This window comes from Lissotriton vulgaris, chromosome 2_1, assembly GCF_964263255.1.
Source record: "Lissotriton vulgaris chromosome 2_1, aLisVul1.2, whole genome shotgun sequence".
Classification (NCBI taxonomy): Eukaryota; Metazoa; Chordata; class Amphibia; order Caudata; family Salamandridae; genus Lissotriton; species Lissotriton vulgaris.
This window is the reverse complement of record NC_141687.1, coordinates 1,124,799,964-1,124,944,142: the sequence shown is the minus strand read 5'-3', so window position 1 is coordinate 1,124,944,142 and position 144,179 is coordinate 1,124,799,964.

Genomic DNA, 144,179 nt, shown 5'->3' with positions numbered 1-144,179 from the left:
TGTTTCATATTTTAATAAATATGGCCGGGGGGGTCGTGAGGCCCCCCCGCCTTCCTAAAGTTCAAACCTGTGTCTGTCTCCTCCCATGGGGAATTGGTGTTGGGAGGGGTGGCGGGCATCCCGGCCCATATGGAAAGGGGAGACCACTCGGTCCCCCCGAACGTATGGATGGGTGCCTCAATCCCCCGGGAAACCATTGTGGGCGGGGGGCGTGTCCCGGCTGGTATGCCCGAAGCGGCGTAGCCGGAGCACGCCCCTCCCGCCCAGAAGAGGTTGGCCTAGACACCCGCCCGGAAGTCCGTGTACGGATGGGCGTACCTGAGGCGGGCCCCCACCCTCCCGCAGATGGATAAATAGCGCGGGAATCCCACGAGGCTTCCTCTTGTTTTTCTGCTCTGAAGGCTGCACCACTCGTCGCTCGTGAGCCCTCTAGGGAACAAGCTGCACTTTTTTGGAACTTGTAATCTGCGTTTTTCTCTTTCAGTATCACGCGTGGGGAAGATCGAGTCACCCTTGTGAGTCAAGTCGGATGGAGTGATCGAAGTCATGCCTGGCAAGAAATCTGGAAAGAGCTCCAAGATGGAAAGGATGCTGCGCACATTGGTGAACCAAGTGGCGGTGATGGACCGAAAGTTGGGTAAAGTTGATCAGCTCGGTCGTGGCTTAGCGGCTGTCAGGAAACAGGTGGCGGCCCAGAATGCCCCCTCGGGCGGCCTAAAAGAGTCATAGGACCGACCTTACCGAATGTCACCCCGGGGGATAAGGGTAAGAAAAAGAAGGGGAGGGCAGGTTCTAGTGAGGTCCCAGTCCCAGGAGTAACTCCATCGAGTCCCGGCGCGGACATTCCCGTCGCGCCGGCGGCCAGCCCGGTACCAGGACCGGATGGGGGTTCGCCAATTCCCGTGGTGATCACGCCAATGGGGGATGACCAAATGCCCCCAGAATTAGCACTTCAGTTAGCAGCGGTATTACCATGGCTAAAAAAGGGGGCAGGCGGATCAGCGGCTGCGGGAGACCCGGCTGAAGAAGCCAGATTAATTATTGAGCAGTTGCGGCAGTCAAGGGATGCCGGGATAGCGAATGTACCTTCTATTTCCCCGCAGATGGCGACGGGAGTCACGGCTGACGGTCGGGTGAAGACAACGGACACAGCCGGGAAGTCGGCTGAAGCCGGTAAGAGAGCGCTGCCTTTGGTGGGGGAGGGTCCAGTACCCTCAAGGCGGGAAAGTTTATCGCAACATATTCCCATGGTGACAAAAGAAATGGTGTGGGGAGACAAGTATATTAACATGATTTCGCTTTTGACTGACCATCGTGAGTTAGAATATGCAAAGACCCAGAAAGATCTATTGCACCCCAGCGTATGGCGGGCCAAGATGGCGGAATTCAGGGTCGATGAGACCATGGTGAACTGGCTCAGGGCATTTTCTATTTTCACGGCAATTATTTGGGAGCGTAAACCAGAAGTGTTAACTGACTTAGCATGTTATCAGAACAGGATCATGAATTTCCATGCAATGTATGGGGGAAATGAATGGAAGGGTTACGATGCAGCCTTTAGAAAAGCAAAGGAGTTTAACTAGGCCTTGACATGGGATTGTTTGGATACAGTGTCATGGCATGCTCAGCTCTTGCCGGTACCGGCGGGTACTTCGGTACCAAGCACGAGTGGCTCTGGGGCATTCCATCAGAAGCCGTCGCAGCCCTTTCGGGCGAGCGCCGGGGGGGATTCCCAGCCCAGGTCTGGCGGAAATGGAGGCAAGCGGGGGGTTTGTTCGGGATTCAACAAAGGAACCTGTACCACGCCTCAAGGAACGTGTCGGTTCCGGCACGCATGTTCGGGCTGTGGGAATTCCTCACACCCGGAAACCAGTTGCCGATCTAAAACCAATGGCGCGGGAGGAAAGGGGGGATCCAAGCAATATTGATGCGGTGCCTCGGAGGCAAACATCTTTGCCCGTTGATATCTTGGCTTTGACCTCTTGGCTGAACCGATACCCTGATCATGCGTCCGCCGGGACTTTGAGGGATGGCTTTTTATATGGCTTCAGGATCCTGGCGGGCAATTTTCGGGGGAGCCCCTCCTGTAAGAACCAACTGTCTATTCAGCACAACCTGGCGGTGGGCGCCAGAAAGATAGCAAAAGAAGTTAGCTTGGGGCGAGTGGCAGGTCCATTTGGCGGCCCGCCAGTTGCGGAATTTGTGTGCTCTCCTTTAGGAGTGGTTCCAAAGAAAGACCCAGGGGAGTATAGGCTCATCCACAATCTATCGGCCCCTAGGGGGACCTCGGTAAATGAGGCTATTGACCCCGAGGTATGTTCAGTGAGGTATGCATCGTTCGATAACGCAGTCGTTCTGTTGAATCGCCTGGGCCCCGGTGCATTGTTAGCAAAATCAGACATTGAATCTGCATTCAGGTTACTCCCGGTACACCCTCAAGACCAGCGCCTGCTGGGATTCACGTTTCAAGGGAAATTCTACATGGATAAATGCATGCCCATGAGTTGTTTGATTTCATGTGCCTATTTTGAAATGTTTAGCTCCTTTTTGGAATGGGTGTTCACCGAGGCCACAGGGTATAGACAGGTGATGCACTATTTGGACGACTTCCTTTTCCTGGGCCCAGCGGGCACTCAGGACTGCACGCAGGCGCTACAGGACTTCTGCACACTCATGCAGGGTTTTGGGGTCCCATTGGCGCCAGGTAAGACGGTGGGGCCATCTACCTCACTAGAGTTTCTGGGTATTGAACTAGACTCGGAGGAGGGATGTTTCGTCTGCCGGTTGAGAAGGTGGCCAAGTTCAGGGCTTCCTTGGTACAATGTCTCCGGAAAGAAAAGGTGACCCTACACCAGTTACAACAGACAGTGGGTCAGCTTAAATTTGCCTTAGGAGTGATGCAGATGGTTCGCCCTTTCTCGCGCTCCATAGCACAGGCTATGGTGGGCCTTAAAAAAAGGACACCACCGCACTAGACTGTCGGCAGAGGTTCGCCAGGACATGCTCATTTGGTTGGCATTTCTGGCAGATTTCAACGGTCGAGTGGTGTGGAACAAACCCCCAGCCTCGTCGGATGAACTGGGATTGTGGACCGACTCGGCGGGGAGCGCGGGATTTGGCGCAATCTTTGGAAACCGGTGGTCGGCACAAACATGGCCGGCGTGGTGGCACTCAAGCGGCCTAACAAGTAAAATTGGATTCTTGGAGCTATTCCCCATTTGGGTGGCTCTGATGGCATGGCCAGAAGACTTTAAGGACCGCTCAGTGGTGTTTTGGTCAGATAACATGACAGTGGTCGAGTGCATTAATCACCAGGCTGCACGCTGCAAATGGATCTTGAGGCTATTGAAAGAAATTGTATTGCGATGCATGAGATTGAATGTACAATTCAGGGCAAGGCATGTGCCGGGTGTACTGAACAATGCAGCTGATGCACTCTCTCGTTCCCACATGCAGGCTTTCAGGGGTTATCTACCCACAGCGGAACTAGTGGCGGCACCTTTCCCCGAAGCACTATGGCAGATCGGTGCCCCGGACTACAGGACCTCCTGGCAGCCAGTTTAGCGACCAGGATGAGGAAATCTTATGAAGGAGCGTTCCATTCATACTGTGCCTTTTTAGGGCTGGTAGGGGGGCATGGCAGGGGCGGGAAGAGTCCTTGCTCCGACTTCTGGTCGCACTTCATAAGGAAGGCCGGTCGGCGGCAACCGCCAACAGGTATAGGGCTGCCATATCATTCATGGCACAGCTTCGCGGGATACAGGACCCGACGAACTCCTTCTTAGTCAGGAAGGCCCTCCGCGGCTGGCAGCGCCTGGAGGGCCGCAGACAGGATAAAAGACACCCGATTGGGTTGGACAGATTGTCCTTACTACTAGCGAAACTGGATGAGACATGCTCCTCGCCCAGTGAAGTAATACTGTTCCGAGCGGCTTTCGCATTGGCATTCTATGGGGCCATGCGGGTAAGTGAATTAGTGGCAAAGAATAAGAAGGATGTGGGGGGAGGTCTATGCATGGATCAAGTCCAAGTAAGGGGCGATTCTCTGCTGATCTCAATAGCCAGGTCAAAAACAGACCAGGAGGCTTTGGGGAGTAGTGTGGTGCTGCAGCGCGCTCGGGGGAACCCCGGTTGTCCGGTACGGTATTTGGAGGCCTACATGGAACAGAGGTTGACAACATGGGAGGGGACCCTGCTTAGACACGAGGATGGCACCCCGTTGACAAGATTTCAATTTCGGAGGGTGCTGGCAATTACGATTGCAGCAGCGGGCTTGAACCCGTGTGATTTTGGGACCCACTCATTCAGAATAGGGGCCGCTACGGAGGCTACGGCTCGGGGTCTGCATACAGAGGAGGTGAAACAGTTAGGCTGTTAGTCCTCAAATTGTTTCAAGAGGTATGTGCGACTGCCTGTAACGCGGGGCGGAAATTGGGATCGGCCCAGCACCAGCTGACCAGCTGGAAAGGATCACCGACTGGAGATCAAGTGGTATGGGTCGTGGGCCACTCATACGTGAGGCGTGCCGGGGACATATTCAAGGCAGGTGACGCGATTCACGCATCTGAGGAATATGGGTTCAGAGTGACCTTCCACGAGAAGGGAGGCCTCTGTTTTGACCAATTGCAAAACTTTGTGGAGGAACTCTTAGGGCGGCACAGGTCACCGCCATCTGTAATCATAGTGCATGTGGGAGGCAATGACTTGGTGAGACTGGGAAGACGGGTGTTAGTTGAGCACATATTGTTAGCAGTCAGTTGGTTGGCCAAGAGGCTTCCTGAGTGTACGATAGCCTGGTCCCACATGATTCCCAGAAGAATTTGGCAGGGGGGTTTGTCTGTGTCAGCATTGAACCACTCGGTAAAGAGGGTCAACAACAAGATTCAGATTTTAAATTTTGTTTCATATTTTAATAAATACGGCCGTGAGGCCCCCCCGCCTTCCAAAAGTTCAAACCTGTGTCTGTCTCCTCCCATGGGGAATGGGTGTTGGGAGGGGTGGCGGGCATCCCGGCCCATATGGAAAGGGGATACCACTCGGTCCCCCCGAACGTATGGATGGGTGCCTCGATCCCCCGGGAAACCATTGTGGGCGGGGGGCGTGTCCCGGCTGGTATGCCTGAAGCGGCGTAGCCGGAGCACGCCCCTCCCGCCCAGAAGAGGTTGGCATAGACACCCGCCCGGAAGTCCGTGCACTGATGGGCGTACCTGAGGTGGGCCCCCGCCCTCTCGCAGATGGATAAATAGCGCGGGAATACCACAAAGCTTCCTCTTGTTCCTCTGCTCTGAAGGCTGCACCACTCGTCGCTCGTGAGCCCTCTAGGGAACAAGCTGCACTTTTTTGACCCACCCACCAGCCCCTGGTTGCAAATTTTTGTGGAATAAAGTAATTTTCTCGTTGATTATTTCAATATAATAAAAAGATACAGTCAATTTTGCATCGTGAATGTATGCCTTTGATTGAATATCTGCTTGTAGGCCTTTTTTCCTTTGTAGAAACGTAAGGATGAATTCAATAAAATTGTGTTTCATGCTTTAGGACTTTTTCCCCTTTGTAGCAATGTCAAAGTTGGTGAATTGTCAAGCTGTTACAGATTTAAGAACAGTTTACTACATAATAACAAAATAAATCAACCAAGAAACAAATCTGTCCACATTGTTTTAATCACAATGTGAAATGTATATAACAAATATATAATTTTATCTCAGAACATGAACACGATTTCACAGTGCCCCAGGAATAGTAAAGAAACAAAGGAGGGGGGAGTGATCCTGTGAGGAGGAAGTGGAGGGAAAGAGGAAGAAATTCTCAAGTGACAGTTTAATCAAAATATGTACATCATTTGTCCTCACTACACAGTGTGTGTAGAGATGGGGACCACAAGGTTCAAATAATTATTTTCACAGAACAACATACTCCACAAAATTCAGAAAATGAAAACAATGGGGCGTGGAGTTGATAATGCGAATAGTTGTCGACGTTTCGACCCCCTAGTATGCAGGTAGAGTTGCTATCCTTGCTGTGGGGTCTTCATCGGGACAGGGGTGGGGACACCTATTTAATATAAATGTATAAATTAGTGTAGGAAAACGAATCCCTATATTATTCCATTGGAAAAGCACATCAGTACTAAAATCGAGTGGTAGGGGGAGGAAATCATGGCTGTGCCATAGAATTAGCGTGAATAAGAATGGTACGCCACATGATTAAAGTGTGTAAGGGTCATTGGCAATTTAATCAAGAGCGCATGAAGGACAATGGATTGGCGCTCGGTGAACAAATTAAATCTGAAGGTTTTCACGAAAGAAGGAAAACCTTCAGATTTAATTTGTTCACCGAGCGCCAATCCATTGTCCTTCATGCGCTCTTGATTAAATTGCCAATGACCCTTACACACTTTAATCATGTGGCGTACCATTCTTATTCACGCTAACTCTATGGCACAGCCATGATTTCCTCCCCCTACCACTCGATTTTAGTACTGATGTGCTTTTCCAATGAAATAACATAGGGATTCGTTTTCCTACACTAATTTATACATTTATATTAAATAGGTGTCCCCACCCCTGTCCTGATGAAGACCCCACAGCAAGGATAGCAACTCTACCTGCATACTAGGGGGTCGAAACGTCGACAACTATTCGCATTATCAACCCCACGCCCCATTGTTTTCATTTTCTGAATTTTGTGGAGTATGTTGTTCTGTGGAAATAATTATTTGAACCTTGTGGTCCCCATCTCTACACACACTGTGTAGTGAGGACAAATGATGTACATATTTTGATTAAACTGTCACTTGAGAATTTCTTCCTCTTTCCCTCCACTTCCTCCTCACAGGATCACTCCCCCCTCCTTTGTTTCTTTACTATTCCTGGGGCACTGTGAAATCATGTTCACGTTCTGAGATAAAATTATATATTTGTTATATACATTTCACATTGTGATTAAAACAATGTGGACAGATTTGTTTCTTGGTTGATTTATTTTGTTATTATGTAGTAAACTGTTCTTTGATTACTGGGACCCCTTCCTCTTATCACGTTGATAGCCCAGGTCCTAGTGACACTTTCTGGGTACAACCCCTTGTGAATACCCTGTTACAGATTTAGGCATAATTTTCTTTCCTTAGTAGGTAAAAACAACTGTCGTATTTATTTTTTGGTCGGGCGGTAAGGTCATGATAGGTGAGCAGTGATTTCAAGGTCCCTAGTGGGGGCGCCACCCATTATGGATGGGAGCGCGGGGGGCGGCACCCACTACGGATGGGTCGCCCAGGGGGAGACGGCCATAGGCCCCTCCCAGGGTGAGACGGCTATATGCCCCTCCAACGAATTTCCAGGGGGCCGGATATCCGCTCCGGCGGAAGAGAGTGTGGGGAAGGGGGGGAGTCCACGCTGTCCTTCTTACGGATACCTCGCACGGGAATTCGGACGACCTTAAGATGGCGTCGAGTGAAAGGGGGCCCCCACGACAAGGGAAGTTACAGTTGGCTGCGAGGGTAAAATCCTCTGCGCATGCGCCACTCACACCGTGAGGGCGGGAATTTGGTATTAGGGATCTGACACCGGTTAAGACCTTGCCGTTGGCCCTTAATGCTAGGTTGTACAAATTCAGATTGTTATGCATTGTCAGGATGCTAGACTCGGCTAGGAAACCTTTGTATTAGAGATTTGTTAAGGTTAGCCTAAAAACTTGTCTTCATCAAAATGTAATTGAAGTTGAATTTGTACATGATTCATGAAACGTTTAATTTAAAGTTTTAAATTTTGTTTCATATTTTAATAAATATGGCCGGGGGGGTCGTGAGGCCCCTCCGCCTTCCAAAAGTTCAAACCTGTGTCTGTCTCCTCCCATGGGGAATGGGTGTTGGGAGGGGTGGCGGGCATCCCGGCCATAGTGGGAATAGTAATTCTAACCCCACCAAAATCCAACATATTCCCTATGTTACTTAGATTGGAGTGTGAATAGTAAATATAACCCCTCCAAAGAAGTCTGACACTTTCCTGATTTTGTTCACTTTAGAGTGGGAACAGTACATCTAACCCCTCCAAAGTCCAGCACATTTCCTGATTTTGCTTACATTGTAGTGAGCATAGTAAATCTAAATCCTCCCAATTCCATTACTTTCCCTGATTTTGCTTATATTGGCATGGGAATAGATAGATAGTTAGATATTCACTGAAAAAAACATAGGTTTTCGGGGACGTTATAATTAGAAATTAGCATTAAAAATACTTTTGACATTCACTGAGAAAAACATAGGTTTCAGGCACCTTATAGTTAGAAATTAGCATTTGAAAAACCTTAGAAATTCACTGAAAAAAAACAGTGAAATTCGTCTCTTATAGTTAGGTCAGCTAACTATAACTCATGCCCCCGCAATGCACAGCTGATGACATCACATATTATATCATGCATGACATGGTCAGTGACATCACTGATGACGTCTCAAATGACATCACTAATGATATCATCCAGTGACTGTGTGTTTCTCTAAAGTTTAAATATGTTTTATATATATGCCAATTTGTATTGAAGAATGAGTGGGCATATAAGTGTCTGGATGGAGGATTTAGTAGGTGCATGACTGACTGTATAAGTGAGTGATTAAATGTGTCTTACAGAATGCATGGCTTAGTGTCTAAACTGTGCGAATGTCTTTATCAGTCTGTCTCTTGTTGTGTAAGCTGCTGCATGGGTTGGTGAGTAGCTACATGAGTGTCTGCATGGGTTATTGTATGGATGCCTGAGTGTCTGTGTGGGTGGGGGCGTTTTGTGACTTCGTGCATAGATGTGTGAGTGGGTGATTTACTGGGTGTATGGGTTCAAGTGTGTCTGTAAAGGGCTGTATGGGTGAGTGATTGTGCCTATGGCTGTGTTGGTGAGTGAATGGATGCCTCAGTGGTATATGTGTAAGTAACTACATATGTGAAAGGCAGTATATGTGAGTGTTGGAGTATATAAATGACTATATGTGAGAGTGAGTGATTGTGAGAGTGGCTGTCTGAATGAGTGTGTGCTTGTGTCAGTGATTGTATAAGAGAGTAAATGTGTTTAGTATCTGTATGAATAGGTGAGGTGTTGTGTGTGTATAACTGTATAGGTGAGTAAATGGGAGTGTGATTGATTCTTTACATGACTGACTAGGTGTGTGAGTAACTCTATGGGTGAGTGATGGTGTGTGAATGTCTGTATAGGTGTGTGAGTGCATATGATAGTGCTGTATTGATGAGTTACTGCTTGTATGTGTGACTGTATGGGTGAATGAGTGGATGTGTGTGTAGACCTAGGAATCAGTGAGTGAGTATGTAGTAACTGGTGTTGGTGTGTCTATGGTTTCGAAAATGGTAGCCCATATTTTAGATTGGGTGTATCAGAGGGTATATTAGGGTGTGAGGTGGTGCATCAGATTATCACGTGGATGATGTAATTTGAGATGTCATCAGTGATGTCATCAGTAATGTCACTGACCATGTCATGAATGATGTAATATGTGACGTCATCAGCAGTGCATTGCGGGGGCGCGAGTTATAGTTAGCTGAAATAAGTATAACGGACGAATTTTACTGGTTTTGTACAAGTGAAATGTCCAACTAACTATAACGTCCCTGAAACTTATGATTCATCAGTAAATTTCAAAGGTTTTTTAAATGCTAATTTCCAACTATGTCTAAAGAGGTCGGACATGTGAAGAAAGTGGAACAAAGGAACAGAAAGAAGCAAGAGAAATGCAGAATGAGGCAACAGGAGTCCAGAAAAACGAAGAAAAGTGCAGGAAGAAGCAAGAGATGTGCAGAAAGAACCAACAGAGGAGCAGAATGATGCCTTTTTGCAAAGACATCCTGTGCCCCAACTTTTTGCTGACGGGCTACTGATGGTAACTGACTCTGACTAACCTGGTCTAGAGCCAGTACTTTGCTAAAAGACACTTAGAATGCAGTGAAAACACCTACATACACTAGGGAACACTATGCGTTGGGGTACCCATGTGATTGGCATGACCTGCACTGTAAGGCCCTAGTCTATAATAGGGCAAGGGGATTAAAACTACCTCTAAGTCAGAGGAGCAGAAAGATGCGTCTTTAAGCAGTAGTCACGTTTGCAGAGAGGTGGAGAAAGAGTGCTGGGACTCCGACCAGCGCTCGGGAATTCTGCTGTGTAGGACCTACAGGAGGTACAAGGAGGGCTTCTTGGACCCCAAGCTCCCTGAGGAGTAAATTGGAATTCATCCCCCATCCCATCTTCTGCGTTTGCAGAGTGGTGGAGAAAGGGGGGGTATGGCCTCCGAAGACGTATTAGCAAACCCACTGTGTGGGACTTGCTGGAGGTAACAAGAAGAGTAGTTGGCCCCCAAGGATATCCTTGGGGGCCAACTACCCCTCCTATTACCTTCATTAAGCCCCAAACAGCAGCATTGGTAAGTACTCGTAGCAGGTCACGCCCCCTTTGCCCACCACTCTCCAAACACGGTCCCTGGCGTGCTCTTGGATGGGGATTCAAGTCCCCTTCGCTGCTGGGGATCTTTTAGGGACCAACCATCCTACCTCTTACCTCCAGTAAGCCCCACACAGTTGGATTGCTGAGCAGGTAGAGAAAGGCCACACCTGTTTCTTCACCACTCTGCAAACATGCCCCCTGGTGCAATGTTAGTTGGGGTATTAAATACTGAGGGTCCCTGGGGGCAAACAAGCCCACCAGGTAGCTCAAATAAGTGCCACACAGATGTATTGTAGAGAGGTGCGCCGAGGCCATGCCCATTTTTACACCACACTGTAAAAAAAACAGCTTCTGGCACACTGCTGCTCGGAGGATGAAGTCCACTTGTGTCCTGAGGTCCTCGGGACACAGGCGGACCTCATCGCCCCTCCAGCAGTGCACCAGAAGCCATGTGATTTGTCAAGCAGGGGCCGAAAGAAAAGGGGGCCTCAAAGCGCGTTTTCTGCATGGTATTTTCCATAGGAAACTTGAATACAGGCTACAGTCCGACCTGCTGAATGGAATTACACCAAATTTGGCAAAGAGATAGGTCTTGGTTTAGAGTGTGCCCTTTTTTTTAAATGCTGTAAATCTGTGCAGTGGTTCCTGAGAAATAAAAAATATATATATATCGATATCTGAGCACCAAAGAGAGTCGCAAACCCTCCTGAGCATGAGCTCAATTCTGATTGGCTGCCAACACTCCAAACCAGGAAGTGTTGGCAGCCATCTTGTGACTCGGTTACTGAGTCAAAAGAAAAAGGAAAGGGTAAAACAAAGATAAAAAACATGAAAAGGGGGAAGGGTAGAAACACCTGACCCCCTAAGCCTGCTCAGGGGGTCCCACAGGGACCCCCCAGGGCCCAAAAAGGCATTTTATTTTTAAAATTGGCAGAATTCGCACTGGGGTCGCAAATTCGTCCAAGAAAAAGAGCGGGAGCCCCCGGGTGGACCAGGTCCCGAAGGCAATGCCTATTTATTTAGCCGGGGCCCCGCAGTGCCGGGGACCGCCACCTTCCCGTGGCTTAGTCTATTGAATGCGGGGGACTCACGGTCCCCCGGCAGCCCCGGGGACTACCACCTCCCGGGCTTTGTTTTAAAAAAAGAATGGGGCCTCCTTCCCCCCCCAAGCTGCCCCGGAGAACCCCACCTCACCGGGGTTTGCTTAATTAAGTGCAGGGGCTTCGCCTCCCCAGGTCTTTCTTTATTAATGGGGAGCCTTGCGGTACACCCCACAAGCCCCGTGGACCACCCCCCCCCCGGGGCTCTGCAAATTGGGGGGTCCACGCATCCCCCCTCCTAGGGACCGCCACCCCCAAGGCCGGCTCCTACAATGTCCCGCAGAGCCCACCCCAGGGACATTGCCGTTTGCTATGACAGGGAAGGAGCACGGCTACCGCCCTGTCATAGCAAACTCTGCTTTGGGTTTTTGGAAGCGAGAGCAGGAAACCTGCTCTCGCTTCCAAAAACCAAAGCAGAATTGATTTTGCACAAGGGGAGCTGCATGTCAGCAGGCAAAGCCGGCACCTGCAGGAGGCGGGGAGCCGGTGTGATGTGGGGGCATTGGAGCTACCCCCACAGTCCCCAAGGGTGAGGCCAGGCCCTGGGGGATGATGTCCCCGGGGTCAGAATTGGCCTGGAGGGGGGGGGGCAAGCAGGCCCCCTCCCATGATTTAAAAAAATACAAAAAAAAGGGGGCAAGTCCCCGGGGCAGACTAAAGCCTCAGGAGGCGAGCCATGAGGCCCCCCACCATTAAAAAAAAAATGAATGTTTTTCTGGCCATGCCCCAGGGGATGGAGTCCCCGGGGGCAGACGTGGCATGGGAGGGTTCACACAGCCCCCTCCCACAAAATGTCAAATAAATAAATAAACCAGGCCAGGCCCCAGGGGATGGTGTCTCCGGGGCCAGAAATGGACCAGGGCAGGGGTCCAGGCTGTCCCCCTCCCCGCAAATATAAAATGAATAACCCAGGCCAGGCCATGGTTGATGGGGTCCCCGGGCCAATAGTTGCCAAGTGAAGGGGAGCCATGCGGTCCCCTGCCCGTTTGTTTAATAAAAAAAAAAAATAATAATGTTCAGGCCCTGGGGGTTGGGCTTCTCGGGGCCTAAAGTGGCCCAGCGAAGGGGGGCCATGCAGCCCTCCGCCCATAAAATAAGAATTAAAAAAAAAAGAAACTGGCAACTCGCCCGAGGCCCCGCCCCTCCCTGCAGCACTCTGCAAAGGCACCCCCTGGCGCGTTCTAAGTTGGGGGATTAAGTCCCCTTGAATACTGTGGGACCCTGTGAACCAACTTGCCCAACAGGAACCTTCAGTAAGTGCCACAGAGCTGCGATGCAGAGAGGTGGTCTGAGGCCATGCCCCTTTTTACACCTCTCTTCAACGCAGCTCTGTGGCGCTTACTGGAGGTACCTGGTGGGCTAGATGGCCTCCAGGGACCTCCAGGCTTTAAGGGGACTCAATCCCCCAACTTACAATTGGGGGGCTTGGTAACATGCTGAGCCTGTGAGCAGCACAGTGGAATCATGAATGGAAAACCAAATTTGTAGACTGAGGCCCACTGATGGGCTAGAAATAATTTTAAACAAATTACTGAAAGGACACAGAACCTACTGGAGGGTAAGAATGGTGCACAACCACACACTACATCTCTCAACATGCAAAGAACAGCTGAACTCACCTAGGAGGCCCACTGGAGGGCAATCATTGTTCAGCATGCGGAGGAGAAAAAAAGTGTGTGAGTGCCTCTGTGGACTGACAGTTATGCCTATGATATGATTAAGGAGCAGGAGCTCCGAAACGTGTGAGGCTGTGAAAATCTTTTTGGAATGCAAAGGATATTTTTTTAAATAAAGCTCTGGATTGAACATTCACTGAGTGCGTTTTTGTCTATGGAAATCTCAGTTTGATACACCCTTAGGGCTTTGGGGCATTGCTCCAATGAAGTTTTGGCCCTCCCAGCCCCCCAATGAAATGCGACTAAAGTCCTAAACATGTTAGGACATTTTAGGCATTTCTGCTGTGGGCTGGTTTCATTATCAGGCATGAGGAGGCAGGTTCCTTGAGAATCCTCCAGTGCAGGCCTGAGGGGTGGGGCGGGCGGGCATATTATTGACAGACCAGACACAGGAGACACCGTCAGAGTCCCCAAGTGCCCATGTCAGGTTGGTTGGATGCCTCTCTCTGGCCAGCCCAACAAGCGCACTAGAGGCCGTCTCAGAGTCTTCCCCATCCTTTAATGGAGCCTGAGTGACTCATATCTGCAGCCCTCTGCCTCTGTAATGAGGATTGCGGTTTTCTGCCTCAGCCAATCCAGGCGCTGCTGTAACAGCAGATGCAGCCTCTGGATTGGCTACAGCCTGGTATGCCTGATGCTGGTGGGTGCCAGCGGCTGCATGCACTGGGGAAAGGGCTTCTCCTCCTTGCCCCGCTCATGCCTGCTGGGTTTGAGCTGGAGCGGGGAAGGAACCAGAGCCCTCTGTGGCTGATTTGGCACGGGGCAGAGGTGCAGCAGAGCAGCAGTATGCCGCCGCTTTCTTCCATAGGGACATTGTCAGTTTCATCATCTTCCCAGAGCAGAATCCCGGCAGCACCATGTCAGGGCTGGGCTGACCGGGGTGCTCCTTGTGGCCGCCGCAAACCTTCTCCATAAGCTGTTGGCCATCAGGTAAGAGGTGGCTGCATGGACACTGGGTAGGAGGGTGGGAGAAAAGCCGGGCTGCGTGTGAGAACTTGAAGACCAGACTTTCCTTTCAGCAACCCCACTGTTCTGACAGGCCCGGGCTTTGTTTTCACTATCGTGTATGGGGTCTTGAATGTCAATGATTTGTGTTTGTCTTCTTGATGTAATAGTAACTTACTGCCGACTACAGCACATAGTGATGTTAGGAATAACTAAGCGATCTTTCAGCAGAACATCAATGTTTCACCATTGACTCCTGAGTTTGACAATATTCTTTGAGTTGATGTGGGTTTCTTGTCCAGAGACGTCTTGTGTGCTGACTTAGTTTATTTGCTTTAACATTTAGTCGTTTTTAAGAGAGTTTGTTAGTGATACAATGTTCGGCCTACACTTGCCAACCAGCTACTTGAAAATAATTGTCATAGTTACAGCGGTATTTAATTCATGTTTGTGCAGCGTGGTACAGATGGAACAACTTAATAATAAAGAAACAGACTACCAAAGCCCTTTGAGTTAAACACAAACAAGAACGCTCCACTGCCCTTAGATCGTCATGCTGAGCATGACCAGTAATCACTATCAGCACACCTTGATTTCCTTTCACACGACAAACAGGAAACACCACTCATGATGCACCCACCTACATTCACAAGGGCAACTGAGACTGGAAACAATGCCCAGGTACCTTTTTATTGACATGTACACAACAAATAGGAAACAAAACCAATCCACTTATTTTCACATACAAGCCACAAACTAGAAATACTACACGTGCTTCCTGTGTCAATCACCTCTATCTTTCTGGACCTAGAACAGTGAACCCCTCAGTGGTCGATAAATGAGTATGTGGCTCTTCACAACCAACTCATTGTTCACCACTCATTGAGGAGGAACACTGTGCGAGTGAATCATGCTAGGCAAAGAGGTAGGAAATCACATCAGCATTATCTACATAGCCTCCTTGCATGTTGTGCTTGTCTAAGGAAGTATGGACCATCTGAAGCACTAGCCCACACAACCTGGATCACGCTTGTGCTCTTGCTCAGTCCACTTCCCATGAGGCAGGAGTCGCATTGAACATAAGTTCACACTGCTGCTGGTCCACTGCTTAGATATCAGACACAAGGGTCTACTGGGAAAGTGGTTGCTGGAAATTGTGTTTTATGCAATGGAAGACTAGCCTAAGTAGTTACTGTATCAACTGCAACGTATGATTGTTTATAAATCTCAAAACTCTTTTTTATTTTTAAACTCACTTTTTCAGAAAATGACTGTTCATGCAGAATGGAGCATATGTGCATAGTTCTGAGGGTTCTTCTTTTTTGTTAATTGTCAGGAGGATATTTCAGACCTCTCAAAATGTATTTGTTGTGCAATGGTGGCTAACATCGGCATTCTCCCCGTTGATAGTAAGATTTTAATACAGACTGACTAGATTCATAGAAAAAGACTCTCACACAGGCAAACTGTCAATCTCCCACTGTTAGAAATGGGATCTCAGGTTGGCTAAGGTTTGCGCCAATGCCAGGCAGAGACCACCATTCTAGTCAGGATAAGGGAGTTACACGCCAAAGATAACCCCTGCTCACCCCCTTGGTAGCTTGGTACGAGCAGCCAGGCTTATGCTGGAGGCCATGTGTAAAGCATTTGCGCACAAACCCAGCAACATCTCAGGCACACTACAAAAGGAACACAACACAAGGTTGTATAAAAAATAGCCTTTGCATTCTCATAACGAATTAGAATAGTAAACACATATTATACATGGTGCCACCTGGCACTAGGTCATATCTACAAGGGATTATATACACCTGACAGGGCCCACTGGACCACTGTCGGAAGCATCACAGGACGAACTTAGTAAAAGTAAAACAGATCATAAACGTACAACCAGTAACCACTGGTAATCACTCTACTTAGCATCAGCCTGTAACATAAAATACATTACGCACAGTATCACATCAGGCACAAATTACATTTGGCGCCAACCTCACTAGCATAAACACATTTTGCAATCCTCTCATAAGTCTAAACACCTTAGATACTAACCTCCTAAGCATTACTCACATTAGATGCATAAATCACACAGTGAAACATAATCTCACTAGTATAAACCATAAAATGCAAAACAACCTCCTAATCATAAAAACAACATTTAGAGGTATAGAACAGGGTGCGTAAATCATACTACATACATTACATTTCCTAGCACCCTATAAATCACATTTAGCACCTAGTCTCCTAAGAAAGACCATAGCAGAGGCATAAATTATATTAGGGCCTGGCCCCCTATTTACCTCCCAGTCCCCCTGGCAAATGGCCATCTCAAAGGGGGCTCAAACGCCCTGTGTCCAGAATGTCAGGGCTACTGCCTATGCAGCGAAATTCAAGGGTGCGCCCTTTGCGCATGCCTAAACGTTGCAGCTGCCCACTACTTGCTGGGACAATTATGCACAACGTTGCAGCTGCCCGCGCTGGTGCGGTGCAGCTGAGCATCATGGAAAGGGGCCCTGGCAAAAATGGCCAAAACGGGGAAGCACGGGCCCACTGGCCCTTCGGTCCCCCGCTGGGGCCCTTAAGCAAATTACGGCCCACGTTGGTGCAGCCCTCTGCCATGTGGGGCTGCTCAGACACTGCGTACTACACAGGTGGTTGCAGAGGAATGCCCCCAACCCCCCACAGGGAATCTGCACCATGACTGCAGCTTTTCCATAGAGATCAGCCCTTACTCACTGGGCTCTCTCACAGGACTTCACTCCTTTCCTCAGGACCTGCACCACTTTGGACTTCACCTGGGCCCCCTCCTGGGACCGGGAACTTCGGACTCTTCCCGCCTTGCTGCTCCAGTCTCCATTTAGCTTTACTAGGACCGGCAGCACTTTTCCTGACACCGTGGGGCTCCCTCAGCTCATGGGAGCACTGCCGACCAACCGCAACACCCCTCACGTCTCCTCTCTTCACCCGGGCCCCCTCCAGGGACCCGGGCTTGGATGTGGAGCATGCAAGGCTCCAGAAGGCTTCCGCTGGCTTCTCTTCGCGTCTCGCCTCCTTCCTGGGCTGTTCGGGAGAAGAAGAAATGACACCACAAAGCCCCGCCCGCAACCAGGCTTTGACTGCCTGACTTTCGGGTCGCCGCGGGCAACGCGGCGGCCCTCAGTGTTCTTTGGTGGCGGCGGCCTCACGCAGGGGGTCACAGACTAGCGGGGTGGGCTCCAGCTCTGGTCTTAATTATAAAAATAAGCTGGGTGGGCACCCACCAATGAACAATGCGGCAATGCGAGGTAGGCTTCCTCTCAAGGTAACAGAAAGCGGGATAGGCACCCACTAGTGAACAATTAAATGCCGCGCTGTGGGGGAATCCCTACGCCGGGGATTCCCTCCAGGATGATCGCAGCTCCAGGCTACCAGCTCAAGAGGAATGATCGCAGCTCGGTGCTGCCAGTCTAAAAATAGAAGCGGTCTGGTAAAGGAGAAAAAGCGCTCACCAGGCAGCAGAGGTAGGCAAAAAGCCCTGCAGTAAAGTTCCTGGAGGTCTCCCTAGGAAAAGTCCATGAGAGGTCTCGGGGGGCAGAGCTGGGCCCAGGGGCCAGCACACAGGGCCCTCCAGCAGGGAGGCAGACCCCATGGCGGTCCCTCCTGGGCCCAATCATCAGCCAGCCCCGCCATCAGGAACAGAACAGGAACGCTGAACATTTTCATGGGGTTAAAGCCCCTATATTTATATAAGCAAATCCCTTTGTGTAAAGGTGCAGGGCATGGGGGAAACAGATGCAACTGGTTCAGAGGAGCTTTGGAGCACTGTTTTTCTCAGCTTCTCTCTCTCCTTTGTCAGGTGGGGGCTCAGGGATTAGATGCACCACAGGGGGCAGAGCCGGCTGTCAAAGCCCAGCTCACCTGAGTTTCTGTTCAGTTCTGATGGAGGTTTAAGACAGTCCGACCCCACCCTGAATCTGCTTGTTCCAGCACACTAGTTTGAAAACAGTGCACTAAGAACCAGAAGCTCAAGGGAAGGGGGGGAAGTGGATAAAATAAAAAAAGGCAGACAACACCGTTCTTGCGTTTTCACTGTAGAAGAGCTGCTAAAATCTGCGGCCCTCTCTGACTTCTGTAGAAACTGGTGCCTAATGAAACATAAACAATGAACAGATAAGTGCAACCTATCCCTAAATGTGTTCATGACTAAACCTTAATCTTATTAGAAATTCTCTTCTAAAAGTACCTCTTGGATCCTGGTCTCAAGCTTCCAGGTTTGGAATGAGTTGCTGTTCTGGGATGTGCTTTCCATTACTGTAAAACTTCTGTAAAATCAAACGAATATCATTATCAGAATTACCAACGTCTAACATTCACCTTAATATAACTAAAGCCTAAATTCTTAATAGCAAACACACTTTTCACACATTTCCAGACTTTTTATAAAACAAATACTGTACTTTTACATCAAAATACGGCAGGTAATTTGTGCAAGTCCTTGATTTACTGTTTGCCTTGCTGTCAATGGTTTCCTCTGTTCGATTCTTAAAAAAGTTCCATGTAAAACAATGTTTATTTCACAAAGTTCCACAAAGTATTCTTGTAACAAAGGGTTTGAACCACAAAGTTCGTGGGAGATATCTTGTTCCAAATTGTCTTCACATGAATCCAGAAATTGCCGATAAAGTTCTTTCAGGTAATAAAAGGTTTTGCACTTACTTGTTGCTGAAAATGGATACTGATGAGTCTAACCTTGACCTCTTTCTCTTTTGCAGGTCGATTGCAGTGGACAGAAGAGGGGCTGAGGCAAGAAGTAGCCGGAAACCAGAAGTAGGAAGAGCCAGAAGCTGCGCCCGTTTAAGTCAATGAAGATCTGGAGAGAGCAGGAGTGCCAGAGCCGAAGGATCTGTTCTCAGGTAAATGGGAGGTAGACGAGCAGAAGCACTGGGTGAGGCTCAGGGGCTGCCTTTTATAGACAGGGCACGGTGTGGTTCGAAGAGCAGGGTGTGGTTCGAAGAACTGGGTGTGGTTCGAGGAACTGGATGTGGTTCTCACAAGCAGGTGTGCATAGCTTCAGTTAGTATGCTAATGAGGTGAAGTAACACGTGGCCTAGGGAGGAGTGTTCTAAATAAGCCTTGGTAAAAGCAAGGTCCAATGTTTTATAAATAAGCCTTCGTAAAAGCAAGGTCCAATGTGCAAACAAGACAGCAATGTCTAAACTTGTGAATACATTGAGCAACAAAAACAGAAGTCTTAGGGAGGGGCTGAGATAACAAGAAAGGCTTTCAGTAGTATGTTTAAAGAGAGCTATTACAGAGACCACCAGTGCAATGAGAGGGGACATGCTCTTTGCTGTGCACAAACCCTAACACCGGCATTGTGGAGGGAAGGCAAAGTCCTATTCAGGTCCCAGGTGCAACTCCTCCCTCCCATCTACATGCAGATCTCCCTATTCACCACTAGGCAGACTCCCCATGTCTTCTGGAGCCACCCACTCCTCTCAGCTCCTGTCAATCACAAGCCAGACATGCAACTCCCATCAGGCAGGTAGACACACAGTACACAGAAATGCCAACTTCTAAAAGTGGCATTTCTCAACCAGTCACCATAGATCTGCACATACCATTGCGCAGCATTATTTCTCATGAGTTTGTGCATACTAAAATCACCCCTGCATTCCTCTCATACCAGGAATTACCATGGACACACATATCCCTCCATGCATTCCTATGAGAGGGCAGGTCAATCTCACCACACACACTCAGAGAGCGCACGCACTTTACACTGGGCCACAGTACTAAAGTGCGCAGAGGCCTAAAATAACTACCACTATGTCAGAGCTCAAGGCAAAAAGTTCAGGGGTGAACCTGCCAAAAGGGCCAAGTCCAACCCCCCCCCATAAGATGTTTTTCTTGATCTCGGTCTCGCAGGGGTACTGTGTTGTGGTGGATCTGATGTTCTGGCCAGGCTTGAATTGAAGGCCAACCTTTGAGTTTATTCATAACCAGAGGCACATGCTCCATGTAACTAGTGCATGGGATTGTGATCGTAACCCTCCGGTTTGCTGGGAGCCAGTGAAGTGACTGAAGTGCACCACTTATGCAACCACTGCCAATACTCCTTCACATACAAGTCACACATACCAAGGTCCCTTTGGCAGTTTTACTTTCATGTGAGAGGTGCTGCATCGCTGTGCATAGGATGTGACAAGATGGAGATGGATGTGCAGCCACGAGGACATGGGCTGTAAAGTCAATGATTGGGAGGATCAGTAACTCAAATTGCTATAAGATTTCCTTGTGATGTATACACTGCCAAAAGTCATGTCAATTGCATTGTATAGTATTGTATTGTTTGGTATGTACCATTTGTATAGTGGCTCACACCCATGATGAAACTAAAGTGAGAAAATCTCTGAATTTCACCTTGCTGTCCTTAAAGCTAACATGCAAGACTTAGCACATCTGTAATACCAATTGGGAGGTAAAGAGGAAATACATTATTAGCTATGATGGTTAAGACACGTGCTGTAGAGATCTTTGTGTGACAAGAAAGTTTGAGAGAATTGAATGGTAAAACAACTCTGGTCAATAATTCAGTTCTGAGAGAGGTATGTGTTCTGTCCGGCAACAGTTTTGGCTCATACGGTAGCACAGAGGGCTAATGTGTCTGGTGCAAGGCACATTGTGCATCATGCAGATCACAGATTTGTATTTTATGTAGGAAGGTAAGTGGACTACTGCTTTTGACACTAAAATCATTTTGTTCCAGTTCATAAGTTGAAATCCTTCTAATATAGCACAGTGATCTATTTACTGGCATCAAGGAGCTATATGCAGATGTCAAGTTATGTGTACGTGTACTATTTGCAAAAGGACATTTTTAGCTTTTTTACCTGGTGTGCTCCATAAGTCATGCTGTCAAAGGAAAGTCATTGTCAACAACCATTTGGTAAAGGCAATAGACCGTGGCTTACTGACTATGAAGAACCAAGCTGTGGGCAGGGAGTGACTCATAGAGAAATCTTGCTTTTAAAGCCCATAAGCAGTGGTTTATTGACTGAGAAACCCCATTGTCAAAGTTAATAAACCAAGGTCTGTTTACTGTGTAAAGTGTGTATTACATTGCTTGTTTTTTCTCCACATTCATTTATATTTTACTGTGTAGTATTTGGACGTGTGGAATGAAGTATTTTTGGGGTAAAATCTTAGCAGGAGTCCTACTATTACTGAGTGTTAATAACGGCTCCCTAAACCTTATAAGCACTGACTGCACTGGGACATCCCACATGATCACCACAGATGTGCGTCATTTATTTTTGCGTGATTGAGAATGGAAACTGTAATGTTCAAACAATATACAGATCATTACTTGAACCTCAGAAAGCTATTAAAGACACTGTTGAATGTTTCAGAGAGAAAAGCAGAACAGTTTTTATTTTATGCATGACAGCGTTAAATATATCTTACATAATACCTGGCGCATGATAGGCTAGCGGAATAGCTATTGAGAATGCTGAATGTGTTTGTTGTCAAAGGACAAAGTGATTTTTACTGATAATTAATTATTATCTCCTATAAAATCCACATCTTAACCTGAACTGCCTCTTGGAGATGAATAGGCATTATTTTTTGCAATGTTTATGAAGTTATATGGAAGACTTTTCACCTTTCCAAATGTGTGGCATCCTGTCTACTGTTAGTGGTGATTGGTCGGTGACTGTAGAATCCTGGCTTCCATGGGCATCCGTGGGGGGCAAGAGGGGGCGCTTGCCCCCCCTAGATTGCTGGTGCGGACCCAGTCAGGGGGCCCTCTCCTGGCCCGGGCTGCCATGGGCTGAAACGGAAACATGACACTGCATCCCTTTGAGGTGCTGCAAATTGGGCAGGGCAGGGTTTGTGGCCATGATTAGCTTTCCCTGCATCTCTTTCTCTTAGCTTAATCGCTGCATCTGCATGATAACAGCCTTAGGCAGACACGTGAAGTGAGCCCTGCCACTGATGAATGAAACGCAGAGCATCCTGCAGGGCTCCCAACAACAACAACAAAAAACAGAGTGACCTCACATGACAATGGGCTCTGCTCACTCCCAAAGAAGGGAAAGGGAGAAGAGCAGAAAACGGAGAGAGAGGTGTGTTTTTTTTTTTTTTTACAATTCTGTTTTGTTTACTCTAGCATCTTTTGTCGTCTGGGGGTGCATTCTGGAACCCTGCCCGGGTTGGGCCCCTTTACCCAAAAGTGAAAGATGCAAATTTGTTTCTTAACCTCTCATGGGCCTCATTATAGTAAGAAGGCGTCTAATCAAACCAAAGGCAGGCAGGAAGAACTTCAAGCAGAGAGACAAGCTTGCATTTCCTCTTATGTTATTTTAACAGGGGAGAGATTTTACTTTGGTTTCTTTGTTCGGTGCAGCAGGGCCTGTGTCTGATTTTTCCCTAAAAACAGCAATACTTATGGTACATGAATGTGCCAGACAACATTGGATGGACGGGTCATTACCCGTCCTTACGCCACAGGTCTTAGCAATTCTAAAGGCATCATTCACACACACCAAAGCCTGATGGCACGTCTCTGGCCACACAATAGAAGATTACCGATTTAGTTGTTTGATTGTGTTCGAAGCTCACAGACATTGAGCAGCTGTGGGGAGCAGGCAAAAAGAAATAAATCTAGGTGTTCCCTTCTGACTCAGAAAACAGATTAACTCCTATGATTGACAACATTAAATATTTGAAGAGAGAAACAACTCCATGATCGTCAGCCACAACCAAAGAGAAGCTACAGTTAAAATATCTGAAGGTGCTTATAAACCGATTCAGAAAAGCGGGTGGTGATGAACAGAGTGTCTGAATTAAGCAGACCACTCTTACCCAGTCCAAAGATCAGGGCTTGATCCATCACCGTTATTTATCTCACTGACCATCCCAGTTCAAAACCTGGCTATATGCAAATCAGTCTGTCCCTGGCCCAGTGCATCATGGGAACAGGGCAGAGTAAACTACCAAGCCAATTCTTCACCAGAAAGGAGACAAGCTACTGGGTACCGGTTTCTGGCATTTCAGCCGTCGTCGGCCCGGCTTGCTTGAATCCTGATGGTGCAGTGAGAAAGGGACTCATGTCTGAGTATACCCTGCCACACCTATAGTGGCCAAAAACGATTCAGAAAAGGGGGTGGTGATGAACAGAGTGTCTGAATTAAGCAGACCACTCTTACCCAGTCCAAAGATCAGGGCTTGATCCATCACCGTTATTTATCTCACTGCATCATCCCAGTTCAGAACCTGGCTATATGCAAATCAGTCTGTCCCTGGCCCAGTGCATCATGGGAACAGGGCAGACTAAACTACCAAGCCAATTCTTCACCAGAAAGGAGACAAGCTACCGGGGACCGGTTTCTGGCATTTCAGCCGTCGTCGGCCCGGCTTGCTTGAATCCTGATGGTGCAGTGAGAAAGGGACTCATGTCTGAGTATACCCTGCCACACCTATAGTGGCCAAAAACGATTCAGAAAAAGGGGGTGGTGATGAACAGAGTGTCTGAATTAAGCAGACCACTCTTATCCAGTCCAAAGATCAGGGCCAAAGGCAGGCAGGAAGAACTTCAAGCAGAGAGACAAGTTTGCATTTCCTCTTATGTTATTTTAACAGGGGAGAGATTTTACTTTGGTTTCTTTGTTCGGTGCAACAGGGCCTGTGTCTGATTTTTCCCTAGAAACAGCAATACTTATGGTACATGATTGTGCCAGACAACATTGGATGGACGGGTCATTACCCGTCCTTACGCCACAGGTCATAGCAATTCTAAAGGCATCATTCACACACACCAAAGCCTGATGGCACGTCTCTGGCCACACAATAGAACATTACCGATTTAGTTGTTTGGTTGTGTTCGAAGCTCACAGACATTGAGCAGCTGTGGGGAGCAGGCAAAAAGAAATAAATCTAGGTGTTCCCTTCTGACTCAGAAAACAGATTAACTCCTATGATTGACAACATTAAATATTTGAAGAGAGAAACAACTCCATGATCGTCAGCCACAACCAAAGAGGAGCTACAGTTAAAATATCTGAAGGTGCTTATAAACCAGCAGCCCACGCAAGTGGTTGTGGTGGCCGATTGGCCACTAACAAACGTTTGGGGACAGGGACTTTTTTCTTTTTTGAAAAATTAATCTCTGAACTGGATATAATGTTCCCCTTTCATACACCTCTACGAGGGTAGATTCGGTTCAAATTAGAACATTCCCTCACTTGGCAGTCACAGAAAGAAAACTAAAACAAGAGGTCATCATGTTAAAATAATGAGAGCAGTTTGCCAGAAACGGGAGCCTCATATTTAACAGTCTGTGTCGGAAAACATACTAAATGATGACAAACGAAAAACATATGAAGGTGTTCTACTGTTAATTTTCCTACTAAAATCTTTCACGTGTTATGGGATTGGTTCATCAATTCCTGCATCCACATTTCCAGCACCACTGACTGTTCCCAAATTTGTTTCTCATTATGTAATAACCTACACTCCTCTAGGACCGGTGCTTAATTTGTAAGTAGAAGCCCGGGGCTCACAGTTTTTCTCAGAAGGACCTGCTGTATTTCAGCACGCTGAAAGCCATGGCTGTATAGTCTTGATTTTGCCACCTGTTTCCTTGTTCCACAACCTCCTGTCCCATTCGCTCACTCTTGCATGTTCTTGCTTTGAACCTTCGTCACTTTTTTCAGCCTTTTTCTTACTCCTTTGCTCCTTGTGTGTTTTCTACTCACTTGCTTTGGATAAAATTCTGACAAAGAAATATAAGTACTGGTCCCCAAAAATTAGTGCCGGTGCGCTCCCCCACTGGCTCAAATGAAGCAAGGTCTAGAACCTATCACTCGCCCATGTATACATTAATTCAATTCTTCGACCTTGGTTCTGAGGTTTCTACAAGGTCTCCCTCTTCATCTCGCATCTATTCTTTCACACTTGCTCTTAAGACGCATTTTAAGTCTGCTTTTCGGTCAAATCTTTGGATAATTTATCTGATAGCTTCATAAAACAAGGGTCTCATTACTGCCAGCAGGCCTCCAGATAATAGTGCGATCTATAAAGGTTTTAATAACATAATGTAATATAACAAAACATTTTGACAAGGGAAGCAGGCTCTGACGACTTCCCCCGCTCTGACAACTTCCCCACTGCAGAACGAAATAAGTAAAGGATGGAAGCCACCAATTAACCTCACCCTTGTCTACCGGGGGAAGTAAGTAGTGATCCATGGCAGCAGGCCGGTGAAGACTCAGGCCGCAAGGGTATGCAGTGACACAGCCATACATAGAAGAGTCCTTCAGACTAACAGGCCATGGTGACCCATGGTGACCCATGAAGAAGGAAAGAAGCCTCCCAGACTATCTCAACTTATGGGTGGAAAGTTACTTTTAATTGCCCTCCATCGATTTCCCAGGACCCCTCAGATACATTTCATGGCAGTGAACAGGTTCTTTTCAAATGACATACAGGCCACTCAATTGATCTGGGTATATAAAAATCTTGAATAGGAGAGCATATCAGTTCTGTGTCTAAATGCCTAGTGCAAGATGTTCCAAACTGCTGTATGTTGTGCAAAAGTGTCCCCTCTGGAAACCATGTAGACTCAGTTAAAGTAATTCACTAGAATATCCATTGCAGAAATGTGCAGTCAAGGAAGAGCTATCAACCAATCTCAAGCCTGTATACCTCTCAGGAGGCGCCCATAATAGGAAACTTTCATCTCGTACACCAAAATCGCATTCCGGACCATACCCCTGACTGTGTGAACTGGTCGATCATGTGGGCATGACAAGCTGTCTACTTCCAAGAACAACAAGCATTGGCATAGCCAATAGGTCTCGCCTTTGGGACCTTATACGTGTTTAGCCATGCAACAGTTTATGTTGTTGCACCAAGGATATTGTGCTGCATAACGAAATTCTTATAAGGGCCAAAAAGCGAGACCTATTGGCTATGCTAATGCTTGTTATTAAGTGACCTCAAAACACAGTTTCTTCCCGAAAATGGGCAAGGCCCCTGAATAACGTAAAATAAGGCTAAGCTCGTCCTACATTTTCTTGCCTCCCTACTCCTAGCTGAATGTAACTCTCAAGTCTCTCAGAACTCTATCTTACCAAACCCATGAACTCCATTCTTTTCATCCTTATTGTTTGTCTTGTGGTCTCTGCCTCGGTTCTAAAGAGATGTGCATCGGAGGACATGTAGCCCTGCCCCTTCATGTTCAATGACTTACAGAGTACACCTAAAACCTACCCATTTATCAGTCTCCTGCTTTCCTTGTTTAAGTTTTCCTGCACCTGACCTTTATTTCTGCACTGAGATTTCCCTCTCTTGCTTTTCCACTGACTCTAAATATGTTGACACCTGGCTTTCCCACTGGCTTGTGCTGCGTGAGAATATTACAAGGAATATCTACTGCCTGTGTCTAGGAAATTGCCAATCTTATCAATGCATTGTTCACAGCTGGACTTCGCCCCAAATTTCGGAAATCAAGTGTTGTTAGCCCTCTGCCTTCAAAAGATGGTTTGGATGTTCTAAATGTTTATAACTCTGCTTATATGTTTCTTTCTTCACTGGGCATAATGTCGCTGAATTATTCTCTTACATGGTGGCTTATTTAATCAACATTTCTAAAAAAAAATTGATTGATTACTGCAAATGCTCCCATCACAAATGAACTATTAGATAATAAAAAATACAAAAATAAAAAGTTTCTAAGATTCGGATGAGAAACTATTTTTCACATTTGGTTCCAGCGTAAAAATAGAGAAAGGTTACGTTTCTTTAATGTAAATCTAAATATTTTTGAAAATAAGACTAAAGAAACCAAATAGAATAAAGAAACCCAATGCCCAGAAGTACAATAAATAATTAAAGTGAAATGTAATTTCCAACATTGTCGGGAATTACCCGAAAATCTTCCTCTATTTGCGACATATCTGCACATGTTGATACCCAAGAGAGAGAAGGTACACGTCACCGTTATAAAATAGGTTTCTCGGCCACTAAAGAACTGTACTACGTTTCAGGAAATCATATTTTGGAGAAAAAAAGCCCTATTCTAGGGAGAATATCTCTAGAAACTGCCGATCAAAACCTGTGAGAGTAGGCCAAATAAAGAGCAACAACTAAATAATAAGCACAAGTTACAGGCGATGTAGAAAAGGGGAAATGGAATCTTGGAGTCAGGGCGAGATCAGTTTTGCATCAGCCTGAAGGGTTTTGATGTGTTTGCTTCGAAATGATGTATACATATGAAAAAGAATTCTCACACGTATTTTGAAATAGCTTATTCTTAATTTCCAGTTAAAATACATATGCTCGTTCATAAACAATTTTTTTTGTTACATGGGCTAAGAGAGAGCAGGTGGTCAATTTTGAAATTAGAAATGGAAGACAGATCTGGACGAGACCTTTTGAGAAAATCGAGAATAGAGAACTAGTTTGAAGCCCATTTCCTGTTTGCAAACGGAAAAAAGCCTTTTGAGATGTATCATCCCAACAGGTCCATGCAAAATAGTAAATCGCAAAATTTGCGATTACTTATTTTGCGAAAGCATTTAAGGAATCGCAAATTGTGATTCCTTAAATGCGATGTAAAAAGCACCCAAGTTGTGCGATTTCCCTTAAGTGCACATGTGGCACATTTCTGAGGTGCAACAGGGTGTCCTTTTGACACCCTGGCACCCTTAAAATTTCATTCTCAATATGCGATTCTCTAATTGAGAATCGCAAATTGAGAATGTCTTCCCATTCATTACTATGGGCCTGTAGGCCCATAGGAATGAATTAGGAGGTATTCTTTAATTGCGAATCGCAATATGCGATGCACAATTATGGAATAGGTAGGATTCGCCAAATTATTATCAAATTATACATACATAGCATTTTGCGATTCTCAAATAGAGATTCTCTAAAAAACGCTATTTGAGAATCACAAATGTATGTTTTGATACATATGCCCCTAGATTGTTAGAGAATTGACCGCTGCAATTATTTTGGTATTTGGGTGAGGAAACAAGAAAGTTTCGAAGATGGAAGGACATATACAAAGAGAGAAGTTTGCAGTGATTAATTAGTTGTATAGGTCACCATCAGAGCATGGCCCATTTACTGCTGTTGAGAAAGCTACATGCATTGCACACAGACTGTATGGCAATTGGAAGATATAAAATGACTACAGACAGAAGCTTAGTAGAAAACGATTCTAATCTGAAAAGCCCTTACTTGACAGTAATCGGCTTGTCTGGTTCCACACCAAGGGAAGATGCCGGAATCCCCTTTAATTTGTAATAACTCCACAAGGTGAATGGCATCCATGGATTAGATGCTTGGCTACAACCTGGTCAGAATCCGGCCTCATTTGGGATTCAGTGGAACTCTAAGACAAAGGCTGAGGATAACATGTTCGCTTGTTTCTTTTCCTTTGCTTTCCCTCCACCGAGGACACCCCATTATTTGCAAACAAAAAAATCCCAGTCCCCAAAAAATGTACAGATATTTAGTCGTCAGCATTTTTCATACAGTTTCAGCTAGCCACTCAAATGCCATATGTCACTCCCTTCTGCAGTTGTTAAACTTTTCTCCCACTTAACCCAAATTATCTGAAACTACTTATTATCATTATTGGCCTGCATCCAGTGCTTTATTTGTAAAACAATGAGTGCCTGTGCCCAAAGCTCTGCTCACTCATCTCAGAATCCCGAGGCCTTTGTAATTTAGGGCCTAATTATGATGTGAGTCGGACTATAACCGATGGCTTGTCAGTTGCTGTTCGACCGACATCTACGGCTACGGTCTGACCAACGCATTAAGATGCGTTCGGTTGGAGACAGCAGTCAGAGGGACCATCCATCGCTCTCCGACGGGCTCGGTCGAAATCTCACCATTCCGCAGTCAGTATTATGAAGTCGGTTTCTGACAGTCATTCCATGTAGGTCTTTTGACATGGAAAAGATGTCAGAAAGCAACATCTCTTCCCTCTACGGCCTCCGTATTTGGCCCAGAACGTCCCAGCACCGCGTCAAAGGCACCGCGCCACGAGGTGCCTGCCACGTGGTGCAGGGATGTTCACAAAATTCCATTTCTAAATGGGAGCCTGTGCTGCGAGTGGTTTCCACTTGCCGCACAAGCTCCCCTAGAGAAAGGAAAGTTTCAGACTGCACTATATGGGGTTGCATCGCAATTAGGTGTTCAGGACCGCCAATCTATGGTCTGGTGGTTCCCTCACCGAAACGGTGTTGGTTGGAAGCAACTCTGACCGAAATCGTAATGAGGTCCTTAATGAGCGCACTGAGCACCAAGGCTGCATAGTCCAAACTCAATTTCATGCTGCTTTAATTCACTATCAAACAAACTCTCTGACCCTTTATTTCTCTCTTGTAGGTCTCTGCTTTCTCCCTTAGTGATGTTTTTCCTGTCTTTTACTTCTTCTGCTTTTTTTATGCTTTTCCATCTCTTTCACTTGGAAAATGACTGAAAAATAGGTGCAGTCCCCAAAAATGAGTGCCAGTAGCCCCACCGGCAACCTTCCGCTTATATTAAATACTGCCTTTATCCACATACGTCCAACCTCTGATCCGAACAAGCAGTGTCTGCTACCTTAAAGACACTATGCAGCTGTCTCTCGAGGCCTCTTGCTATAACACTCTTCTGTTGCAGTTCGTCTGCTATCAAAACTTTCTTATGTGTGGACAGTGCTGAGCCCTCTTGATGTCTGGAGCACTTTTCACTTAATCTGTTTTTATCACTTTTTCAACTAAATGTACCTTAGCGATATTTGCTACCCTATTTTCATGCATATTGGGAAGTCAAGAGGTATCCAGGGTTGTGGATTACCAATGGAGAGAAACCTGAAAATACCCAAAATATAGAAATCCTTTTGAGGTTTTTTGAAAAATGGAAAAAAAATGCCACGCAAGAAAGTCCATTTTGTTCTGAAAATGGCATGAATGAAAGGTTTGCTGTGCTAACATCAGCTTTTTTCCAGCTTTCAGAAACTAGCAGAGCAATTAAAAACATATATTTTACAAGTGTTTTCCATTTTTGTAAGTGGTAGTTAATTTTTCCTATTTTTGTGGTTGTAGGTGTGAAATTCATGGATGAACCTGGAAGGCTACAGATTTCTGAAAATTAGAAAACATTCCAAATTCAGCAAGGGGTCTTTGTGTAGAAGGCTCGTGGTTTTCCAAAAGACAGAAATAATTAAAGCAGTAAAAATAAGAAAAATAAGTTGGAAAAATAGCAATTGATGACAACATTTTAATCTGATATTTTTACCCTTATGGACAATTTACAAAAAGAATATACTAATATTATCCCCACTTGTTGTAGGTGTTATTATTGTGTGTGGGATGTAGAAAAACACACCCTACTGAGAGCCAACAACTGAGCTTCAACTTATAATGTTTTTTCATTGTGTGCCGACCATGCTGCAATTCATATGGTAAAATCTAATGAACGAAAAATGGGTAGAGAGGCAACCTGTGTTTCTTTAAATGTGCCGAAGTTACTTAGTTTAGTAATCGTGATTTTTTTGTACACTTCTGCATTTTGGGTTATCCTTACTATTATGTCATTCAGAGTGCAATTTGAAAAATGTGTTCTTTCTTGCACATTGCCTCATATATCAATGCCATACATGCATAGATATAATTGACGGGTCACAAGGTTCACAGTTGCAATCTCTGGCATACACTTTGTGAACACTGGCACTTGCTTTGTGGCCACTGGCCTCAGAGGTGGCAAAAGATGTACCAAGAACATAAGGGCAGCTCACCCTTTTAGGCTTTGTTTCTCCATCCTCATTGGTTACTGCTCATTGGTTATTACACTAGTAATACATAGCAGTACATTAGTTACGAACAGTGTCATGAAACATGGAGTATCAGGAGTGGGAACAGGACCTTTGCTTTCAGCTGAGGTAAATAAAAAGAACATGCTTTTACATATATATGTTGCTTGCATGTGTGTGGAAAGAGTGTTTGAGAGACTGTGTAGGCATGAGCTTGAATGCATGTGTGAAAGTGAGTGACAGTTGGTGAGTGAGAGTGAGTTAAAAGGAGTGGCAGTGAGTGAGCATGAGTGAGGGAGTGTTAGTGACATCAGATGAGAGAGAGAATGAATGAGTATGAGTGAGTATGAAGGAGTGTTCGAGAGTGTGATGGAGAATGAGTGTGAATGACTAAAAGTGAGACTGAGTGTGACTGAATGAAAATGAGTGAGTGACACTTAGGGCTTGATTTTGGTGTTGGTCAGAGGCAACAGCACCACAGATGCGGAACCGGCTGACTGTAAGTGGGTGGTCCCGGCTCCACAATTATGATGCGACCGCACATGGTGTGGTCTAAAGCTCCCAGTTTTTTATGGAAGCCTGTGCTGCAATCAGTAACTGGCCAAAACAGAAGCTCCCATAGAGAAATATGAGTTTTTGTTAATCCCTGCACTGCATGGAGGCCCCACACGGTGCCTGGCACGCAGTTCACGGAATAACAGGAGGCACCATAGGTGCCCCTCAGACCCCTAATTGGAGGCCACTGTTGCATGGGGGCCCTGCTAGGGATCCCCAGAGTCGCTTTCCGACTGGCTTTTCATGTCAGAAAGACTGACAGGAAAAGCCTGTGGGAAACCAACATTGTAACCCCAATGATGGAAACGCCATCCTTAAGTGATTACATGCCGGTTCTGACTGGTCAGTGGGCCCCTCGAGCCCATAGGAAGCCAACCGGAATTGCCAGCCGATTTAAATTCTGACCGCCGTATTCGTAATACGGAGTTCAGATTCGAAACCGAAGATGTGAGTCTGTGGTTGGAGGGTTTCTGACAGACATCAAAATCAAGACCTTAGTGATTTACAATAAGAGAAAAATTAAATGATACTGAATGAGAATGAGTGACTGAAAGTAAGAGTGACTGCAAATACATGTGAATATATTAAAGGTCAGATTGAGAGTTAGTATACATGGGTGAGAATGGTAGACAGATTAAGAGTGCATGACAGCATATAGGTTTGAACGTTTGCAAGTGAGCTTCAGTGAAGGAGAGTGAGTGTGAGTTAGTGTAAGTGAGCATGTGTGACAATATGGTGTTATGCTTGTAAGTCTGTTGTTGATCCTAGAATACTGAAGGCAAATCTCGGCTTACAGAGGTACAGATGGCAAAATAGTGTCTTACTGGAGGCAATTCTTAAAATGTCAGGTACATATGACAAAATACTGTTACTGACATACTGTGGCCTACTAGAGGAAATATTTGGCACTTGCATAATAGGGGTAAATACATGGTACTGGCATACTGTAGGCCTTCTTCGGCATTTGGGATACACATTGCAAAATGCTGGCAAATTGAATGTCATTCTTAGCGTTGAAGAACTAGTGGAAAACTACAGGCACTGGCATATTGGAAGATATTTTTGACATAGGGGCGCCAGTGACAAAATGCTGGCACTGATACACTGGAGTTAGTTCTTGGGAAGGAACAGCCATAACCTAATGCTGACCCTAACATACTTGGGGCCTCATTTATGAGACCTTGCGTCAGTTTTGCGCTTCCGATGCGTCACTTTTTGTGACGCATCGGCGGCGTATAACATTCCTCCTGTTGCGCACTATTTACAAAGTGACGCATCTAAGCAGATGCGTCACTTTGTAAACCCCTGCGCTACATTATACCTGCGTCAGGTATAATGTATGCAGGGGAGCGTTCCCCCACAAAAAGCCCTGTAGAAGTGACGCAGTGAAATCTATGAGATTTCACTGCGTCACTTCTAGGACGCTGTTGCGTCAAAATCTTGCGCCTGCCTCACAGCAGGCGTAAGACTGACGCAGGCCCTTTCACATGGGGCTTGCCCCATGTGAAAGGACGCATTGCTGGAGTTGCGTCACTTTTGTGACACACTCCAGCAATGCGTCACTTTTGCGCCATACAGATACGTCAGAAATACTGACTTATCTGTAACACCTTGCGACATGATGCGTCATACAGTAAATATGACGCATCAGGTATGTCTCAAGGAGTGCGCACTGAGAAGTGACGCATCGCTGCTTTCACGGAGCGATGCGTCATTTCTCATAAATGAGGCCCTAGAAGTAATGTTTGACATATGTGTTATCAGTGGTATATGGATGACAATTGTAGCAGAATTTTGGCACTAGCAGATTGTATGTAATTTCTGGCTCCAAGGGGCTGACCCTGGGACAATGGAGGTATATTTGACGTATGATGGCACCCAATATACATTTTTCAGCAAATTTATGTGATAATTGTGTTTTAAAGTGCAATATTTGCCAATATTTTTTTAACATTTACTCAGGGTGACAACCAACTCCCTCCATACCCGGGCCTTCCCATGAAGATGTTGGGATACTTTGACTCACTTGTTCACTGCAAGTATTATGCCTCACCACTTTCAAAAGTCACCAGCCTCCACTGAAAGAACAGAAGGTACACAGTGTATTGATAAGCATGCGTTACATTCCGCAGCTTCGAATCTGTCCGGAACAAAAAGCTTCAGTTTTTGCAAAATAGATATATTCAGGAGTGCATTTCACACTCTTCTGAATATTCTAAAAATTAACTAAAAAAAGAAAATATTTCTAAATAAGGTGTTCTCATTTTTCATTTTTGAGAATACATCAAACATTATATACTTGAATATGAATCTATACTTTGTGTTGTGCACGAGTGATAATGCCTTGCAAATCATCCTAAATCAAAATGAATAAGGAATCATTTAAGCAGCTAACATAGTTTATATTCAATACATAGTTTATATCAATTAATATATGTGGGCATAACTGTTATTTTTTTATTTAGTTTTGTTCTCTCCCTATGATTTTTTGATACATTTTTCCTGAACACTTTGTGGTTCAAATAATTTAAGTTCTTATTGCTATTCTGAGGCACTATATCCTCTTCAGACGAACACATTGTATTTCATGTAATACAAAGAGAATCGATTAATGCTCCCATGGCATTTCATGTCAGCATCCTAATATAGGTGAAATTAAAAATAGCCAATTGTAAGTAAGGCAAAAAACCTAGGGATTGTATTGGAAAACAAACGTATTTTTCCAGACCAGGAAAACTCAGTTATCTCGTCCTCCTTTTACACGCTGAGGATAATAAAAACAACCTCCCTTTTATTTCCCCCAGATGCACAGAAAACTGTTGTAACAGCCATGATGTTCTAAAAAATAGATTATTGCGATGGCCATTATTTAAACATGCAGCAACAACATTTGAATAAACATCAAACCTTACTAAATGCCGCCGCGCCTCTGTTGTCAGGGATCCCCAAATTTCAATCTGCTTCTCGAGCCATTCGTAAATTACACTGACTTCCAATCAGACAATGAATCCGGTTGAAGGCCTTGTGTACTGTCTACAAGACACTGCCCGATGCTGGCTCTGATTATTTGAGGCATAACTTCGAATGGTATGAGCCTTACAGGATTCTGTGCTCCTCCGGGGCTTAGAAATTCATAGTCTCTAGGTTCAAACGTGGCAACTGTGTCAGACAGAGCTTTGTGACATTTACAGCAAAGCATGGAACCTTCTACCTGTTTCACATTAAATCCATGCCCTGCCTGTTATATTTCAGGAAAGAATTGAAAACTTGACTTTTTCTGTAATTAGTATTTGTCTGATTCTGTTTAGCACAGCCAGCCAAGACACCTCTGGGTATCCGTGCGCTTTAAAAGTAGCTTTATCATAATATAGCATACCATGTTCTATAAATAATTCATTTAATTTGGAACACAGGCAGTGTCAATTGTTGTGATGTCCTCCGGGTTAGGATCATGTTGCATGACTTCCTGGGAAGGTGCAGGGTCAAAGGTAAATTGAGGTCACTTCTTGTGATGTCATTAATGTCAAATGGTGCGTGATGTCATTTCTGCTACCCCTAGTAGTTGGGTGAATCCATGAAACAATGGGAAGAAATTCAGTTGATAAATACTAATGTTCTACTATTCTGTGTTTCCATACTTCTTATAAAAATGGTTCCCCATGGGGTTGAGATTCTCACTGTGACACAAAAGGCCCCAAAACACAATGAGCCTGATATGTAACACAATTTTAGATCATTACACTTTAAAATACTCAAATTACGTGTAGTAAAGTCATGAGTGTGGGCCCTTCACACTCGGGGTGGAATCTCTGCACGGCGCATGTTCTGTAGTGCACACTGTGGAGTTTCTGCCCCAAGTGTGGAGATTCCGCACTCGTAACGTTGCTACACGTAAATAGTTTTGTGAATTAGACCCAATTTTGAGACCTCAAGTGTTTGCCATTTGAAATTACTCATTTTGATGATGAGGGTAGTGATTAATTTGGGCCTGGACACAGCCACCACCCAGGGAAGCACATTGAGGATACTAGAGTGATGTGACTTGTGATCCCACTATCTTTTCATACCCAGAATGCCTTACACACCTCACATTTTGGTAATATCACGCATTTCTGTGACAGAAAGGTGCAGAATTTGTGTGGATCCACACAATTCCTACAACTCTGCGTAACAGTCAATACGACTCTCAAAAGAATGCAGATTTGCTCTCGCTTGCCATGGGCTTGTCCTAGGTTGGAGCCTGGCCAGCACCTGGACAGGCTGTGCCATATCTTTTCTGTTTTTCGGTCAATTTTTCCCTTGTGTCTAATCGGATTTCTGCCCCTCTGGGGGAACAGAGGGTGGTAAGCTGAGAAATCCAGGGGTGGGGGGGATAAATACCAATGGGCCTCTTCTGGGTTGGGGAAGGAACCTGTTGTGTTTTTCTTGCGTCCAATTGACTTTCTTCCCACCAATGGGGCTGTTTGGAGTTCAAAATCGCCTATTTTTCTCCCCTGTGGGGGCAGGCAGAAAGGATATTGGGCCTGTTCTAGGGTGTGGCCATGACCCCCTGCATGTGTAGGCAGCCATCATCCCCTTGTTTTTTATCAAATGTTCTGGTGTTAGTGGCCCTTCTGCACATTTAGTGGTCCGATTGCAGGTAAACACCCTTTCTCTGCCCCCTGTGGGGGCCGAAAATACATGCTGATGGGAGCATCTCTCTTTTCATTAAAAAAATTACCCTGGCATCTAGAGGGCTATCTGTCCCAGCCAGTGGGGCAGATTAGGGTAAACCTCTCCAATCTGCCCCCTGAGAGGTTGGAGGGAAGACCAACTGCTGTGCCGATTCTGAGATATTTTCTTGACCTGATTCCTAGGCAGGCCAGCCCGCTCTTTCTCTTTTTATAAATACTGATTTCCTGGTGTCTAGTATGCTTTATGGCCCCGGGAGGACAGATTGGCAGTAACTCTCGCCATCTGCCTCTAGGAGGGACAGAAGGGGTGTTGCTCCCCGGGTGGAGGGGGAGCACTTACCAATGTCCTGGGAGCCAGGTCCCTTCAAAGGTATCCCTGGTGTCTATAAAGTGTATCCCTACTTGGCTATTGCAGTCCCATTGCAATCCCCAAACACCAAAACAGACAGCTTCTTTGGCGAGATACCACCGGAAAGGTTTTGTCCCCTTTCCAGAATAGAAACCTCTCTCACACACATCCGTGCTCGAGGGCAGAGTTATGCCTCATGGCACCATCTGCTTTCACCTTGCTTATTGTCTCGTCAGTGTGGTGTGCACTCTACACCTCACAGCAAACAAAAACAAGACACTTAGGAAGTGAGGGAAGCTCTTCTCTAATGTACTTCTGGTACATGCACTGGAAGCATCCCCTTCTTTAACATGGTAGATGTCCGGTTGACCTCCACTTCAACACTGAGGTAATGTGGTGGACATCAGCGGGTCATCCACAACAGTGAAGAGGTTAAGACATTTATATTCTTTAAATAAAAAATGTAGACAAGAGCCTACACTAGAAGTTGGAGAGATAGAATTCCACATTCTACCTCTCCAACTTCTAGAATGGGGTGTGGGCTGGAGCAGGACACATTCTGAAGGTGCATGTGGGGGTGGCTTAGTATCATCCATAGGCATTCTGTTTGCCTACACAAGGCAGTAAGTGATTGGATCAACTGGTAGTGATGAAAATGAATATAGTAAAGAGCATGAAATATAATCAGACAGACTAGGAAACATTAGGTCTGAGTGGGCAATGTTAAAGCGGAGTTTGGTATTTTCTCTACGAAGTAGTAAGTTAGTATGCTTTAATATCTTTTTATGCTGTTTGTACAGCACAGATCACATTTCATTTCTTTTTGTGAATATATAGGATTGTTTGAAATGCATTTTGAAGAGTGGATTGAAATGCATATCATAAATTAGAAAACAGTAGGCAGTAATATGCATCTGCTGCTCCAGCTGAGAAGCAGTGAATGTATTTGCTATCCCCGAAGCTGGCACAATATCGGTTTTCAGCAAAGAATGTGACACTTAATTTGTTACAGCATTCAAATCATCTAAACCTGGGTGAGTTGCCAGTCTTCCAGCCTGAATTAAATAAGAATCTGTACAGTTCATGTAATGATAAGAAAAAACAATTCATAAATCTGTGTTGATAAATACGAGAACATTAAAATGATGTGACCTGAATTTAAATGGAGGCCTTTGTCCTAGTGCCCACACCGTCATCCACTCCCCCCTGTGCATTTTACATTTGCCCATATAATAATTACACCGGACACATTGTTATGGGTAAAGAACTGCTGCAGGTTTATTTTCATACAACAAAAGTATGACGTTTTAGTGGGTTATCTTGCCACTACGAAAACATACCAACCCTATGAATTTCTGAACCGTAGACACCTGGAGGAGTTCTGGGTGGTGTGACTTGTGTGAATACCCCCACATTTTCCTGCCAAGAGTTACATGTGCAGGACAAACAGATTCCTGTGACAGAAACAGTACCTCATCTATGTTGATGGATTCTTGTAACTGATGCGAAATGGGCAAAACTGCGGCTGTGCAAAGTCAACAGCACTGTACCCGTCTCCTGCAACTTATAGGGCAGGGTGGAAGATGATAGAGTCTCACCCCCACAGCCTTCCGTTTCATATTCCGCGAGGTAATAATCTGTAGCCAGCTGAATGGAAGGTGGTCACATATCCCAAAGTAACCAGGTCTAACACACGCTCACTGACCCTGCCAAGTGGATACATACAAGAAACAGCCAAATGAAACCGGAGAGGGTGAAGGCCACCTAGCGCTGAGGCAAGACCTCATGCTGAATATACCTAGCCTCCTGCCCACCGTCGCATCTTCGAGTAAAAGAACTACACTGCAAGACGCAACCTAATTGTTTAAAGCGGGAGGGGCGAAGTAACACCTGCTATGGAAAGGTACATAACAACCTTCAATGCACCGTCTGACACGCCTAAGAAATTGAGCAAGTTTTATCTTAGGGCCGGGCCGAATAGGGTATCAGAGCGTTACTGAAGTATTATCCTTCTACCTGTGTTTGGTACTCTATTTTCTTGTACCACTCTTTTTGCTGCCCCTTACATTGTATTTGGTTCCGGTACTTGCACAAGTGCCACCATTACCTATGAAACATTTGTTCTTGCGTTTTAGAAAGAAATGCAACTCTCAGACAAATTATAGGGCATGGTAGAAGATGGAAGAATCTCTCCCCCGCTGACCTCCGTTTCATATTGCCGCAAGGGAAAAATCTGTAGCCACATGAAAGGAAAGTCATCAAGTATCACAATGTACCCAGGTCTAACACACGCTCTCTGACCTTGCCTTGTGGCTACTTCAAGAAACAGTCAATTGAAACCTGAACGGGTGACGGGCACCTATCGCTGTGGAGGCAAAGCCGCATACTGGGTATAACCAGCCTCCTGCCCATCGTAGCGTGTCCGAATAAAAGAACTACACACTACAAGACGCAATGTTTTGTTGAATGCAGGAGGGGCGCAGAACCGCCTGCTAAGGATAGTTATATCACAGCCTACCATGCACCGACTGTCAAGTAGATGAGGGTTATCTTAGGCCTGAGCTGAATAGGGACACAGAGCGCTACAAAATAGCACTAGTTAAGTACGGGAGGACACAAACACTATAATGCATGGGGCGAAAAATTGCTTTGCGCAGAATCACAGGACGTTCGGCATCGATCCGGAGACTCAAAACCAACTCCCCCGGTTGAGCGCCCTAGCCGTTAAGCCCACTGGCAGGTCAGTGTGAGTGCTGTTTTATGACTGACCGTGGGCCTGATAATTGTCCTTCGAGCTACCCTTACTTGATAAAAATTTTAATATAAAAACAACATAATAAACAGACATGGCAGCGAGTACAAACCAAGCTTACTCCTACACCTTTTACAACCCGTAAGCGGTGGCTTCACAAATTGAAAACTGCCCAAATTGTAATCATCCCTCTCCTTACACCCTGTCCTGGTGCACGGGACGTAGAGCGTAAAATTCGCGCCTACTGCATCCTGTCCCACCGTGCCACAGTCTCTACAAGTATAGCACTTTCAGCCCCCATAAGCCAACTGAGAGGATGGGCAACTGGTCTTGCCAGCAGCAGCACGCCATCAGCACCAATACACGCCGCACTCTGAATGCAGCACGCTCGCATGCATTGCCACCTTGCTTGACCAAACTGGGCCCCGCTGGGCTCCCTGGACGCTGCAAAACAATCCGCAACAATGCCCGCCAGAACAGCCAGGTCAACTTTAACCCGAGTTGCTCAGCGCCCCGCACACCATACAACAAGAGAGAGGACCTCCACAGTAGCCAGCAAAGGAAATGGGTGTCTCTTGAAAACAACATCTCCCACAAACTCTCAAACCACAGTGTTGACACGCGAACCAGAAACCACGCCGAGAAAACCAAAAGTTTGTTTCTCCAACACAATGACATTACCAACTTAACCACCGGCAGCCCCGAATCCCAACACTGTCCTGCACCAGAATGCCATCAACGCCAACCCGAGTCCCAGCACTTCATACCTGTCCAGCAAGCATCTTGTACGCCCCTCTTCAAAGAGAAGGGGCAACCCATTAAAATTCGTGCACCAGAAGACAACGACCGCGGGGGCCCGTAGCCATAACCCTGGGGACCTAGCGACACTGAGCACCTTGTCGAGTGCGCCCCGGGCAGTGCCATCAGCTGACGAAAGCTGATTAGCTAGACAACAGTAGAACAAAGAATACATAGCGCTCCCCAGGACCCGAGGCCCACCACTGCAATCTAGGCCAAACCAACTAAATGTGCTACCACATGGTGCCCTGAAGACGCCCGGGTACTAGTGCAGGCATTCTTAAAAATTGGGCACCATTTTTAAAATTCCTTAGCTCCGTGGAGGAGGCGGGGGCCTCATTCATATGGGCACTAGTTTGACAAAGCACGTGGCCCCTTAAAAGAGTTTGGTGGCCTCGTTCCTGTGGTGCCATTTTCAAAATTGCTCGTTGCCCCCTGGGTTGTGGGGCCAGGCACGTGGGAGCCATAATCGCGGAATGTAAGTCATATGCCGGTACCCGGGATCGAACCAGTGACCAGGGACTCCCCCGCTGGAAAGCCAGCAAGTCCCATCCAACACCCCTGAAACACCCGGAATATAGAATTGTCTTCCACTTCAACGTGAACAATAAGGATATTTTGCGCTACACTGGAGATTATCGGGTAATTCCTTCTAAGGCCAGTACTGTAAGCGTTTAATCTGCCATAACCCAAAAACACCACAGCCTGTCTCTCCCTCTCTCGTCGCGTAGCAGAATCAAAGGCCACAATCCCGTGACCGCCCCCTCCCGGAGCATGCCAGAAGCCAACAAATGGGACCTATCACACGCAAATTGAATGGCTGCGCATTCTCGCTAACACACGGAGCGGCATCCGACCACTGCAGGCCTCTCCGGGGAACAAGCACACAAAAGGCCCTTAGTGCAACAAACGCTGCCCACTCACGCTACCCCAAATGCCCCCGAACATTGCCAAGACCGTACACCGCGTGACCTCTGCATCCTCCCAGTCACCCGCCTGAAACTGCAATGGAATCACCCCATCCCCGAGAGTGAACTCACCACCACTGAAACCACACGGCGACTGGAAAAACAGCACACCGACGCCAGACAACCTTCTGGACGGAGCAATCAGAGAGCATGCAGCGCGGCAGGCAGCAGAACGACCGGCAAAAGAGGTCGATCTGGGGGCGGCAGGGCCTAAATACCAAGGCCGCCCCCAAGCGTTCCCCTTCCCTGGACGCATGACACTGTGCACTCGCCCAGGGGAGGGGCTAGTGAGCCCACCAGAGCCTCCCCCTCCTTGGGACCAAGGGCGGGGGGGATCCTACTAGTGGGCACAAGGAGGCTGCCCTGCTAATGTCCCCCTGCGGGGGACGCGGGCAGCGGCAATCCATTCGCTATGATGTGTTTTTGAAACAATATGGCTACCAGCAGACACAACAAGCAACCTTGGACATGGGACAGCGATAAATGGCACCCTGTCTGGAAATGTTGCCCTCCTTACGACAGATTGCAGCTGTCTGGATTTCTTATTGCTGTGGGGCTGGCTATTCTCCGTGTTCAGTATCTCCTTTCGGGCAAATAAGACCGAAAAATAGGGGTTAAGAGGTTGAACTGCATTTCTTCTTCCCTTTGGAGGTGTTTATTTAGCAGTGTCTTGCTCTGTATCTTCCATTCTACCCAAACTCCTCCTCCACTTCTATCCTGTAGGTATGTTCCCTTACCTGAGGTCATTTGTAATGTACTGTTAGAAAGTTGTGTGAGAATATTTGAAGAAGGATCTGAGAAAAGAGCTTAGAGGGGACATTGAAATGAAGGGGCAGATTCACTAAAACATTGCATCTCGGATGGGCCACTCTTTTGGTGCATCCATGACGCAAAATGGTATTTATGATTTGCAAATCCACACAAATTCGATTTGTATGGCTTTGCGTGAGATTTTTCCCAAAAACTAACTCAAGCATTGCGTAGGGTGTTTTGCATTACTTTGTTTTAGAGAGGCGTTTCTTGGTTGGAGGTTGGGCATTCTCATGTATCCATCCATGGATTATGCAGTAGCTGCTTGCACAGGTAAGAGTGGTCGGCGGGGCGCGGTGGGCGGTGGTGGATGTTGACAGATAATGGATTAAGTAATATTACACAAAAAAAATTTAAAAAGAAAACCACTTACCTTGTATTTGCTGCATCGCCGACTCGGCAAAGCAGCGAGCACAAGGTAAGTGAATTTATTTATTTAATATTACTTAACCCATCGTCTGTCGACTTCCACCACCACCCACCTCACCCCGCCCTACATCTCTTACCTGTGCGAGCCACTACAGGGATTTCGTCACATTTCCAGAGTTACTAAAGGTAGTAAACCTGAGAATCATCAAAATGCTACGCCTCCCTGAACCAGATTTAACAAGCAGAGCTATCTTTATTTCTCTTTGTTGCCCCCAGCCATCCTTCCAGCATCGTGAACCGCAGAGCCATGCAGTACTGCTAGCGGAACAGAATAAGTGTACACCCCGCATTAGGTCCTGGTAGGCCTTTATCTGGTTGCATTTTCAATATGACTACGGCCTACGTGCATTTGGTTGGAGGAACCTATGCTGGAGAGAGGACGAACACTCCAAACCCCAGAAGGCTCTGCATGGGGGGTGGAGTCATATATGTGTGGCACTCATAGCACACTCCAGGAGTGTTCAGTGTGGGCCATGCACTGTGCTTGTGGGACCCTGTGCTGGAGAGAGGAGGGATGGAGGGGCATGACAAACCCCAGAAGGATTTGCGGTGGGAGCCACATGTGCTTGATGCTTGTAGCATACTCCAGGAGCCTGAAGTGGACTCTTTCACACCCGTCGGCACTGAAATAGGCTGGGCTGGGCCACCACTCTTAGTTACACATTGAAAGGGGCCTTCTGCGTTTTATCCTTCTCCATGTCCACATTCTCCATTATCATGTACTGGGCCTAATTTGTTGTGTTGATCGATCCTAGTTCCAAAACGGGGAAGAAGAAAATCACTGGGGTACATATTATATCCACCCCCACAGTGAAAAATACTTCCATCGTCAGAATGTTGGAAAGAGTAATCAGGGTTATTAGTATGGAAATCACCCTGACTCAAAGAAGATTTTCCCTGAGTTTGGGTGCCCGATAGCTTCTACAAACAGTGACGTCTTCCAGCCCGTTGTTAGATCTGCCACCTATCTCTTCAGGTATATATGCCTTGAACCAGACCATTGTAAATATGAACGAAAGTTCCCAGCCTTCAACTAATACAAGGGCAAAGCAGGGGACCCGTAGCAGCCAAAGAGCGATATTAAGCCGGACAACGACCAATGGACCCACCTAACCCTTCCTCAACTTCGTTCAGAAGTTTGAGAGGCTCAACTTTGAGATCTCTTTGCATAGAGTGCCTTGTGGAGGACTGTTGTGCCAAATGTAAGGTGTTCCATCAGGCAGAAACTCTACCTTTTAATTGATCGATTAAAAGCCATTGAATTACAGCTCACGACTCGTCCAAGGCAGATGCCCCAACCCGCCACTCTTTCAAACCTTGGAGCCATCGATAACCTACAGACGCTTGTTACTCTACCAACCCCTAGCAGTCATGTTTCACCTGAGAAACCGGGGTCATTACCCAGAGGGAGCCGCGTCAGCCCCACTAATCTGATGCTGGGAGCCAACATAATTTCTGGACTGCAAACCCCAAGTTATGAGCTATGTCAGCTCTCTCCAGAAAATTTACCAGGTTAAAGTGTTTCCAGGTAAGTAAACAGGATCACTGAAATAATATCGAGGGACAAAATATCGACTTGCAAAAATATCGTGGACAAAATATCGACAGTCAAAATATCGAGTTTGTATCTACAAACAGGTAAGTACAAACATATCGAGTACAAAATATCGTTTACAATAATATAGTTATAAAAAATATCGACTTGGTTAAAAACAGTGTTTAATTAAATTAATATTAAAATTTATTTACTAAAATATACTTAAAAATACTTAAATTAAATTATAATAATTAAATAATAAATGAAATTAATAAAAATAATTTTTTACAATCATATTTGTAAAAACATATATATATATATAATAACATACTATAATTAAATAAGATACTATTATATTACCGTACAATACCAGAAGTGTAAAAAATGCTATTCCCACTCCAAAGAGTATCGACGGTCACATTATCGACTTGCAAAAATATCGTTTAAAAACTGAAAACTGACCCTGAACCCTAAAAATACCCCTTTACCCTAAAACCCAAAACTGACCCTGAACCCTAAAAATACCCCTTTACCCAAAAACTGAAAACTGACCCTGAACCCTAAAAATGCCCTTTACCCAAAAACTGAAAACTGACCCTGAACCCTAAAAATACCCCTTTACCCAAAAACTAAAAACTGACCCTGAACCCTAAAAATGCCCCTTTACCCAAAAACTGAAAACTGACCCTGAACCCTAAAAATACCCCTTTACCCTAAAACTGAAAACTGACCCAAAACCCTAAAAATGCCCCTTTACCCAAAAACTGAAAACTGACCCTGAACCCTAAAAATACTCCTTTACCCAAAATGTATCAATATTATTTAATTACCAATTATTTATTAATTAACAATAACAATAAAGTAAATATATTAGCACATTAGCTGTAATTATTTTAATAATTAATATTAGTTTTTCCCAATTAATTACTTAACAATAACACAAAATTATATATATTAAAAATGTACTCTAATTAATGTAATTAACTAATTACAATTAATTAATTACCAATTAATTACTAATACAAAATATGTACAAAATTATATTAATTAATTAACTAATTAATATTAATTAATTATCAATTAATTATTAATTAAAAATATTTACAAACATATATTAATTAATTAATTATTATTAAATTACTTCCCACCCTATTCCCCTATAAACCCACAACCCGCTACAGAATTACATTACGCAATTATTATAAAAACAAAATTCATTTAATAAAATATTTTATAACATTAATACACACTTTTCACACATATTATTACATACAAATACACTATAAAATATTATATATTATTAAAAATTCGATATTTTTGCTATCTATATTTTATACAGTCGATATTACTTCACTTACCTGAAAAACGATATTTTTGTAGTCGATATTATGTCCAGTCGATATTTTGTCCAGTCTATATTTAAAACTCGATATTATGTCCAGTCGATATTTTGGAGTCGATATTTTGTCTGTGCACCACTTAAACACACACAACGTCCCCCACGCACACTACTCTACCTTCTCGCATTATATCGCAGTCTCCGTTTAATCACACCTGTATTGCAAATGCATAATCGACTTCATAAATAAAAAGAATGGTTCGACCTGTGGGCGTACCGAAGGACTACCTCACCAATGAGATATGACTTATCCCTTTTTGCACAGTCTTGCCTGCCACTGTATTTCAAAAACTTAGCTTGTTTTTTTTCTTCAAAACTGCCGTTTTTACTTATTTCCCTTCGCCTTCTGTGAACAGGAAGTTTTACTGTAAGTGTAGTTTGTTTTTATGCACTTCTGACTAGTTCTCCGAAGAATGCCAGGAGCAGCAGAGTTTGCACCTCTTTAGATGGTGCAAGCTTCACCAAAATGTTCTTATCACTTTAGTTCTACATTTTAAAGCCAAAGGATTTTGTAACCAGCTTTGGAGGCGGTAGGTAAAGGTCAAAAACACAGGATGAGCCGTCAAGCCAATAAAATACTCCACAGAAAAGTGTGTGGCAAATGACGCCATAGAAATTGCCATAATCAGCTGCTGACACCCTAGGTATCTGTGGTATTCTACCATTGCATCTCCTGAGGAAGATGGAGCGTGAAGCCGAGGGGGTAGAGAGCAGGTTCATGGTAAGGTTGATAAGGGTGGGCTCTCCAATTCTTCCCTCCCATTCCACCTACAGACTTGTACTTATGCTCCAGGGACTGAGCAGTGCAGATGCTATGAGCGAAAGTTCTCACCTGCGGATCCTGGATTTACTGTGGGAAGTCTGTCCTCCTTGGGTCGTTGTGAAGCTTCCACATCATAAGATGCATTGGCTTGGGATGTGGGGCTTTTCTAGGAGAGAAGAACTGCTTTCCGCCGTTTCTAGCACTGTTAAGTAAAATATGGCACACTTTATGTTAAAGAAACGGTGCTAACTGAAGACAACACATCACTGAGGAGCAATTTCATCCATTGGGGCTGATGTCTCAAAGGATTATAGATGCCTACAAAGAGAGCAAGTGACTTGTGTAGGCCTTAGCATCCTACATCTTACCTTGTATTTGACGAGCCACCAGCCCAGAGTTGGTGAAAGACAAACAACCAGAGGACCCTGGACCTGGGCTCCAGTGTTGAACCCAAAAACAAGGGGTGCAGTTGCTGTCGCATGTCTCCAGGAAGATGTGGAAGGCCACCCCAACGACAACGTGGTACTAGCCTGTACCAGGGAAACAAAAAAAAGTGGAATAGATGGGATAGAAGGGAGGCAATGCCCAGCAATTGTTGCTCTGCACTGCAGGAACCCGAACTCCTGCACACTGGGATTGGAATCGGCAGTGCTTGCTGATTGTTGAGGAAGAGGCTGCATTATCCCAGGCTCAGTTTAAAGCATGCATAAAATGTTAAAAATGATCTGCAGTACGTATTTCCTGGTTTCCCATTAATAAAAATGCAGGGTCTCAATTACAAGGCTATTGAGCCTCTGGGGCATCACTTTTTTTCCCGCACCAGCAGTGCAGTGTGCCTGCCCATATTTACAATGCACGTAAAGTCACCCTGCATGACTTTTCATGGCCTTGTAAATATGGGCCCCTTTTGCACACTCTGCATTAAAGGGGTGTTCCATGTGTGATGATCTGGGTGTTCCCACACAACATCCATGGAATAGGACACATCCCCAGATTTATAAAGTCTTGTAAGCAGGAAATGCATCAAAATCCTATGGGTGTAGGAGTGGCCCAAATGGGAGAAATGCTTTTATTGATCTTTATTTTTGATGTCATGAATTATGCACAGACTGTGCAGGAAGATGTCCTTTCCTGCACAGACACAATCACCCCCGCTATGCGGGCACCCTTTCAACATAACGCAAAGGTGCCAGCGCTGGCTCATTGCAGCCAACAGTGCGCCAGAGTAGGGGAAAGCACACACATGCGTCTTATTGTTGTTAATACGACACATCCCTTTGCTTTTAAAATGATGCAGCTCAGCACAACAAAATGGCTTGCAGCACCACACTGCGTCATTTTTTTTTGTAAATGATGCCTTCAGTGTATAAACCTTGAAGCAACCACCCTTGTCACCACCTAGTTCCATTCGTAGTTTGGTCTGCCCTCGCATTACTGGGAGATCAGGCTGCTGAAACCAGAGACCTGTAGCTGCACTCAATGCATGAGGATCCTTCCCCTCGCAGCCCATGCCTGCAGCCTGGCCAGCCTCCCCCTGGAAGCCCCTGCCAGAATAGCTCCAGCATGGCATGCCTGACAGGCAATGAAATGATGTGAAAGGAAATTCAGAAAATGTGACAACTTCTCATCGCCACCTCAGCTTTGCAGCTGCTTTTTGAGAGCCAGCATCAACATGCAGGACAGCACAGCTCTCTCTGTGAACAGAGCCTGCCCCCTATCTTCTGACATGTTTTATGACAGCTTTGAGTAAACATCAGAAAGTTCATCTTTTATGTCAATAGTCTCATCATCTGCACGCGAGAGATACCTAGCGACCATAGCTTGACTGTCAGCAGAATTGTTATGTTCCCAAACTGTGTGCTTCATGCACATCTGTTTGTAATGCCCCTTTTTTAGATATGACGTGGTGCACAGATTGAGAACCGCTGTTCTAACTAGTTGTTCACATGTGGATTGACTTCCTGACACCACCAAAGTGCTTCCTCCCACTGACAATCCTGTGGGAATCAGGGTGTTGACAAAGGAATAGTTTTTAGGATGCAAGTACTCATTGTCTCTTTTCTCTCCTGAGTTGGAAAATTGCTGGCCTTAAGGACAAGATCACTAACACCTGGTTTATTTTCATTGCTATATATGATTTTATTGCTCTTCAAAAAACTTGACATACACTCCCCTCCTTCCTGCATAGGTGTTGAATGTTATTTCTGTTCTGCAATCCCTTATTTACTTGTCAGGGCAAAGGATGGCTTCTCCATATGGGTTCGATTAAACCTCAATGTTGAATGTCAGTATTAGCCATGTAAAGTTTAAAGCCCTGCTCATCAAAGGCAAAAAGAGTTATTTTTATTTGTATTTGATTCATTTCTATAATAATGATATTTCAAATGCTGTATCCATTTTAATAAGTTGTTTTCTTCTTTAACTCAGATGAAAGCGAGCAATTGCCCAGAGTCACATGGTGCTTAGCTGACCTGCCGCCGGGTGATCGAAAAGTGAGCCCTAATGTTCTGGAGTCAGACGCCCTGGCTGCTACACCACACCTCTTCCACCCACCTTGTAGACATTGTGCAAATTTTCAAAAGCTGATGGACCCATCTTGCCCTCCTTTAGAGGGTCAGCTGCACTTCAGTGATTGGCTATATATTTACAATAAGAACATTTTTCATCCTGCTTTTCACAGGGTGCCTTACTTGAGACGGCTTGGCGGGATCAACATGAATTAACTGTGATAAGGCACTTTTCAGTACTCATGGCAAGAATACCTGCTAAGTGAAACTCCTTCATGCAGGATTCTAATGATTGCCTAAGGGTTGTTTGCCATTTAGAAGATCCAGGGATTAGCCTTGGCTTACTCTTGAAGAACCATTGGGGCCCATTCTTGAACTGCCTGGCAGAAGTGAGTGGTGAAGTCATGTTAACCCATTACAAAGAACAGTTTGTTGAAGCCTAATCAGTGTGTTCAGAAGTGCCCTAGATGGTTCGACAGACATTGGTGTGCTGCTAATTGCTGATTAAGGAAGGCTGTCTCAACCCAACCAAAAGACCCTATTGAGGTCTTCGAGTCTGAAAGTTATATAAAAGTGTCTTGAAGTTAAGGACGGAGCTATTGAATAAAAAGGATTGGGAACTCCCAGATAATGCAGCGTTCTCCAAGAATAGCAAGGTGTTCTGGTGTATAGTCAAATGATAGGGCAAAGGGATGCCCTTGATAATTCCTTTTTCAGCTGCAATGTACCTGGCTCGGAAAGGGTTAGTGTTGTAACCTAGTTCTGGTTTCCCCCCGGGACCCAATGACAAGTGGTGTGTGCCAGCTCTCCTGCGCGAGAGCATCCATTGTCCCCTACCCTCCCCATTGGTTCCCCAACATTCCACCCCGTCCTGGTTCTGTTCCCTTGCCACTAACTGCCATTACGATTCTGACTAACTGACCTACGCACCGCCTTAAGGTGTGGGGCTTATTTAATAAACTTCAACTTCTACTTCACCTTGACCCTGACTATCATTTCAACAGTGGCGACGAGGACCTCAGCCCCTCACCACGAACCCACTGCCTTCCAATTTGAATGCGGAAGCAACCTCTTCTAAAGGCACGGTGCAACAGGTCAAGAGCTAAGGAGAGCTCCGTGATTCCGGCTAGTCGACTTTTGAGCGGGTCGAGTGTGAAATAGCCTTCGACTTGTGAGTAAGTCGAATGTGAAAGGTCAAGGATTAACAACAACTTCAAGATTAAGGCAAATCGGCTTTTGAGCAAGTCGAGCGTGAAAGGAGCAAGGAACAGCTCTGTGATTCGGCAAGCCGGCTTTTGAGCAAGTCGAGCGTGAAAGGAGCCATCGACCTGTGAGTGAGTCGAAGCCAGTAATAGGAACAACTGGTTTGAGATTAACAGGAACAGCTCTGTGATTTCGGCAGCCGGCTTTTGAGCAAGTCGAGCGTGAAAGGAGCCATCGACTTATGACTGGGTCGAATGCGAAACGAACGTGTGAAACTGACGAAATAAAACTTGAGTTAAGAATGACAAGATTCTTCGCAAATCAATATGATAAGCCGTGAAGTACAGTGAGGGACCTGAGCAATCTCCGTGAATCTCGGTGAGTGAAAGTGATAAGTGATCCTTGAATTAATTGGACTGGTGAATCTAATTAAACATTGAACATTTTTGTGAAGATGAGATATTAAAGGAAGAACGCAAGACCCGATGCAGGTGATCACCGGAATCTGAGCAAGTCTATGAGGTGAGCCTGGGTAGCCGGGTGGTGGTGAAGTGAGCGGTGCAGTGAACTATTCTCAAACAATCTCTGTAACCGCGTTCAATGATGTCTAAGCTGTGCGTTAGCGTGTGAAGTGAGACCTCCTCATCTACAGCGCAAACCCACGGACATAACGTCAACGCGCTGTGGAAAAACTATGTCGAAGATTGTACAGCGCATGAAAAATAAGCCGAGTCTTAGGTGAAAGTGTTGTGCATTTAGAGCGAAGTAAACCCTGGCATAGTGTGATCTAATGGAATGTTTAGCTTACCTTGAAGCGGCATATTCGGAAATCTGAGGGAGGAAACGGCTGGCAGGCGGCGCTCGGCGATCGTAGAGTTTTCCTCAGCTCTTTGGCGCGAAGGGAGAACGACGCACTTCACGCAGCAGCGCCACCTTGCTGTCAAAGGCCGCAACTGCATCTGCACACTAGTGAAAGTGGTGTGCATTTAGAGCGAAGTAAACTCTGGAATAGTGTGACCCAATAGAATGATTAGCTTACCTTGAAGCAGCATATTCGGAAATCTGAGGGAGGAAACGGCTGGCAGGCGGCGCTCGGCGATCGTTGAGTTTTCATCAGCACTTTGGCGCTAAGGGGAGAACGACGCGCTCCACGCAGCAGCGCCACCTTGCTGTCGAAGGCCACAACTGCATCCACACACTACAATTGCAAAGAATGATGAAATTGAGTGGTACAGCAAATAAGTAATTAAGAATAGTACCAGAGTCACTTCAAGATAAAAGTGTTTAAAAACAAAATTATATAGTTCTTCTACACCAAATGGGCAGACATATGGAAACGTTAAGGAAAAGGTATACCAGTTAAGTGAGAAAGTCTGAACGCCCACTTATAAGTAAAAATCGGAAGATTAACTAAATGAGCTATATGAGAAGAATCTGAACTGAACTTCAAGGTGTAAGCGCATCATCCACAGCAATATAGGAAGAGACAACGGGTTGGTTAACACATAAAGAGAAATTACATAAGTTGAATTTGTTTGCAGCAGTAACATGGATAAAAATGTATTGTGCATCTTACCCCCACCAGAAAAAGAAGTCAAGAAGGGAGCGAACAGAAATGCTTTTGTGGTGGTGATGAATGACTTAAATGAACATGACAAACAAAATCTGTTCGTCAACGCTCAAAGAGACAAAGTTCACAGGGAAAATGGTGATTGCAAAAATGAACTGAACATAAGCGAAACCATACCTGAGAGTACCATGGACATAAGTGGAGTTGAAATTGACGTTATCACTGATTCAGGTTCAAATTGTTCAGTGATAAGCAAAGGTATATGGAAGAGTAAATTGGGTGTGACATTAGGGAATGAATTAGAAGAAGCTGACACGTTCCCGAAGACATACACAGGAGAAAACATTAACTTAATGGGTTGTAGAGAAGCAAAGTTAAGCCATATGAAGAGAAGCACATGGAGTGTGGTCTATATTTCAGAAGAAGGACCCTCAGTACTGGGGTGGGATGTACAGATGAAATGCAAAATAATGAAAGATCCCAACCGTTCTGAACCTTTGAAAAGGCCGGCACTAAACAACATCAAACTCATTACAAACTCCAAGAGGTGGTGTGAGAGCAAAGAATGGAAAAATGAAACAGCCATTTGCAGATCCGAAGAAGAACAAAATGCACTCATGAGTTGTGATGATGAGGACAATATTAGCAAAGAACTCAAGAAAAAGATCAGTGAAGAAGTTCTGGTAGATAAAAGAGAACCGGCCTATAAAGAAACATGTATGGTATCTCAGTCCACAGTGCTTGGGGAGGACTGGTGCAATTCTACCTGCTACAAAGATGGGGAAGTGTGGCGCTCTACAGCACTGAATGTGTCAAAACCTATCACAAGAAAGAACGATGCCGATTACTGTGGCCAGGAAGAAGATGATGGACAGTGTCTGGTAGAGTCTAGGTGTAACATGCAAGGAGTGCACTACGACCCGTTATACAATGAAGAGTCAGGTAATGAAAGTAAAGAGGCACACAAACACGTACTATGTCCTCACCCCAGAGTCCAGTTAAGGAAAAACATGAGGCTTGTGGAAGGCTGGAAAGAATGTGACACAGGGGACCCAATCACATTCTCAAATGGAACTTACTTGATGAAATTGGAAGGAGGACAGGTCCTTGTGGAAACATGCATTGCAGGAGCGAAAGTTGTTGGAAAGGAAAGTGCAAGTGATGCTGGTACAGAGTACGACAAGAGAATCAATGCCAGACCCATCCCAGAGGGTGACAACGTGAGGGATACCTGTTGCACGAGTAAGCGTAGGCGTAAACGTAGTGCAATCTGGTCCTGGAAAAATCCCAAGAAAAAGGATCCTAAAGCCATGGTCACTCGCCTCGATGGAGCAGTCAGTACAAGTGATTGCAGACAGGAGCACAATACCACAATGGATTGCCAAGGCGGAGTGAATGATAAGGAATCAGTGAAAAGGAACAGGAAGGCACTCAAACCGGTACTGTACCCACACCATGTGGTAAACGTAGGAATTGACTTGATGCATACCGGATTTGCGGGACAGCATAAGATATGTGGACCAAAAGACCCAGCGAGCCACATCCCTGTTGGGGACTGAACTGAACTGTAGAGAGTGTTCCTCATGCCCTTGAAGCCCAGGGAACACATGGGACTACCGTCCACGATCCCAAATTTGTCACCAAGGCCTTGTTGTTACAAATGCTAACTAGTTCCTTATCACCAAACATTTCTCATTGCAGTGTGTTCCTATTGCCTTTGTTTCCAAGGGAACACCAGGGAGCACCACCCACCACCCCTAATGTTATTGAGACCATGTGTGTGGCTAATGTTACTGGTTCCTTCTTTTCCAAAGTTCTCTTTACCACACGTTGAGCTTACCTGTTATAACCCTCAAGAGAGGAAGATGTGTTGTAACCTAGTTCTGGTTTCCCCCCGGGACCCAATGACAAGTGGTGTGTGCCAGCTCTCCTGCGCGAGAGCATCCATTGTCCCCTACCCTCCCCATTGGTTCCCCAACATTCCACCCCGTCCTGGTTCTGTTCCCTTGCCACTAACTGCCATTACGATTCTGACTAACTGACCTACGCACCGCCTTAAGGTGTGGGGCTTATTTAATAAACTTCAACTTCTACTTCACCTTGACCCTGACTATCATTTCAACAGTTAGGCATTTTGAAGCCATTTATCGGATAGAAGAAGGAAAGAACCAAGGTGAGCTACTTCGTAAACAAATTCAATAACGCACCTACCCTGTCTGTTACTTTATTGGATGTGGTGGAGGCCATCAGGAAAAGTCCTAGTGGCAAAGCCCCAGTCCGGATGGGGTCCCCATGAACCTAATGAAATGTAATGTTTACATGTGGGCCCCCCCTCTTAGGAATAAATTCAACAATTTGCTGTGCAACAGGATCCCACATTCACGGGCTCTTTCAGCCATCATTCTCCTTTTTTGAAAAGGGGATCGTATGTCAACCAAATGTTATCACTTAATTTCCCTTATCAATAGCACTGTTAAGATCCTGGGAAGGGTGAGTCTAATCATTTGTGGCTTTGGGTAAAACAAAAAACTATTCTGAATCCCAATCAATATGGATTTCGATCAAGGCTGGGTACAGTGGAACAGTGCCTGAACTTAATTCTAATTGTTGGCACGTATACCATCGTCAGGCCCTGCCCACTGTACCACTCAACAACATTTGATTGTGTTAACCGCACTAAGCTTTGGTTGAGACTGCTAGATCTGGGTGTTTACGTTGCATCGGTGATATTTTTTTAATGTATTCCATGAGAATCTATCTTCTAAAGTTTGATTCGGTCCAGATGGCAGAATGCCAGGCATTTTTCGTTAGCTACAGGAGAACATCAGGGTTGCATTTTGGCCCCGCTGTTGTTCATTATCTGCATAAACCTGAGCCCTTTTTTGGTTAGTGCCACCAGGGATATCCTGAAAATAGGGAATACTCTGATTCCAGTTCGTCTCTATGCAGACAATGCTGTACTTATGCATGGAATCCAAGTGCACTTCGCACATTGGTGGAGTCCTTCGTGACCTTCTTGAGTATACTAGGCATGGGCCCGGATTTATCAAGCTAACATCCGCTCGCAAAGGGGCAGATTCTCAGAATCTGCCCCTTTGCGACCAGTATTTTTGCATTTGGGATGCATCATCCCAAATGCAAAAATTGCAATTTAAGAAATCGTAAAATTGTGATTACTTGCATTTAAGTAATCTCAAATTGCGATTCCTAAATGCAATGCATTAAAGTAAAAAAAATAGCGATTTCGCTAATAGGGGTCGCATATTACCATGAAGTTGAACTTCACTCTAATTTGCAAAAACTTTGAAAAATGCACTTTCCATTTTACACACAAACATGCCTTTAGGGCATGTGTGTGTGCAATATGTACCCATATGCAGATTTCAGGGGTGCAACAGGGTGCCCTTTTGACACCCTGGCACCCTTGAAATTGCAATCTCAATTTGCGATTCTGTAATTGAGAATCGCAAATTGAGATTGTCTTCCCATTCATTCCTATGGGCCTCTAGGCCCATAGGAATGAATGGAGAGGTATTCCTTAATTGTGACTCGCAATTTGCGAGTCGCAATTAAGGAATTTAAAAAAATCGCTATTGTTTAAGCGAGTTCTTCTTGCATAGGATTTTGCTATTCCTTATTAGCGAATCATTATTTTTCGCTAATAAGGAATCGCAAAATGGATGCTTGATGCATCTGGGGGTTAATCACTAATTTTGTGAAGTCTCATATGGCTCACAACCCAAGAAGGAGAAATGTTCCTAAACTATCGGTCAGTAGCCAGTCCCTAAGTAGTGTTAACAATTTCTGCTACCTGGGAGTTGTCTTCGACTCCTCAGGGTCTCCGCAGTTGCAGATTTGAAACTCACGCCAGAAGCTTAGTAGGTCGGCCTTTGCAATATTTAACCTTGCTCAGAAGGATAGTAGAGGGACCATCTCTCCCTGCTTGAATAAATATAATTCCCAGTGCGTTACAGCAGCTCTCAATGGAGCAGGGTCTGGGGTTATCATTATGTTACTTCTCTACAGACAGAGGAAAACCATATATGTAGACGGCTCCTTTATTTCCCACCAATGGCCCTCATTTTATTATTCATTGAGAGCTAAGCTTACAGTATATATCTGAACAACGTGAATCTGGCCCCACATCTTTTTTGATGGGTCAGTAGTTTAGCTAATAATGAGGCCAGTAAATAGGGACATTATACTGGACTGTCTCAAATTAGAGAAGAATGTGTTGATTACCTTGTTGGGTTATGTGCATAATACTCTTAATGAATAAGGTTTGTCCGATATGTTCAAATCAACTTTTCCCCTTACTAAAACTTACTAGCAGGTGGTTAAACTACCCGGGTGGTGGAGTGGGGGGAGGGGGTGGAGGTGGAGGTGGGGAGAAAGAAGAGACTGTGATAAAATAAAACAAAAAAACACATATTCCTGTAACGTTCGGCCGCCATCTATCCTCTGTCCTCCGTCATCGTCCTCCTTTTGTTGCAGTCCCGGCCAGCAGCAGGAAACACCCAGGCTGCGAAGCTCCTCAGAGCTAATCACAACACTGCAATGCAGCGTCGTTATTGATATGAGCACCATAGCTTGGTGCTCAGACGGGGAATGGGAGGCTTTGAATGTTTCTTACCAGGCTTTGTAATGCAGCCTGGTGGGGAAGATGCAACATGCGTGGGACTGAATGGCCAGCACAAGAGGGCCACCTAAGCAGTCCTGCGCACTTAGAGAGTGTAAACCACTCCTCCCTCTGCTCTGGCCAGATCCGCTCAGCGACTCACTGATGAAATTGGAAAACTAAAATGATATCAATAGTTATTATCATTTTATTTTTCCTTTTGTTTAGTGGGACGAAGCTCCTCCACGTTAGAGGAGAAGCCGCCACTAGCTGTACTTAACCCTAAAACGTACACGCTGGGAATGATCACTTCCTTTCAGCACTCGCCACTTTGCCGGCCCCTGGACCTGCAAGCCCTGCAAAGCACCAGCACTTTACCCCGACCCCCGCCTGGCGGAGGGGAGGGGCTGAGGACGCCTGAAAAGGCCAACGCCCATCCCGCAGCGCAGGAGACAGCACTCGCCACTTTGCTGGTCCCTGGCCCTGCTACCCCTGCAAAGCACCAGCACTTTACCCCGACCCCTGCCTGGAGGAAGAGCGGGGCTGAGGATGCCTGAAAAGGCTAAAGTGCGCGGATCGTGCCCAGGCTCGTGAGTTCAGCCATTACTCAGGAAGGGGGAATGACTGACACGCTTGCCCCTCCACCGTGCAAAAAACCTAAAGCCTGCGTAAAATCCAAAAAAAAGACATTGCTCATGGAGACACGCAATCCCTCCATGAAAGATAGCTTCAAAGGCCCACGCTCCGGCTGTGGCTGTGGACAGGGTGAACACTGAGCCTCTAGGAGAAAGTGTATCAACAACACACCTAATAAATTCAGTGGAAGCCATAATTAAGTCAGTTATTGACCCCATGGTAGAGGTCCTAAATAGTATTGATGTTTCTTTAAAAATATTAATTGGGTTTAGCATTTCAAAGGCAACCTCTGCCCCAGAGGGCTTAACTAATCCGGCTAACCCCTACTTAAACACAAATTCAGTCCCACCCGGGCTCCTACACACTTTTTAACCCCCTTTGATACCAATCCTATGGGCGGTGACACCAATAATCTCGTGACACCAATGCAACCCCCAAATTCACAGTCAATTCAAGTAGATAAAGCATGCCCATGTCCCCCCAAAGCCAATGCCGAAAATGGAGAGTTTAGTCAAAATGGCAGGAATATTAACTCCTTTTTAGTTAATTTGAGGAAAAGCCATATGAGAACACTCCATCTACCCCCAGAAGCAACTCCTTATGTTATTGTTTTTAAAAATGTTCCTCCCTTGCCTCATGGTAAAGAAGAAGATTGGAAACAACTTAAAAACAAAACCGTGCATTGGTTGGTAAAAACCTTGGATTGGCCCGGTTGTGATATATTGCATGATAACATCAATAATGTTGAACGTGTGTCCTGGTTAGGTTCACACACAAAAACGGAAGCAGGTGATTGCATAGTGGTGAACTTTAAGGATCGGAACTTGGTACATTGGCTTATGATTAGGCTTGTTTGGAGTGAAAGTGCGGGTGGCTCTATTGAAGCCGTACCATTAGGATACTTTTACAAGCCACTGTTTAATACCGGCACTGGCCAGGTGCCCTCACAGATTAATAGGCCTCCCTTGTTTTCTATCCCAATATTTAACTATTTTTCTCCCCTATACCATGTGGGATGACTGAATTATCAGCCCAGGTTGAAGACTGGAGCTGATTTTTCATCTCTGATGCACGCACCCGCATTAATAGATGGAGCTGGTTATCATGCGCCAATAGTAACCCCAAGGGCCTCATCCAATATTAATACCCATGAGAATACCATGGAGTTATTGTCGGCGCGTTCCGACATATCACTGGCTGAAGTGCAGGATCTCAGCACGTCACTAGAAAAATTGATGGAAGTGATTGATGTCCCAGGTAATCCCGCTATTTGTTGTATAGACAATGACCACCATCGCCAGCCAAGTGTTATCGTAAACAGTAGTTTATACTGGAATATAGTAAGACTGCAAAGTAAACTAGAAATTAAAGAATGGTTAGATTTTGTTTTTAAATTTAATATAGTTTGCTTACAGGAAACTAGTGTTATGATACAGCTTATATAAATGGTGTTTATTCCAGACACACACCAGCCAGAACTCCCATAGGTGGACATAACAAAGGAGGACTATTTACTTTAATTTCAACTACACAAAATGGCAGTATAAGGGAAATGAAGTGGGAGTCTCCACATTTTCAGATTGTCAACATTCTGTTTAAAAAACACCCGATGTTTGTGGTCGTCAATTTTTATCATAATAATTTTTAAAATACAAATATTACTATTGCACAGGAGCGGGAAACTGCATTAGCAAAGCATAAAGAGGAAATAAAAACAGATTTTGTAGTACTATGGGGGTGATCTTAATTGTAAGACGATTAGGGAACTTTTAACCAAGAGTCAACGTGACGGGAAACAAAAAAGTAAAAGGTGGTTCAATAGAGAATGCTCCCACATGCGTAATAAACTAATTAAAATTTTAAAAACCACACCACGTAATAAGGAGGCAGTTAGGCAGGCTCGCATAGATTATAGGAGTGTTCTGGAGTACCGTAGGATGGAGATCAGGAAAGATGCCTGGGGTAAACTACATCAGACGTCACAGAGCAAAGACTCCAGACTCTTCTGGCAGATAGTAAATGAGGAATATTTCCATGACACAAAAAAAAGTATTATTGATGTAACTATTATCCCAGAAACGTGGGTGAAACATTTTACTGACCTTTATAGTAACAGTACGGAATCATCTAGAGGCTTTGACACTGAATATGAGATATCTCCTCTGAAACCGCCGACCCTAGACAAGGTAGATAGGGCACTTTGCCAGACTGTAAAGAACAAGGCTCCCGGGCCTGATGGGGACCTGCGGATTTATTTTTAGCAGATACAACCTTGTGGCTACCAGTGTTAACAAATATATTAGGCTGCTATGCGGCTTTGGGTCCACCAGATTCCTGTAGATCGTTAATAATAGTGCTCATATATAAAAAGGGAGACAGATCAGACCGTAAATGCTATCGACCAAACTCACTAATTGATTGTTCTTGCAAAATAATGGGTCGAATAATATTGGAGAGATTGGAGGTCTGGATGGCAGAAAATGGGAAATTTTCTAATATTCAGTATGGATTTAGAAAGGGTCTGGGCACTGTTGAACAGTGCCTCAATCTGCACCTGTTCATCGGCAAATACACCATGGCGAAGCCAGGGACCATCTACCTTGGGTTTATGGACCTGACCTCTGCCTTTGATTGGGTGCAGAGGGGGCGACTCTGAGAGAAAATGCTGCTCATGGGCATTGATCCATCCATTTTTCATTACTTAGCAGCAATGCACCATGGATTCACAGGGAGAGAACATTATGGAGCCGCTGGTGAGTTGTCGCCTCCAATAAAGATGGATTGTGGGGTCCACCAGGGATGCGTACTGGCTCAGTTTTTATTCTGCTTATATAAAAATGATTTTTTATACCAACAGTAGGCAACAGGTCTTTACCGGCCCTATTATACGCAGATGAATGTGTTTTATTGTCGAGAACTGAGGTGGGATTACAAAGACTTTTAACTGGTTTTAATAATTTTATGAGTGACCTTGGACTAAAAACCAATGTTGCAAAAACACATGTAATGGTAATAGGTAAATCCCCAACAAAAACAAAAACATTTTATATAAATAATGAAATATTGTCTTGCGTACCAACTTTTTCTTATTTAGGTATACTTTTTAATGAAAAAAATTCATGGACACACCTAGTGGATGCAAGGATTGGAAGCTTTAATAAAAACGTAGAGGCCAACTTCAGATTTAAAAAAGAATTAGGCTCCCGTCCAATGAAAGCCATAATAGAGATCTACAAAGCACGGACATGTGCCGTCTCTTTGTATGGAGTAGGAGTCTGGGGCTTCACTAATACCCTGGGACTTCAGAGAGCGGAAAATATGATGTTAAAACGCTCACTCACATTACCTAAAAGCACTCCTGTCACTATGTGCCACAACGAATTAGGTGTAACACTGCTGACTTTTCATACACAACTAGCTCCCCTGAATCTCTGGCATAGCATATGGACCAAGGAGGAACCAGTCCTGAATCGTGATATCATTTTAGATTGTTTGAAATTAGATTTGGTAAAAAAGATCTCCTGGTTATCTTATAATCACGAACAATTGGGGAAACTGGGTCTGGAGGATTTTTTCAGCACTCCGGGTGACATTTCTGTAATCCCAAAAAATAATTGGAAAAGGGATTTTCTACTTTATTTGTAGCATGCAAGAGATGGTAAAGAGATGGCAAAAAAGGTTTGTAGAGTACTCATTATTAGTCAGCTCCCCAAAAATTCACTGTACCTCTCTTTCTATTTCAATCAGGCAAAAAAAAAATATTTGATCAGATTCAGGATGGGCATTGCTCATTTACTGGAGTCGTACCCATGTGAGGCATACTGCAACACTAAACTAGAAATGTGCCCATGTGATTTTTTTCTGCACAGAGCACTTTACATTTTATATTTTTTTGTAAATTATAATCTGGCCCGAGATGTACTTTTTAAAACCATTACGACGATTCTTAAATATTAGAAAATGCCAATCTGCGCTATGTCACTTACTTCTTTTAAACGATTTATTTACTTGCCTTATGATTTGTAGGTATATCTCCTCTGCAGTTCGGCTCTGTACAATTGTTAAAAAATTATTCCTGTGTTTTGATTTTGTCAAAGATTAATTTTATTATGTACACTTATGTAATTCAAATGTTTTTATTGCTCTTTTGAGGCTAACTTAGCCGCATTAAGATCTTTGACTGACTGACTGACACTTCTTTTCTGCTTTAGGGCCAGCACTGTGTGGTGGGTTTTGTGTTTTTAGGAGGATTTATGCACTTTTGGTAGTGTTTCATCAGCATGTCCATGTGATGGACTGTCCGAACAATCCCTGATGCAATTTATGCTATTTGAATTTTTTTTAGATCCTATTCTCTACCCTTTTTAAGGCCTATTTCAAACAATTTAAAATACTGTAGGAGCCAGGACGCGCTTTTCTACTTGCAGCTCTTACACAGACCAGATGTTTGATTCAAACTATGTTCCTTTTTCAAAGCGTTATAAGGTGTAGGAAATAAATGGAGGGGTGACCTTGAGGCCGCAGTAACTGCCCACACTATTTTAGGCTTTATGGAACACTGGGGCATATTATCAAGGGGGTTTATCTCCGCTTTTTTGGCTTTAAAAGCCAAGAAAGCGGAGATAAAATTATCTCCCTATTACCTAGCTGTCGCTAACACCAGTTAGCGACAGCTAGTAGGAGATAGCGACCATCTTTGCATGTCAGTGATATTTATCACTAATGACATGCAAAGTGGGCGTGCCAAGATGTTAGCGACTGGAAACAGTCGCTAACATCGCTATCTCCTATTACCAACTTTTGGAGATATTCGTGCGGAGCGCGAATATCTCCAAAAGCTAACACCTGCCCTAAGCAGTTCTTAGCCATGTAATCCAATGGGAGGTGGATAACATGGCTAAGAGAATTAGCTCGGTAATGCATGAATATCGCTGACTTTTCAGCGATATTCATGCATTGCGGCCGTTTTTTATCGCATTTGCGATAAACCTTGGTAATACCAAGGTTTATCTGCGATAAAAATCGCTGCAGCTCAGCGGTACATTTTTGTCTCTAAGCAAGCAATAGCGATAATTATCGCTATTGCTTGGTAATATGCCCCACTATTGTTTGCCAAGTTTTGCTTCTTACTTGTGTTGCACCCTTAACAAACATAAGGGTAGATCTGGTATCAAGTTATAGTTTCATAGTGGATCCTGGAAGGTTTTTTGATGAATACATAGATGTATCGCTGTAGGATGCCCTATGCAGGTATTTAATTGAAAACTAGATTTCACGCACCAGCTAGCTGTGTAGAATAGACCATGCTGGTTGGTATTATGGTTGGATTCATTGTATGCATCTTGTTCTTGACAACATGTTTTTATAGATCCTGGTTTTCTGTGCCATTGGCCCTTTTTGCACTTTTACCTGCCTGGACAGTACATGCTTTTTTTGTAAATGTTAGAATTGATCATGCTGCTTGTATTTTTGCTGGATCCAATGTATGCCTTTCATTCACGGTTATCTGTTTTTGTGGATCCTGGATTGTTGAGCTTAGGGCCTTGTTGCACTGTTATCTGCCTGGACAATATGCACTTTATTCCTTAAGTATCTTTTATGATTACATGGTTATTGTTTTAAGTAGTTTTATGCATGTGATGTACTGTATTGCTTTTCTGATTTTTCTCCAAGAATCGAATAAAGATGAAATGATGAAGATTAACTTGCAATTCAATAAAATGACATCGCTCACAGCCGCATATGAGCTGTGAGAAGGCATGTTTAGGAGGAGGACATGAGAGCCAGTGCTCAGGCTTTCAGCTGAACCCAGACCATTTTGGAGGGTAATGAAAGGAGAATCAGTATATTGAACCTTACTGGTAATGAATTTAGCTATTGTTTCCTCATCGCTTCCTCGTCCCATTCCAGTCTCATTAGGGATACCACCAATCAGCATAGCTTTGCATCAAGCCATATCAAAAGGTTAAAGATATACTTTTAAACTAAAAGGGAACCAGAGGAAATCAGCAATGCACCAAGGACAGTGCTAAAAATGTGCAGAACCGTGGAGGAAGATGTGTCGAGACCAACCACACTCAGTCAAGCTTTGGAAGTATTCTTAATGCAATCAGGGGCGTAGCTTTGGGATGGGGGGTGTTGGGGTATTGCATATCCCCGCCTAATAAATGTATTTTGTGATAAATAGTTGGGTGTTGTTGCATTTAGTCGGATATGGTGAGGAGTCTGTCGGATTTATCCATTAATTGTTACACAGAAGACAAAAGAGCACTAACACTTTCTAATCTCTCTATGTATCGAAAAACTTTCAAAATGTTAGTTATTTCACAAAATAATGTGCTTTCTCTCACTTAGGACCTCTACCAATCAGCTTTCCCCTGCCTTTCCGTGCCCTGCCTGTCGTATAATGTGTATTAACATGCCCCAGCGTGATTGTTGGGAAATCTGATTTGCTCACACCCCCCAAATCTTACCAACCAAGATACGCCCTTTAATACAATACAATGGGATCCAAGCTAGTTACCTCTGAAGAATGCCAAACTCTGCTGGAAGATGCACTCATTACGTACACAACCCAGCAGATAACTGCAGCAAGCTAGAAACACAGGAAGGAAGTTGATTGGAAAGTGTCAACACGTCAGTAGAGAGTCTAGAAATAAAAAGTAGGACCCCGTTGAATCCCAAAAAAAAATAATTGAGGAGATTCTGACAGAAATCAATCAATCAATCAATCAATCAATCAATCAATCAATCAATCAAGGGAAATAATCAGAAAAGAGGGACTAATTGCATAACCAGGAGCGCTACACAAAACAGAAATCAAGGAAGACTGCATTACTATAATTTTAAACCCCACCTGTAAAATAGAACGTCTCTGTGCCCTTACAGTCCATTTAAAAAAAGGAAGGTAAACCCTTTCAGAAGCATAAGGGTTAAGCCATTGCCAAAAACACGTGCAGTGCAGTCATCCAAAGAATTCAATCTAAAATATTCCTACAGAAAACTGAGCAGGATCACTCAAAGAGGGGCCTTCACAAGCTAGAATCAATATCGGAAAAGAGCCACCCATGCTGATGAGACAAACCAGAATTGATGGTTACACAAGACCTCTGGTAAGTGAAACCAGAAGAGAGACAGACCAAGTCCAAAATACAACTGCGGTCCTTGTGTTCCTCAAATCAAATCACTGACACAGGTTTTTTGGTGTCAAAAAAGGTCGCAGTGTATTCAACAATTTATCATGACATGTTGATACTTTGCAACATTCAAAACATCATGTTTAATCTATTCTCTTACTCTTTCTAGTGAAACCACTTTCGCTTTACTTGCAGCCTTTTTTTGCTGCGTGGACCCCTCCTCCTCACGTTCTAGGGACGGGAGGAGACCCCTGTTTGGGCCTCTGTTTCACAGGTCAAGGCGTCAACTTGCTACTGATCTGGGATCTGCCTGGGCTGCAAGTGCCGTCCTGTTCGCCCTGCCCTTTTCGTTGGACCTCCCAGGTCCCTGGGGGTCCCTGCCACATGGCATGCCAAGGACCTTGCTTGAGCATTTACTCTCTCTATTATGAGGCTGAGTCCTTCCATTTTGCTCCCTTTGTACTCCTGCTGTGAGGCATCCGAAGGGTCCTGACTGAGCATCACTTCTACTCTTTACCTTGGCCATAGGCCGCCCTTTGCTCCCTCAGCACCCCTGCCGTGAGGCATCCTAAAGACAATGTTTTAGATGTTCCTCTAATTGTTTGTAATTCTCTCTTTTATTTTCTACCTTTCTTGTGTTCCCTCTGCCTCACCTCTACCATTTCGGCTGTGACGCCTGTCCTTTCTGGTGTGGGTGGGATTCTTCTTTTGCCTGTGAGGAGGGAGGGGGTCTCTTTGTGTTGTCATGGGCCTAGAAGCCCCTATTTATCCCCCCCTTGCCTCCTCCATTCGGCCTTTGATTGGGGGGTTCGTACTTGCCTGGGGCGACCAATCCTGGTTGCCCCCTTTCAAGCGGGATATTTGTTTTTTGGGGAGGGGCTTCACACCCCGTACCGCGTTTGTCCCGGGCCCGTCATGGGTCCGGCTCTGCCTCACCCTGCCCGGGTTTCTATGCCTTCACAAATCTCATGATAGAGCTTAAAAATAAGGTCCACAAAGACTAATCACCATTGCTTTTGTTTTATTTATAAAATGCTTTAGGACGAAAGACTATCATGAAGGTTTCAGTGATGTGGGTATATACTGACGTCTTTTTGTGGCCTAGTTTAAGTTGTGTATCACAAAATCAAAGTATCTCACATTCTTGGCATACGGAATATTCTCTGTTCACCCAGTTTGGGAGGATGCTCATACAGTCATGTTACTTGAGCAAATATGATTGTTTCTTTTCGGTGCTGAGCACAGATTCCTGTGAACAACCTGAAAGCTAAGAGACTATCTGGCATATTTATAAAAAAATATTGGAGAGCGGTGCCTTGCCAAATTTGGGAATACTACGCTCAGATATTTTTTAAATGCAAGGCTGCGCCATATTCACAAGCATACGTCTCCCCCCGGTGTATCCCATAGTGCTGGCACAAAAAAGATGCCTACCACCAGCTCACGCACCCTGCCATAATGTGGCAAGGGTGCCTGTGCTGCAGTGCAATTGTATATGTGCAGGAAGGGACACCTTCCTGCACATAAACAATCAATAATTGTGAGTTGCTCTTTCGGTGTGTGCTGCACAATGCAGCCCACATAGAAAGACCAAAAAGCTAGAAGAATTGAATCATTTCTTCTCGTATCACCATCCTAAAACCAGGTATTCCATGGAGTTCGTTTTTGGCATACTCCAGCCTTGTGTAACTCTGGCACAGTGTCAAATTGCAATGGGTGTTGCAGTGCAATGTCCACTCTAACATCCATTGCTCGCCCTTTGCCGCAGAGGACTGTGGCGGAGAGGGGTATATTTACAAGGTGGTGTTAAACCACATAAAGTGGATTAGCGCCACAGTATAAATATGGGAATGGCCCATATGCCACCAGAGCATCACAAAAAGAGACGCTTTGTTGGCGATAAGGGCTTGTAAATATGCCCCTGGGCTGTTGTTATGTCCAAGAGAAGTTTATGTGAACCCACTTCACACATATAAGACATTACTTGAAACTTCAAATTTAATGGAAATGTTGCATTCCTCCATTACATAAAAGTTTTGCCATAAAGGCAGGAAGGGAGAAATAACGCTCCATTACTGACGGAAAGTTTCACCTTTAATGACCCTACGAGGATATATCTTGGGTTTAGATTCGACCTAGACGATATGTCAGTTATAGCGGCATATTCTTGTGCAATTATGGGAATTACGGGCCATATTATCAAAAACGGCAATAACATTATCGCCGCTTTAACGGCAGGAAACTGCCGCTAAAGCGGCGATAATGGGCTTGATAATATGCCCTTGTGAATTCCGATAGAAGTCCATGTTCTGGTATGAACCTGGGCTTCTATGGAAATTTACAAGGGCATACTATCAATCCCCTTATCGCCGCTTTTGCTGCAGTTTCTTCCGCTAAAGCGGCAATAATGTTATCGCCGTTCTTGATAATATGGCCCTTCGCATTCCACGGTTACGCAAAATTCCCCAAATCACTAAATTAAACCATGTTCAGGCAATATTTCAGCACGCAAGAATGAGAACAACACAGCAAACCTGAATTTGAGCGGCTTGTTTATAGTGTTTGAGTTTTTCACTTTATTTTGGGCGAAATATGTCATTGTGTCCAAAATGTATACAAGGGTGCATTTCATGCTGAAATATATCTCTAAGTGCCAGATTTGCATTTTGTGTAACTTTGTGCAATTTTTGTGATATAGGGTACAAGATTGGGCAATGACTTCTCTGTGACCGTCCATCATGTAAATGATGTAAGTATTCTTCTAATATGAGTACTGAACTTGTGCACCCACTGCTAGGTACAGTACCCACGCCGATCGATTTTCTTCTATGCGGATGCAGGACGAAGTAGTGGAGCAACAGTAACAAGTATATTTTAACAGGAATTTCTCACACTTTGGTTCAGATACACATATTAAGACATTTTAGCTATAGAGAGAGGCGTGCTAGCTTCGAAACGGTAGTTTCCATCAAAGAAAAAAAATATTTTTCCTTACTCCAAAAATGGCCGAAACTTGGACCTAGTCTGGCCAGTGACGTCACATGATTAATATACGACACATCCATTAACTCTCACAGCACATTCTTAAGATTTGGAAGTTGCAAATGGCTGCTTTCGCTGTCCATAAGACACGCCTTTTGAACCCTTTTCAATAAAAATTAGATATATTGGATTCGGAGGTTGGAAAATGAATTGCTCTCTCTTCCTTTGTTCGAAAGTCTGGCCTTTCCTGGAGAGTCGGGTAAGGCCTGCGCGTGCGAGTGCTGAACAGATGTAATAATGATGTGGACGCTCTGAGGTGGCATGATGTTCGTTATCGGTATGTAAAGGAAAGTCTGTCGGATCAGCACACTCAACAGGCAAGAGTCAGAGGTTACAGAATGCGGATGAGTTCTGTGAAAAGGGTGTAAATGAGGTCCAGGGGTCCCAATTCAAACCAAGGCAAAGCCATAAGAAATGGAAGGCAAATGTAGGCTTGCTGCAATTTATCTCAGTTAAAATGGTTCAATTACCTCAGGAGATTGCGTCAGAGGAAAGCGTAGGCCGCGGTTGCCTGTTCTCTGCATGGTCTGTGACAGGAGCTTCAGCTGGCACGGTATGTGGGGGACCTTTTCTGTGTACAAAGAATGCTGCTTATTTGAAAGGAAATGGGTGATCTAAATTGTGCTGCAAAGAATACGAATGGCGGATCTAACTAACGGAAGATCCTCCATTCTTATTCTTTCAGGCACAATTTGTCCCAAAATGTTCATTATGATCGTAATAAGCACATTACAATTGTATCTTCGTTTAGACCACCCATCTCCTTTCAAATAATGACCCCCTTTTTTGTCTCAGTTTCCTGACTGTGTTAAGAGTATCATGATGACACCATACCTATGCTTCCCAGAACTTTGTTGAACCCGACAACCGGAGCATTACTGTACACTGTTCATAGAGGAACGTTTTAATTATTATTTTCGTGTCTTTGCACATCTCCCCTACATTTGGCTCTCTCAATCGTCAGGTCTCCAAGCCTAGATAAATACTTTTCCCTAGTTTTTGAGCCGTCCAGATCTACTCACCATCACACCTTTTCACTCCTCCACCTTAGGTTGTAATTGATTATAACTTTGCACGCGTGCGGTAGGTGTTATTCACCCAATTTAAAATAATTTTTTCCCCCTTGGGGATGCTGCTAACGTACCATTATGACATATGTATATTCTGACTGTAATTGCCAACTGTCGGTTTAATGCCATGATGTAATTTCACAGCCCTGATGAGTAACAGGTATCACCCTGTTTGACGAAACACGTGTCAGCTGGCTTTGTAAAACCTGAAGAAAAGATCTACATAAAGCAAACGTGTTGTTTTTACCACACCACCGGTGTCAATCTACTTTGTCTTGAACTCTTGTGTTATCGTAACTGTTGATTACACATGTGCCCAGTACCTGTTTTATATTTGTATGGTGCCAAGGTTTCTCTCGCTTGGTTCCTTAAAGAGGTTTTAGGGTTCTCCTCGATACTGGTAGCACCGTCCCCTAAATATACGATTTTATCCATCACCCCTTGCTATAATACTGCACTGCTTGAGCGCCCCAGTCCCGTTTACCTCAAAGCCCACAGCTGACCATATCCATTGACGGCGGTAGTCCCTTCCTGCCATTATGTAAGTGAGGCCCTATGACCCCAAATATCTTCATAACTGTTAGAAGGAAGGATGCTCACCTGTCGTATTACCCATTTCTGTCAATTGCTTTTCATTACAGGTTCAGTGAATTTAACCCTTTCGATGCTCATGACGAGCTCAGCTCGTCATGATGCACAGTTGAGCTGTGCTGATGACGAGCTGAGCTCGTCATGAATAAAGCCAAAGTGCAGTTTCCAGCACAGGAGGGGAAAACACCTAGCAGCGGCCCAATGTCTTTATATGTCTACCTTTTATCTTTATTTTGCAGAAACCTTGAGCTAGGGGCGAACAAGACAGTGGGCTTGAGATCAGAATGCTGGGAAGCTGCCCAATTATCATAATATGCATCTACGATAATTTTTTTAGGATGTTAAATAACGGATCCATAAGTCAGTTTCAAAGTTGATTTAAGGAGTCCACCAAACTCCAGTGCTTAGTTGCACGACAAACCAAACACAGTTTAACTAAAGATCAAAACAGCTTCAACTAGTATCCAACATTGTAATCCACAACAGGGGGACTGCTAAGGCTGGGATGGACTACAGCTCAAAATAGGTCTAGTGTGTGTATGAAATTGTATTGAACTGTTTTTCCTGGACAGATGGTTTATGGAACAAATCTTTTTATTAATTTTGTGAGACCAACAATCGACAATACACAGCTAAATGTCTACAACCACCTTGGCCGGCAGCATGGGATAAATGCATATCAACCCATCAGCCTGGGACGACTCCTGGTGGCCAACTGGGGGCAGCCACGACCCCCACCGACTACGCACGCAACCTGGGAATCATCCTTGACTCAACGCTCTCAATGACCAAGCAAGTCAATGCCGTCTCCTCCTCCTGCTTCAATACCCTCCGCATGCTCCGCAAGATCTACAGATGAATCTCGACAGATACAAGAAAGACAGTCACCCAGGCCCTTGTCAGCAGCAGACTCGACAACGGAAACACCCTCTACGTGGGAGCCCCGACCAAGCTCATCAATCGACTACAACGCATCCAAAACACCTCAGGCCGACTGATCCTCGATGTACCATGACACGGCCATATCACCCTCCACCTGAGAAACCTGCACTGGCTCCCCGTCAACAAGTGGATATCCTTCAAGCTCCTCATCCACGCACACAAGGCACTCCACAAGACCGGCCCAGCCTACCTCAACAGACGGCTCTCCTTCTACACCCCCAACCGCCAACTATGCTCCGCCGACCTCTCACTCGCCAGCGTCCCGCGCATCCGAAGAACAACCACCAGCGGGAGATCCTTCTCCCACCTCGCCGCCAAGACATGGAACGCCCTCCCACTGAGCCTGCGATAGACCCAAGACCCCTGACCTTCAGGAAAATACTAAATACCTGGCTGTTTGATCAGTAAGGGCCCCACCTCCCCCCGTGCCTTGAGGCACTCTCGGGTATGTAGTGTGCTTAACAAATGAATGATTGATTGATATGCCACATTTACACAGCTTGAATACCTACAACTTGTAGGCTGGCAGCGATGTCTGGATTGTCGAAGTTTATCTGGTTACCTAAGAACAGAATAAACATCACTACAGGTACATGGAATATAGAATGACAAAAAAGAGAAAAACAACCCGCCCGCCCTCAGCTACCAAAAGAAAAGAGTAAGGGAAAGGGCACCTGCACCATGTCCTATTGGATCGTATGGAGCCACTCAACCCCAATAGCCTTCTTCCGCCCTAAGACCCACCACACTATGTATGGGGTAATACCTCGTCCTGTGCTGCCAAGATCAGATGTAGGATTTGTAGTAATTTCAGGCACGTAACTTCTCTAAGTTCTTTAGATAGTAAAGATATGAAAGGGGCCCAGATTTCTTAATAAGTTTCACCCTTGTGATCTTGCACTAGCAGGAGGCCTATCATGGCTAGGATCGACCAGAGTCTATGTAGCCAAGTCGCGTGGTCTGGTACCATAGAAGTGCCCCAAAAATCTGTTCATCACCACCCCCTTTTCTGAATCGTTTTTGGCCACTATAGGTGTGGCAGGGTATACTCAGACATGAGTCCCTTTCTCACTGCATCATCAGGATTCAAGCAAGCCGGGCCGAAGACGGCTGAAATGCCAGAAACCGGTCCCCGGTAGCTTGTCTCCTTTCTGGTGAAGAATTGGCTTGGTAGTTTAGTCTGCCCTGTTCCCATGATGCACTGGGCCTGGGACAGACTGATTTGCATATAGCCAGGTTCTGAGCTGGGATGGTGCAGTGAGATAAATAACGGTGATGGATCAAGCCCTGATCTTTGGACTGGGTAAGAGTGGTCTGCTTAATTCAGACACTCTGTTCATCACCACCCCCTTTTCTGAATCGTTTTTGGCCACTATAGGTGTGGCAGGGTATACTCAGACATGAGTCCCTTTCTCACTGCATCATCAGGATTCAAGCAAGCCGGGCCGAAGACGGTTGAAATGCCAGAAACCGGTCCCCGGTAGCTTGTCTCCTTTCTGGTGAAGAATTGGCTTGGTAGTTTAGTCTGCCCTGTTCCCATGATGCACTGGGCCAGGGACAGACTGATTTGCATATAGCCAGGTTCTGAGCTGGGATGGTGCAGTGAGATAAATAACGGTGATGGATCAAGCCCTGATCTTTGGACTGGGTAAGAGTGGTCTGCTTAATTCAGACACTCTGTTCATCACCACCCCCTTTTCTGAATCGTTTTTGGCCACTATAGGTGTGGCAGGGTATACTCAGACATGAGTCCCTTTCTCACTGCATCATCAGGATTCAAGTAAGCCGGGCCGAAGACGGCTGAAATGCCAGAAACCGGTCCCCGGTAGCTTGTCTCCTTTCTGGTGAAGAATTGGCTTGGTAGTTTAGTCTGCCCTGTTCCCATGATGCACTGGGCCAGGGACAGACTGATTTGCATATAGCCAGGTTCTGAGCTGGGATGGTGCAGTGAGATAAATAACGGTGATGGATCAAGCCCTGATCTTTGGACTGGGTAAGAGTGGTCTGCTTAATTCAGACACTCTGTTCATCACCACCCCCTTTTCTGAATCGTTTTTGGCCACTACAGGTGTGGCAGGGTATACTCAGACATGAGTCCCTTTCACACTGCATCATCAGGATTCAAGCAAGCCGGGCCGAAGACGGCTGAAATGCCAGAAACCGGTCCCCGGTAGCTTGTCTCCTTTCTGGTGAAGAATTAGCTTGGTAGTTTAGTCTGCCCTGTTCCCATGATGCACTGGGCCAGGGACAGACTGATTTGCATATAGCCAGGTTCTGAGCTGGGATGGTGCAGTGAGATAAATAACGGTGATGGATCAAGCCCTGATCTTTGGACTGGGTAAGAGTGGTCTGCTTAATTCAGACACTCTGTTCATCACCACCCCCTTTTCTGAATCGTTTTTGGCCACTACAGGTGTGGCAGGGTATATTCAGACATGAGTCCCTTTCTCACTGCATCATCAGGATTCAAGCAAGCCGGGCAGAAGACGGCTGAAATGCCAGAAACCGGTCCCCGGTAGCTTGTCTCCTTTCTGGTGAAGAATTGGCTTGGTAGTTTAGTCTGCCCTGTTCCCATGATCCACTGGGCCAGGGACAGACTGATTTGCATATAGCCAGGTTCTGAGCTGGGATGGTGCAGTGAGATAAATAACGGTGATGGATCAAGCCCTGATCTTTGGACTGGGTAAGAGTGGTCTGCTTAATTCAGACACTCTGTTCATCACCACCCCCTTTTCTGAATCGTTTTTGGCCACTATAGGTGTGGCAGGGTATACTCAGACATGAGTCCCTTTCTCACTGCATCATCAGGATTCAAGCAAGCCGGGCCGAAGACGGCTGAAATGCCAGAAACCGGTCCCCGGTAGCTTGTCTCCTTTCTGGTGAAGAATTGGCTTGGTAGTTTAGTCTGCCCTGTTCCCATGATGCACTGGGCCAGGGACAGACTGATTTGCATATAGCCAGGTTCTGAGCTGGGATGGTGCAGCGAGATAAATAACGGTGGTGGATCAAGCCCTGATCTTTGGACTGGGTAAGAGTGGTCTGCTTAATTCAGACACTCTGTTCATCACCACACCCTTTTCTGAATCGTTTTTGGCCACTATGGGTGTGGCAGGGTATACTCAGACATGAGTCCCTTTCTCACTGCATCATCAGGATTCAAGCAAGCCGGGCCGAAGACGGCTGAAATGCCAGAAACCGGTCCCCGGTAGCTTGTCTCCTTTCTGGTGAAGAATTGGCTTGGTAGTTTAGTCTGCCCTGTTCCTATGATGCACTGGGCCAGGGACAGACTGATTTGCATATAGCCAGGTTCTGAGCTGGGATGGTGCAGTGAGATAAATAACGGTGATGGATCAAGCCCTGATCTTTGGACTGGGTAAGAGTGGTCTGCTTAATTCAGACACTCTGTTCATCACCACACCCTTTTCTGAATCGTTTATTGGTAATGCCATTTGCCTGTCCCTCAAAGAGTGCAGAGGGAACGTTAGCGCATGTCAAAGCCCTTGTAGTGTGTATGCCGGGAAACAGGGAGTTTCAGTCTCAAATGCAGCGTCCATGTCATTCAACACCTTCTCCCAAAATCGTTCTATCCTCCGACAGTGCCAGACTAGGTGCACCAGTGAACCAGCCAACCCACAGACTCACCAGCATTTCTCTGTGTGGTTTATATCCCCTCGGTGGATACGTGCCGGCATAAGGTACCAATATGATGTGACCTTAAAAGCAGACTCAGTTCCAGCAGTGTTATAGGTAGTGTGATGCGCCCTATAATGAATGTTCATCCACTCCTTATCTGAAAAGGCCCTCCCTTGTTCTTCCTCCCAACTTAGCTGACCCTTTCTACGCTTCCCACTCTGACCCGCTGCAAGCAAAGCGTAGAGCTCTGCAATTATATGTTATGTTATGTTATGTTATATGGGACTTTTATAGCGCAACGGCTACTCCAAAGGAGTGTCCCGGCGCTTTGTGCTCCAGACCTAAAAGAGACTGGAAAACATAACAGTAAAAAAAGACAGAAACCAAAAAAAGGAGAGACGCACTAACCAGTTAATCATATTTCTTGTGCATTAGCCACAACTCGAAAGGCGAAAAAGAGGATGCCCTTCTCATCAAATAGGGAGCCCTAGCGTTTACAACCAGCTTCTCTCCAGCAATGTGCAATGTCAGACTAACAGCCGGTAGGATAACTGGGTTATCTACCATCAGGGTCATTTGGGAAGGGAATGTTGTAAGCCCTCTCTTGAGTGCCACTGTGTCCCAGGCTTTAAGCATCACCCCTGTGACTGGGGAAGAGTATAGACCCCTTGCTCTCAGCCTACGCAGTAGCCCTAATTCCCTCCATAGGTTTGCTCCTGCTACTGCTCGGTCCATGAAGGTTCAGTGTTTTACAGATAGAGGACAGTTCCATTTTAAAACGTAGCGAAGATGGGAAGCTTGTAGGTATCTATGGATCAGCAGGAGATTCACACCTCTCTCGCTCTTGGGTCGTGTCAGTTGGGATGTGGGCAGGTGCAACTTTCTACATCTCCAGATATATTTATTTATGGCCAGTTGCAGAGTGTGCATCGCTTTCGAAGGGGGTACCAAGGGAATGGTCTGGAATAGATACAGAATTCACAGTAGGATCGTCATCTTTACCGCTGCTATGCGCCTGAACCAGGCCAGTTTAAGTCTAGACCACCCATCTAGAGAATTTGAGGTCTCTTCAACCAGCACTGAGTAGTTCAGCTCTAGCATACGTGATAGCGTAGGAGCAAGGTGGATACCCAGGTAGGTTATTGGGCCAGTTGTCCATTGCAAGTGAAAACGTTATTTCAGTACGTCGACATGTGCTTTGGGGAGGACAAGTTGAGAACCTGGGATTTGCAAAAATTTACTTTAAACCTCGATATTCTTCTAAATGTCTCCAATTCATTCACAAGCTCGGGTAGGGACTAAAGGGGATCGACGAGAGACAAGATGACATCATCTGCATAGAAGCTTATTTTGTGGGTGTCGCCTCCAAATCCGAGGCCCTGAATGCTTGGATGATCTCGTATCCGTTGGGCGGAGGGTTCCATATATAGGGCGAAAAGGAGGAGCGAGAGCGGGCATCCCTGCCTCGTGCCCCCGCGATCGGGAAGGTGGCTGAAGATACTCAGTTTACCCTAACAAAGGCCCGGGAGAGTGGTTTATGCTCCGAACCCAGTGAATTAAGCATTCTCCTCCAATCACAATTTTGAGAGTTTCCCAAATGGCCGCCAACGGGGTGTCTCCTTTGTCATTATTCTGTAAGTATTCAAGTCATTTGGCGCGTAAGCTTTCTACAGTGCCTCGAGAATGCAATAGTCCCACCCGCAAGCGCTACCCCGCGCGGGCGCGCATATCCCGCCTTATTGAATAGTGATGGTGATCGATGCATGCTCTGACAAAGAACGCGGTTCTGCAGAGGCCTCGCTTACTCTGGGCAACAGTGCTTTAGAGACAAGAAACAGGTCTAGTCGCGCATAAGATTTGTGAGCAGCAGATTAGTGCGTGTAATCCTGTTCCGCCGGGTGCTTGAGTCGCCAAACATCATGCAGGCCATTCTCAGTCAGCCATTGTGTACCCTCAGGGGAGAGCGCCCCTACTTGTGTACTCCTCTGGCCAGAGCAGTCAAGGGCATTATCCATAACCAGATTAAGATACCCTCCCACTATTATGGTGGCGTCAGGTGAGTCTAGGCCCTCAGAGACAGTTCTGATTAGGGAAGAGTCTTGGTGCGTTTTAGGTGCATAGACAATAATCAGTGTAAAAAGGGTATCCCCTCACTGGTGCCGAAGTGCCAGGACCCTCCCTTTGCTTCCTAGAGGGTAGAAAGAACATTCCCTTCAAATTATGCACCCAGTAGGATGGCCACCCCATTTTTCTTTGCATTGCCAGAGGACCAGTATTGACAAGGAAATTGTTGCATGCGCATACGGGTAGTGTCTTTGGACAGCAGATGGCTCTCTTGTAGCATGCAGATGTCCCCGTCAATGTGCTCTAGTAAGGAGAGGATGGCAGAGCGCTTTACATAGTGATTAAGGCCCCGGACATTAACACTTATAACCCTAAGATCTCTTCCCATGGGGGTCAGACATCATAATTCGGTGCAAGGCAGTGGCCCCAGCATATAGCAGTCGCCGGGGGATTCCCTCAGTGGGACAGCGCACAGTTCGAGGTCCGGTGCAGGTAACCCAACATAAATAGTACCATAACTACATAAACAATAAAACATTAACATCTGATAGAATAAACAAGAGCTAGAGACTCTGAAGACCACAGTTCGTCAAAGAAACGTTGAGAGAGTGGACGTGTAGACCTAGTAATCCCTCACAAGCAGTCCCGCTCCATGTTGATTCAAAGTCCGCTTTCCAGATAGTTTAGGAGGGTGAGGATCTGAAAGGGGAGGAGGCTAATGAGGAGATAACTGCTTCTCTCTCCTTCACAATGGTGGCCATGTCCAGCTTGTGGGCGGCCGCGGACCTAACCACTGTCTGCCACCTATAGCTGCTGCGTCGTGACCCCGCTAAGGGCTTGCGCTGCAACTCTGGGGATGTAGAACCTGACAGACCCAGCAGCTCCTTAGCCTCCGAAAGCAAGTGGATCTGTCGCAGTTGATCTTCACATCGAAATATGATGCAGAAGGGATGACCCCAGGAATAGGGAATTCCTTTCTCTCTCAGGTGCATAGTGACTGGACGGTAGTCCCGTCTTTTGAGCAGGGTAGCAGCGGACACATCCTGGAAGTGCATAGGGGAATGACCTCTGAATTGCAAGGGGTGTGCTTTCCTCACTTTCTTGATGATAAGTTCCTTAAGGTGGAAGTTATGCACACAGACCAGGATGTCTGGGGTTGGGGCCTTGCCTCCCCTTGGTAGACCCACACGGTGAGCCTTGTCAATCTTAACTGCAGCCGGGTGTTCCATGCCCAAATCCTGGCTTAAGAGTTCCGCAATGGATTCTCTAATGTTTTCTCCCTCTTCCCCAGATTTCACTCCCCAGATACGCACCTTGTTGCGGCGGGAGCGATTCTCTAGATCCTCCACATGGGCTCGTAGTTCAATATGCTGTTCTTTGAGCCTAAGGATTTCTTGCTGCACCATCTCTACTTCTTCGTCGCAACTATTTTTGTTATCTTCAAGCATTGATAGCCGTTCACAGATTTCTTCGACATACCGTTTGTCTTCCTTGAGGTCTGCCGCAAGTTGGCCCTTGAGCTCCTGGATGTCTTTTCACAGTCAAAAAGCTTTAGTAGCTGGAACGTTTGTCTCTTCTGATTTCCCGGCGCTCCCGCCATCTTCTTGCTCCATTGTTGTGGTGCATCCTTGCGAAGGCTGTTTCAGAAGCATCTCCTTAACTGAGCGATCTTTTTTCACCCGGGTGCTTGTCATGGCGCAGGACCGGAATCCTCAAACTCCTGCCAAGCTGTCAGCCTTGATGCTCGCCGTCGTCAAACCATCCGTCCCTCTCTGGTCTCCACCTCCCGTGCCAAGGAATGGCTCACAGCTCAGTTATGCTTGTGTGGCATCACTGACGGGTGCAGTAGATCCACGGCCACAAACTCCTTCCATCTGCTACAGGGCCCCTTGACTGTGGATTAACCTCTACACCGCTTATCAGGCAGGCTCCGTCCTCTGCAGTGACCCTGGGGTGCGGGTTCCTGGCATTGCGAGCTGCGGGACCTTCAGGCAGGGCCCTTGCGCCTCCTAGCGTGGCGGGAACCCTCTCATTTCACTCTGTATTCTGGGTTGAACTCTGCCTCTAATGAACCCGCCTGTGCTGCAAATCAGCAAACCCTCTCGCCGATCTGTGCAGGCCTGCTGCACCAGGCCTCTTTCTGTTGCCCCACTTGCCACTCTGTATCCCTTACTTGTGGCTGCTAACCGCTCTAGGCTCCAGTCGTCGTGGTAATAGGCTGCAGTCATCCGCTGTTCATCGGATGAAGCACAACCGCTCTGTCCTTTACTGCTGTCCCCTTGGGTAAGCTGGATCCTTTCTCAGCCCCCCTGGCAGACTAAGCTGTCGCGCCCCACGTCCGGGGGAGGTAGAGCTCGCCACCGTATTGCCCCGCTCCCCTCGCTTGTGACTGTACTCATGGGGCTAGCAGTAGGTTTCAAGGCTGCTGGTGCAGCCTCAGATCCCACAGAAGCAGATGGGAGCCTCCCACCATCTTCTCCGCACCAGGCCACACCCCCACCTCTACGAGGGCCAAAGCTGCAGGCACACAGTTCTTCATGCCAAGCAGGGCGTGCACGCAGAGTCGAGACTCTCCATAACGCTCTGATGTGGGGCCATCCGCTCCTCCCTCGTGTCACAGGACTTCCTCGGGCCTCGGATGCCACACTCCAATGTCCTTCTCCAACTGGCGGACCAGGGAGCACAACCTCCCTGTACTCAGGCTCTGTCCCAGCAGGTAGGGAGGGTGCAATCCCGGCCCTCCAGGCCTGACTGGACGCTGCTCTCCGGGTCCACTGCAGCCGCTCTGCTCCATGTGCGGGCACACCGGACGTCCCCTGAGGTCTGGGGATGCCACAGAGCCAAATCCCTCTCCTCTCCACCTGCAATGGGCTTGGAAGGCGCAGATAACAAAGCTAAAGCTGGGGCGATGTCAGGGCTCCCGCTAGGCTCGTCCTAGCTGGCTGCCATCTTGGCCATGCCTTCACAGATGGTTTAAATGCAATTTTAACCTAGTGAGGATTTCAAGAGCATCCCCGGGACGCAATGATTCCTTGTAGCAACTAAGGAAACAAGAGATCAGTATTTAGTCGAGTAATACAATTGGTCTGTGATACATCCAGACTCTCATAAGCTAGAGAAGTGGATCACATGGTTTCAGAATCAAGGCAACGACCCTTTGCTAATGGTGCACAACCCGAAGAACTAGAAAGAATGTAGGCCTGGGGCGAAATGTAAATTACAACCACAGAAGTTGTGTAATTTCAGGAATTGCATGTTTCGCTTGCTATGCAAAATCCCTGAAATTATGTAATTACACCATGTAATGTATTTATGCCACCATGCATGGCAAAATTATAGCGTGGGAAAAATCCAAACAACCACAGCTCGAGTGGCTTTTGTTTGAGACAATTTTGTTTTTCATGCTTTTTTTTTAGCTCAAAGTGCGTCCTTGAATTAAAAAATGAGGCAGGAACGCATTTTGAATTAAAATAGAGTGCTAAATGATTGATTTGCACTTCACATATTTGCATGTAATGTTCCAAACATTTCATGTAATTATGCAAAAGTGAATTTCACATACCCCTAAAAGAAAGGCAGGAAAAGCGTTTTCCATATCTCTTGGGCTGCAAAAGTAGTACTAGTCCTACCAGGATGAGACAAGCTCACAAAGTCAGATATCTAGAATGTCACCATCAGGTTGGCAACTATTTTGTGAAATATATGACATTGGTTTGGCTTAGCTAGATGCTTCAGGTGTTACTTTTGGGTCCTCGACATCTGACGTCTTTAATTCTATCTACATGCAAGGTTCTGGGTTTTTGCTTCTAGACATCCTGGTCCCAGCCTAGCTCATCTCATTGCAGTTAGTATAAACTTTTTTCTTTCCATGGAAATATGCTATATTAGTGGTTCTTCCAGAATCCCAGGCTTTTTCCAAGTGTGGAGAGCAAGACCAATTTCTAGAATCCTGGCCCTGGTCAGATGTCCCTCTGTGCTGGTGCAGGAGAACTTCACTCTGTGTCCAGATGAATACAGCCTACTGTGTGAAGAAGGTCAAAATGAACCCTGTGCTGTGAGAATTTGGAAAAGGGTAACATGAATTTACGGCCGATCACATTTGACTTCTAGGTTCGAAAGTCAAAGTCCAAGCCAACCAAACTTTCTGAAAAGAAGGAAAGACGTATAGAATTCACGTAAACGTGATTGCCTAGGGGGTCAGTGGATGCTCCTTAGATAGGATGTCTTTTCCTCCCAGAGGGTTGAGAGCAGACGGCATATAGGTCAGATCACAGACAGTCACTTAGTATGAACTACGTTTCATATGATGACTTCCTGAACAGGGGTAAGCAATCTCAAGGGGTATAGCTGAAGAATATTGTGGCCTAAATATGGTCTGACAACAACTTCATAGCCTGAAAATTGTTTACACCAATGTAACCCCTGTGAAGTCAGTGATAAAACGTCTACGACCAATGGAGCCATATTTTTGTGAAGAATATTTAACATCATGACATTTATGTCAGATGATATATTTGGTCAATACTGTGAAATACAACTCAAGGCAGATCTAGAAGTACCTCTATCCAAATGGTCAAATTCTGTTCATTGTGGTCCTTTGTGTCTAGGAAAACATATTGCAACCGAGAAAAGGGTGAAACTGTGACTATTTGTCAGAGGTGCAACCACATGGCTTCACCCACATGGAAGCAGGGAACACCTTACAGAGTACATGGACCCTCCATGTAACTAAATTAATAATGCATGTAGGGGCTTATTAATGAGCCCTTCCGTCACGTTTGCTTCCCCGGTGCGTCACTTTTTGTGGCGCACCAGCAGCGTAAAAAATGCCTCTTGTTGTGCCCTATTTACAAAGTGATGCATTTAAGCAGATGCGTCACTTTGTAAACCCCTGCCCTACATTATACCTGCATCAGGTATAATGTATGCACGGTGGGCATTCCCACGTAAGTAAGCCTCGTAGAAGTGACGCAGTGAAATCTACGAGATTTCACTGCGCCACTTCGAGGGTGCAAATGCGTCAATATCTTATGCGTGCATCACAGCAGGCATACGACTGATGCAGGCCCTTTCACATGGGTCTTGCCACATGTGAAAGGACACATTGCTGGAGTTGCGTCACTTTTGTAACACACTCCAGCAATGCGTCACTTTTGCACCTACAGATACGTCAGAAATACTGACGCATCTGTAACTCCTTGCGACATGATGCTTCATGCTGTAAATATGACACATCCATCATGTCGCAAGGAGGGCTCACTGAGAAGTGGCGCATCGCTGCTTTCACTTCTCATAAATGAGGCCCTTAGTGTATAGCTTAAAAGCTATATACAAAGATTTAGTTCAGAAGAAAAAACATTAACACATCATTCTGACTACAACAGGACCTAAAAACACTTAAATAAAAACAAGTTAATACTGGTGACAATTAGGGGCTTATCTACTAGCCACTATTGCCATCACAACGTCACTTTCAGTGACGTTGTGGTGACGATAGGGGCCTCACCTTATATACAAAACAGCAGTAAGCCACTTGACGTGGCTTAACGCTGCCTTGTATATAAGGCCCCCTTTCACGCTATGCTTAGCGTAAAAGGGGTGGGCAGTGGGTGTTGCAGTGAGTCTTCCACCGCAACACCCATTGATTTTGACGCAGCCCCATATTTACAAGGGCAGCATAAATAGGAGGCAGTTCTAAAATTAAGACCAGGAAAACCTGGTCTTACGTTGGCGAAATGAGGAGAAATGCTTTATTTCTCCTCGTTTTTGCTTTTTTCATGTGTGCTGCCTTGAGCAGCACACATGGAAAAAGCAAAACGCCTTGGATTGTTTGTGTGTAGGAGGGTGACCTTTCCTGCACATAAACAATCTTTAGAAAAAAAGTACATTTTGTAACTTCCTTGTGTTCTGCATTAAGCAGCGCCCAATGAAGTGACAAAATGGCATTCAGGATTGCTAATTTGCAGGAAGGGACACCTTCCTACAAATAAACAATGCTCCCCTGCACGCAGACACCCTTGCACTATGGTGCAATGGTGTCTGTGTTGGCGCTACACTGCTAAGTGTAGGGCAGGCACAGGGGGGAAACGCAACACTGCATCATACCCTTGTAAATATGGTGCAGCCTTGCGTTTCTAAAGTGGCGGAGTGAGGCGTTAAGCCTCACTCCATCACTTCCTTGAACATATGCCCCTCAGTGTGAATGATAACAGCCAAGCTGTGGAGCTAAGGCATACAGTTGCAATAGTTTTACCCAAGATAAATAAAATATTGTACACCAGGTACAATTTGTGGGTAACTCTTTTGAAAGTAGCACTACAACAGTGGAGTACCCCTTATAAAAGTCCAAGTCAAAGAACACATACAGAATCTGGTAATACTGATAATTTCATGTATGCACACAGACCAGTGCAAACCAAGAGGCATATTTACTATAAAATGGCACAACGGCAAAAGCAGTTTTGCTGCACCGAGAGACGTCATTTAAAAAATGCATGGAGGTGCCATATTTACAAGAATACAGCACACCCCCGTGCCTTGCCCTGCGACAGCGCTAAAACAGCAGCCTTCCATCAATGCAGACACCCTTGCACCATGGTGAAAATGTGCCTGCTTTGCAGGGATGATTGTTATTGTGCTGGAAGGGACACCTTCCTGTACAAAATCAATCATGAATAGCATTTTGGTCCTTCTATGTGTGCTGCAGAATACAGTACACATAGAAAGAGCAAAACATGAAGAGAAATAAAAGTATTTCTCCTCGTTGCAGCACTTTAACGTCTCACCTGGAAAGGCGTTAGTTTTTGGCGCTGCCTCAGATTTAGAAAATCCATGTACATTTAGAGCAATATCAAATAGCCATGGCTGTTGTGGTGGAACACCCACAGCTGCACCCAAGACACAACCCTTTGACGCAGAGTACTGTGTGAAAAAGAAGTACTAGGCCGTATAAAGCCACGCAAAGCTGGGTTGCATGGGCCAGCACAAAGCGCTAACGGAGTGTAAAAAAAAGTGATGATCTGATGATGCTAGGGGCTTGTAAATATGTCCCCAAGTTAGTCTCACCCTGTAGGTAGATCTCATATACTGCTTTACATGAATGGATGCTGGACCTAAGGAAAAGAGGGAGTGCTAGTTTACTTCTTAGGAGTTGACATGCGGGCTTCTGCAAAATAATGTTAAAGGCAGAATAGCATCATTAGCTTGATGGAGCAACCTGGACGTGATCAAGATGTTGCTCTTAACTTTCCAACTGGTTCTACTGCCCCAAAGAGGTAGTCACATAAACCTGATCCAGTGAAATTCATTTCACACCACTTTTGAAGTGTATCAACCAGTTCTGTCTTTAGTGCAAGGTACCCTGTTAGCCTGAAATGATTGCTTTATTGCTCTCATCTTGATGTTGACCTTTCATATTCCAAAGGGAAAATTGTATGGTTCACGAGTTATCCCCAGATCACACCCTTCACTGAAAGATTTGCTAAGGAAGGCAATACCTTGCCCTGATCCCATTGTGTCCACAGGGAATGTTAATTGGAACAGCGGTAGTAAACTTCTGATAACTTGCCTCTACATAGTGGATGTTAGAAATGGGGGTCTCTAGTTGGCAGTGGCATCCTGTCCACGTAGGGACCCTTATTCTAGTCAAGGTAAGCAAATTACACAGCTTAAATTACCCCTGTTCACCACCTTGGTAACTTGGCACGAGCAGGCAGGCTTATCTCAGAGGGAATGTGTAAAACATTTGTACAGTAACACACAGTAACACAGTGAAAACACCACTGAAGGACACCACACGAGTTTAGAAAAAAACCCAATATTTATCCAAATAAAACATGACCAAAATGACAAAAAATCCAAAATACACAAGCAAAGATATCACTTTTAAAAGGATAAAAATATTTCAGTCCATAGGAAAGTATGGATGTGTCACAGGGGAGGTGAGGTGGCAGAAAAGCAAAACAATGCATCAGTTCCTCTTTGGGGAGGTGACGCGTCGGTTCCTTACTGCCAGGGAAGGTGATGCATTGGTTCTTTTCTGCAGCGCAGGGAAGGTAATGCATCGGGTCCTTACTGTTAGCGGAGGTGATGCAGCGATTCCTTACTGTGAGGGGAGGAGATGTGTTGATCTCCGGACATGCCACCTCAGTTCATTAAGCCTGGCCAACGTCAATGAAGAACTTGGCGGCAGGTGCGATGTGTCGAAAATCCAGATGTACTAGGTCGAGGCGTCAACATCGGAGTGGGTGCCACGAACTTCGGTGACACAGTGCTTGGTACTCGGCCTGCAGAGACGTTCTAGCCTTGTGACAAGTGCTGCTTTGATTTTTTGGCCGCACTGTGGCGATGCATTGGTTATTCATCCACACAGCATTTCTGCAGTGGGAAAAAGAGGCGCTGAAGATGGATGCATGGATTTTCTTCGGTTTTTGCAGTAAAGCCACCTCTAAGGGAACAGAACTAGAATTGGCACCACTTGGTAGGTCAGAACACCCAGCAGACGAGTCTGGAGGCTGCAGATGAAGTCTTTGATGGCCCTGAGACTTTCTTAACAGGTTACAGGAGGCCAGCACATACAAGCCCTTGAAGAAGCTTGGCGAGCAGGATGTAGAAAGCAAAACCTAGTTCTCTCGATCCCTGGACAGAAGCAGCTAGCAGGAGGTCAACACAACAAAGCAACAAGCAGAGTGTCAGTTCCCCTCCTACAGATTCTCCAGCTCTTCTTCTTGGCAGAATCTCCTCTTAGTCCGGAAATGTGCTGAAGTTAAGGTGTCACAGCCCCAGTATTATACCAGTTTCTGCCTTTGAAGTTAGCAAACTTCAAAGGAAAGTCTTCGTGGTGCACACAACCCAGCATTTCCCTGATCTGGCTCCATACACGCTACAGGGAGTGGATACAGCACTGTGTGAGAACAAGCACAGCCCTAGTCAGATATCAGTGTCAACTTCTCCCACCACTCTAGCTCAGGAAGACCCATCAGCCTGGGGATGGGCCATCAGGATATGCAGGGCACACCTCAGCTTCATTTGTGTGACTGTCTAGAGTGAATGCATAAACAACACAACAGTCACCCTCACTCAGACATGGATTCCACAGGCAGGCAGAAGCACAGAGTAGTAAAGCAATAAAATGCCCACTTTCCAAAAGTGTTACAGCAAACAAATGATGGCCGGAATGCTGACAATGCAAACATTCTCCCCCAGTTCAAGGATCTGGGTTAAATCCATCGTTCTTTTGCCCACTACGCCACCCCAGTTTGGACCCAGGAAAAATATACAAATCAGTCTTGACCCTATGCCCCATAGGAACAGTCCAGACCGAACTGCCAGGCCAGGTCCTCCCTGGACCAGAAATAAGCATCCTGAGACCGGTTTCAGGGTATGCCACCCTTCTTCAGCCAGGCTACCTTGAATCCAGTGGCACAGTGAGCAAGGGACCCACTTCTGGGCATACCCATCCCACTTAGGACAAAAAGTGTTACAGCAAACAAATGATGGACGGAATGCTGACAATGCAAACATTCTTCCTCAGTCAAAAGATCTTAGTTAAATCCATCGTTCTTTTGCCCACTACTCCACGCTAGTTTGGACCCAGCCATATGCAAATCAGTCTTGACCCTGTGCCCTATTGGAACTGTCCAGATCGAACTGCCACTCCAGGTCCTCCCTGGACCAGAAACCAGCGTCCTGGGTCCGGTTTCAAGGTATGTTACCCTTCTTCAGCCAGGCTAGCTTGAATCCAGTGGCACATGAAGCAAGGGACCCACGTATGGGCAGGCCCATCCCACTTAGGGCGAAAAGTGTTACAGCAAACAAATGATGGACGGAATGCTGACATTGCAAACATTCACCCCCAGTCAAAAGATGTGGGTAAATCTATTGTTCTTTTGCTCACTACACCACCCAGTTCGGGCCCAGCCATATGCAAATCAGTCTTGACCCTGTGCCACATGAGAACAGTCCAGACTGAACTGCCAGGCCAGGTCCTCCCTGGACTGGGAACAAGCATCCTGGAGCTGGTTTCAGGGTATGTCAGCCTTCTTCAGCCAGGCTAGCTTGAATCCAGTGGCACAGTGAGCAAGGGACCTACGTCTCGGTATACCAATCCCACTTAGGGTGAAAAGTATTACAGCAAACAAATGATGGATAGAATGCTGATAATGCAAACATTCTCCCCCAGTCAAAAGATCTGGGTTAAATTAATTGTTCTTTTGCCCATTACGCCACCCCAGTTAGGACCCAGCTTTATGCGAATCAGTCTTGACCCTGTGCCCACAGGCGCACACTGAAATCGAAAATGATATTATGACCATACATTGAACTGTTTAAACAGAGCATTTCTCTTTTATAATTGGCCTACACTGAAGGTGACGTTTATAACCATCTTTTGTACATAATGCAAATTAAAAAGCCTACGAGATTAGAAGTGGCTCTAATATATTTATGCATTAAAGGAGACCGGATGTGGGTATTTAAATTCAACTAATAGGGCGCAAATTCAGGTTGATGAAGGCTGCGGAGACAGCTGAAACACGTTCCTGTTTTAACATGTGCTGCCTGTGATTAAATGGCATTTTAAATGAATTTGAGTGCAGGCTTCCTTTTGAAACGGAAAGAGAAGTCGTTTATATATATATATATATATATATATATATATATATATATATATATATATATTCACTGGAAAAAACCATAGGTTTCACACCCGTTATAGTTAGGAATTAGCATTTAAAAAACCTTAGAAATTCACTTTAAAAAACCATAGGTTTCACAGATGTTATAGTTAGCTGGACATTTCACTCATATTAAACCATTGAAATTCCCTCATTATAGTTAGTTCAGCTAACTATAACTCGCGCGCCCGCAAAGCACTGCTGATGACGTCACATATTACATCACTCATGACAAGGTCAGTGACATCACTGATGACATCTCAAATGACATCACTGATGACATCACTGATGGCATCATCCAGTGAATGTGTGTCTTTCTGAAAAATAAATATTTTTTATATATGTATATCTAAAGGTTGATGGAAGAATAAATGGGTAAATAAGTGTCTAAATGGATGTTTTTTTGGTAAAAATTATTGCATAACTGAATTTTTAAATGTATCTAAGTGACTACATGTATTAGCGAGTAATCTTTAAATATGTAAATATCTGTAGCAGTGTCTCACTTTTTCTATAAGTGGCTGCATGGGTTGGTGAGTAGCTACATGAGTGTCTATATGGGTTATTATTTGTTTTTTTGAGTATCAGAATGAGTGTCTGTATGGTTCGGTGGGGGATATTACTTAGCGCACAAATGCATGAATGAGTGACTCACTGTTTTTTTATATTTAAGACAGCATGTGTGCAGAACTGTATGGGTGGATGAGTGTGTGTATGGGTGTGTTAATGAGTGAATGACTGTCTCAATAGTGTCTTTATGAGTAAGTACATATGTTTTAAACTAGTATATGTGAGTATTGATGTATATAAGTGAGTATATGTCAGAGTGAGAGATTGGAAGAGTTCCTGTATAAATAAGTATGTGTTTCTATACGTGATTGTTTAAGAGAGTAAGTATGTGTACGTTTCTGTAGAAGTAAGTGTAGTAGTGTGTGTATAGCTGTATATGCAAGTAAATGGATGTTTATGTGCATGTGTTAGTAACTCTATGGATGAGTATTGGTGTGTAACAGGATGTGTAGGTGTATGAGTACATATGTTGAGTGAGTACATGTATGAGTGACTACATAGAACTTTTGGTGAATAAGTGGATGTGTATGTAGTTTTGGAATTATTGAATAGGTTGTTGTAACTGGTATTGGTATCTCCATTGTTTTGAAATTTTTAGTTTCTATTTTTGAATGTGTGTATCAAAGGTTATTTTTCACTGAGAGGAGGTCTGCCACTCTTTCACAAGGATGATGTCATCCGTGATGTCATCAGTGATGTCATCAGTGATGTCATGAGTGATGTCACTGACTATGTCATGAGTGATGTAATACGTGTCATCATCAGCAGTGCATTGCGGGCGCGTGAGTTATAGTTAGCTGAATTTACTATAACGGGGGAATTTCAATGGGTTTGTATGAGTGAAATGTCCAGCTAACTATAACATTTATGAAACCTATGGTTTTTTAAAGTGAATTTCTAAGGTTTTTTAAATGCTAATTCCAACCTATAACGTGGCTGAAACCTATGTTTTTTTTGATTTTTTAAAATCTTTTTATTGATTTTCTTCATAAGTTACAAAAGTAATATAAAATACAAATTTAAACATACATCGAGACCAGTGCAATCCGAAACTTATTCCAGTGACTTATGTGTGAAACCCAGTGTTCCTACACAAACAGCATCATGTGGTTTCAAAATACAATATAAAGAACCAATGCCTGACAGTTCGTTTTACGGATCAAGTTACTGTATCATCCTCCAGTGTTCTCATATATTCTGTGAAGTATTTCCAGTAATCTCTTGGTCTAGACACTAACGGTAGGTCTTCCTCGTACGTCAGAAGTTTATCTCTGCAACTTGACATGTCTTGCAACCAGCGAAAGATTGTGGGCACATTTTTACTGTTCCAACATTGTGCAATTTGTCTTTTCGCCAGCAAACATGATACAACACAAAATTTACGTTTAGTAGCTTTGATTTGTGGTGTGATGCCCAGCAAGCATGTACGTATCTCACATTCAAACTCTACGCCCACCATGATTGATAGTTTAGCAGTAATCGCTCTCCAGAAATCCTGTATTCTCAGGCAGTGCCAAGCTAAGTGTGCAAAATCTGCACCCTCCCCACCACATCTTTTGCATCTATCTTCATCTTGCAACCCAAATTTATACATTCTGGCAGGTGTATAATATGCCTGATGGATGAACTTGTAGTGGATGATACGTAGATTTCCGTTAGGCATTAGAATCTGCACCAGAGCACATTTCTGTTGCCATTCGTGCTCTGTCAACGGGTCTGTCAGTGTTGTGCCCCATCTTGTCTTAGCTTTGTCTGTGGTATATGGTATTTCTGCTTGTACTGTAGCATACAGTCTTGACACTAAGTGTGACAGGTCTTGGGTTTTGATTATGAGTTGCAGCGCATTTAAACTGTTCGGTTCGTTGGGGAAGGATGGGAAGTGTTCCTTCAAGGCTCGTTTTAGTCTATAATGTGTGAAGCAAAATAGTCGCGTCTTGTTTTGAATGTAATCTAAATCCTCAATGTTCTTGAATGTCCCATCTTGAAACAGGTCCCCCATCTTTTCTATGCCTACATTTCGTAGCAGTGACATACCTACACTTTCGTTCGTGACCGAGAGCGCTTGGTGGTGGTGTAGAGCATATAGCGGGATTTTATTGGTCAACTGTCCTAATTTCCGCCATGCTTTTACTGTGGTGTCGATGGTATTTATGTGTTGTGCATGTAGGGGCTGCCTAACATGAGTCAGAATGCCTGATAATGGAATTGGTTTCGCATCGCCTTCTTCTACGGCCGTGTGGGTGAGATATGGTATCTCATGGTACCAGTAAGCTGCGTATTGTGCCTGTGCACATAAATAATACAGTAGGAAGTCCGGTACTCCGAAACCGCCTCTTTCATATGGGAGAGTTAGTGTTCTGAGGTCTATGCGGGCTTGCTTACCAGCCCATATGAGCTGTAAAACCAGTGACCTTATTCGCCCAAAGACTGGGAGGAAGGATTGGTAAGTTGATAAACAGATAAAGGAATTTGGGTAAGATGTTCATTTTTACTATCGCTATGCGATCCGCCAATGATAATGGTAGTTGTGTCCATCGCCTCACTTTGTCCTCTAGTTTAGAGATCATGCACCCATAGTTAGATCGGATTACTACCTCTGGGTCCCTGTGATAATACACACCCAGGTATCGTATAGGGTCTGTTTGCCACTCTAAAGGGTAGTCAGTGTCGTGTTGAAAAGTCATGTCAGTCAGAGGGATAATTGACGATTTGGACCAGTTTATGGTCAGGCCGGAGTGTCTCCCGAATTTGATATATTCCCTCAATAATGGGTTCAAATGTTCTGCGGGGCCTCGCACGTACAATAACATGCCATCTGCATATGAGGAGATATGGAGTGGCCTAGATGGAAACTGTAATGCAGAGGTTTTGTACTTCTGTGAAATCCGGCAAGCTAGCGGTTCCAGGGCGAGGGCAAATAGTAGAGGCTATAATGGGCATCCCTGCCTGGTTCCACGTTCTATGTCAAAAGCATTCGAAACGTACCCATTGATTCTGACTCTGGCACGTGGTTTTGTGTATATTAGGGACACCCATTGCACAAATCGTTTGGGGAATCCCATTCTGTGTAGGATGGTAATCAGGTAGCGCCATTCTATAGAATTGAACGCCTTAGCGGCGTCTAACATCACCTCAACTGCCTTTGTAGTGGGTGTGAGGTAGTGGGAGAGGGCAAACAACGTCCTAGTGTTATATGACATGGATCGTATCGGGATGAAACCGGTCTGATCAGGGAGCACTAGATTTGTCATCAACGGGTTCAGACGTACCGCAGTTATTACCGCCTCCCTAAGCGTTGGGGGTAGCTCTGACTGGTTGAATGCGGTACCGTACATTGCATCCAGGTGTGGAGCTAAGATGTCCACGTATTGTTTATAAAATTCGTTAGTGTACCCATCTGGGCCAGGTGCTTTGCCGTTTGGTAAGTATTTTATCACATCAGTGACTTCCTCCACTGTTATAGGGGATGCCAGGAATTCCCTCTGACCATCCGATAACCATGCAATTGTCACATCCTCTAGATAAGCGAAAGTTCCCGCCGCCAATGCTGTCTCCTGTGATCTATACAATGTGCTATACGTGTCCGCGAAGCAATTTAAAATATCAGTCGCCTGCGTGTGCAGTGTGCCATCCTTGGATTTGATACGCAAGCTTTGTGACCCTTGCCCTCGCAAATTTTGGCTGCTAGTACTCTCCCAGGTCTGCCACCCTCTCCAAAAGACCTGGCCACATGTGTCTTGTTAAGATATTTAATTTCGTCTTCGACAAAGGTTTGATGCTCTGTGTGTGCTTGACGTAAGTCTCCTAGCAGTGCGTGGTCATGTGTGTTCACAAATGCTAATTCTAATTCATTCATGCGTTCCTCACGTTTCTTTATTTGTTGTCTTATGTCCTTCAATATAACCATCGTGGTGCTCATGCACACCCCTGGTATTGTGGCTTTGAACGCTTCCCATAGAATGGTCGGATCATCCGTCACCGGCTCATTGAACTGGAAGTACTCTATGATCACTGTAAGAATGGTGTCAGCATAGGTCTGATCTTTCAGGGTGCTCGAATTGAATCTCCAGTGAAAGGAAGGTGGAGTGTAGTTTGGAATTGTGAGCTTCAATAGAACGGGATTGTGGTCTGAAAGTGTTCTGGGAAGAACCTGTACGTCTATTAGCCATAATGCAATGCTGTTGGTGCCAAACCAGTAGTCGATACGTGACCAGCTGTTATGGATGACATTAAAATGTGTTGCGCCCGGTGCATTTGGGTATTTGTGTCTCTACAGATCCGTCAGTGACATGTTGTTCAATTTGTGTATGAGTTTTGCCCTAGCCTGTCTGTGCGGCTCGGTGGAGTTAGAGGATCTGTCTGTCTCGTCCGCTAGTGCTACATTTCAATCTCCTCCCCATATGATCTGCGTGTCTAGTGATGTATGCATGTATTCCCATAGTCCCTGAAAGAATTCGGAAGCATCACATTTGGCCCATAAACGTTAACCAATGTCAATCTCTGGCCACGGAGCATGCCTGTGATTATAACGTATCTGCCATTAGGGTCTTGTATCACCTGTTGTGTTGTGAAACCTGTGCCCTTGCGAATCAGCGTCATCACTCCACGCGAGTAAGACGAATAATTAGCTGTGTAGGTCGATTCCGCCCAGCGTTTGCCTATAGTTTGATGTGTGCCTGGAGCAATGTGCGTCTCCTGTAGAAAGGCTATATCTATGTCCCACCTGTTCAGGTGAGCAAACACCTGTCAGATTTTGTTGGGCCGCGTGAAACCTCTAACATTCCATGTGGGGAAGTTCATGTTAGCTCTACCGGTGCCGTGTGTCAGTGGTGGCATTGAAAGATGAAAGATTTATAAACATGTAGTGTGGTATATTCAAGAACAGACCTATGAAGCTTATTAGAATAGATCTTCATATCTGTCATAAGTAACATCTGTTGCGTAACAGGAAATTCGGGCATATTTCTTAAGTGACTTGGTCTTTGAACTGTAACATTCCCCTGCCCCATCCCATTCCCACCCACTTCAGCAACCCAATCTTGCCAAAGCCTCGTACCCTTAGAAACATTACCCAATAACAGAACTTGGTTGGGGATCACCCTTGTGCCACATAATATCACAATACTCGTATCTATCAAATTAAGAAACATGTTACATAAACTTGTTAAGCAGTATTATTGGCTTAGGAATTTAGAAGCGTCTTGAGCGATAATACGTAACCATGTCATGAAGTCTATCAGAAGGTGCAAGCCAAGTGATTATGCAGTGCGGCCAATGGGGCCATAGTGCGACATGACCAGGGAGCATGACGCAGAGGCATCACTTCAACAAAAGCAGTGACAGAGTCTGCGAAACAGTGTGTAATAGAGGCAGTTATGGACCGTGGAATGTTCATGCATAGTCCAGTGTCATATATCGCAGGTGTGTTAAACCCATGCATAAAGTTCACGAGTCAGCTGAGGCACCGTCGTACCGCACTCTGGACTACCACTGGCATGCGATTACTCATTAGAGTTAATATACACTATGTTAAAAAATGCACCCATTCCTGCCAGTTGTGTATGGTACGTGTATCCATCATGATTTCGAATCAGAAGGGCGCAATGCCTTGTTATTCCCCCCATGCAGAGAAGAAAACCTTACCGCTATATGAGGAGTGTCTCTGCCAGTCCGAGACCACGAGTTCAGTCTGAGTCTTGTTGCTGTTCCCTATGGGCTGCCTCTTTATTTTGTTTCGCCGCCTTTTTAACAAATTCCTGTGCAGCCTTCGAGTTTGCCAGGATGACAGCCTTGCCATCCAACATTACCCTCAGCCTGGCCGGGTACAACATGGAGTAAGGTATGTGGAGTTCATGAAGCTTCGCCTTCACAGATGAGAATTCCTTCCGCGCCTGTTGGACGGCTACCGTATGGTCCGGGTAGAACTCCAGGTTGTTCCCTTGATGCATGATCGTGCCTTTGTCGCGTGCTAGATGAGGTATAGTATCCCGGTCACGGTAATTCAATAGTCGTGCTACTATGGGTCTCGGCGGGGCTCCCGGTGGTGGTCTGGGCGCGAGTGACTGATGCACTCTTTCTACGACGAATATAGGCAATAATGCCTCAGCATCAAAAAGGTCTTTGCACAATTGCTCAACATATAATTCCATACGCCCAGTAGATGTTGATTCCGGCAGGCCCGTGATGCGGACGTTGTTGCGCCTGGTGCGGGCTTCCAATTCCTCTGCCTTCGCCTTGATAACGTCTAGTACCCTTTCCATGCCAGCACACCTGTTCATGGTAGTATGTGACTCGTCCTCCACTGCAGAGATGCGCGCTTCGGCTGTTTCCAATCTTTCGCCATGTTTTTCTAGATTTGCTGCCATGCTATCCACACGACATGTCAGGTGGTCCAGCTTACCGTTGACGTCCTGTAAATTGGATTGTATGGCCAGAAGTATCTTTTCCATATTGCTGCTTGTTGATGGCTCCGTAGCCGTGGCAGTGTCCATCTGTTCTTCTGTGTTCTTTGGCGCCTTTTTGTTCTTGAACGTTATTTTCGGCTGCTGCCTGTCTGGGCGCACCATTGCCGCTGTTTGATCAGTCACCGGGCTGGTTTTTCAGGTTGTGGCCGTGATCCTGCGAGTGCTCGCTGCCTCATTCCTGTTAGTGATACACCGAGAGTTCACCCCTTAGTTTATGGCATGGTATGAAGTAGAACCGACCGCAGTGTAGTCCCAGCAGGATACAGGCTCCCGCCGTCAGATCAGCGCATGCCGGTTTTAGATGCTGGCTGATTGTGGGCTATTCACCCTCTGGTTAAACTCGCGATATGGTCAGATGCAGACCCACCCCATGTGCCTCTGGTACACTATGCTGATGTGTGGTATTGCTCTTCCCGGCTACGTCCAGCGTATATTCCTTCAGGCGGTGAACCTGGTGTCGCTAGCTCTGAGCAGTGTGTAAAGCTCCGAGTTGAGGGTGATAGGTAGGTGAGCTCTCCAAACTCAGCCGGGCCCGCGCTGCTCGGCGCTGGATATGCCCGCACTGCTGTTCGGGCGTTTAAGTCGGCGTCTGGGGCTCAGTGTTATCATGGACTCTCCCTGCAGAATCATCAAACATGCAGCACGAGGGTACTTGACAGGATTTTTGCAGGATGGCCTTCAGTATACTGATTCACGATCACGGTGCCTTTTGTGTATCGTCCCCTCCTCACCGGCAATTACGCTGTGATGGGCGCCGCCATTTTGCAAGTGCACCCTGAAGTAGAGCCGGGCGTCTTCCTCGCTTCCATCGTGTGCACAGGCTCTATGCCGGTAGCGGACGCAGTGTCGGGGTCACAACGGTGGGCGCAGATCGGCTGAGATGACATTATAAGACCACACCAGCGCACACACCTTTCGCGCTCCGACAGCTCCGACATTTCTCGTTAGGCCGCCGCCATCTTGGGTGCTTGCCATCTCCGGCAGACGCGATGTGCTGCTAACTCTGGATTACGGCACCGTTGTCACTGCAAATACCTCGAACTGGGCTCACAAGATCTTCCCATGCTGATATTTGTTCATCGTGGGTCATCTGGTGGTCATTGGTGGGGGATATCCCGATATGTTTGTGGCTGTCCGGTGGAGCTGTGTTACTAACCAACCATGCTGCTGTGCGCCCCCTAGCGCCTCCAAACCAATGTTTTTTTCAGTGAATTTCAAAGGTTTTTTAAATGCTAATTCCTAACTATAACAGGTGTGAAACCTATGTTTTTTCTGTGAATTTCAAAGGTTTTATAAATGATAATTATTAAATGTATTAATAATTATATTTATTTCTTTTTATACCAATTTCTTACATTTCTAATATGAATATTTATATTTATTTATTTTTTAACATTATATTTCATATTCTTAATGTAAAATAATAACAAAACTAAATTGAAAAATATTTTTTCTAATTAATTATTTTTTTCCGAATATATTAAAATTGAATTCTATATAATTCCTTTAACATTTTTTTTTATCATCGTACCATACGCATACACTAATATAATTACACCAAATTTGGCAGAGAGGTGGAGTTCGGTTTGCAGATTGTGCTTTTTGTTAAATGGAGTAAATCTGTTCAGTAGTTCATGAGAAAACCCCAAAAGACTATGCATGTAGTCTTCTATGCACCGGCAAACTTGTCTTTTATACCTTCAATTCCTCAATCTGTATCCTTACATTTCCAGTAAACACTATCACACTTCTGTTTCAGTATTGTACTGACCATACAGCACTATGTTCTTATCTGTACACTACTCTAAAATAATCCATTCACTACATTAAAACACTAATCAGCAGATGTACAATAAGTGGTACATTCCCAGAGATATGACAGATATTGTGTACTGTGATATCACCTCCTTCTGGCGCATGGCTTTATAATGTGATGCACCTTCCACACACCATGCCACATCTTTTACACTACCAGTGCATCACAAAAGTGACGTAACGGCTGTGTTAAGAGGCACAAGGGGGTTGTATGGCTACCCCTAACACATACAAATTCACCCAGGCAGTTTCACCAGCAGTGCAACTTGAAGCATGTAACATATGTATATGGATATGTTACATTCAAGTGCTTCAGAGGTACTACAGTATACTATAGGTAAACACCGTATAGATGTATGCTGTAGCACTTACTTATAGTTCTGCACTTTCACATTCACCATACACTAGTAATGTTTTCATTCATTTATTTATGAACTACATTTTCATTCTGACAAACTTTTATAAACTAACATAAAAATATAGTTCTTTCTTTGACCAGCGAAGGTAGTTCTAAAGAGAACTGGTTTTTTTTGTTTTTAGTTTTCTTTTTTTTGTGTGTTTTGTCAACAAGTTTTTTTTTAAAACCCAAAAAAATGGAACTGGAACCCAAAAAGTTTCCAACTGGAACAAAAGAATGAAAAAAAACCAACTAATGTCGAGGACAGCGATGCCCCTGCATTCTGCGTTTTATCAGATCAATAGACTGTTCCCTATGACACAAAAGTTTATCGCAATAAATGCATACAATCTTAACTTCAGCAAAATCAGGATCAATTTGTGCGTGTGGACTGCTTGCTGAAAATGCTGCTGCAGTAGTTGATGTGCTTGGTGCAGGAGCAGGTGGGTTCTCCTGAAACGTCCGTGTTGCAGCTCGAGCAAAGTTATTGGGGTGCAAGTTCTTCATGTGTCTCACCATATTTGCTGTGCCAAAGGAGTATTTTTTAGATGGAACACCCCTTGAAAGACTTGTTTGGCAAATTTTACAGGTTACTTTTGTAGCATTAACCTTTTTTTGCCCTTCTGGAAAAGTAAAAAAATTGCCAAATTATAGCTTCTTTCCTATTCTTTGGAGGTTCTTCAGGAATTAAATATTCCTCTGAAGAATGGTTTGAAGATGAGTCCATTGCTGTTATTATGGTAATCTTCCTTCTAGTTGACAGGATTCTCAGAACAGATGCTTCTTCTTAGAAAGACAAAGTAGAATGATTAAAATGGGACAGAACTTTCAACAATTGGAATAGGAACTATTATGAACCAATCAAATCCCTTCTTTTAAAGTCACATGGCTTTGCGTATGCTTACGCTGAGCTTACGGTGCTCTTACGATGCGAGTACACATAACGTTCCACCGCGATTTGTGTAATTGCTTTTAAAAGTAATATAGGATTGTTTAAAGTTTAAAAAAACAATTTTCACAACTATTCTACATAATGTATTCTGTTAGTATGTTCATTAAATACATAAATATATGTTTTTAAACAATTAAAAACATTTGCGCCTTTCGCGTACGGGGTGCCGTACATGATGTCACACGGAAGCTTTAATGCGACGCATAACGTTGAAGCGTATTTGTAGCGCATGCACGAGTACACGCTGAGAATGATTAGCAATACAAACTATGATGCAATCACTCTCGCAGTGTCAAATCAGAGGACAGGGCGCGCTACGAGAATAGTTACAAGTTGTCACTCATTGGAGATTGGATTCTGGGTCTGCCTTTGTGCACATGAAAACCCCACCCCGTCTCTCTCTGTTGTTAATTATTGGCTCACACACTCACAATTGCGCAGTGCACGCCCACCCATACTTTTCCACATATCACCACGTACGTTTCTTGCTATTACTAAGCCTGGAACCCAATACATTAGCCAATGGGAGGTCCCCCAGGTCCGTCATTCTTCTAGACCACCAAAACGCTACCAATGACGACCCTGGACTTAGTTTGGTCAGCCCCTGCGGTTCCCATATAAAACTGATAGTGACCTAACCACGCTCTCTTTTCCCTCCGCTGCGGTGACACAGACTCTCATCGTCGTCGATTGTACTACGAACTGTTTGCTCGAGCGGAGGAGGACTTGTGACACTCGACGTGGTGTCACTGCTGCTGCCCTCCAGCCAGACCATCATAGCCGCAGTGCCGGTGTCGCCCGCGCCCACCCACCCAGGCCCAGCCAACGCCCCAGCCTTTGAAGACAAGACAAGAGACGACAAAAGTAAAGGTAGGAGAAGCCGCTATAAATTGTATCTGCATGATAGTATTTTTTATTTTTTTTTACTGTCATGTGGCCCTCGAAGCTCTGGTTTGCTTTATTTTTGTGCGACACATACTTTGTACTTCATTGTAATTGCTCCCTCCTAATCCTCCCGTGACTTTTAATATTTATTGCTACCTCACGTGGCCTTCCCAGGCCTCTATTCTTATTGATCGTATATGGTTGATCGTAATATTACCTTCTGCGTCACTGGGCCGTACTAGGCTTTTTCTAAATAAATTGTGCATGCATGAATTTCTGTTTACTATTTTTGAACTGTGCCCCGTGCTTTAACCTGTATTGGTCCAATTTGTGCATTCATATTAGTATTATTTTTTTACTGCGTCACGAGGCCCTCACAGCTCTGTTTTGCTTTATTTTTGTGCTCCACATGCTTTGTGCTTCATCGTATTTGCTCCCTCCTAATCCTCACGTGACTTTTAATAATTATTTCTACCTCACGAGGCCTTCCCAGGCCTCTATTCTTACTGATCGTTTATAGTTGATCGTAATATTACCTTCTGCGTCACGGGGCACTACTAGGCCTTTTCGAAATAAATTGTGCGTGCATGAATTTCTGTGTCGTGTTTTAGAACTGTGCCCCGTGCTTTGGCTGTATTGGTCCAATTTGTGCATTCATATTAGTATTATTTTTTTACTGCGTCACGTGTCCCTCCCAGCTCTATTTTCCTTTTTTTTTCTCCCATGAATTTTAATATTTATTACTGCCTCACATGGCCTTCCCAGGCCTGTTTTATTACATATTGTGCTTTCATAAATATATATGTTGCATTTTTGTGCTATGCCACGTGCTTTGTGTTTTAACATACGTACTCTCTCGTAATCATCATATCTGCTCCCTTTTAATTCTCCACTGACTTAACATTTCTTGCTTCCTCACGTGACCTATAGTTGTTTTTTTCTGTGCTCTAGTTGGCCTACGAAAGTTTTGCCTCCTCAGACTACCATAGATTTATTTCATAATAATTGTTGGATTTATAACTTTGACACTACGGTGTTGTACTAGCCCTTTATTTGACTTAGGTTACCTAACCATTTTTCCCTCTATTGTACATTCTTTTTATAACATGCTTTCGCCAAAATACATGTTTTCGACACTTCACCACGTCATGATTAGTCTTTAAGTGCAATTGCTGCCTTTTTTGAAAGCGTAATGGTAATTGTTAGTCCATGATTAAAATGTTACTCTTGATAGTTACGTATACCAACACTGCTCATGTACATGCTACTACTGGACCTACAACAGTAACTGTGCCACCCACACAAGAAACTCTAAATATAAAAATCAAGCCTATCCCTGCAGGGCTTGAGCGCCCTTTGTTAAACTGTCATGTTTTCAAAGTGCATCCATTTGACAGGCCTTACCTCTGTATTTGTATAGACTGTACTCTATAACCCCAGCTTAAACTTTCTGCACACAACATATTTTTTAAACTATATTAATATAAGAAAGTTATTTTGGATTAACTGTGTTTAAGAAACTTTTCTGTTAGGTTGTTAAACTAATTTCTTCTTTAAGAAATGTTACTTTTTCAAAATTAATTTGCAGGAAGCATAACCAGTGATAATTCACCAGCACATGATCAATCTCCACATTGTGATCAATCATTCACAACGTGATCAATCTTCACAACCTGTACCAGGTACACCACGTTCTGCTACATGTAAATTGTGTATACTATACCTAATAGCGTATGATGTACATATTAGTTCCTCTTTAGAAGCTCGTGTACTTTCATATATTTTTACAACTAATCGATACCTTCCTCTCAAACATATGTCTCTCAACACCAAATATATGTATATTTTCATTCCTATTACAGTTACCTATCTTTAAGTAATAATTTCCCATCAATCTGTGTACTGAAATTCTCTACTCTGAAACCTATGATTGGTATGACATTCAGGTACGACTTTTGCTCAACATATACATTTGTTATTATGTTTTCAGTTTGCAGAATGCTACCCAACTCAGCAGCCAGTATCCCAGCTTTTTACTAATGTAATATGTCTGAAGAATTATGGACTGAAAATTGCAAAGAACCTAATGGAGTAATCACGTTTGACTTTAAACAATAATATGACACAAGTTGTGGGTTTACTGTATGGTCTCCACATCTTGGGACATTCTAAGTCTATATATCCAGTGTATAATCCTTTTGGTTGGAGGTGCTCAAAAGATGGTGTTTACGTACCCACCCACCAGGGTAACGATAATATTCAAGACAAAAGAACGCCCAGAACAAAAAATTATTACAGCTACACCAGAGCACACTCTATCATTATATCTGTAATCCTAAACCCAACCCAGGTCAGTCCAGAGATCACTGTGGGGCACTCTCCCACCGGAAGTACACTGGTGGGAGACTGCCCCACAGTGATCTCCGTTCTCTGGACTGACCTGGGTTGTGTTTAGGATTACAGATATAATGATAGAGTGTGCTGTGGTGTAGCTGTAATATATATGTTTGACTTTAACATGTCAATGATAAATAAGGTCTCACACTCTAGTGTTGTCCTCAACATTGGATTCTTCTTTATTTGTTTTTTCATACAAGATCTTTCATAGATAAAGACATATCATTAGTTTGTAACATAGCATAGTAAGATATTGTCATTATAGTTGTGAATTTTCAATATTGTTTGTAATAAAGACATTTGAATATGTTTGCAACAGTTGTAACTGTCTCTAATCCTGGATCTAAAAACACCTACACTCATGCATAGTATATTGCAAACGTAGGGGCAGATTACCAAGCAATAGCGATAATTATCGCTATTGCTTGGTTAGAGACAAAAATGTACCGCTGAGCTGCGGTGATTTGTATCGCAAATAAACCTTGGTATTACCAAGGTTTATCGCAAATGCGATAAAAATCGGCCGCAATGCATGAATATTGCTTAAAAGTCAGCGATATTCATGCATTACCGGCCTAATGCTCTTAGCCATGTTATCCACCTCCCTTTGGATAACATGGCTAAGAACTGCTCAGGGCAGGTGTTAGATTTTGGAGATATTCGCGCTTAGCGCGAATATCTCCAAAAGTTGGTAATAGGAGATAGCGATGTTAGCGACTGTTTCCAGTCGCTAACATCTTGGCACGCCCACTTTGCATGTCATTAGTGATAAATATCACTGACATGCAAAGTGGGGCCCAAGATGGTCGCTATCTCCTACTAGCTGTCGCTAACTGGTGTTAGCGACAGCTAGGTAATAGGGAGATAATTTTATCTCCGCTTTCTTGGCTTTTAAAGCCAAAAAAGCGGAGATAAACCCCCTTGATAATATGCCCCTAAGTTTTTATTTGTTAGCATTGCTGTTACAATGTCCAAATGTACATCTTTTATTACATTTAGAGTCTGTTGAAAAGTATTTGTTCTCTGCAACCAAGATACTTCAACAACATGCGTGCAAAAGTTAATGGTAAGTACCCTCAATGACTAGGGGCCCGATGTAGGTAAATCTAATTTACCACTTCTAAAATACCGAATCATACCGATTCGGTATTTAAGAAGTGGTAAATTAGAGGGGGGAAATGTAGGTAATTCTGATTCAGTAATTACTGAATCTGTAAGATTCAGTATTTACCGAATCTGTAAATACCGAATCGGTATCCCCCATTGATTCCTATGGGCCTTGAAGCCCATAGGAATCAATGTGGAATACCGAATCGGTATTTACCGATTCGGTAATTACCTATTCTTGCAAGGGTGCAGGGGGTGTCACTTTTACACCCTCTAGCACCCCAATTATAGGCTTGTGTGCCATGTTTCACACATACATGCCCTAAGGGCATGTCTGTGTGTCACATGGCACAGGTGTGCATGCATACCCGGATTCGGTATTTTACACCCAATTGGATTGGGTGGTAAAATACCGACTCCTGAAGGCCTGTGGCACTCTTCAGAGTGCCACCTACATCTCTATTTACCGATTCTGTACATTTACCGATTCGGTATTTTACCGAATAGGTAAATGTACAGAATTGGTAAAATTATCGAATCTGTACTTATGTAGCCCCCTACATAGGAAAATTGTAATACCGTTCGAAAACGGCCGAATTCGCCCGTTTCCGACCGGTATTAGGGCTCCTACATCGGGCCCTAAATGCTTAATTTTAAAATTAAGTGATCTAAGTCCTTGGAGTCTTTAGAACGCATTAACTCTTCAGTTCACATTTGACTAATACAGAAACTATGTTACTCTCACTCAGATAACTAAGGCATTTGAAAGGGTCTTTTTAGAGTTACGTCCACCATGTTGGAAAACTGGCTATGCACCCTTCAAATTAATTGAGTTGTTACCACGTTTCCACTAAGTGATGAGAGATAACTATTTTTACCATGTAAATACATATAAAGTTTTCATTTCAAAAAGCTATTGACCTTTAAACAATGCAATCTTAATAAAAAGTTACTTTTCACTATCTTCCCAACAGGCCCAATGTTTGAAATGCAGCAGATGACTCGACCTTGACTTTAAAAAACCAAATATAAATCTTACTTACCTTTTACTGGTTAGACATGTAAAAATGTATCCTTTTAAGTAACATATGATCGCATGCAACATGTCTAAGTAGACATTTGCACACTCCTGCAATCTAGTGTTGTGTCTGAATTATGTTAAAAACTAATGTTGAGACAAACTTCTTTCAGCTGTCACGATTTGCACAATCCTTTTAGAGTTGGACCAGACTTCCTCTAACATTCCTACTTAATTTTCTTTTTGAAATTCAACAATTATTTTGTTTAGGTGTTGAAATATAAATTTAAATCTTCCTCCTCTTTGAAAGTCAAGAAGCAATACAGCTCCTCTACACATGATTGTTTAATGGTAGTCTAAAAAGTAGTGGTAATTCCACTATCACTGTGGTAGATATCTGACAATAGAATCTATAATATAGTTACACCACTATTCCATGGTCATAATCAAAAAGGTGTGTTTACATTCAACAAAAAGAACAATCGAGCACTTTTTAAGCCTGACAGTATTGTTTCTAAACACCCTTTCACTTATTTCTTCCATACCTTCCAAAAAAGATGTCCTGCATTGACATGCATATTCTTTCAGGTCTGTATATCTCTAATGTAAAACAATCGTACTTGATTTTCTTTTCTCACTGACATATATAAACTCATCAGTCACTCCTATTGCAAGCTTTTACAATCCTACGTTTTGTGTGAGAGGGTGCCCATGCATAACCATGCTAAGTTTTCTTTAGCTGCATGGACACATGTAGCATAACCTGTCAAACACTTTAAAAAGCTACCCTCCCATTAGTCCTAAAGGCGGATGTAGAATTCAACCATTCATCATAAAATAGAATTGGATGTCACGAAGTACAAAGTATTTCTGTATTATGTAAGCCCTAATGTGTCCCTTAAAGATTCTAGCGAAATCCAGACACATACTAACTGAATAACACCAACCATTAGTAACCTGTAAAATTTGCCTAACAACTCTTTCAAGGTGTGATCAATCTAAAAAAGAATCCTTTGGCACAGCAAATATAGTGCAACACGTAAACAACTTGCACCCCAACAACTTTCCTTGAGCTGCAACACAGAGATTGCAGGACAACCCACTTGCTGCTGCACCAAGCACATAAACTGCTGCAACAGCACCTTCAGCAAACAGTCCTTACTCACATATTGATCTTTAATTTGGTAAACTTAAATTTCTATGCATTTATTGCGATCAACTCTTGTGTTACGTGAAACAGTTTATCAACCTCATCAAAAACAAGAAACGGGACCATCGCTGTCCTCAACATTAGTCATTAGATATTTATCAAGCTTTTTTGTTGTAAGAACTACCCCGTCCAAAGGCAGTAAGAAATGTGCACACTTGCTATCTTTCTTGCGTCCTTTCTATCACACAGTGGGTGTACTTTGTCCACTTGTATTGGTTGCTTAGATGTGCTACCCATTTTTCAAGTTCCCACTGCAGAATCCGGCGCACAGTCTGTATAATGGACTGGAAATCAAAACATCCACTTCCCTCACAAGACAGTGGGTACTTTGCGCATCTGTAGCCTTTCTTATTTTTTACCTTATTCATCTTCCACTCAATCAACACATCATCTACACGTACACACACCTACTTGCTGCCTTTCTTGGCTGTCGTTATCTACTATTCTTCTATTTCATATTCCTATTCAAAGTGCAGGCCCTTTATCGAACCAATTTGTTGTAACAACTACCCCAGCCGAAGGCAGTAGGAAATTTGTGCACTTGCTGCCTTTCTTGGCTGGGGTTATCAATTATTCTTCTTGTAATTCAAATTCAAAGTGCAGGCCCTTTATTGAGCACTCTTGGTAACTACTACCCGTGAATGTCAGTGGGTAATTTGCACACTTGCGTCCCTTCTTACGTCCTTTCTACCGCACAGTGTGTGCACTTTGTGCACTTGCTTGCTTCCTTAGATATGGTACCCATTTCTCAGGCTCCCACTGCGGAATCCGACACCCTATCTGTATAATGAGCTGGAAATCCAAAGATCCACTTCACTGACAAGGCAGTGGGTAGTTTGCGTGTCTCCAACCTTTCTTATTTTTTACTTTATTTATCTTCCACTCAATCAACACATTATCCACACATACACACACCTACTTGCTGCCTTTTTTGGCTGGGGTTATTAATTATTCTTCAATTTCATATTCTGATTCAAAGTCAAGGCCTTTTAACAAGCCTTTTTGTTGTAGCTACTACCCCGGCTGAAGACAGTGGGAAATTTGCACACTTGCTGCCTTTCTTGGCTGGGGTTACCAATTATTCTTGAATTTCATATTCTAATTCAAAGTCAAGGCCTTTTATCGAGCCTTTTTTGTTATAACTACTTCCCGGCTGAAGGCACTGGGTAATTTGCACACTTGCAGCTTTTCTTATTTTTCACCTTATTCATCTTCCACTCAATCAACACATCATCCACACATTCACACACCTACTTGCTGCCTTTCTTGGCTGTGGATATCAACTATTCTTCTATTTCATATTCCTATTCAAAGTGCAGGCCCTTTATCGAGCCTTTTTGTTGTAGATACTGCCCCGGCCGAAGGCAGTAGGAAATTTGCACACTTGCTGCCTTTCTTGGCTGGGGTTATCAATTATTCTTCATGTAATTCAAATTCAAAGTGCAGGCCCTTTATTGAACCTTCTTGGTAACTACTACCCGTCAATGGCAGTGGGTAATTTGCACACTTGCATCCTTTCTTGCGTCCTTCCTACCGCACAGTGTGTGTTCTTTCTGCACTTGCTTGCCTCCTTAGAAGTGGTACCGATTTCTCAGGCTCCCACTGCAGAATCCGACGCCATGTTGGTGTAATGGACTCGAAAACTAAACACCCACTTCCCTTACAAGGCAGTGGGTAGTTTGCGCGTCTGCAGCTTTTCTTATTTTTCACCTTATTCATCTTCCACTCAATCAACACATCATCCACACATACACACACCTACTTGCTGCCTTTTTTCGCTGGGGTTATCAATTATTCTTCAATTTCCCATTCTGATTCAAAGTCAAGGCCCTTTATCGAGCCTTTTTGTTGCAGCTACTACCCCGGCCGAAGGCAGTGGGAAATTTTCACACTTTCTGCCTTTCTTGGCTGGGGTTACCAATTATTCTTGAATTTCTTATTCTGATTCAAAGTCAAGGCCCTTTACCAAGCCTTTTTTGTTGTAACTACTTCCCTGGCTGAAGGCACTGGGTAGTTTGCACACTTGCAGCCTTTCTAATTTTTCACCTTATTCATCTTACACTCAATCGACACATCATCCACACATACACACACCTACTTACTGCCTTTCTTGGCTGTGGTTATGAACTATTCTATTTCATATTCCTATTCAAAGTGCAGGCCCTTTATTGAGCCTTTTTGTTGTAGTTACTTCCCCGGCCGATGGCAGTGGGAAATTTCCGCACTTGCTGCCTTTCTTAGCTGGGTTTATCAATTATTGTTCAATTTCATTTTCTGATTCAAAGTCAAGGCCCTTTATCAAGCTTTTTTGTTGTAGCTAATACCCTGGCCGAAGGCAGTAGGATATTTTCAGACTTGCTGCTTTTCTTCACTGGGGTTGTCAATTATTTTAAAAGTAGCTACCAACTTAGGAACAATATTTTCGTTTGGTAACAAATGTCAAAGTAATCGTCTCTGTAAAACTTCTTTGCCATGTTCAGTCATTTGTCCAATTTTTATTTCTTGTAGAATAGTTCCATATTCAGCATCATTTGCTTGTTGCATATTTGTAATAAGTTCCTTATATTCAAAATATGACCAAATGTTAACATATCCAATCCTACATTACATCGTTTACTTATACTACGTGTGGAGCATAACAACAAATTACAATATCGCAAGCAATCTGGAGAAGCTTGTTGTAAAGTTTCAAGAGTTTTGACAAAAATGAAACTTCTCATTATTGATGACCTAAGCATGGTATCAAACTTAATGCTTGCCTTTGTGCATTTAAGAATGCAGCAAATTCTTAAAAGGGAGTATGACATATTACTCTCGATTTATTTAAAGCAGAGACAATTGTACTATGTCCTCAGATTCTTTTAACGGTACAAAATAGCATTCATCGATGTTTGTGTCGAGTAGTACCTTCAATCTACATTGCAGACAGCAGGGTTCACAACTTTAAATCAGCTTTGGATGTAAATTTCTCTTCAGTATCTGTGCTGAGAACGGCCTTCAATCATTTCTACACTGAGTACAGTTGATACTAGATACCAAGACCACCAGCACTACAGAAAACATTAAATACAATCTTGATTCATTTCAAACAGAGACAATTAAACAATGTCCTAAGATTTTCTTAAAGTTTGAACAGTAGGAAATGCAGCCTTCATTTAATACAGAGAGAATTCTACTATATGTCTTCACATCTTCTTTAAATAACTGACAAAAAGCATTTGCCTATCTCTGTGTCAACAACTTCCTTCAATCTACACTGCACAAGGAATGTACAAGCTCAGAGCCAAAGATACTACTTACTCACTCCACCATAAATAATCACCAAGAAGAGTGATCACTTTTATGTTATAGTGAAACATACTGTTCCTTTTAAATGGAATTGATGCAGAATTCAATCGACTAGACATTACTTCAATTACTGTTTTTCCCACCCGATCATGTATCATCATAGGGTACGTTCAACCTCAGCGCCAAAGGTATTACTAACTCAGTGCACCAGAAATCATCAACACAGGACCGTATTGAATAACATGACTTATTTACAAAAAAAAACATCCTACTTTTTGGAGATATAGTTCAACTTACTTCTGTGAATGGACAACCAATAATGATTAAAAAACTTGATTTTAAAGACTTTGCTACCAATGCGTCCTGCTTGGACCGCGCATAATCGCAGACTTCACAGAACTTTGTTCCTTCAGGTGCTACTAACTCATTCCACCACTTATCATCGCTGCATTCACACACACTAAATTACCAATATTGTGCAGCTGTAATCAATGCCACGTAGTCATGAAGTCTTGGTAACCGCTACCTTCTACCCTCACCACATGTCCGTATTCAGCCAGCATTTAACTGATTCTTCATTCATTACGTATAAAGTACAGTACCAAATAAAGTAATCTCCCTCAAACTTACACAAAATCACCAATTGCCCTTACTAAGCCAGAATTCACAAGACCAAAAAAAATTACTATTAGTACACCCTGTCCAGACCACACATCTTGGCAAGCTCCACAAACCTTGTTGTTTCAGGTACCACTAACTCAGTGAAAACTAAACTAAGTATAACACCTATTTCATATTCTAATTCAAACTCAACACCATTTATCAAGCCTTTTTGGTGTAGCTACTACCCCGGCCGAAGGCAATGGCAAGTTTGCACACTTCCTGCCTTTCTTGGCTGTGGTTATCAATTAATCTTTGATTTCATATTCTAATTCAAACTCATGTCCCTTTATCAAGCCTTTTTCATGTAGATACTGCACTGGCAGAAAGCAATGGGAAATTTGCGCACTTCCTGCATTTCTTCGCAGGGGTTATGAACTCTTGTTCAATTTCATATTCCTATTCAAAGTGCAGGCCCTTTATTAAGCCCTTTTTGTTCTATCAACTACCCTGGCCGAAGGCAGTGACAAATTTGCATACTTGCTGCCTTTCAGAGACAATTTCACAATGTCCTCAAATTTTCTTAAAGTTTGAACAGCAGGAAATTCAGCCTTCATTTTTTTAAATTTAGAGATATTTCTACTGTATGTCTTCAGATTTTGTTTAAATAAGTGACAAAAAGAATTCCTCCATTTCTGTGTCAACTACTGCATTCGATCCACACTACGGACAGCAGGGTTCAAAACTTGAATTCAGCTTTCCATCTACACTATGCACAGCATTCAAATTAGTCTTCATTTGTGTAAGGCAGACGCAATTTTATTAATGGATGGCACAAGAAACATTCCTCAATGTCTATACTAAGTACTACCTTCAAATGTACACTTCGAACAGCAGAGTTTACCTCTTCATACCACGAGCACATCACTACTACAGAAAACATTGAATCCAGCCTTCCTTTATTTAAGGTAGAGACTAATGGATTCTATATCTTCCGATTTTGTAAAAGAATGTGACAAATAGTATTCATCTATAACTGTGCTCACTAAACCCTTCAATCTACACTGCGAACAGCAGATTTCCCAACTTGAATTCACCTTTCCATCTACACTAAGGACAACATTGAATTTAGCCTTGCTTTATTTAAGACAGACAATTGTGTTGTGTCCTCAGATTCTGTTATCTGCGACAAAACAGCATTCATTGATCTTTGTGTCAACAACTGCCTTCAATCTACACTGTGGACCGCTGGGTTCACAACTTGAATTCAGCTTTGGAACTAAATTTGTCTTCAATATCTGTGCTGGCAACTACCTTCAACATATTCTGCGGCCAGTAAAAATCAAAACTTGATAGCAGGAGCTCCACTACTACAGAAAACATTCAATTCAGCTCTGCTTTATTAAGGTAGAGACTAATGGATTTTATGTCTTCCGATTTTGTATAAGAATCTCACAAATGGCATTCATCTATAACTGTGCAATCTACACTGCGGACAGAAGGGTTCACAACTTGAATTCACCTTTCCATCTACACTAAGGACAGCATTGAATCTAGCCTTGCTTTATTTAAGACAGACAATTGTACTGTGTCCTCAGATTCTGTTAACTGTAACAAAACAGCGTTCATCGATCTTTGTATCAACAACTGACTTCAATTTACACTACAGACAGCAGGGTTCACAACTTAAATTCACCTTTCCATCTACACTAAGGGCAACATTGAATTTAGACTTGCTTTATTTAAAACATACAATTGTACTGTGTCCTCAGATTCTGTTCACTGTGACAAAACAGCATTCATCGATCTTTGTGTCCACAACGGCCTTCAATCTACACTGCGTACAGCTGCGTTCACAACTTGAATTCTGCTTTCCCTCTACATTAAGTACAGCATTGTATTCAGCCTTGCTTTCCTTAAGCCAGAGACAATTATACTTTGTCCTCACATTCTGTTAACTGTACAAAATAGCATTCATCGATGTTTGTGTCAATTAGTACCTTTGATGTACAATTCTGAGGTTCCGTGACAATTGTAAGTGATGTTTTTGACTCGCACGAATATGGTCGAGTCTGGTATCTATGAACCGCAAATAACGAGTTTAGTGGATATGTGCAGTTTCGCTGTGCTAACCTAAACCGTTCGTTTGTTACGTGGGTTTTTCTATCTGTACCCACGGGTTCCATCTTAGATACGGCATCCATTTTGTCTCTTGCCCTCAAGTAGCCAGCGAACGGACGTTGTCCGCTTCACGACCCTGGGACTCCCAAGATACTTGCGGAAGCCACATGTCCTTTGAAACTGTCTTTATGACGAGGGGGATGATACTGTAAGGCAGATGGCCCCGCTCGAGGCTCATCTCGCCGTGCCGGTTTATTGTCTCAGCCGTGCATCTCATTAGGCACGTCCCTTTGGTGCCTGTAGCTCGCGTTTCCCGATACCTTCCTTTTTACACCCTTTCCGATCTCCCCACTGTTTCCATCTTTCTCTGCACCTGTCCCTGTTCCTTCTTCGATCTGTTTTACTGCTGATTGGAATGTACTAATGGTGGGAAGATGGGTTTTTACAGTTGGGAACCGCCAAATGTTTCCGCACTTATGTTCCGGACCTTGTGTGTATCAAAGTGACCAAAACGACCCCTCTGGGGGATAACTATGGGAACCAAGCCATAAACCTTTGTGTACCATGTAAACCTATGGGTAAATTGTGTATAAAAGGAGCGATCCACAGAACCAATTTGAAGCAGTCTCCACAAGTAGCACATGTTGTACTTGCCGTGATTTCTGTGTTCCCTGCAGTAAATAAAGCTCGAATCTTTGACGCCGAAGGAAGTGTCCCGTGTCTCTGTCACTTGTACGCCGGAGCAGGTTACCCACGAAGGTTTCAGGTGTTGTTCCCTGGCACCGCTGGGTCTTTAATAACCCAGTCCTTCAATACGGACAGCAGGGTTCACAACTTCAATTGAGTTTTGCATGTAAATTTCTCTTCATTATGTGTGCTTAGAAGTGCCTTCAATCAATTCTGCACTCAGAAGAGTTCACAACTAGATACCAAGAGCGCCAGCACTACAGAAAACATTCAATACAATCTTGATTTACTTAAAACTGAGACAATTGCACAATGTCCTCAGATTTTCTTAAAGTTCGAACACTAGGAAATTCAGCCATCATTTATTTATTGCAGACACAATTCTACTATATGTGTTCACATTTTGTTTAAATATTTGACAAAAACCATTCGTCTATATCTGTTAACAACTGCCTTCAATCTACACTGCACGGGAAACGTACAAGCTCAGCGCCAAAGATTCTACTTACCCAGTGCACCATAAATCATCACAAAGAAGAGTGAACAGTTTTATGTCACAGTGAGACATACTGTCTTTTTAAATGGAATTGATACAGAATTCAATCAACAAAAGACATTAGTTCAATTACTGTACCTCCACCCCCGACCACACATCATCACAAGGTATATTCAAGCTCAGGGCCGAAGGTATTACTAACTCAGTGCACCACAACTCATCACCACGTGACCGCGTTGAATGAGATGACTTATTTAGAAAAAAATATATCATACTTTTTAAAGATGTACTTCAACTTCTGTGAATGGACAACCAATATTTATTAGAGAACTTGATTTTAAAGCCTATGCTACCAATGCGTCGTGCTTGGACCACGCTGCAACACACTCCACAGAACTTTGTTGCTTTAGATATACACTTGCTGCCTTTCTTGGCTGGGATTATCAATTATTCCTCAATTTCATATTCTGATTGAACATCAAGGCCCTTTATCGAACCTTTTAGTCATAGCTACTACCCCAGCCGAAGGTTAATACTCCAAAAGTAATCTGTAAAATTTGCGAAACAACTCTTTCAAAGGGTGATCCATACAAAAAATACTTCTTTAGCACAGCAAATATAGTGCGACACATGAAGAACGTGCACCCCAACAACTTTGCTTAAGCTGCAACACAAAGATTGAAGGGCAACCCACCTGCTGCTCCACCAAGCACATCAACTGCTGCAACAGCATCTTCGGCAACCAGTCCATATTTGCATATTAATCTTGTTTGTGGTAAACTTAAATTTCTATGCATTTATTGCGATGAACTTTTGTGTTACATGAAATAATCTATCAACCTCATCAAAAACAAGAAACAGGAGCATCGCTGTCCTCAACATCAGTCACTACACATTTATCAAGCTTTTTTGTTGTAAGAACTACCCCATCCAAAGGCAGTTGGAAATTTGCACACTTTCTGCATTTCTTGGCTGGAGTTATCAATTATTGTTCAATTTGATATTCTGATTCAAAGTCAAGGCCCTTTATCAAGCCTTTTTCATATACATACTACCCCCGCAGAAGGCAGTGCAAAATTTGAGCATTTACTGCCTTTCTTCACAGAGGCTATGAACTATCGTTCAATTTGATATTCTGATTCACAGTCAAGGCCCTTTATCTAGCCTTTTTTATTGTGACTACTTCCCCAGCTAAAGATAATGATTAATTTGCACACTTGCAGCCTTTCTTATTTTTGACATAATTCATCTTCCACTCAATCAACACATCATCTACACGTACACACACCTACTTGCTACGTTTCTTGGCTACTGTTATCAACTATTCTTCTGTTTCATACCCGTATTCAAAGTACACGCCCTTTATCAAGCCTTTTTTTTTGTAACCACTTCCACAGCCGAACGCAGTAAAAAATTTGTACACTTACTGCCTCTCTTGCCTAGGGTTATCAATTATTCTTGTAATTTATAATACAGTTGTGATGAATTTAATTAAGAAAGTGAAGATTTCTTTTAAACACATTTTATAAGAAAAAGAAAACTAGAAAATCTACTTGTCAAGGTTTTAAAATTGAATTTTTAAAATTTGTTATAGTAATCAATACAATTCGATCACTAGATAAACCAATCCCTTTAATGAAGGGCAAAAGTAAGTGGAAAAGAGTAACTAACAGAAGTAATTTTTCAGAGGTTTTTTTGGGTGAATGGAACCATAGTTCAAGTTCTGAGCCTTTTTTTTAATGATGACAACTATCTTCAGAGTAATGATTTCTTACATGCAGTTGACACTTGTGGTCATGCCTATGAGCTTAGAAATGGTTGTGCTATTGTGAAAGACAACATTGTTCCTAGAAATGGAAAAGAGGTGTTAGCTTAGGAAGTTTTAGGCAAACGTCCTAAAGCTCCAGTGAACACTTGCAATTGTAGTAGTATTTATACTCTAACTCAAGAATCTATAGATTTTTTAATGCAATTTCTTACATAACTATATTAAGAAAAGTGTTAAACAAAAGATTAAGATGTTGCAAGGACTACAGTCTTAAAGAGAGAGAAAATACTGGTTTGCAAGGTCATTCTCTAGCTTGTCTTTCTAAAAGAGTATGGCAAAGGGTTTTTCACCAATTCAGAATGTTACCAGTTTATCAAACTCAAATGAGGAAATTAGTCAGAAAATTGTGTTACGCAAAAATTCCAGCACTAATGTTAAAAAAGTTGAACAGTACTCTTTTACGTGCATCTGTATCAGATGTAACGAATGTCTCTCATGAAATTCAGCTTACTTACTTTGGTCCTCAGGAAGACAGTGCAGAAACTGAGATATTAATAGAAGAAAATGTGAAAGAGAATGTACAATGTTCTACTGTAGAAAATTTTGAGCAAGATATTACAAAGTTTAAGGTGATTTCACTTCAAACGCCAAATTATTCTTCTATTTGTTTTCAACGAACTCATTATAAAAATCAAACCAGGACTGTTCATCTGTATTTAAAAAGGAAAATAATAATGAATGGAAGCATTTTGCAACTAGTTTGTTGCTAGAGAATTCTTTTGATTTGGGTTCTGATCAACGTATTTGTAAATATTATTATAACTAATTAGATGAGAACAAAATGCCTGCTAGCGCTGTGCTTAATAATCTTGAGTTCGTAATTATTCCTTCTGAACTGAAAAGTTAATCGCAATAAATGTATAGAAATGTAAGTTTACTAAAATCAAGATTAATATGTGAGTATGGACTGCTTGCCGAAGATGCTGTTGCAGCAGTTTATGTGCTTGGTGCAGCAGCAGGTGGGTTGCCCTGCAATTTTTGTTTTGCAGCTCAAGCAAAGTTGTTGTGGTGCAACCCACCTGCTTCATATTAATCTTGATTTTAGTAAACTTACATTCCTATACATTTATTGCGATTAACTTTTCTGTTACGTGAAACAGTCTATCAACTTCATAAAAAAACAGGAACATATCTCTCTTCAACATTACTCATTAGACATTTATCAACCTTTTTTGTTGTAACTACTCCCACCAAAAGCAGTTGGAAATATGCACACTTGCTGCCTTTCTTGACTGGGGTTATAAATTATTCTTCTTCTAATACAAATTCAAAGTGCACACCCTTTATTTAACCTTCTTCTTAACTACTTCCCATAAATTGCAGTGCGTAATTTCCACACTTGCATCTTTTCTTACGACGCACAGTCTGTAATGAGCTCGGTATCCAAATATCTACTTCCATGATAAGACAATGCTTACTTTGCACATCTTCAACATTTCTAACTTTTTACCTTATTCATCTTCCAATCAATAAACACATCATCCACATGTACACACACTTACTTGCTGCCTTTCTTGGCTGGGGTTATCAATTATTCTTGAATTTCATATTCTGATTCAAACTCTATGCCCTTTATCAAGCCTTTTTAATGGAGATACTACCCCGCCGAAGGCAGTGGGAAGTTTGCGCACTTGCTGCTTTTCTTGGCTGGCGTTATCAATTATTCTTGAATTTCATATTGTAATTCAAGGTCATGGCCCTTTATCAAGCCTTTTTTTATAGCTACTACCCCGGCCGAAGTACAGGCCTTTTATTGAGCCTTCTTGGTAACTACTACCCGTGAATGGCAGTGGGTAATTTGCACACTTGCAGCCTTTCTTATTTTTTACATTATTCATCTTCCACTCAATCAACACACCATCTACACGTACACACACCTACTTGCTGCCTTTCTTGGCTATTGTTATCAACTATTCTATTTCATATTCGTATTCAGAGTACAGGCCCTTTATCGAGCCTTTTTGTTGTAACAACTTCCCCAGCCGAAGGCAGTAAGAATTTTGCACATTTGCTGCCTTTCTAGAAGTGTATTAGTGTTTCCTGGAAGTGTAAGGAAACAGACTGGGCACAGACGCTCACACACGCTGATCTTGGAGTCTCCCTGCAAAGGATCATTTCTTTTCCAACGGAGAGTCTTGCCCTTTCTGACCTGTTAACTGTGAGGTCGCGCCGCTGGTGGGAGCTTGTCCGTGGTCGACGGATTGCCAAACTGCTCCCAGCGAGCGCTTGACCCCATCTTGCTGGCTGCCTGCACCGGGGGACTGCGAGGACCAGAAGCCTTAGCTTCTTCCAGCTGGTGCCTCTTCCCCCGGCGGCAACGCCCCCTACCTGCCGTCTACTTACTTTTCGCGACACCCACTCCGCGGGTGCCGCTCACACACGCTGATCTTGGAGTCTCCCTGCAAAGGATCATTTCTTTTCCAACGGAGAGTCTTGCCCTTTCTGACCTGTTAACTGTGAGGTTGCGCCGCTGGTGGGAGCTTGTCCGTGGTCGACCGATTGCCAAACTGCTCCCAGCGAGCGCTTGACCCCATCTTGCTGGCTGCCTGCACCGGGGGACTCCGAGGACCAGAAGCCTTAGCTTCTTCCAGCTGGTGCCTCTTCCCCCGGCGGCAACGCCCCCTACCTGCCGTCTACTTACTTTTCGCGACACCCGCTCCGCGGGTGCCGCTCACACACGCTGATCTTGGAGTCTCCCTGCAAAGGATCATTTCTTTTCCAACGGAGAGTCTTGCCCTTTCTGACCTATTAACTGTGAGGTTGCGCCGCTGGTGGGAGCTTGTCCGTGGTCGACGGATTGCCAAACTGCTCCCAGCGAGCGCTTGACCCCATCTTGCTGGCTGCCTGCACCGGGGGACTGCGAGGACCAGAAGCCTTAGCTTCTTCCAGCTGGTGCCTCTTCCCCCGGCGGCAACGCCCCCTACCTGCCGTCTACTTACTTTTCGCGACACCCGCTCCGCGGGTGCCGCTCACACACGCTGATCTTGGAGTCTCCCTGCAAAGGATCATTTCTTTTCCAACGGAGAGTCTTGCCCTTTCTGACCTGTTAACTGTGAGGTCGCGCCGCTGGTGGGAGCTTGTCCGTGGTTGACGGATTGCCAAACTGCTCCCAGCGAGCGCTTGACCCCATCTTGCTGGCTGCCTGCACCGGGGGACTGCGAGGACCAGAAGCCTTAGCTTCTTCCAGCTGGTGCCTCTTCCCCCGGCGGCAACGCCCCGTGCGTGAACTTCCCTATAAACAGAACACCCTCACACGCAACGCGGGACGCGCGCGGGGTGAAGCGCGAGGCGAAGCCCGGGCCAAGGGCGGGCCCGTTTCAGCCCGTTCCAGACTGTGCAGGACTGGACTGGGCCACGGTATTTGTGTTCTACTATTCATTCCTGGACTTGTTCTGATAATAACTGCGGGGACTTATACCCATATCTTTGCCAACAGGCAGACCAGTTAGTTTGTTTTGCTCTATCATTTTGTGTAGTCTGAGACCCATAGCGTCCGATCATGAGTAGAGCCACTAGAAGCAAAAAAACAGATAAATCTACTGACATAACTGGACCCATTGACTTATTTTTAAACAAGGCCAATGCAGCTATCGATAACACCATCCAATTGATAGAACGACGGGTGTCACATGAACTGGAGATTGCTAGAAAAAGATCGTCAATGGGCCCCTTGGCTCTAGCACAAACTCCAATTCACAAGGGTTCGATCACTCCCCTGTTGAATCAAGCAAGTGCACTAGTTCACACAGTTCCAGATACTGTGGACTTGTCAGCAACTCAATTGTCATTAGGGTCTGATTCTGTGGAGGATTTGGAAAAAACACCGGACTTACAACTCCTACACAACCAAGACATGGCATTAGAACCTAACTCCACGGGTGAAAGGGAGGGTGCCATATCTAAGAGGTCAAGTAAGGGGTTGATTACACAGGAGATCACATCGGCGCCACCTAACTGTGTGAATCCTTGTAACCTGAATAAGAATAGTAACAATATTGTAGTACAGCAAATCCCCCCATCCACCAATAGAGTGGTCTCTAAAAAGCCCCCACAGAATACCGAGCCACTAGGGAACTTAGATGCAATAGGTGCTGTAGGGGGTATACACAAACCATGCACCACATGTGTGACACTACATGATTTTCTTACAAATAGCATGGGGGTATTGTTAAAACACCATCTGAAACCCTTGGAAAAAAGCATAAGGATAATTGAAAAACAACTTGCAAAATTAAATACTCCTGCTTTTATTCAAAAGTCATTGGGCACCCTAGATACGGGGGAGGGGAAAACCAAAGAGCCAAGTAAACCGGCTCAACCGCTTACCTTACCAGCGGCGTGTCCAAAACCCCTTGCGCAAGATAAAGTAGCAAACTCCCAGACTAATAAGAGTGCCAGACCAAACTCACAAAATACCCCTAAACCCCTAATTCTAGACGGGAAGGGCCAATCCGATATCACCAGTGATAATGTGCAACCCACCCCAGCCCTTGTGGCTTTAAATACCCAGCTAGCTAATCTAAAGGAGACTTTACACACATCACAAAAAACCCAGTCTCTCCAATCTCAGGGAAAACAAAGGAAGGGTACTAGGTTCAGGCGGCCGTTTCATCTGCCACCTGAGGCTACCCCGTACACTGTCGTCCTAACAGGGGTGTCAGAATTGCCAGATGGCTCGGACGAGCCCCCGTGGTCAGTGAGGAACAAAGTTTTGCAATGGTTAAGTCAAAACAGACCTTTACAGTCATTTCATCACAGTAGAATAACTTCTGTGAAAAGAGTGTACTGGATTGGGGACACGAAAAAAAGCTTACAGGGTGACTGTGTTATAGTCAACTGTGACGATCCTGCCATGGTTGACTATATTTCTTCCTGGCCAGCGCTTGAAAAAAGGGGGGGGTTGACGTACAGCGTCTTTCCTTCTTCTATCCACCTTTAAACACTCCCAATTATGGTGATACAACTGGTTGGGATGAAGTCCAAGACTGGCCTTGGACGCAGGTGGGGTACACCAATAGAAGTAGAAACAGGAATAGCAATAATTACTGGAACAGAGGCTGGGATTCCCGCCCCTGGCACCATAGCAGAGGAAACCCAAATCCTGACTATTGGAGGGGGGCTCCTACAAGGAACAGATACGACTGTTTAGATATGGTCGATTGACCAACAAAGGTCACTACAGGGGTATCAGCAACCTCAGCCCCCCCCATTTAAGATTCATGATGTTTTTTCCCAGGTAGAAAGCACTAATCCCACGATGACAGAGAGCACATCAGATTATGATACGGGTGGTGCAAACTTGTCAGGCCAGCATTTAACAGAACAACCTAGTAAGCCATTGAAGGAGAGTAGACTTGAGTCCACAGCTGAAACCACCTGTATGCATTCACATCTGAACACAGTAGATAAGATTAAGAGCCAAATTCACAATGAGACAGGAGCCCTGCCCGTGGGCATTGTCCCACTAACCAGTCAGGAAGAATCCAGTCCACCCAATGAGGGGAAATGTTCGTTAAAAATAACATCATGGAATATTGCTGGGCTGGCTAAAAAAGTGCGGGACCAGCTATTCCTAACTTTTATGGAAAGGCAGGACATAATCTGCCTGCAGGAGTGCTGGGACTTAGATGAGACCCACATCGAGGGTTTTAGCACTTTTTATGTTCCCTCGATTCAGGGCAACCGAGGCAGAGGCTCTGGGGGACTGTGTATTTTCACCTCTAACCTCTGTAATATAGAACAGAGTATGTATGAGGCAGGTGGACCGAAAGCAGGTGTAGGGAGCTTATTACAGGGTTTGTTTATTAAATCAAACGGGCGCTCCTTTTTCCTGATCAACCTTTATAACAATGCGCTAAAAGTTGAGGTTAAAACTTTAATGGCAGAGTTGGACTCACTGTTAAAGAGAGGTGGGCAGGTGGCAGACTGCTTACTTATAGCAGGGGATTTTAATTGTCACTTATGCCCCTATAGTCAAACAAAAAATGGTGGCATTTTTGACTTAAGAGGGGATCCAACTACGCACTTTGAACATTCCATAGGGGGCAACCTGCTAAATCAACTCATGCATGAGTGGGATTTGGCCTTCGCCAACGAACTTTGTGAGCCACCCGTAGCGTTTCAGACAACCTTCTTTGGCCATGGGGCAGGCACTGTGATTGACTTTATTTTAGTCTCTAACAGGAATCAAGGCTGGGTGGGGGGCTTTGATACGGAGGATCTAGCAATAGGATCTAGCTGATAGGAGCATTTTCCTATGAGCACTTCTCTTAGTCTAGGGCAGAGGTCTTCAAACTTTTTGATGCCGAGACCCCCTTGTAAAACCTTTTTAGGCGTAAGGACCCCCTTACGACAAAAGATTCTAGAAACTGGTACTCCTCATCATCAACAACTATCGACAACCATAAATGCGCCTGTTAGACCTCATCACATCCATCCATCCATCATTCATCCACCCACACTTTCACACATCCATCCACCCTTTCATCCTTCCATCCATACGTCCATCCTTTACGTATCCACCCATCTATTCATCCACCCACCTTTTCACACATCCATCCATCCATCATTCATCCATGCAACCTTTTACCCATCCATCCATACATCCATCCTATATCCATCCACCCTTTCATCCTTCCATCCATACATCCACCATTTTACCTATCCATCCTTCATCCATCCACCCTTTCATTATTCCATCCATACATCCATCCACCCTTTCATCCATACATCCATCCTTCATCCACCCACCCTTTCATCCATCCATCCACCCATCATTCATCCCCCCACCTTTTCACACATCCATCTATGCATCCATCATTCATCCATGCAACCTTTTATCCACCCATACATCCATCCTTCATCCATCTACCTTTTTGTCCTTCCATCCATACATACATCCTTCATCCATCCACCCTTTCATCCATCCATCCTTCATCCATCCACCTACCCTTTCATCCATCCATCCATCCATCCATCCATCCATCCACCCATCATTCATCCCCCACCTTTTCACACATCCATCCATACATACATCCTTCATCCATCCACCCTTTCATCCATCCATCCACCCACCTTTTCACACATCCATCCATCCTTCATCCATCCATCCACCCTTTCATCTTTACATCCATCCACTCATCATTCATCCACCCACCTTTTCACACATCCATCCATTCATCCTTCATCCATCCATCTACCCTTTCATCTTTACATCCATCCACTCATCATCCATCCACCCACCTTTTCACCCATCCATCCTTCATCCTTCCTTCCACCCATCCATCCATCCACCCACCCTTCATCCTTCCATCCACACATACATTCATCCTTCATCCACCCACCTTTTCTGTGCCTCTCTCATGGGGGTGGGGTCAGTATCTCTCGGTGTCTTCTTCCTTCCATCCTCTCTCATGGGAGGGCATCTCTGTGCTTCCCTGCTTGGGGGGGGGGGGGGCAGACAGGCTGTATAAACACCTCACGGTGAAGAACAGTTTCAGGCACATTTCTCCTGCACAGGCGCCAGGTATGTGGGACTTGAACCAATGACTGTAATGTCCTTCTGCTGTTTGCTATGTGTGTTTGTAAAGCGCTCTGATACCTACGGGTTAAGCTAGCGCTATATAAAACGTTAAAAATAAAAATAAACCCCACAGCTAAGTCCATTGATTGAACTCAAAGGGCTACAGCCTCCTCCCCCAGACCCCCCCCCCCACTCCCCCCACTCCCCAGCACGTGTAAGTGAGCCCGGCTGAAACAGCTTCGGGACACACAGAAAGGCACACCCGAGTACTTCACAGGTCTTCAGAAGACCTTTACTTGTTAATGAGGCGTGAATTAGGCCTCCACCGTGATCACCCGGCCTCAATCAGCCTGACGCCAGGAACTGCTGCACGCTCCAACAGAATCTGCGACCCCCTTCCCAGGACTCCACGACCCCCCTGGGGGTCGCGCCCCACAGATTGAAGACCTCTGGTCTAGGGAAAGCGGAGACCCAAAAAATAAGTACTATGAATATACTTCATGGTCGCTCAGTGGCGCTGGCCAGAAAAAATGGCTATGCCATTAAATGGGCAAAAATTGAACCCACAAACTTTCTGAAAGACCTGGTACGGAAAGAAACTAGACAATTTGCCACCTGTCTGGAACCAAGCACCAACCCCGAGCTAATAATGCAGGCGTATGAAGGGATCAAAACTACAATAAACGCCAAGTTAACTAAAAAACTAAAGTTAGGGGAAGACACAAGATTACATGGCTGGTTCAATTGAGCCTGTACTAAAGCTCACAAAGCCCTTTTACAGGCCTTAAAGACCATTCCTAGGGATAGCGGCCGAGTTAAGGAGGCTAGACAAGTTTAAAAGCAGACCCTACGAACTAGACAGAAAGAACTCAAAAATGCAGCCTGGGAAGCCCTGATAAAGGCAAGCGCTCTAAGGGACATCACGTCATTCTGGAAAGAAATTAATGCCCCCTTCTTCTTGGATAGGAAGGTAGACTCCTTGGAAATAGGCATATCAGAAGATGTTTGGGTTAATTATTTTACCTCCCTCTATAAGAAAGAATCACTTGCTTCGATCCCACAAGTTGAGATGGATGCGGGGCGAGGGGTTCTTCCACTGTCTCAGGGAAATTTCCCACTAAAAGTAATGTTTACCCCTGCAGACGTGGAACAAGCGATTTGTCAGAGTGCTAGTTTAAAGGCCCCTGGACCTGATGGAATCCCCATTGACTTGTTTAAAGGGAACGTAGACCTTTGGGCCCCCTTACTAGCAAATGTATTGAATGCTTACTCCAAACTAGGTTTTCCCAATACATGGAATGAAGCAATAGTCATCCCAATATTTAAAAAAGGGGACAGACAAGACCCAAAATGTTACCGCCCTATCTCTCTGCTAGACAACCTAATGAAAGTAGCAGGCAGGGTGTTGTTAACCAAATTACAAACCTGGTCTAAGAGCAATGGAATACTCTCAAAATTCCAATATGGTTTTAAGCCGGGTTTGGGAACCATAGAGCAGGGTCTAAATCTGTCCCTCATAATGAACAAATATATTGGAATAAAAAAAGGGAACCTGTTCCTTCGTTGATTTAACTTCGGCGTTCGATTGTTTGGATCATGGAATGCTGTGGAAAACCCTGACCACAATGGGGATAGATAAAAATATCTTAAACTTTATCCAGGAGTTGTATAGAGATGCAGGCGCCACGGTGAGATTTGGCAAAAATGGCGAGCAAACTAGAAAATTCCCCATAGCAAAGGGTGTTCGCCAAGGTTGCATACTTGCGCCTTTTCTGTTCAACTTGTATATAAACGAGGTAGCAGATTTCTTGAATGATCTGGAGGTGGACTACCCTAAGATAAATGGTCTCGCAGTCCCATTATTGTTATACGCCGATGATGCGGTGATCATGGCCCGCACACAGCGGGGACTCCAAAAGGCACTAATGGGTTTTGCAACCTTTATGAGCTCTAGAGGCCTAAAAATAAACGTGGGGAAAACTTTTACGATGTCTTGTACCACCAGCAAAAAAGTCCCTGACTGCAAAACCTTTGTCAATGATTCAAAGATAGCTATGTCTAAAACGTTTTCCTATCTGGGCATTATCTTTAGCAATAGGGGGACATGGTCCTCAGCGATCACCTCCCGAAATTTGGCCTTTGCCCGTTCAATAGGGGCGGTCAAGCAATTTGCCAAAAGACTCGGTGGGAAACCGGTAGACACACTACTTAAGATTTATGCAGCAAAATGCGTGTCTACAGCTGTTTATGGGGCGGGGATCTGGGGACTTGCAGACAGCTCTCAAATTCAAAGGGTGGAAAATGCTTTCCTGAGGTATCTTCTAGGAGTTCCGCGTTCCACATCTACTACCATATGCCACAATGAACTTGACAGATCCCATATTAGTGATCTGATAAAGATAGCGCCAGTCATGTTGTGGTACAAGATTTGGACATGCGAGGACACGACCTTCAATAGGGAAGTAATTTATGATTGCCTGCAGCAAGCCGAGGGCTCTAAGCAGCCATGGCTGGCCTATGTTAGTAAATTTTTGAATTCCATCGGCCAACCAGAATTCTTCTCAAACCCTACCTCATGTGCCCAAATGTCAAAAAAAGCATTAAAAGAGACATGCCTTGGTCTATTGGAGGAGAGGAGATATTATCTAGATGGGAATAAGTCGACCATTGTAGCCCATCGCCAGATCCTCCATGATCATGGCCTCCATCCTTATCTGGCGCCAAATTTTTCATGCTATCATAGAATGCTATTGGCACGAATGAGGACGGAATCTTTTTTAGGCTAATAACGTTCCCTGCTCCAAATGACTGGTCTGGGAAGTTGCTAAAATGCCCGTGTGATGGAGTAGCCACCCAGCCTAATATACACTGTATTCTTTTTTGCCAGTATTATCAGTGGGGGAGGAAAAAACACCTGCTACCACTACTAAAGTTGTGGGGTCTGAGAAGCTGTAAAACTGCCCTCCATAGATTGTATTTGCTCCAAGACGAGCTTACTATTGTAGTGGTGATAAAATTTTTGTCGTTCATCATAAAATGTAGAGGAACTATGAGAAGTGATTAGAAGGCTGAGGGTTTGTATGAGTATTTTCTGTGCATAATAACACCATATAATACATAAATATGTCATATTTACCTCAACCGTTTATTAATCTAATGAATTAATCTTCCTACCAAACGTAGTGTATGAAAAGATTTTGTGGTTTTTAAGACTAGATTAATTGATTGATAAGTGTAATGAAGTGTATTCGTTGCAGTGATTTCTTTTTCTTAATTATCAAGTTTTTAATGTCGCGTTTTTTACTGTATTTTGTATTGTCTGCTTTTATGGTGTTTGCTAAATACCGAATAAAGCTATCTTTGAATCTTGAATCTTGAATCTTGACTGGGCAATTAAAGGTATAAAAGACAAATTTGCCGGTGCATGAAAAAGTGCATACATAGTCTATAGGGGTTTGAAGCAGTCCATGCCGTAAGGCCCACTTTGCAACATGAGTACTTTAGTACTAGCTGAATGATTACAATTCTACAAGAAGGATGTCTCAAACCATTTTAATAAATGTATTCTCATAACATCTCATAACTTAATAGAGTTTCTAAAATAATTTAATCATGTATTTCATATTACTGACTATCAATTTCAAAAGTCATATGATCATACTCGATGTCATCTAATGCTTCCAGAAAATCAACATCTAAGGTTTAGTCCAGGAAATCACAGCTAATATCTGCAGCATTTATATCTTCCTCCTCATTCTCGCTACTTGTAAAAAGTATGTTCACCTCTTATATGACACTGTTACTAATTTCGAAACTGTCTTCCAAATTGTTTTGTTGATTTTCCATACTAAATTTCTTATGTTGTAGGTCCTTGTACAAAAACATAAACACTTCATTTTATCTTTACTGTAATATCAGCATATGTGGTGATTCATATGAATATTATTAGTTATTTATATGCAAATAAAGCAACAATATTTTATGCCTGAGTGTATTTTATTTTGAAAACATTTTAAAATTAAATACAATAAATAGTGTCACTCTGCATTGTGTCAAGTGCTTTATTTATTCATCCTACCTACTGTGTTGCAAACTTAAAACAGTGACTACACCAGTGCCATGCTTTGACTCACCCCATTATGTTGTCAATTAGGGTGGAGAGAGGCAAAGAAAAGGAGTAAAGTACATGTCAACAGAGGTACTGCTATATTCAGAACACTGGATGAAGCACAGAATAAAAAAACTCAGATTAAAAAAAATACACAAAATAAAGCTTCACAAAAGATACACAAAAGAAAGCTACACAAATAAGACACCGAATCTTGAACACAAACTGGTAAGTAAGCAAAAGAACAAAAAAGCTAAAAACACTGCAGCGCACGCTACACTGTGGAACTCCTTCTTAAGAGAGGTAGAAACATACTGTAAATAAAACTGAATTCAAATAAGGAAAAAGTAAAAAACATACATGGATGACAGTCACTAGAGGAATACTCTGTTCCCCAACACAAAAAAGGATTTTGCAGAAATTAAATGTACAAATGTTTAAGGAGCTGCAAAGGAACCCATTCCCCGGGACTCAAAAAATATCATTAGGGGCCATGTAGGGAACACCAATACCCCCACGGTCCCAGCCGGCTCCCCGCGTCCTTCGAGAGCCGGCATTGCTTTGTCAAAGAGAGCAGTTTATATGCTGCTCTCTCTAACGAAAAGCAGTCTGCTTTCCTGCTTGAAAGACACAGCAGCTTAACTTGCTCTCTCTTTCAAATAAGAAACCGGTTTCTTGTGCTAAAATGGGAGCCGCAACGCTCCCGCCCTACCATACCAAACGGCAGTGTCCCGGTGGTAGACACCCGGGACACTGCAGGAGTCGGACCTGAGAGATGGTGGTCCCCAGAGCCATCAAGCGCTCCAGGACAGAGACCAGGCGACCCCCTCCCAACATTAAAAAGCTCCAAAAAGTGGTAATCCCCGGGGCTGGGAGGTCCATGCCGTCACTGACCCCCCTTTTTTTCATATTACTGCCTCAGGAAGGTGGCGGTCCCCGGGGTATGTACGAGGGACATGAGCCCATTAAAAGATGGCTGCCAACACTTCCTAGTTTGGAGCGTTGACAGCCAATCAGCGTGCAGCTCGTGCTTGTAATTGTACGGATTTCCATACGCACACGCCGCGATTTTCCTATTTTTAAAAAAAATTAGAATATATAGCCTAAAAATCCATGAGGTTCAGGATGTTTCTACCCTGCCCCCTTTCCCTATTTCTGAACTTTCTTTTACTATTTTTAGTGACTCTGATCTTGCAACCAACAAGATGGCTGCCAACACTTCCTGGTTTGAAGTGTTGACAGACAGTTGACAGCCAATCAGCATGCAGCTCGTGCTCATAATTGTACGGATTTCCGTACGCGTTTTCGGTGATTTATGTTGTTGTATTTTGTGAAGAGGAAGGGAAAAAAAGTATTCATGGATGTCTGTGTGACTACTGCCTTCAATTTACACTGCAGATAGCAGTGTTCACAATTCAGATGGAGTCGCTATTGTAGATGACGCAGTCCTGTAGGCAAAAGACATTGCTCCAGTGGGCTCTGTCTGCACCTCGCATATGCATCATCCCAGGCTCCGCACTCGCTTTTTGTTGCTCCGTGTATTGCAAACTGGGCAGCTCAAGTCCACGTAACATGGCTGTGGGCCCTTGCTGACCGCTATCTCTGGCCTACACTGCAGATACCAGTGTTCACATTTCAGATCGAGTCGCTATTGCAGATGATGCAGTGTTGATGGCAACAGACATTGCTCCTAGTACGGCCTGCCCGCAGCACGTGTCATTGCTGGCTGTGCACATACTGAATGCTTTTGATGTGGCTATCTGAGTGCACTAGAACTGATGGACCCTTTATGATACAATCATTTTAAGAATTATTTCAGATCTATTGCCTGTGTCTCAGTATACCACACATTTTGGTTCTTTTACAATAGATTTTTTTCTGTATTATTTCACATCTACTGTCCATACCTTACTGTAGCACACACTATTGACCCTTTTATTATTGAATCTCTGTGTGTGCTCCAATGATTACTGTTGTAGTTGATGCTAGCAGCAACTATTCCCTGTGTAACAACCGTATTTTCGGACCAGATAGAATCAGCTCACTAGGACACCGCCAATCCAGCCAAAACGTAACCACCTCCCTCCTCAAACCTATTTACCAGAGGCACCTGGGTACCTACCTGAGGATTGGGAATTAGCAATATACAAGCTTAGATCTTCTAAAATACCACACTCATACCTTATAGTCTTGCGGCAGCATAGGCCCAGACTAGACTACCCTCAGGCAGTTCCGATTACTTACCATTACACACTGATCACAATCAGTGCTCACGCAAACCACAATCCGGTGGGTATAGGCACTGTATCCCCCCAGTGCTTTCACTATTTCATACATACACAAGCCACAATCCGGTGGGTGTACACATTTACCACAATCAATGCTCTCATTAACGCCACTTTTCCTAACGGCGATCTGATTACACACCGGGTTCCTCCGGTGCTCTCACAAGCCACAATCTTGTGGGTATACACATTGACCACAATCAATGCTCTCATTAGCGCCACTACACAACGATGATCACTTTCCTATGAATTCCTTCAGCTCTCTCTCTCTCTCTCTCTCTCTCTCTCTCTCTCTTTCTCTATGGGGAATATAATAATATAGGTTAGGTGATGGAGAGACAGGTCGATCCTCTCACACAAGAATGGCCAAATCACAATTTGCAAAGGTTGTTTCCTAATTTAAGTGCTCCTCTACTCCCTTGCTCAGTTACCATTTACCTGGACGTGAGATGCATCCGTTCACATAACAGCATCTGACTAGAAGAAAGGTTAACTTTATCATAAGACAACAACAATTACACAGTAGTTCACTAAGAACTAGGGTACCTTTATTCAACAATAATAAAATATAACAACAATATAATAACAATATAATACTGCAATATAACATATAGCCTGAAAAGCAAAAGGAAAGGATTAGAATGTGTGTGCACACTAATACGAAAGGGTCAACGTCACCTTATGAGTATGAAGTCTGGACTCAGTTGTCATCTGGGTTCCCCTCTCGTATGTGCCTTGGCTCATCTTAGGATCACCCCTGCAGTCACGGATACACGTCTGCACCGCTATGCTCCGTCTCCTCTACTTCCCTCCAAGTCACTGGAACCTTCCTCTTATTCTCTGTGTCGTCTGCTGCACTCACGCTGTTCTGCACTACTCCTCTCTCCTCTCGACCACAGACTATCTTCACCTTCCAACGTCGATCTTATAAATCAGTTTCTGCCGCTCTGGTATTCATTCGCTCCGCTAACTTCTTCACCCTGTATGCCCTGATCTTAGTATCAAAGCTCGCCAGCTGCTCCAACTAAAATAACTTCAATCTTTCTGAGAGAGTATCAGCCCTCGGTCTTTCTCGGACTTCAAAATGGCGACTGTCTGCCTTAAGTTGATTAACTGCAATAATGCTAACGACTAGCTGCCATCTACTAACTGGCTCCTGAAATCTCCGTGCTTTCGCTAATATGGAACCGTGTTCATGCATGGAAATTTACGGCCAGTAACCTGCCGCCCACCAAATTCTTGTACCACCCCGTGCCAAGGACACGTTCTCAGCCGGCCGGCCTGATGTTATGTCTTCGACACGAAGAAAAATACAATCCTTCGATAAAGGCCAGCCTGAGCCGGTTCTCTCCAAGTGAACAACACCTTATTACTAAAACATTACATTTGACCAATAAGCATCTCAAGCAGCCGAGGCAGAAAGAAAGATGGAGTCTCTCCCATTCGAGGCCTACAAGGCCCGAAATAAGCATAACTCTATTAGAAATATGCTAGCAACCTTACAAAAGGACGGATTAATACTAATACTAAGTAATCTATTCATTAACATAAGTTTATAGACCCTAAGATGCAGAAAAGGGTAGGGAATTACGTCAAACACCTGGTAAATAGGCCATGTCTGATGTTCTAATCCTCCTATTAGAATGATAGCAGGCTAAAGTCACCTTCACTCAAAAAGGAGCAGAAAACCCGGTCAGAACACCCTGAGGGCTGGTTTACACATCACCCCACACTCATCCAGCACAGACGTCACTGGATATGTGACCCTGGTAATAAAAAGGAGTCAAGCGCACGTGCCCATACCCACTTCCACTATCTATCTCTGTCCGTGTGTTCATTATCTATGCATGATACTGCCCCTGGGACGTACCACATTACATTGTGCTGTGGACGGTAAACACCCATTATTCTGCAACTTCTTCCCGCATACCATCACTCCGCATACTTTCATTACGAAAGTACCATGGGCCCGATGTAGGTAAATCCCATTTACCGATTTTGAAATACCGAATTTTACCGATTCGGTATTTCAAAATCGGTAAATGGGATGTAGGTCCCAACATCTGGATTTGTTACCGAATCCTTAACAATTCATTAATTACCGATTCGGTAAATACCGAATCGGTAATGCCCATTCATTCCTATGGGCTTTGAAGCCCATAGGAATGATTAGGCATTACCGATTCGGTATTTACCGAATCAGTAATTAATGAATTCACAAGGGTACAGGGGGTGTCACTTTGACAACCTCTAGCACCCCCAAAACGGGCATGTGTGCAATGTGGCACACAGACATGCCCTAAGGGCACGTCTGTCTGTCACATGGCACATGTGTACATGCACAGATGTGCATGTACACAGGAATCAGTATTTTACCATGGATTTGTATTCCATGGTAAAATACTGATTCTGTAAGCCATGTGCCAATGGAAAATTGGCTACCCACATAGCATTTTCGGTAATTTTACCGAATCGGTAAATATTACCGATTCGGTAATTATTACTGAATCGGTACTTATTACCGATTCGGTAATAATAACGATTCGGTAAAATTACCGAATATGTGCACCTACATCTCCCTAGCCCTTTACCGATCGGAAACGGCCGAAAATCGATATTTTCGGCCGATTCCGATCGGTAAAGGGCTACCTACATCTGGCCCCATGACTCCGCAATGCCATTATAACGTATGGCCTTACATTTTATATGCTTTTACCACGCATACATTTACAACAAAATTCGTTGCAAATTTATGAATGGTAAAAGCATGTTTTTTTGTATGTTAGGATAAGGTAAGTATGGGTATAGGGGTATATGTTTTGAGGTACTGAGGTATATGTTTTGGGGTGTTTGGGTATTTTAAGGGTTCAGATATAGTTTTGGGTTATGGGGTAGGGGGGTATTTTTAGGGTTTAGGGATAGGTATGGGTTTTGGGGTATAGGGGTATTTTAGGGTTCAGGGGTAGGTTTGGGTTTTGGGGTACAGGGGTATTTTTAGGGTTTAGGGCTAGGTTTGGGTTTTGGGGTACAGGGGTATTTTAGGGTTCAGGGCTAGATTTGAGTTTTGGGGTACAGGGGTATTTTAGGGTTCACGGGTAGGTTTGGGGTTAGGGGCACAGGCCTTCAATAATAATAATAATAAAAATAATCATCTTTATTGCATGATTAATAAAAATCCTTGCAATTACTCTTTTAAAAAGAAGAGAAGTAAATGTATAATCAAAGAGTTTTACAAAGCAGATAAAGCAATAAACAAGTGAAAAAAGAGAAAAAAATAACCATGCAAACTAGTACAGTACTGTGCTTTTGTATAAAAAGCCTTTCGCAATTTGCTGTGTCTTTAGCTAACCAAAAAGAACCAAAGTACCAAAGCAGATCTCGATGAATCAAATTCAATCACTAGCCACTGGGTTTAGGGTCGTGTTAACTATTTTCATGAAGCGCACAAGTCTACTGACTAGTTGGATATCTTTTCCCTTGAAGCTAGTCAGCAAAGCTTGTCGACGAGTGCGCACACAACTTTGGTTACAGAGCTGTGTTAATTGGCTCCTTCTGGCTCTATCTAAAGCCCTGCAGCTACATAACAAGTGCAGAACGTCTTCCTTTGGGTTATCACAGAGCCTGCAATTAAGGTTGGACTCCAGGCGTTTCCACGGGGGAAGATGTTCTTTTGATGGGATTACCCCCATCCTCAACCGCAGAAAGTCTTTCTTCGCCTTCCTTGAGAAGCCGGTACTGAGGTGTGTCTGTGGTAAGGCGCTGGTGTAGCCTTGGATCACGAACCACCCATGGGACCTCCTGGTTAGTGCTGCTTTGTCTTCTTCCAAGGAGATTATTTTCACAGATTTATTGACAAGGCGCTTAAAGCACTTGTGTGCACAACTCGAGTCCCAAAGGCCTTTTAGCGCAAGAGAGTTTATAGCTGCTTGGAGGTAGACCATTGCGGGGTAGTCCTAATTTGTTTCCAGCTCTTTCCAAAGATGGGCATTCAGAGAGTCTATTTCAGCGTTTCTTGCTTTATGCCAGCATTTTACGTATGCGCCCTTACGTGCAATTTGCTGCTTCTGTAAGCCGAACTCCAGCCTTAGATGAGCTGGAGAGGTGTACGGAGGGAGCGTGAAAAGTATTCGCAGTGTTTTGCTTACCACGTTGTCTAAGTTGACCTCATCTCTCCCTCTCATGCATTCACTGCCGTATGTTATCGACGGCAGCAGTTTGGCGCGACGTATGTCCAACAAGGGGATTACATTTGGACCCGCTATTTTGTTTTGATGCTTTTTAATGCTATGGCCAGTGAAATCCCTCTGTTCTTTATTGATGTTTCTTGCCGCTGAAATGAGCCTTTTGAATCAAAAAGTATGCCCAGATATTTGTATTCTTTAACTGTTTCCACTTTGTGATCATGAAGAGACCATTGAAATACTTGTTTTTTTTATTTTTATTTAGGGTTAAGGGATAGGTTTGGGTTTTGGGGTACATGGGTATTTTTAGGGTTCAGGGGTAGGTTTGGGTTTAGGGGTACAGGGGTAATTTAGGGTTAAGGGATAAGTTTGGGTTTTGGGGTACAGGGGTATTTTTAGGGTTCAGGGCTAGGTTTGGGGTTTGGGGTACAGGGGTATTTTTAGGGCTCAGGGGTAGGTTTGGGTTTTGGGGTACATGGGTATTTTTAGGGTTCAGGGGTAGGTTTGGGTTTTGGGGTACAGGGGTATTTTAGGGTTCAGGACTAGGTTTGGGTTTTGGGGTACAGGGGTATTTTTAGGATTCAGGTGTAGGTTTGGAGTTTGAGGTACAGGGGTAATTTAGGGTTCAGGGATAGGTTTGGGTTTTGGGGTACATGGGTATTTTAGGGTTCAGGGGTAGGTTTGGGTTTTGGGGTACAGGGGTCTTTTAGGGTTCAGGGCTAGGTTTTGGTTTCGGGGTACAGGGGTATTTCTAGGGTCAGAATGGGTTAGTGTTTAAGGGTGCTGGGGTATTTTAAGGAGTAAGGGTGGGTTAGAATGTTGGGGTGCTGGGGTATTTTAAGGGACTAGGGTGGGATTCGTTTTTAGGGTGAAAAGAGTAATTAAAAAAAAATATTTTGGACAGAGGTGAGCCTCCACTGATACGCACTCTCCATAAGGTTATTAACGGGTGAAGAGATTTGTGGAGTATATTTAAAGGTCCTGGTTTTTGTTAATCTTTCCGGGATCTTTATGTGCATAACTATCCTTCAATAAATGTAGCTAAAATGGCAACAGCAGCGGATGTACTGAGAGATCGTGAACTTGTGGCGGATGCATTATTTTTTAACCTACCTGACACTGGGGAAACGAATAAAACGACTGGTGGTATGGTGGATGATATCAATAAAAATTACGCCAAAGGCAAATTAAAAAGACTAGAGAAACTGCTTAGGACCGAACTCACCAAGTGGTGGGAGAAGAAGTCCTTGGAAAAGTATAAAGTGGCCGGCAGAGTACCACGGGGTTGAGGGTTCTCATTGCTCCATCGTTTGAGAACCCCAACCCCTTAATGTTGAAGGAATGGGCGGCTAATAATCTGGAGGCAAGCATGAATATGGTGTGCATACTGATAAAATATGCTGAGATCGACAGATTAGAGATTGTGTGCCAGATAGATATACTAAACTCTGAACTCGATGTCATGGAACAACAAGATTAGGAAGCGTTTGGATAAACATGAGAACACCATAAAAACTCTTAAAGTTTTTAAGTTTGCTCGAGATCGAGCTGATTATGAACAAGGACGTATCTTCACCTTCTCAAAGAAATTCGAGAATGTTAAAAGAACAGCGTTAACAGCAAAAGTTACATCATCAATCCAAACACAAGTTGCAAATATAGAGAGTTCGGATACTGATTTGAGTTCAGTTGTAAGCAGCGCAGAATCGGATGACAGCAATTTGACAGCAGGCCCTTAAATATCATTGGGAGGATTTACCCCTTCGGAGGAGTTGGGATTTATGATAGAGGACAGGCGTCAAACTCTGAGACCGAGAGACAGAGCCCAGAAGAAAACCGATGGAAACAAAATAAATGTTGTAAAGAAAGGAGGCAACAGAGGAGGCTACACCAAAAAGAAGAAAGGGAGAGGAGCTCCTCAAGCAATGTGAACTCTACTGTGACCCCATTACCTATAATTGATAACAATGTTATCAATCTTACTGATTTAGATTTAAATACAGCAGAAACTCAACGTTTGTCTTTGGGTTTATCATTTTGTCCAAAAAACAACTTTAAGTATGTCCAATCCTGCTTAGATGCGTTTAAGTTCATACGGAAACTAAAGTTGATGAAATTTCACAAATTAAATAAAAGTGCAGATATGGCTAATACTACTATTGCTGAATCCATTCCTAGTAAGAGTTTGAGAATCACTGATGTACCTACATTGAATATATTGCCGCTATTGTAGATCCAGACAGAGATGGTTCAACTAGCACCCAAGAAATATTACAATCGATGGGTGCAGCTAGCACTGACCCTACCAATAGCCCATTCTGTCCTCGATCTACATTCATCCCTACGATGCCAAGGGATGCGATTGATGTTTTTAATGATAGAATGGTGAGTGATTTAAAGGAGCTGCATAAATCCATTGCTTTGAAGCAGAAACACAGAACCTTTACAGAGAAGAGATATTCCACCCTTATGCGAAAAATCAATGATCATGGAAATATTGTGGTCAATAAGGCAGATAAAGGGGGTAATATTGTTTTGTGGCCACGGTATATCTACATTACCGAGGCTGAGAGACAACTTAATGATCCCTGTTGGCATAGGAAAGCCTCTTTTAATGAGCTTAATAAAGTAAAATATTCTATACACAACCAATTAGCGCAGTGGAAGAGAGAGCGCCTCTTGACTAAGAAGGAATTTTTATATTTAAAGAAAGAGCACCCTATAACTCCTGTAATGTATCTATTACCTAAAATGCATGTGTTTGTCTCCAATACCAGGACGCCCAATTATTTCAGCCCAAAACAGTTTATTAGAACTGATCTCTAAATATGTAGATTTTTTCGTACACACCTATATTACGGGCCACTTCTTATCGAAACTTAAAGAAGTTACTTGGAATTCAGACTTTCACTTCATTGCAATGGATATATGTTCCTTATACACTTCCATTAATCATCATGATGGGTTAAATGCTATCCAACATTATTTATCTAGTAGAGACATCAAATTCTATGAACACAGTAAGATGCTAGTCAAAATGATTGACTTGTGCTTGAATAATAACTTTTTCCTGTTTAATTATGTAGTATACCAACAGTTACGGGGCGTGGCGATGGGTGTATGCTTCTCCCACAGCTACGCGTGTTTACACGTGGGCTGGTGGGAGGAGCATGTCCTGGGCCATGCTCTGAACTCTGGAGGAAATGTAAACACAGGGATTATCAAGTATTGGCGTTTTATTGACAAAGTATTTTAATTTGGAAAGGGACAGTGGCCAGTGCAGAAGATTTTGTGAAAAATATCAACACTAATACGCTTAATTTGGAATTTACAGCAACTATAAGTCAACAACGGGTTGAATTTCTAGATGTAGAGATATATATCTGTGAGAATGTTATTGAAACTAAACTTCACAGAAAAAGCACGGCAGGAAATTGTACTCTACATGCTCTAGTGCCCATCCTCTTCACCTTATTAAAAGTATCCCCTATGGGGAGTTTTTAAGAATTCGGCGCATTTGCAGTGATGAAAATGTTTTGGAACAGTGCTTAAATGAGTCCTTTGACAGATTCTTGAACGCGGTTACAGAGAGATTGATCTTAAAAATGCTCTTAACAAAATGGTTTTAACTTTTTATACTGCCCAGAAAACCATTCAATCTGTAAGTGAGCCAATTAGCAATACTGTTGCTCCAATGAAAGAAGATCAGACAGTTAGGTTAATTACGACTTTTTGTTAACAAGAAAAAAATATTCGTAATATTTTAAAATCAAACTGGCCTATATTGAAAACAGGCATCACTTTGGCTCCATTGCTGAGTGAGGTTCCTTGCATTACTTTTCGTAGGGCACCCTCTATGAAGGATGCCTTGTTTAAATCTAGTCCTGAGGTATTGAAACCTAATAATTGGCTCTTCAACCGTACTGGTTTTTGTAAGTGCAGTTCTTGCAGGGCCTGTAAATTCGGAGTCAACACAAAAGAGTTTGATGATGCTTTTAGCCAAAAAGCAATTAAAATCAATGGTTTGTTTACTTGTAAGACGGACTATGCAGTATATGTTTTAAGGTGTACTTGCAAATTACATTATATTGGAAGCACGAAGCTCCAGGTATACAACCGAATTGTGCAACACCTTAGAGCCATTGTTAACTCCGATCCAAACTACCCAGTGGCTCACCATTTCAAAATGGTGAATCGGAATAATCTTAATGATTTAAGTTATTTTGTTCTTGATGCAGTTCCTAGCTCAAAGAGAGGTGGGGACAGAGAATGAAAACTACACCAACTGGAGAGCCATTACATATTACTTCTTGACACAAAGATTCCGAATAGTTTGAATACTGGAGATGATTTATATAATTTTTTATGAATTTTCTATGAATGGTTTATGAATTTTTATGAATATTTATGGATTATTTATAATTATTTATTGAATCTCTGAAACTGATATGAAATTTACTAGAAATGGATTAATTTTTGTACCCAGAACAAAAATGAACGTTGTCTGAACTGCTTATATTTTTGCATTATTTGCTACTACATGTGCGGGAAGGAAATAACATTCCATCAATTCTATTTTCATCGGTGATATAAGATTTTGTTGATAAAACTGATGAGGCACATTCTTCAACCATGATAAACAGTAAACATTACTAGTGAATGTTATTTTTAGATAATTGAGCATTGTTTAACTTATGGATTTAATCTTGTATGTGCCATCTCACACAAATGATTTTATACTTGTTGGGTTTGGACACCAATATGACCGTTCTAGGATTGTCACCCCTTAATTCAGGCACTTCGCACTTTAATCATGGTTCTTTTGACATCCGCTAGTAGAATTTTTGAGTTATAATTTGATACTCAATTTTAAAAACTCACTATTTGCACTAATTGTTATTTGCACATTGCCCATTCCACAGGTGGCATTTCATAGACCATATTAAACAGCCTTACTGATTTGCGAGGAACATTTGGAGATTGGATCAGATTTGGGCACTTGCCCTCTATTGTTTTGTTCTATCATACAATTTCTATGCATGAGTGTGATTATCCGATATTTCGTTTCATTTTATTTTAAGTTATTGTGATCTATATCCACTCAAATGTAAAATGTATTGAAGGAACTCTCTCCTTATGCATTATTCGGCGACAGTATGACAAATCACTTTGCTGTACATGAGTATGTCTTTACTTTTTATGCCTGTGGGGGTGGAGCTTGTGTGGACGTTCTGTACTTAAACTGGTTGATCTCTATAGGCATCATGTGATCAAGACCGGGTCGCCCCAGTCGAAACGCGTCATGCTGCTTGAGTGAAAAAGGAATAAAGCACTTATTTTATATATATATATATATATATATATATATATATATATATATATAAAAAAAATATTGGTGAACAAATATAAAAAAAAGATATATATATACTTATATACATATGCATTATGAAGTATATATATATTCACTGAAAAAACCCTTGGTTATAGACCCTATATAGTTAGGAATTAGCATTTTCAAAACCTTAATTTACTCGCACAAAACCATAGAAATTCAAATATATAATTAGTTGCAATAACTATATATCGCGCACCCGCAATCCACTGCTGATGATGTCACATATTACATCATTCATGACATGGTCAGTGACATCACTGATGACATCACTGATGACATCTCAAATGACATCACTGATGACATCACTGATGACATCTCAAATGACATCACTGATGACATCACTGATGACATCTCATTTGACATTACTGATCACATCACTGATGATATCATTCATGTGATAATACGATGAACCTCTTCCGACTCTAATATAACCTTAGATACAATCAGTGTAAACAGACACTCACAGACTGTCACTTATCCATGGAGTTACTCACACACCTAGTCAGTCATGCAAAGAATCAATCACACCTCCATTTCCTCAACTATACAGTTTTACACACCTTACTTATTCAAACATATACTAACACATATTTACTCTCTTATACAATCCCTGATACAAGTTCACAATGATCCATACAGCCACTCACACATTCACTGGCTCTTATGCACAGTTATTTATATATGTCAACTCTCACATGTACTGTGTTTTACATATGTACTTACTTTGACATGTAGCACTGAGATATCCATTCACTCACCAATACACTCATGCACACAGTCAACCGCCCATACAGCTGTTTCCACATGCACTTTTGAACCCATACATCTAGTGAATCAACTGCACACACATCTATGCACAGAGTCATACACCTCCCAGCCATCCACACACACTCTCAGTCTCCCATACAAATACTTGGGCAACCAATCAATAACCCATATAGTTACTCATATAGCTACTGATCAACACATGCAGCAGTTTACAGAACAACAGACATAATGATGCACAAATTAAGACCGTTTAGTCACTAACCCATGCACTCAGTGAGACACATTTAATCACTCACTCATACAGTCAGTCATGCACCTACTAAATCCTTCATCCAGACACTTATACATCCACTCATTCTTCAATATGTAAGACATATTTTAATTTTACAGAAACATACAGTCACTGGATGTTGTCATCAGTGATGTCATCAGTGATGTCACTGACCATGTCATGAATGATGTAATATGTGACATCATCAGCAGTGGATTGCGGGTGCGCGATATATAGTTATTGCAACTAACTATATATTCGAATTTCTATGGTTTTGTGCGAGTAAATTAAGGTTTTGAAAATGCTAATTCCTAACTATATATGGTCTATAACCAATGGTTTTTTCAATGAATTTTCTTGGTTTTGTAAATGCTAATCCCTAACTATATATGGTCTATAACCTATGGTTTTTTCAGTGAATTTCATTGTTTTTTTAAAAGCTAATATCTATAGCTGTAACATATATTTTTATTCTAATTCACAAATATATTTTATATATATTTGTATTATATTTTTTTAATTCAATTTATATAATAGTTTAAATTATTTTTTCTTGTTTCGTTGCCGGTCCGCGAATCGGTAAACGTTCCGTTAGTGCAAATACCGCGTTAGAAAGGCACATCGTGACGCGTCCCGTAAACGCAACATATCGCGTTACTACGTAATACCCCTTATGACATGCTGCGTTAGCGCACCCGGAAGCGGTCTGGAACGCGAACCAAGGCGCGAAACGTAAAGCCCCGGAATCGCGGAACGTAAGCAAAACAGGTCATGTGACTAGTTAATAAAACTTTTCATTGGTTGATTTTACTTTTAGTTGCCTAATGATGGAACGCTTGATCATATGACGTAAAACAAACACTTTTCATTGGTTTAGAACATTTTCTTTTCTCAAATGATGAAAGTCCCACCTTTTTTCCTCACTCCGACTTTCATTTTAATGAGAGAAAGACCTGTTTTTGTTTGCTAAGACATGGCATTTCTGTTAGCTGCAGCTGGTGGATCTCCACCACCTCCACCGCCACCAAAGAAGAGAGGACCGACTAGCCAGGTCATCTTCGACCAGGAAGAAGAAGAAGAGGAAGACGAGGAACAGGAGCAAGGGACAAGTGGCTTTCTGAAAGAAATGCCAAGAACGTCCCGTGTGAAAGTGAATTTTATCTGGCAATTTTTTTCTTTTCCTTCTCATGAAAAGTAAGTTAATGCCAGGTACGTTACTTGCCTCATCTGCAAAAAAACACTCTTGAGAGGGACCGAAAAAAAAATATAGCTTTGGTAATCATACCATGCATCGGCACATGGAGACTTGGCACCCTCTTAATTATTCCAAAGCGCAATTTCGAGATTTGGTGGAAAACCCCCGACCGGCAAAAACATCCACCAATGACTTAACAATAAGTGAGTCAGAGGCAAGGGAAACGGTTCCAAATCTGCAAAAGAACTTTGGGCAGATGAGATTGACTTGTGTACAGTGTGGAAAATTAATTTCATGCGGAGAAATGAGTATTACTTTAATAAATAGATCATTTGAAAATCATCAATGTCCAAAACGTCCTAGAAAGTAATTTTTTTTTTGTTGCTCCTGTTGAGCCCTTTGAAGTAAATCATTTTTGTTTCTCCTTCCTCAAAAAAAATTCAAAAAAAATATAAAACATCAAAAATAATAAAAAAACAGTTCTTTTCAGAACTACCTTCCCTTTTAAAAAAAACTGCTAGAATGTTTAGCACTCTAGCATCCTCTATTTGTATTGATACGCTTCCCGGTTAGCGTTCGGGTACGCGAACCGGGAGCGAAGTAAAAAAATATTTTTTAAAAAAAGACGAATTAATAAACAGAGAGTAATGTGAAAAGAAAGAAAAATAGAGGGAGTAACACACAGTTACTGTTGAAAGAGGGACTGATAAAAGAAGTGAAAAGAGTAGTATAAATAAGTAATAGAAAAAGAAATGAAGGAAGTAGCAAAGACAGGAAACTAAGGGTTAAAAAATGAAGCAGAGGAACTAATAAAAGTTAAATCTGATAGACATGTAACGTAAAAAGTACTAAACGCTTACCTTATAATTGTCATTACCGTAGTGTATTATCATTTTCATACTTTTAATCTGTGTAAGAAAGAACAAAAAAATTTAAATTAATACAAGATGGTAAAAAAAGAGTGAGCATAAGACAAAATGAATGTTAAATGTTAAATGTGGTATACTAGTAAAGCGTACAGCTGACCCAGCAAAGAGGCGTCCAGGCGCTGTATACCGCTGGGGAACCCATCCTGGCTTTCCCTGTGAGATGGTCCCTCCTGAGCATCCCCAAGGTGATGCTAGGCATCCCCGGCGCTGATGGGGCTGTTAGTTGAGATTAAGCAAGCTATTACCCAAAGTTGCTGAGTGGGACACATGGTTGGAGTAGGCACCGAAGCGAGAATTATCGAGTCCGCTAAACAAGGCCCAAGATCCTGCTACGTCAGGAATTGAACCCTGGTCCCAAGCCGACCTCTGCTTCTGGGTCTGCCGCCTCTAATCAGTGAGCCACACCAATCCATATACATATTAGAAATCACAATTCAAAGTAGAAAATTAATTAAACATATTTAATGGTTTATTTTTGCTGTTATCAGAAAAAATCAAATTTCACTGAAAACAGTGAGTTGAAGGTATTCATCATATAACAGCGGGGGAAAAAAAACACAATCAAAATGATTGTGTTTAAAAAACCCAAATAATATAAATAAGCAGAAATAGGATCTTCTCCAAAGTAACTTACTTTCTATGACGTCAAAGGATATCCTATGAACAGCTTATACTCAGTTGTGCTGTTACTATTTTCTGCCCGCCACTTTCTGAAAGATAAACTCAATTGTTTTAAGAAAACTGAGACATACAAAGCAATTTGAAACAGCACACTAAGTTACAGCAACGCCTAGAATCATTGTAGTCCAATTACCTACCCTAAATTCTGACTTCAAAAATCAAGTTAAAAGGCAACATTGCTTCATACTCAATTAGTAATGTTTGCTGAAAGAATAGCCATTTTTAAAATTTTAAATAAGCTGTGTAATATCCAGATGTTGTCAAAGGACCAGCATATTATGTAATAACTGCAGTTGCAAATGTTCTTCCTGAAATCGATGACTGTGTAGCAAAAACATTTTTAATTAGACTGGACAACTTATTTTCTTCTACTTTATGTAGTTGAAATTGTAAAATGACATTTCATCCATAGGTTTTCAAAAATAATGTGGACAGCATTGCAGACTTACATTTCCTCTACTCCTTATTTTGATCTGCTGCTTGACTTTGCTTATAAAAACAAACAGTTTTCGCTCTGTACTACAATTATCCACAAGGCCATATATAGTAGGAGCCATTAGAACCTCTGTACATTCAAAGTCTTTTCAAACCCCGCAGTTTTAGATATAGTCTTCTCTAATGAATCCAATTTAGATTTCAAATTCTCTGACAAAATAATTGTTGCTCCCATATGCTCTATTTTGTCAATAGCTTCAAGTTTCACAATCTCTTGTTTTTCTAAATTCAACATTTTGTTGTTGAAGATGGAACATTCTGCAAGAGTTGGCATCAAACATATTCCAGATTTCTTCACAGTAATTTTCTGAAAAATATCCTCTGGCAAAACGTCTTCTTCTGGATATAAATTTGACAGTAAGCATGCATGTAAAGCTTCTTTAGCACGCTCAGTCACTCTCCCGATACTAATATCTTGTAGAATATTCTTGTAATCTTTATCCTTCGCCTGACGCATATTTTCACGCAGCTCAGCATAACTGAAGTTTAACCATATGTTAACGTTGTCAATGCTTCCTAGGCACTTCTTGGTATCTTCATGTGTAAGCAGTTTAAACACTGGTTGTCCTTTCACTGGTGTCAGCTGCAGAAGATCACCAAAAACAATGATGTGTTTGCCACCGAATAACACATCGTACTCTGTTTTAAGAACTTCCTGCATTCTTAAATGCACAAAAGCAAGCATGAGATTGGAAACCATGCTTACTTCGTCAATGATAAGAAGTTTCATCTTCTTCAAAACTGGAGATACTTCACAACAAGCATCTCCAGATAACTTGTGGTATTGTAATTTGTTATCATGCTCCACTGGCAGCATCAGTAACCGATGCAAAGTAATCCCTTTAATGTTATGAGCTGCCAGTCCAGTTGGAGCGGTCACAACACAAGACAGCGATGAATCAGTCCTTTTCTGCATATAACATGAAATTGCTTTAATAAGGAAACTTTTTCCAGTTCCTGCTTCTCCACTCACGTACAGTCGGACAGGCTTCAACGACGTACATGAGCACTCTTCCTTCTCATGACTTAATCCATGCTCAATTTGGTTGGTAACTTCGACATATATTTTCCTCTGCTCAACGTTAAGTTGTCTTTCCAATTCTTCTAAGTTAACCGCATCCTTCTGAGCATGTGCCATGGCTCTTTCCACTTCAATCATGGCAGTGGCAGCTTCATTTTCAATAACTGGTTCTCCTAGTGGATCCTGACTCAATGAAACAGAACTCTGACTGTCCTGAGAACTGTCTCTAGCAATCTCGGCTGCAATTGTTGCTTCCTGCTCAATTTCTGCATTCAACATTTGTAGATATTTTGGAAAAACAGGACATTATATGGACTCCTTGGCTGCATTGAAAGAGTCTTCGTAACAGAGGAAATCCCCAAGCAGTTCCTCTTCTGCACGCCAAGGCTTGAAAAGTTGCAAAAGAGCTAAATAGAAAAACTCTTTTCTTTCGGGAGATTCGCAATCCAATTTTCGATGATTCATCAATTGACATTTTTTTTGCTTGACCAGACATCCCTCACTTCCAATTACAGCATACACTCCTTTATCAATATCTTCTTTGATGTTCCTCTTGAAAACGTAATTTTGAAGAACTTCATACAGACAAGCATTCTCCAGGTGACTGCTTCTATTTGGATAATATGTATCCAACATGTTGCTCTTCAAAATATCTGTACTGTTTGGCTCCTTCTCCGCCAAATACTCAATTTCCCGTACAGGTTTCAGAACTCGATTACGCGTTGCAGCAAGACCAAGACTTGCCCAAATGATACTCCTAGATTTGGCATAGAGACTTGCTAAAGATAACCGGTCAGAACATTCGTAAGCTCCAATTTCTCGATGCGACAACATCTTCAGACTGAAACTGTACAACTTCTTACTGAGGCTCTTTTCATGGGAAATATCCTCCCACATATCCTTCAGTTCTGTCTTTTCTTTTTTAGTGATGTAAGACGTCACATACCGAGCCACAGCCATACAGTTGTCAGCCACAAACTGTATATCCATGTTTGCATTCCACATGGACAAAATCACTGGGTTGTAGTCGTTGATGTACTTGGACTCTTCGTTTCTTTTCAAATTGTATGTGTTTTTGGGTGATTTCCTCGTCACATTATGTCGCAGCGATGACATCAAATTGTTAACTCTTCCTTTTGATAACACCGACCGTGGAAATGCAAAACGACATTTGGTGTAGTATTTGTCCTTGTTTCCGAATTTACGACGACAGTACTTTCCACAACGATGGCTTTGAAACCGTAAAACTTGTTCTCTTAGACTTTTGTCTTCGTTTGTCTTTGGAACAGCACATGTAGCATACTGTTCTATGAAACTCATCACTAAGTCATCCGGATGTGTTCCAAATTTGGGTGCATCTTTGATCCATAGTAGCATATGTATATGAGGAGCACCTCTTGCTTGATACTCCTTTCTCCAGAAGAAATCCAACACCTCTCCAAGAGGTGGATTTTTCTTGTTCGTGATGAAAGACATCATAGCTTCAAATCTATGATTGAAGTACCTGCAAACATTCACAGGATCCAAAGAGCACAGTTCTCCGGGTGTCTTAAATTCAATATTTTCAATGTTTCCATTTACCTCTCGTAGAAATTCAAGTAAGTCTTCCCAGCCATACTCAGCACAGCTGAGAGTGAGGAACCATGTGGGAGTTCCTAAGTTCCTCAGTATACATTTTAAGTCACCATGACGGCGGTACCAATACTCATTAGTACCACGCTGACAAGCCATGAGATTAATCAGGTGAGAATCCAAAATACTGTCTTGCACATTGACTTTATCCATAAAGTCCCTTGCCGAGATATTTCGCAGTTGTATACCACTTTTCAAGATGTGGTTCACTGCATAAGACAATCCAGAGATATCACTTTCAAACAATAGATGAAATAAATAGGGAATGCATTGCCGAAACCTAGGATCTTCTGTATACAATCGTAAAGTCCGGTATTCTGAAGCAGGAATTTGAACAGGTCGCTCATCATAACGTCCTCCTCGACCTGTGGGAAATAACTGTGGGAAACACCGAGCTTCCAAACTTTCCTCCCAAACACTAATGGGACTCCCTTTGGCTTGTTTCATTTGAAACAACTCAATAGCATTCCCCATGACTTCCTTGGAATGCAAAGGATGAACACTATACTGTTCATATATTTCTTCCTTTTTAGAGGCTTCTACTTTCTCAATTTGACCAGGACACAAATCGCTGTCCTCTTCTTCACTTACTTCCTCTTCTGCAACACATACATTCTTGTAGTACTTATTATTTTTTATCAAATACAATGTTGCCTTTTTAACTTTCCTAACATCCACTAAATCTTGCCAGATTTTCTTACTCTTTGTCGGAACACCATTAACTATGATAACCAGAGGTTCCTCTTCCACTTTCTCTACTCCAATTGTATTAATGTTTTTCTTCAAATCCAAAGGCAAATAAACAACCCTTCCCTTTAATCCTCTCTGTAAATCTGATGGAGGCAACTTCCCTGTCTTTGGCTCCATTCGTACAAAAGCCTGGAAGGGATGGACACTTTGAATCAAAATAGATTCATAAGTATTTAAATTCTTCAATTTATAAGGAATGTCATCTAATTCCAGATTATTATAAACCGCTCTAGTAGGCATCTGGTTTTGGTTTAATTTGTTATAGCAATAAGTACACATACGTTTGTCTGCTCCCAAATCAAAACAATTTTCTACCATCAAGTATGTGGCAAAATCCTTCCATTCACTATTGTTTTCCATATCACTCTTTGCATATATATCCACTAACTTAGTCTGATTCTTATAATAAGTCCGTCGACAACACACACAAGTGAAATTAGGCCTCTCACTTGATTTCATCATAAACGTGGAAATTTCCTTGTGAAACTTATCTGTACTGAAAATCTGTTCACTGTCTTCCACATTACCATCTTCTAGTGGTTCAATATCAACATTGTTCTCTTTACCAGCAAAATAACAGAACTCAATTTCTTGACAAATATTCTTCACATCTACTTCAGAACCATTCAAAAGAGCTTTGCTTAATTTTTTAAGCATAATTGCTGGACTCTTAGCATAATACAACATTCTAACTAATTTCCTCACTTTATTATGATGCACTGCTAGCATCCTGAAATGATGAAATACACTCTGGCATACTCTCCTGGAAAGACAAGCCAGTGAATGACCACGCAAACCTGTCACTTGTCGCACTCTGCAAGGATCTAATTCTTGCAACAACTTTATTTTTTGCTTTACACTTTTCTTATGAAATGTCCGTATAAAATCACAAAGCAAATTGATGGAATCCTGTCGAACACTGCAAATAGAACTACACTCCCAGGTGTACACTGGTCCCTTAGGACGTCTCCCTAAAACCTCATCACTTAGCGCCTCTTCTGCATCTGCAGACACAAGTATTTCTTTTTCAACCGGATGACCATCTTTTACCTCATATGCTCGACCACTGCTGTCAACTGTATGCACCAAAACATTGTCCTGAAAATAACACTCCTCATTAAAAATGCCTCACTATTTGAACTATGCATCCATTCTCCTAAGAAAACTTCACAAAAATTACTCCGATTAACGTCTCTCTTCCATCTACTATTAGATTTGAAAACATAGATTACCTTGTTTAGTTTCCTAATTCTATTAATTACCAAAATAAATAACTTTCGCTTGATTTCGAAAGCCTGATCAATAATTTTCTCTACATTTTTCTTTTTCTTATAAAATGACACTTTCTGTTGACCTTTTTTAAATTGTTTTACCAAATTGACAATTACCCTGTTGCAGAACATTCACTTACGAATGTCCCTGAAAATATTTGCCCTTCTACTG